This window comes from Leptodactylus fuscus, unplaced genomic scaffold (assembly GCF_031893055.1).
Source record: "Leptodactylus fuscus isolate aLepFus1 unplaced genomic scaffold, aLepFus1.hap2 HAP2_SCAFFOLD_82, whole genome shotgun sequence".
In the NCBI taxonomy this organism is placed as follows: Eukaryota; Metazoa; Chordata; class Amphibia; order Anura; family Leptodactylidae; genus Leptodactylus; species Leptodactylus fuscus.
The window spans coordinates 231,398-369,936 of NW_027440861.1; the positions used below are offsets into that span (position 1 = coordinate 231,398).

Here is a 138,539-nt window from a genome sequence, read left to right on the forward strand (position 1 = left end):
CTCCTATATCACCCCCTGCTACCTCTGATGCCGCACCTGCTACCTCCTATATCACCCCCTGTTCCCTCCTATATCACCCCCTGCTACCTCTGATGCCGCCCCTGCTACCTCCTATATCACCCCCTGCCACCTCTGATGCCGCCCCTGCTACCTCCTATATCACCCCCTGCTACCTCTGATGCCGCACCTGCTACCTCCTATATCACCCCCTGCTACCTCTGATGCCGCCCCTGCTACCTCCTATATCACCCCCTGCTACCTCTGATGCCGCCCCTGCTACCTCCTATATCACCCCCTGCTACCTCTGATGCCGCACCTGCTACCTCCTATATCACCCCCTGCCACCTCTGATGCCGCCCCTGCTACCTCCTATATCACCCCCTGCTACCTCTGATGCCGCCCCTGCTACCTCCTATATCACCCCCTGCTACCTCTGATGCCGCCCCTGCTACCTCCTATATCACCCCCTGCTACCTCCTATATCACCCCCTGCCACCTCTGATGCCGCCCCTGCTACCTCCTATATCACCCCCTGCCACCTCTGATGCCGCCCCTGCTACCTCCTATATCACCCCCTGCTACCTCTGATGCTGCCCCTGCTACCTCCTATATCACCCCCTGCTACCTCTGATGCCGCCCCTGCTACCTCCTATATCACCCCCTGCTACCTCCTATATCACCCCCTGCCACCTCTGATGCCGCCCCTGCTACCTCCTATATCACCCCCTGCCACCTCTGATGCCGCCCCTGCTACCTCCTATATCACCCCCTGCCACCTCTGATGCTGCACCTGCTACCTCCTATATCACCCCCTGCCACCTCTGATGCCGCCCCTGCTACCTCCTATATCACCCCCTGCCACCTCTGATGCTGCACCTGCTACCTCCTATATCACCCCCTGCTACCTCCTATATCACCCCCTGCTACCTCTGATGCCGCACCTGCTACCTCCTATATCACCCCCTGCTCCCTCCTATATCACCCCCTGCTACCTCTGATGCCGCACCTGCTACCTCCTATATCACCCCCTGCTCCCTCCTATATCACCCCCTGCTACCTCTGATGCCGCCCCTGCTACCTCCTATATCACCCCCTGCCACCTCTGATGCCGCACCTGCTACCTCCTATATCACCCCCTGCTCCCTCCTATATCACCCCCTGCTACCTCTGATGCCGCACCTGCTACCTCCTATATCACCCCCTGCCACCTCTGATGCCGCCCCTGCTACCTCCTATATCACCCCCTGCTCCCTCCTATATCACCCCCTGCCACCTCTGATGCCGCACCTGCTACCTCCTATATCACCCCCTGCTCCCTCCTATATCACCCCCTGCTACCTCTGATGCCGCCCCTGCTACCTCCTATATCACCCCCTGCCACCTCTGATGCCGCCCCTGCTCCCTCCTGTGTCACCCCCTCTACCTCATAGATTGTAAGCTCTTGTGAGCAGGGCCCTCAGTCCCATTGTGTGAAATGATGTTCTTTGTTATGTCTGTCTGTATCTGAACCCTATAAATTGTACAGCGCTGCGGAATATGTTGGCGCTATATAAATAAAATGTATTATTATTTATTATTATTATTTGTCTTGTGTTAGTAAGGTTTATTTCATCTATCAGTTCTATTCTATGTGATTATTCACACATCTAATGAGACTCTGAGAATTCTCTTAGCTTATCCATAAGTGTAGCAACTTACTGGACCTTATCAGGATATCCTTAGCCTTTGTATAACTGGATATTTTAACTATTTATCTACATTTTGAAGTATTTATTGCTGTTCTGGATGTTGTTGTTAATTTTAAGGTTGATCATATGCACTTGAGAAAGAGCAGTATACTCGAAACGCGTTGTACAAAATAAAGTCTTTTCACTGTACCTGGGCGAGCGCGGTTTTCCTTTCATCTTCCACAAGGAGGACGGTCCCTCTTTCGCTTCTTTGTACCTGAGGAAATCCTCCTGGGAGTGGCTTTTCTTCCAGAGGCGTTCTGCAACCCGCGAGGCACGTCTCAGTTTTTTAGTCAGGTCGGTGTGCCAGCTTTGTCTATTGATCGGTCGGGCTCTGGTGTATGTGTAGGGGGCCACAGAGTCCAGGGCTGAGGTAATGGTGGTATTATAGAAGGCAGCAGCGGCATCTGTGTCCTGGAGTGAGGAGATGTCAGCGAGTGGTAGGAGAGAGTCTGAGAGGGTGCAGGTGTCAAGGCGGTGGAGGTTCCTGCGGGGGCGCGTTGGTTTAGAGGTTGGGGTTTCTATTGGAGAGGGCAGAGAATGTCAGCAGGTTGTGGTCAGAGAGCGTGGATGGAGAGTTAGAGAGGTTGCATATGGAGCAGAGGCAGGTGAATATGAGGTCTAGTGTGCCCCCTTTATGTGGGTGGCAGAGGAGGACCATTGGGAGAGACCAAAGGAGGTGGTGAGAGGGGGGGGGGTCTGTGTAATGGGGATGTTGAAGTCACCCATGATGATGGTGGGGGTGTCTGTGGAGAGGAAGTGTGTGAGCCAGGTGGTGAAGTGGTCGATGAAGGCAGCGGTAGGTCCCGGCGGTCGATATATGACAGCCAGTTGGAGGTTGGCGGGTGAGTAGATACGAACAGAGTGCACTACAAAGGATGGGGGGGTGAGGGCAGGTAGCACCTGGATAGGGGCAAATGAGCACTTGTCTGACAGGAGGACGCCTACACCTCCACCAGGTTTGTTGTTGGGGCGGGGGGTATGTGAGAAGTGCAGACCTCCATAGGAGACGGCGGCGGGGGAGGCGGTGTCTGAGGGGGTCAGCCATGTTTCTGTGAGACAGAGAAATGTAAGTTTATTAAGAATAAAAAGGTTGTGGATGTAGGTAAGTTTATTACATACGGAGCGGGCATTCCATAGTGCACCAGGGAGGGCAGGGGGAGGGGTAGGAGTGAGTGTGATTGGTGTGAGATTTCGGAGGTTCCGTGTGCTAGCGCCAGGTGTGGGGATTCGCTGGGGAGGTCCAGGGTTAGGAGATATGTCACCAGAAGTAAGGAGGAGCAGGGAGAGTGACAGCAGGTGTAGGTAGGAGAGGCTGCGGGGGGGTTGTATGTGTCTGGGGCGGAAAGCCTGCAGGTGTGTGAGGAGCAGAGAAAGTGATATGGTGGGGTAGGAGAGAGGGAGAGATGAGGAGGTAGTTACTGACAAGGCTGGTTTGGGGTGGAAAAGTGGTTTTTACAAGGATTGGGAGAACAACAGAGATTAAGGTGAGAAGCATTTCTGTTACAGCAGTTGGATTGTGTTACCTTCTGGTTCAATTCTGAAGCTACACTTAGATGCACACAGGATTGCCAAATGACCAGAGGTCTTACATTTATACAAGCCAGAGTTTGTCAGATGTCTATCAGGTGTAAGTGGGCTGGGCATATAAGCAGACACATTCAGGCCAGAATCAAAGTAAAGGAAATGAGACCAGGGGGAGCCCAGCAGGGTGTACAGACAGGGGGAGCCCGGCAGGGTGTACAGACAGGGGGAGCCCGGCAGGGTGTACAGACAGGGGGAGCCCGGCAGGGTGTACAGACAGGGGGAGCCCGGCAGGGTGTACAGACAGGGGGAGCCCGGCAGGGTGTACAGACAGGGGGAGCCCGGCAGGGTGTACAGACAGGGGGAGCCCGGCAGGGTGTACAGACAGGGGGAGCCCGGCAGGGTGTACAGACAGGGGGAGCCCGGCAGGGTGTACAGACAGGGGGAGCCCGGCAGGGTGTACAGACAGGGGGAGCGCGGCAGGGTGTACAGACAGGGGGAGCGCGGCAGGGTGTACAGACAGGGGGAGCCCGGCAGGGTGTACAGACAGGGGGAGCCCGGCAGGGTGTACAGACAGGGGGAGCGCGGCAGGGTGTACAGACAGGGGGAGCCCGGCAGGGTGTACAGACAGGGGGAGCCCGGCAGGGTGTACAGACAGGGGGAGCCCGGCAGGGTGTACAGACAGGGGGAGCCCGGCAGGGTGTACAGACAGGGGGAGCCCGGCAGGGTGTACAGACAGGGGGAGCGCGGCAGGGTGTACAGACAGGGGGAGCGCGGCAGGGTGTACAGACAGGGGGAGCCCGGCAGGGTGTACAGACAGGGGGAGCCCGGCAGGGTGTACAGACAGGGGGAGCCCGGCAGGGTGTACAGACAGGGGGAGCGCGGCAGGGTGTACAGACAGGGGGAGCGCGGCAGGGTGTACAGACAGGGGGAGCCCGGCAGGGTGTACAGACAGGGGGAGCCCGGCAGGGTGTACAGACAGGGGGAGCCCGGCAGGGTGTACAGACAGGGGGAGCCCGGCAGGGTGTACAGACAGGGGGAGCACGGCAGGGTGTACAGACAGGGGGAGCCCGGCAGGGTGTACAGACAGGGGGAGCCCGGCAGGGTGTACAGACAGGGGGAGCCCGGCAGGGTGTACAGACAGGGGGAGCCCGGCAGGGTGTACAGACAGGGGGAGCCCGGCAGGGTGTACAGACAGGGGGAGCGCGGCAGGGTGTACAGACAGGGGGAGCGCGGCAGGGTGTACAGACAGGGGGAGCCCGGCAGGGTGTACAGACAGGGGGAGCGCGGCAGGGTGTACAGACAGGGGGAGCGCGGCAGGGTGTACAGACAGGGGGAGCCCGGCAGGGTGTACAGACAGGGGGAGCGCGGCAGGGTGTACAGACAGGGGGAGCGCGGCAGGGTGTACAGACAGGGGGAGCGCGGCAGGGTGTACAGACAGGGGGAGCCCGGCAGGGTGTACAGACAGGGGGAGCGCGGCAGGGTGTACAGACAGGGGGAGCGCGGCAGGGTGTACAGACAGGGGGAGCCCGGCAGGGTGTACAGACAGGGGGAGCGCGGCAGGGTGTACAGACAGGGGGAGCGCGGCAGGGTGTACAGACAGGGGGAGCGCGGCAGGGTGTACAGACAGGGGGAGCCCGGCAGGGTGTACAGACAGGGGGAGCCCGGCAGGGTGTACAGACAGGGGGAGCCCGGCAGGGTGTACAGACAGGGGGAGCGCAGCAGGGTGTACAGACAGGGGGAGCCCGGCAGGGTGTACAGACAGGGGGAGCCCGGCAGGGTGTACAGACAGGGGGAGCACGGCAGGGTGTACAGACAGGGGGAGCCCGGCAGGTTGTACAGACAGGGGGAGCCCGGCAGGGTGTACAGACAGGGGGAGCCCGGCAGGGTGTACAGACAGGGGGAGCGCAGCAGGGTGTACAGACAGGGGGAGCGCAGCAGGGTGTACAGACAGGGGGAGCGCAGCAGGGTGTACAGACAGGGGGAGCGCAGCAGGGTGTACAGACAGGGGGAGCACAGCAGGGTGTACAGACAGGTATCACAACTGATAGAATGGCTACAAAATGCTTAGAGACAAACCAACAGAATGCTTGATTGATAATAACAGGTAGAGAGAAATACAGTTAGACTGGACACAGGGGTGACACTGAAGATATATGTTCTTGTGATAGAGACATACCCCCAATGTATCACTCCCATCATCCCTGACCCCAGGAGCTGACAATCTAATCTCTATATCACACAATGTATCACTCCTATCATCCCTGACTCCAGGAGCTGACAATCTAATCTCTATATCACACAATGTATCACTCCCATCATCCCTGACCCCAGGAGCTGACAATCTCCACTGATCATAGATGTTGAGGCTCCTCTTCTCCTGCTCTGTACAGAAGGGTTGGGGGGTAATCTCTACAGATTAGGGGTACAGACATATAAATTAGGGTTCTGCGTCTACTTCCTCATTATATCAATTCTGAAAGAACACTCTTGAGCAGAGAGCAGTTGCCCGGAGACCCCACACATGGCCACAAGGGGGCAGCCTGCTCTGACTCTGGCTCTGGTTTCCTGCTCTGACTCTGGCTCTGGTTTCCTGCTCTGACTCTGGCTCTGGTTTCCTGCTCTGACTCTGGCTCTGGTTTCCTGCTCTGGCTATGGCTCTGGTTTCCTGCTCTGACTCTGGCTCTGGTTTCCTGCTCTGACTCTGGCTCTGGTTTCCTGCTCTGACTCTGGCTCTGGTTTCCTGCTCTGACTCTGGCTCTGGTTTCCTGCTCTGACTCTGGCTCTGGTTTCCTGCTCTGACTCTGGCTCTGGTTTCCTGCTCTGGCTATGGCTCTGGTTTCCTGCTCTGACTCTGGCTCTGGTTTCCTGCTCTGACTATGGCTCTGGTTTCCTGCTCTGACTCTGGCTCTGGTTTCCTGCTCTGACTCTGGCTCTGGTTTCCTGCTCTGACTATGGCTCTGGTTTCCTGCTCTGACTCTGGCTCTGGTTTCCTGCTCTGGCTATGGCTCTGGTTTCCTGCTCTGACTATGGCTCTGGTTTCCTGCTCTGGCTATGACTCTGGTTTCCTGCTCTGACTCTGGCTCTGGTTTCCTGCTCTGACTCTGGCTCTGGTTTCCTGCTCTGGCTATGGCTCTGGTTTCCTGCTCTGGCTATGGCTCTGGTTTCCTGCTCTGACTCGGGCTCTGGTTTCCTGCTCTGACTCGGGCTCTGGTTTCCTGCTCTGACTCTGGCTCTGGTTTCCTGCTCTGGCTATGGCTCTGGTTTCCTGCTCTGGCTATGGCTCTGGTTTCCTGCTCTGACTCTGGCTCTGGTTTCCTGCTCTGACTATGGCTCTGGTTTCCTGCTCTGACTCTGGCTCTGGTTTCCTGCTCTGACTCTGGCTCTGGTTTCCTGCTCTGACTCTGGCTCTGGTTTCCTGCTCTGGCTATGGCTCTGGTTTCCTGCTCTGACTCGGGCTCTGGTTTCCTGCTCTGGCTATGGCTCTGGTTTCCTGCTCTGACTCGGGCTCTGGTTTCCTGCTCTGGCTATGGCTCTGGTTTCCTGCTCTGGCTATGGCTCTGGTTTCCTGCTCTGACTATGGCTCTGGTTTCCTGCTCTGACTCGGGCTCTGGTTTCCTGCTCTGACTCTGGCTCTGGTTTCCTGCTCTGACTCTGGCTCTGGTTTCCTGCTCTGACTCGGGCTCTGGTTTCCTGCTCTGACTATGGCTCTGGTTTCCTGCTCTGACTATGGCTCTGGTTTCCTGCTCTGACTATGGCTCTGGTTTCCTGCTCTGACTCTGGCTCTGGTTTCCTGCTCTGACTCTGGCTCTGGTTTCCTGCTCTGACTCTGGCTCTGGTTTCCTGCTCTGACTATGGCTCTGGTTTCCAGCTCTGACTCTGGCTCTGGTTTCCTGCTCTGACTCTGGTTTCCTGCTCTGACTCTGGCTCTGGTTTCCTGCTCTGACTATGGCTCTGGTTTCCTGCTCTGACTCGGGCTCTGGTTTCCTGCTCTGGCTATGGCTCTGGTTTCCTGCTCTGACTCGGGCTCTGGTTTCCTGCTCTGACTATGGCTCTGGTTTCCTGCTCTGACTCTGGCTCTGGTTTCCTGCTCTGACTCTGGCTCTGGTTTCCTGCTCTGACTCTGGCTCTGGTTTCCTGCTCTGACTCTGGCTCTGGTTTCCTGCTCTGACTCTGGCTCTGGTTTCCTGCTCTGACTCTGGCTCTGGTTTCCTGCTCTGACTCTGGCTCTGGTTTCCTGCTCTGACTCTGGCTTTGGTTTCCTGCTCTGACTCTGGCTCTGGTTTCCTGCTCTGACTCTGGCTCTGGTTTCCTGCTCTGACTCTGGCTCTGGTTTCCTGCTCTGACTATGGCTCTGGTTTCCTGCTCTGACTCGAACTCTGGTTTCCTGCTCTGACTCTGGCTCTGGTTTCCTGCTCTGGCTATGGCTCTGGTTTCCTGCTCTGACTCTGGCTCTGGTTTCCTGCTCTGACTCTGGCTCTGGTTTCCTGCTCTGACTCTGGCTCTGGTTTCCTGCTCTGACTCTGGCTCTGGTTTCCTGCTCTGACTATGGCTCTGGTTTCCTGCTCTGGCTATGGCTCTGGTTTCCTGCTCTGACTCTGGTTTCCTGCTCTGACTCGGGCTCTGGTTTCCTGCTCTGACTCTGGTTTCCTGCTCTGACTATGGCTCTGGTTTCCTGCTCTGACTCTGACTCTGGTTTCCTGCTCTGACTCTGGCTCTGGTTTCCTGCTCTGACTCTGGCTCTGGTTTCCTGCTCTGACTATGGCTCTGGTTTCCTGCTCTGGCTATGGCTCTGGTTTCCTGCTCTGGCTATGGCTCTGGTTTCCTGCTCTGACTCTGGTTTCCTGCTCTGACTCTGACTCTGGTTTCCTGCTCTGACTCGGGCTCTGGTTTCCTGCTCTGACTCTGGCTCTGGTTTCCTGCTCTGACTATGGCTCTGGTTTCCTGCTCTGACTCTGGTTTCCTGCTCTGACTCGGGCTCTGGTTTCCTGCTCTGACTCTGGTTTCCTGCTCTGACTCTGGTTTCCTGCTCTGACTCTGGTTTCCTGCTCTGACTCGGGCTCTGGTTTCCTGCTCTGACTCTGGTTTCCTGCTCTGACTCGGGCTCTGGTTTCCTGCTCTGGCTATGGCTCTGGTTTCCTGCTCTGACTCTGGTTTCCTGCTCTGACTCGGGCTCTGGTTTCCTGCTCTGACTCTGGTTTCCTGCTCTGACTCTGGCTCTGGTTTCCTGCTCTGACTATGGCTCTGGTTTCCTGCTCTGGCTATGGCTCTGGTTTCCTGCTCTGACTCTGGTTTCCTGCTCTGACTCGGGCTCTGGTTTCCTGCTCTGACTCTGGCTCTGGTTTCCTGCTCTGACTATGGCTCTGGTTTCCTGCTCTGACTCTGGTTTCCTGCTCTGACTCGGGCTCTGGTTTCCTGCTCTGACTCTGGTTTCCTGCTCTGACTCTGGTTTCCTGCTCTGACTCGGGCTCTGGTTTCCTGCTCTGACTCTGGTTTCCTGCTCTGACTCGGGCTCTGGTTTCCTGCTCTGGCTATGGCTCTGGTTTCCTGCTCTGACTCTGGTTTCCTGCTCTGACTCGGGCTCTGGTTTCCTGCTCTGACTCTGGTTTCCTGCTCTGACTCGGGCTCTGGTTTCCTGCTCTGACTCTGGCTCTGGTTTCCTGCTCTGACTCTGGCTCTGGTTTCCTGCTCTGACTATGGCTCTGGTTTCCTGCTCTGGCTATGGCTCTGGTTTCCTGCTCTGACTCTGGTTTCCTGCTCTGACTCGGGCTCTGGTTTCCTGCTCTGCGTCTTTCTGTGTTTGGATCTTTGTTATTATGTTTTTAATTATCTTTAGTACAAGTTACATTTTATCAACTTTGGTATTCGGAGAATATCCTTTCATTATGGGGTATCTGTGCAGATGAGGGGGTATCTGTGCAGATGAGGGGGTATTTCTGCAGATAAGGGGGTATCACTACATATTAGGGGGTATGTCTGCAGATGACGGGGTCCATGGGGTCTCATCTTCCTCTTAGTTGGTGACCGTTATATGGGGAGGTGGGGTATAACAGTCCGTGGAGTCCCATCTTCCTCTTACTTGGTGACAGCTGTATGGGGGGGGGGGTAGTTTGGGGTATAACAGTCTGTGGGGTCTCCTCTTCCTCTTGTTTGGTGACCGCTGTATGGGGGGGGGGGGGGTTGGGGTATAACAGTCTGTGGGGTCTCATCTTCCTCTTGTTTGGTGACAGCTGTATGGGGGGGGGGTTGGGGTATAACAGTCCGTGGGGTCTCATCTTCCTCTTGTTTGGTGACAGCTGTATGGGGGGGGTAGTTTGGGGTATAACAGTCTGTGGGGTCTCATCTTCCTCTTGTTTGGTGACAGCTGTATGGCGGGGTAGTTTGGGGTATAACAGTCTGTGGGGTCTCATCTTCCTCTTGTTTGGTGACAGCTGTATGGGGGGGGGTTGGGGTATAACAGTCTGTGGGGTCTCATCTTCCTCTTGTTTGGTGACAGCTGTATGGGGGGGGGGTAGTTTAGGGTATAACAGTCCGTGGGGTCTCATCTTCCTCTTGTTTGGTGACTGCTGTATGGGGGGGGGTTGGGGTATAACAGTCTGTGGGGTCTCATCTTCCTCTTGTTTGGTGACCGCTGTATGGGGGGGGGGGGGTTGGGGTATAACAGTCTGTGGGGTCTCATCTTCCTCTTGTTTGGTGACAGCTGTATGGGGGGGGGTTGGGGTATAACAGTCTGTGGGGTCTCATCTTCCTCTTGTTTGGTGACTGCTGTATGGGGGGGGGTTGGGGTATAACAGTCTGTGGGGTCTCATCTTCCTCTTGTTTGGTGACAGCTGTATGGGGGGGGGGTTGGGGTATAACAGTCTGTGGGGTCTCATCTTCCTCTTGTTTGGTGACAGCTGTATGGGGGGGGTTGGGGTATAACAGTCTGTGGGGTCTCATCTTCCTCTTGTTTGGTGACAGCTGTATGGGGGGGGGGTAGTTTAGGGTATAACAGTCCGTGGGGTCTCATCTTCCTCTTGTTTGGTGACAGCTGTATGGGGGGGGGGGTAGTTTAGGGTATAACAGTCCGTGGGGTCTCATCTTCCTCTTGTTTGGTGACAGCTGTATGGGGGGGGGGTTGGGGTATAACAGTCTGTGGGGTCTCCTCTTCCTCTTGTTTGGTGACAGCTGTATGGGGGGGGGTTGGGGTATAACAGTCTGTGGGGTCTCCTCTTCCTCTTGTTTGGTGACAGCTGTATGGGGGGGGGGGGGTAGTTTGGGGTATAACAGTCCGTGGGGTCTCCTCTTCCTCTTGTTTGGTGACAGCTGTATGGGGGGGGGGTAGTTTGGGGTATAACAGTCCGTGGGGTCTCATCTTCCTCTTGTTTGGTGACAGCTGTATGGGGGGGGGTAGTTTGGGGTATAACAGTCTGTGGGGTCTCATCTTCCTCTTGTTTGGTGACAGCTGTATGGGGGGGGGGGTAGTTTGGGGTATAACAGTCTGTGGGGTCTCCTCTTCCTCTTGTTTGGTGACAGCTGTATGGGGGGGGGGTTGGGGTATAACAGTCTGTGGGGTCTCCTCTTCCTCTTGTTTGGTGACAGCTGTATGGGGGGGGGGGTTGGGGTATAACAGTCTGTGGGGTCTCATCTTCCTCTTGCTTGGTGACAGCTGTATGGGGGGGGGGTTGGGGTATAACAGTCTGTGGGGTCTCCTCTTCCTCTTGTTTGGTGACAGCTGTATGGGGGGGGGTTGGGGTATAACAGTCTGTGGGGTCTCATCTTCCTCTTGTTTGGTGACAGCTGTATGGGGGGGGTTGGGGTATAACAGTCTGTGGGGTCTCCTCTTCCTCTTGTTTGGTGACAGCTGTATGGGGGGGGGGTTGGGGTATAACAGTCTGTGGGGTCTCATCTTCCTCTTGTTTGGTGACCGCTGGACATTTCTACAGATTAGAGGGTATCTCTGCAGAGCGGGGGCACTTTGTCTGGGGAGGTGCACTCCATGCTCTCGGCTGCCCCCTCCTCGGAGATCGCAGGGGGATGCGGAAGGCGTGCAGATGGATGAGCCTCCTCCAGCTTCGCCCTCCCCTGACGAGACTCCAGGCAGCTCACACGCTGACAGCTACTTTCACAGACAGACCTTGTGTATGTCACCCCTTTAACTGCCCACTGGAGGGCAACAAGGACAATGCACCGACCTAGTGGGGTGGGCAGCACCTTCTCCATAGACTCTCTGATTGGGACCCCAGCAGTGCGACCAGGACACGTCCTCTACACCGGTTACCCCATGTTCATGCCCTACAGACCTCTGGTGCTCCCTCCGTCCCCGCTGCCCCCTATGGCTCCCATCTCCTCCTATAGCGAACGCTTGGGCAACACTTTCTGTGCCAGTTTGGGGCAGGGGATCCCCTCCATGGTGGCCCTGACAACTGCCCTGCCCGGCTACAGAGACTTACCTGATGGATTTTATGCTCAGGAATCTCAAAGTGGATCCCCGAACTCCGCAGAAGGAAACCGACAGCAAGAAGCGCTCAAGACGGAGGAGAAGAGTCTGGAGCAAAGCAACTACTCGGACTGTTACCCCAACCTGGGAGGTAAGAGGAGGGGGCACCCCAAAAAGGGCAGGAGGGAGATAGTGCACATAAAGGCAAAGGACAGGTGAGGGTCATATATGTAATATCATCAGTCTCAGGTGTCAGGTGAGGGTCATATATGTAATATCATCAATCTCAGGTGTCAGGTGAGGGTCATATATGTAATATCACCAATCTCAGGTGTCAGGTGAGGGTCATATATGTAATATCATCAATCTCAGGTGTCAGGTGAGGGTCATATATGTAATATCATGAATCTCAGGTGACAGGTGAGGGTCATATATGTAATATCATCAGTCTCAGGTGTCAGGTGAGGGTCATATATGTAATATCATGAATCTCAGGTGTCAGGTGAGGGTCATATATGTAATATCATCAATCTCAGGTGTCAGGTGAGGGTCATATATGTAATATCACCAATCTCAGGTGTCAGGTGAGGGTCATATATGTAATATCATCAATCTCAGGTGTCAGGTGAGGGTCATATATGTAATATCATGAATCTCAGGTGTCAGGTGAGGGTCATATATGTAATATCATCAATCTCAGGTGTCAGGTGAGGGTCATATATGTAATATCACCAATCTCAGGTGTCAGGTGAGGGTCATATATGTAATATCATCAATCTCAGGTGTCAGGTGAGGGTCATATATGTAATATCATGAATCTCAGGTGTCAGGTGAGGGTCATATATGTAATATCATCAATCTCAGGTGTCAGGTGAGGGTCATATATGTAATATCATCAATCTCAGGTGTCAGGTGAGGGTCATATATGTAATATCATCAGTCTCAGGTGTCATGTGAGGGTCATATATGTAATATCATCAATCTCAGGTGTCAGGTGAGGGTCATATATGTAATATCATCAATCTCAGGTGTCAGGTGAGGGTCATATATGTAATATCACCAATCTCAGGTGTCAGGTGAGGGTCATATATGTAATATCATGAATCTCAGGTGACAGATGAGGGTCATATATGTAATATCATCAATCTCAGGTGTCAGGTGAGGGTCATATATGTAATATCATCAGTCTCAGGTGTCATGTGAGGGTCATATATGTAATATCATCAATCTCAGGTGTCAGGTAAGGGTCATATATGTAATATCATCAATCTCAGGTGTCAGGTGAGGGTCATATATGTAATATCACCAATCTCAGGTGTCAGGTGAGGGTCATATATGTAATATCATCAATCTCAGGTGTCAGGTAAGGGTCATATATGTAATATCACCAATCTCTGGTGTCAGGTGAGGGTCATATATGTTATATCATCAGTCTCAGGTGTCAGGTGAGGGTCATATATGTAATATCATCAATCTCTGGTGTCAGGTGAGGGTCATATGTGTAATATCATCAATCTCAGGTGTCAGTTGAGGGTCATATATGTAATATCATCAATCTCTGGTGTCAGGTGAGGGTCATATATGTAATATCATCAATCTCAGGTGTCCGAGGTGAGGGTCATATATGTAATATCATCAATCCCAGGTGTCAGGTGAGGGTCATATATGTAATATCATCAGTCTCAGGAATCAGGTGAGGGTCATATATGGAATATCATCAATCTCAGGTGTCAGGTGAGGGTCATATATGTAATATCATCAATCTCTGGTGTCAGTTGAGGGTCATATATGTAATATCATCAGTCTCAGGTGTCAGGTGAGGGTCATATATGTAATATCATCAATCTCTGGTGTCAGGTGAGGGTCATATGTGTAATATCATCAATCTCAGGTGTCAGTTGAGGGTCATATATGTAATATCATCAATCTCAGGTGTCAGGTGAGGGTCATATATGTAATATCATCAATCTCAGGTGTCAGGTGAGGGTCATATATGTAATATCATCAATCCCAGGTGACAGGTGAGGGTCATATATGTAATATCATGAATCTCAGGTGACAGATGAGGGTCATATATGTAATATCACCAATCTCAGGTGTCAGGTGAGGGTCATATATGTAATATCATCAATCTCAGGTGTCAGGTGAGGGTCATATATGTAATATCATCAGTCTCAGGTGTCAGGTGAGAGTCATATATGTAATATCATCAATCTCAGGTGTAAGGTGAGGGTCATATATGTAATATCATCAATCTCAGGTGACAGGTCAGAGTCATATATGTAATATCATCAATCTCAGGTGTCAGGTGAGGGTCATATATGTAATATCATCAATCTCAGGTGTCAGGTGAGGGTCATATATGTAATATCATCAATCTCAGGTGTCAGGTAAGGGACATATATGTAATATCATCCATCTCAGGTGTCAGGTGAGGGTCATATATGTAATACCATCAATCTCAGGTGTCAGGTGAGGGTCATATATGTAATATCATCAATCTCAGGTGTCAGGTGAGGGTCATATATGTAATATCATCAATCTCAGGTGTCAGGTGAGGGTCATATATGTAATATCATCAATCTCAGGTGTCAGGTGAGGGTCATATATGTAATATCATCAATCCCAGGTGACAGGTGAGGGTCATATATGTAATATCATCAATCTCAGGTGTCAGGTGAGGGTCATATATGTAATATAATCAATCCCAGGTGTCAGGTGAGGGACATATATGTAATATCATCAATCCCAGGTGTCAGGTGAGGGTCATATATGTAATATAATCAATCTCAGGTGTCAGGTGAGGGTCATATATGTAATATCATCAATCTCAGGTGTCAGGTGAGGGTCATATATGTAATATCATCAATCTCAGGTGTCAGGTGAAAGTCATATATGTAATATCATCAACTCAGGTGTCAGGTGAGGGTCATATATGTAATATCACCAATCTCTGGTGTCAGTTGAGGGTCATATATGTAATATCATCAGTCTCAGGTGTCAGGTGAGGGTCATATATGTAATATCATCAATCTCTGGTGTCAGGTGAGGGTCATATATGTAATATCATCAGTCTCAGGTGTCCGAGGTGAGGGTCATATATGTAATATCATCAATCTCAGGTGTCCGAGGTGAGGGTCATATATGTAATATCATCAATCCCAGGTGACAGGTGAGGGTCATATATGTAATATCATGAATCTCAGGTGACAGATGAGGGTCATATATGTAATATCATCAATCTCTGGTGTCAGGTGAGGGTCATATATGTAATATCATCAATCTCAGGTTTAAGGTGAGGGTCATATATGTAATATCATCAATCTCAGGTGTCAGGTGAGAGTCATATATGTAATATTATCAATCTCAGGTGAGGGTCATATATGTAATATAATCAATCTCAGGTGTCAGGTGAGGGTCATATATGTAATATCATCAATCTCAGGTGTCAGGTGAGGGTCATATATGTAATATCATCAATCTCACGTGTCAGGTGAGGGACATATATGTAATATCATCAATCTCACGTGTCAGGTGAGGGACATATATGTAATATCATCAATCTCAGGTGTCAGGTGAGAGTCATATATGTAATACCATCAATCTCAGGTGTCAGGTGAGAGTCATATATGTAATACCATCAATCTCAGGTGTCAGGTGAGGGACATATATGTAATATCATCAATCTCAGGTGACAGGTGAGGGTCATATATGTAATATCATCAATCTCAGGTGTCAGGTGAGGGTCATATATGTAATATCATCAATCTCAGGTGTCAGGTGAGAGTCATATATGTAATATCATCAATCTCAGGTGTCAGGTGAGGGTCATATATGTAATATCATCAATCTCAGGTGTCAGGTGAGGGTCATATATGTAATATCATCAATCTCAGGTGTCAGGTGAGGGTCATATATGTAATATAATCAATCTCAGGTGTCAGGTGAGGGTCATATATGTAATATCATCAGTCTCAGGAATCAGGTGAGGGTCATATATGTAATATCATCAATCCCAGGTGACAGGTGAGGGTCATATATGTAATATCATCAATCTCAGGTGTCAGGTGAGGGTCATATATGTAATATCATCAATCTCAGGTGTCAGGTGAAAGTCATATATGTAATATCATCAACTCAGGTGTCAGGTGAGGGTCATATATGTAATATCACCAATCTCTGGTGTCAGTTGAGGGTCATATATGTAATATCATCAGTCTCAGGTGTCAGGTGAGGGTCATATATGTAATATCATCAATCTCTGGTGTCAGGTGAGGGTCATATATGTAATATCATCAGTCTCAGGTGTCCGAGGTGAGGGTCATATATGTAATATCATCAATCTCAGGTGTCCGAGGTGAGGGTCATATATGTAATATCATCAATCCCAGGTGACAGGTGAGGGTCATATATGTAATATCATGAATCTCAGGTGACAGATGAGGGTCATATATGTAATATCATCAATCTCTGGTGTCAGGTGAGGGTCATATATGTAATATCATCAATCTCAGGTTTAAGGTGAGGGTCATATATGTAATATCATCAATCTCAGGTGTCAGGTGAGAGTCATATATGTAATATTATCAATCTCAGGTGAGGGTCATATATGTAATATAATCAATCTCAGGTGTCAGGTGAGGGTCATATATGTAATATCATCAATCTCAGGTGTCAGGTGAGGGTCATATATGTAATATCATCAATCTCACGTGTCAGGTGAGGGACATATATGTAATATCATCAATCTCACGTGTCAGGTGAGGGACATATATGTAATATCATCAATCTCAGGTGTCAGGTGAGAGTCATATATGTAATACCATCAATCTCAGGTGTCAGGTGAGAGTCATATATGTAATACCATCAATCTCAGGTGTCAGGTGAGGGACATATATGTAATATCATCAATCTCAGGTGACAGGTGAGGGTCATATATGTAATATCATCAATCTCAGGTGTCAGGTGAGGGTCATATATGTAATATCATCAATCTCAGGTGTCAGGTGAGAGTCATATATGTAATATCATCAATCTCAGGTGTCAGGTGAGGGTCATATATGTAATATCATCAATCTCAGGTGTCAGGTGAGGGTCATATATGTAATATCATCAATCTCAGGTGTCAGGTGAGGGTCATATATGTAATATGACCAATCTCAGGTGTCAGGTGAGAGTCATATATGTAATATCATCAATCTCAGGTGTCAGGTGAGAGTCATATATGTAATATCATCAATCTCAGGTGTCAGGTTAGGGTCATATATGTAATATCACCAATCTCTGGTGTCAGTTGAGGGTCATATATGTAATATCATCAATCTCAGGAATCAGGTGAGGGACATATATGTAATATAATCAATCCCAGGTGTCAGGTGAGGGTCATATATGTAATATCATCAATCTCAGGTGACAGATGAGGGTCATATATGTAATATCATCAATCTCAGGTGTCAGGTGAGGGTCATATATGTAATATCATCAATCTCAGGTGTCAGGTGAGGGTCATATATGTAATATCATCAATCTCAGGTGTCAGGTGAGAGTCATATATGTAATATCATCAATCTCAGGTGAGGGTCATATATGTAATATCATCAATCTCAGTTGTCAGGTGAGGGTCATATATGTAATATCATCAATCTCAGGTGTCAGGTGAGGGTCATATATGTAATATCATCAATCTCACGTGTCAGTTGAGGGTCATATATGTAATATCATCAATCTCAGGTGACAGGTGAGGGTCATATATGTAATATCATCAATCTCAGGTGTCAGGTGAGAGTCATATATGTAATACCATCAATCTCAGGTGTCAGGTGAGAGACATATATGTAATATCATCAATCTCAGGTGTCAGGTGAGGGTCATATATGTAATATCATCAATCTCTGGTGTCAGGTGAGTGTCATATATGTTATATCATCAGTCTCAGGTGTCAGGTGAGGGTCATATATGTAATATCATCAATCTCTGGTGTCAGGTGAGGGTCATATGTCTAATATCATCAATCTCAGGTGTCAGTTGAGGGTCATATATGTAATATCATCAATCTCTGGTGTCAGGTGAGGGTCATATATGTAATATCATCAATCTCAGGTGTCCGAGGTGAGGGTCATATATGTAATATCATCAATCCCAGGTGTCAGGTGAGGGTCATATATGTAATATCATCAATCCCAGGTGTCAGGTGAGGGTCATATATGTAATATCATCAATCTCAGGTGTCAGGTGAGGGTCATATATGTAATATCATCAGTCTCAGGAATCAGGTGAGGGTCATATATGGAATATCATCAATCTCAGGTGTCAGGTGAGGGTCATATATGTAATATCATCAATCTCAGGTGTCAGGTGAGGGTCATATATGTAATATCATCAATCTCAGGTGTCAGGTGAGCGTCATATATGTAATATCACCAATCTCAGGTGTCAGGTTAGGGTCAAATATGTAATATCATCAATCTCAGGTTTCAGGTGAGGGTCATATATGTAATATCATCAATCTAAGGTGTCAGGTGAGAGTCATATATGTAATATCATCAATGTTAGGTGTCAGGTGAGGGTCATATATGTAATATCATGAATCTCAGGTGTCAGGTAATGGACATATATGTTATATCATCAATCTCAGGTGACAGGTGAGAGTCATATATGTAATATCATCAATCTCAGGTGTCAGGTGAGAGTCATATATGTAATACCATCAATCTCAGGTGTCAGGTGAGGGACATATATGTAATATCATCAATCTCAGGTGTCAGGTGAGGGTCATATATGTAATATCATCAATCTCAGGTGTCAGGTGAGGGTCATATATGTAATATCATCAATCTCAGGTGTCAGGTGAGAGTCATATATGTAATATCATCAATCTCAGGTGTCAGGTGAGGGTCATATATGTAATATCATCAATCCCAGGTGTCAGGTGAGGGTCATATATGTAATATCATCAGTCTCAGGAATCAGGTGAGGGTCATATATGGAATATCATCAATCTCAGGTGTCAGGTGAGGGTCATATATGTAATATCATCAATCTCAGGTTTAAGGTGAGGGTCATATATGTAATATCATCAATCTCAGGTGTCAGGTGAGAGTCATATATGTAATATCATCAATCTCAGGTGAGGGTCATATATGTAATATCATCAATCTCAGGTGTCAGGTGAGGGTCATATATGTAATATCATCAATCTCAGGTGTCAGGTGAGGGTCATATATGTAATATCATCAATCTCAGGTGTCAGGTGAGGGTCATATATGTAATATCATCAGTCTCAGGTGTCAGGTGAGGGTCATATATGTAATATCATCAATCTCTGGTGTCAGGTGAGGGTCATATGTGTAATATCATCAATCTCAGGTGTCAGTTGAGGGTCATATATGTAATATCATCAATCTCAGGTGTCAGGTGAGGGTCATATATGTAATATCATCAATCTCAGGTGTCAGGTGAGGGTCATATATGTAATATCATCAATCCCAGGTGACAGGTGAGGGTCATATATCTAATATCATGAATCTCAGGTGACAGATGAGGGTCATATATGTAATATCACCAATCTCAGGTGTCAGGTGAGGGTCATATATGTAATATCATCAATCTCAGGTGTCAGGTGAGGGTCATATATGTAATATCATCAATCTCAGGTGACAGGTCAGAGTCATATATGTAATATCATCAATCTCAGGTGTCAGGTGAGGGTCATATATGTAATATCATCAATCTCAGGTGTCAGGTGAGGGTCATATATGTAATATCATCAATCTCAGGTGTCAGGTAAGGGACATATATGTAATATCATCCATCTCAGGTGTCAGGTGAGGGTCATATATGTAATACCATCAATCTCAGGTGTCAGGTGAGGGTCATATATGTAATATCATCAATCTCAGGTGTCAGGTGAGGGTCATATATGTAATATCATCAATCTCAGGTGTCAGGTGAGGGTCATATATGTAATATCATCAATCTCAGGTGTCAGGTGAGGGTCATATATGTAATATCATCAATCCCAGGTGACAGGTGAGGGTCATATATGTAATATCATCAATCTCAGGTGTCAGGTGAGGGTCATATATGTAATATAATCAATCCCAGGTGTCAGGTGAGGGACATATATGTAATATCATCAATCTCAGGTGTCAGGTGAGGGTCATATATGTAATATCATCAGTCTCAGGAATCAGGTGAGGGTCATATATGTAATATCATCAATCCCAGGTGACAGGTGAGGGTCATATATGTAATATCATCAATCTCAGGTGTCAGGTGAGGGTCATATATGTAATATCATCAATCTCAGGTGTCAGGTGAAAGTCATATATGTAATATCATCAACTCAGGTGTCAGGTGAGGGTCATATATGTAATATCACCAATCTCTGGTGTCAGTTGAGGGTCATATATGTAATATCATCAGTCTCAGGTGTCAGGTGAGGGTCATATATGTAATATCATCAATCTCTGGTGTCAGGTGAGGGTCATATATGTAATATCATCAGTCTCAGGTGTCCGAGGTGAGGGTCATATATGTAATATCATCAATCCCAGGTGACAGGTGAGGGTCATATATGTAATATCATGAATCTCAGGTGACAGATGAGGGTCATATATGTAATATCATCAATCTCAGGTGTCAGGTGAGGGTCATATATGTAATATAATCAATCTCAGGTGTCAGGTGAGAGTCATATATGTAATATCATCAATCTCAGGTGAGGGTCATATATGTAATATCATCAATCTCAGGTGTCAGGTGAGGGTCATATATGTAATATCATCAATCTCAGGTGTCAGGTGAGGGTCATATATGTAATATCATCAATCTCACGTGTCAGGTGAGGGTCATATATGTAATATCATCAATCTCAGGTGACAGGTGAGAGTCATATATGTAATATCATCAATCTCAGGTGTCAGGTGAGGGTCATATATGTAATATCATCAATCTCAGGTGTCAGTTGAGGGTCATATATGTAATATCATCAATCTCAGGTGTCAGGTGAGGGTCATATATGTAATATCATCAATCTCAGGTGTCAGGTGAGGGTCATATATGTAATATCATCAATCCCAGGTGACAGGTGAGGGTCATATATGTAATATCATCAATCTCAGGTGTCAGGTGAGGGTCATATATGTAATATAATCAATCCCAGGTGTCAGTTGAGGGGCATATATGTAATATCATCAATCCCAGGTGTCAGGTGAGGGTCATATATGTAATATCATCAATCCCAGGTGTCAGATAAGGGTCATATATGTAATATCATCAATCTCAGGTGAGGGTCATATATGTAATATCATCAACCTCAGGTGTCAGGTGAGGGTCATATATGTAATATCATCAATCTCAGGTGTCAGGTTAGGGTCAGATATGTAATATCATCAATCTCAGGTGAGAGTCATATATGTAATATCATCAATTTCAGGTGAGAGGTGAGGGTCATATATGTAATATCATCAATCCCAGGTGTCAGGTGAGAGTCATATATGTAATATCATCAATCTCAGGTGTCAGGCAAGGGACATATATGTAATATCATCAATCCCAGGTGTCAGGTGAGGGTCATATATGTAATATCATCAATCTCAGGTGTCAGATGAGGGTCATATATGTTATATCATCAATCTCAGGTGTTAGGTGAGGTTCATATATGTAATATCATCAATCTCAGGTGTCAGGTGAGAGTTACATATGTAATATCATCAATCTCAGGTGTCAGGTGAGAGTCATATATGTAATATCATCAATCTCAGGTGTCAGGTGAGAGTCATATATGTAATATTATCAATCTCAGGTGAGGGTCATATATGTAATATCATCAATCTCAGGTGTCAGGTGAGGGTCATATATGTAATATCATCAATCTCAGGTGTCAGGTGAGGGTCATATATGTAATATCATCAATCTCACGTGTCAGGTGAGGGTCATATATGTAATATCATCAATCTCAGGTGACAGGTGAGGGTCATATATGTAATATCATCAATCTCAGGTGACAGGTGAGAGTCATATATGTAATATCATCAATCTCAGGTGTCAGGTGAGGGTCATATATGTAATATCATCAATCTCAGGTGTCAGGTGAGGGTCATATATGTAATATCATCAATCTCAGGTGTCAGGTGAGGGTCATATATGTAATATCATCAATCCCAGGTGTCAGATAAGGGTCATATATGTAATATCATCAATCTCAGGTGTCAGGTGAGAGTCATATATGTAATATCATCAATCTCAGGTGAGGGTCATATATGTAATATCATCAATCTCAGGTGTCAGGTGAGGGTCATATATGTAATATCATCAATCCCAGGTGACAGGTGAGGGTCATATATGTAATATCATCAATCTCAGGTGTCAGGTGAGGGTCATATATGTAATATCATCAATCTCAGGTGTCAGGTGAGGGTCATATATGTAATATCATCAATCTCAGGTGTCAGGTGAGAGTCATATATGTAATATCATCAATCTCAGGTGAGGGTCATATATGTAATATCATCAATCTCAGGTGTCAGGTGAGAGTCATATATGTAATATAGTCAATCTCAGGTGTCAGGTGAGAGTCATATATGTAATATCATCAATCTCAGGTGTCAGGTGAGGGTCATATATGTAATATCATCAATCTCAGGTGAGGGTCATATATGTAATATCATCAATCTCAGGTGTCAGGTGAGAGTCATATATGTAATATCATCAATCTCAGGTGAGGGTCATATATGTAATATCATCAATCTCAGGTGTCAGGTGAGAGTCATATATGTAATATAATCAATCTCAGGTGTCAGGTGAGAGTCATATATGTAATATCATCAATCTCAGGTGTCAGGTGAGGGTCATATATGTAATATCATCAATCTCAGGTGTCAGGTGAGGGTCATATATGTAATATCATCAATCTCAGGTGTCAGGTGAGCGTCATATATGTAATATCACCAATCTCAGGTGTCAGGTTAGGGTCAAATATGTAATATCATCAATCTCAGGTTTCAGGTGAGGGTCATATATGTAATATCATCAATGTTAGGTGTCAGGTGAGGGTCATATATGTAATATCATCAGTCTCAGGTGTCAGGTGAGGGTCATATATGTAATATCATCAATCTCAAGTGTCAGGTGAGGGTCATATATGTAATATCATCAGTCTCAGGTGTCAGGTGAGAGTCATATATGTAATATCATCAATCTCAGGTGAGGGTCATATATGTAATATCATCAATCTCAGGTGTCAGGTGAGGGTCATATATGTAATATCATCAATCCCAGGTGTCAGGTGAGAGTCATATATGTAATATCATCAATCTCAGGTGAGGGTCATATATGTAATATCATCAATCTCAGGTGTCAGGTGAGAGTCATATATGTAATATAATCAATCCCAGGTGTCAGGTGAGGGTCATATATGTAATATCATCAATCTCAGGTGTCAGGTAAGGGACATATATGTAATATCATCAATCTCAGGTGTCAGGTGAGCGTCATATATGTAATATCATCAATCTCAGGTGTCAGGTGAGGGACATATATGTAATATCATCAATCTCAGGTGTCAGGTGAGAGTCATATATGTAATATCACCAATCTCAGGTGTCAGGTGAGGGTCATATATGTAATATCATCAATCTCAGGTGTCAGGTGAGGGTCATATATGTAATATCATCAATCTCAGGTGTCAGGTAAGGGACATATATGTAATATCATCAATCCCAGGTGTCAGGTGAGAGTCATATATGTAATATCATCAATCTCAGGTGTCAGGTAAGGGTCATATATGTAATATCATCAATCCCAGGTGTCAGGTGAGAGTCATATATGTAATATAATCAATCTCAGGTGTCAGGTGAGAGTCATATATGTAATATCATCAATCTCAGGTGTCAGGTAAGGGACATATATGTAATATCATCAATCTCAGGTGTCAGGTGAGGGTCATATATGTAATATCATCATTCTCAGGTGTCAGGTGAGGGTCATATATGTAATATCATCAATCTCAGGTGTCAGGTGAGAGTCATATATGTAATATCATCAATCTCAGGTGTCAGGTGAGGGTCATATATGTAAAATCATCAATCTCAGGTGAGAGTCATATATGTAATATCACCAATCTCAGGTGTCAGGTGAGGGTCATATATGTAATATCATCAATCTCAGGTGTCAGGTGAGGGTCATATATGTAATATCATCAATCTCAGGTGTCAGGTAAGGGACATATATGTAATATCATCAATCCCAGGTGTCAGTTGAGAGTCATATATGTAATATCATCAATCTCAGGTGTCAGGTAAGGGTCATATATGTAATATCATCAATCCCAGGTGTCAGGTGAGAGTCATATATGTAATATAATCAATCTCAGGTGTCAGGTGAGAGTCATATATGTAATATCATCAATCTGAGGTGTCAGGTGAGCGTCATATATGTAATATCATCAATCTCAGGTGTCAGGTGAGGGTCATATATGTAATATCATCAATCTCAGGTGTCAGGTGAGGGTCATATATGTAATATCATCAATCTCAGGTGAGAGTCATATATGTAATATCATCAATCTCAGGTGACAGGTGAGGGTCATATATGTAATATCATCAATCCCAGGTGTCAGGTGAGAGTCATATATGTAATATCATCAATCTCAGGTGTCAGGCAAGGGACATATATGTAATATCATCAATCCCAGGTGTCAGGTGAGGGTCATATATGTAATATCATCAATCTCAGGTGTCAGATGAGGGTCATATATGTTATATCATCAATCTCAGGTGTTAGGTGAGGTTCATATATGTAATATCATCAATCTCAGGTGTCAGGTGAGAGTTACATATGTAATATCATCAATCTCAGGTGTCAGGTGAGAGTCATATATGTAATATCATCAATCTCAGGTGTCAGGTGAGGGTCATATATGTAATATCATCAATCTCAGTTGTCAGGTGAGCGTTACATATGTAATATTATCAATCTCAGGTGTCAGGTGAGAGTTACATATGTAATATCAGCAATCTCAGGTGTCAGGTGAGGGTCATATATGTAATATCATCAATCTCAGGTGTCAGTTGAGGGACATATATGTAATATCATCAATCTCAGGTGTCAGGTAAGGGACATATATGTAATATCATCAATCTCAGGTGACAGGTGAGAGTCATATATGTAATATCACCAATCTCAGGTGTCAGGTGAGGGACATATATGTAATATCATCAATCTCAGTTGTCAGGTGAGAGTCATATATGTAATATCATCAATCTCAGGTGTCAGGTGAGAGTCATATATGTAATATCATCAATCTCAGGTGTCAGGTGAGAGTCATATATGTAATATCATCAATCTCAGGTGTCAGGTGAGAGTCATATATGTAATATCATCAATCTCAGGTGTCAGGTTAGGGTCATATATGTAATATCATCAATCCCAGGTGTCAGGTGAGAGTCATATATGTAATATCATCAATCTCAGGTGTCAGGTAAGGGACATATATGTAATATCATCAATCTCAGGTGTCAGTTGAGGGTCATATATGTAATATCATCAATCTCAGGTGTCAGGTGAGGGACATATATGTAATATCATCAATCTCAGGTGTCAGGTGAGGGTCATATATGTAATATCATCAATCTCAGGTGTCAGGTGAGAGTCATATATGTAATATCATCAATCTCAGGTGTCAGGTGAGAGTCATATATGTAATATCATCAATCTCAGGTGTCAGGTAAGGGACATATATGTAATATCATCAATCCCAGGTGTCAGGTGAGAGTCATATATGTAATATCATCAATCTCAGGTGTCAGGTAAGGGACATATATGTAATATCATCAATCTCAGGTGTCAGGTGACGGTCATATATGTAATATCATCAATCTCAGGTGTCAGGTGAGGGTCATATATGTAATATCATCAATCTCAAGTGTCAGGTGAGGCTCATATATGTAATATCATCAATCTCAGGTGTCAGGTGAGAGTCATATATGTAATATCATCAATCTCAGGTGAGAGTCATATATGTAATATCATCAATCCCAGGTGTCAGGTGAGAGTCATATATGTAATATAATCAATCTCAGGTGTCAGGTGAGAGTCATATATGTAATATCATCAATCTCAGGTGTCAGGTGAGCGTCATTTATATAATATCATCAATCTCAGGTGAGGGTCATATATGTAATATCATCAATCTCAGGTGTCAGGTGAGAGTCATATATGTAATATCATCAATCCCAGGTGTCAGATGAGGGTCATATATGTAATATCATCAATCTCAGGTGTCAGGTGAGGGTCATATATGTAATATCATCAATCTCAGGTGTCAGGTGAGAGTCATTTATGTAATATCATCAATCTTAGGTGAGGGTCATATATGTAATATCATCAATCTCAGGTGTCAGGTGAGCGTCATTTATATAATATCATCAATCTCAGGTGAGGGTCATATATGTAATATCATCAATCTCAGGTGTCAGGTGAGAGTCATATATGTAATATCATCAATCCCAGGTGTCAGATGAGGGTCATATATGTAATATCATCAATCTCAGGTGTCAGGTGAGGGTCATATATGTAATATCATCAATCTCAGGTGTCAGGTGAGAGTCATATATGTAATATCATCAATCTCAGGTGTCAGGTGAGGGACATATATGTAATATAATCAATCTCAGGTGTCAGGTGAGAGTCATATATGTAATATCATCAATCTCAGGTGTCAGGTGAGGGTCATATATGTAATATCATCAATCTCAGGTGTCAGGTGAGAGTCATATATGTAATATAATCAATCTCAGGTGTCAGGTGAGAGTCATATATGTAATATCATCAATCTCAGGTGTCAGGTGAGGGTCATATATGTAATATCACCAATCTCAGGTGTCAGGTTAGGGTCAAATATGTAATATCATCAATCTCAGGTGTCAGGTGAGGGTCATATATGTAATATCACCAATCTCAGGTGTCAGGTTAGGGTCAAATATGTAATATCATCAATCTCAGGTGTCAGGTGAGGGTCATATATGTAATATCATCAATCTCAGGTGTCAGGTGAAAGTCATATATGTAATATAATCAATCCCAGGTGTCAGGTGAGGGTCATATATGTAATATCATCAATCTCAGGTGTCAGGTAAGGGACATATATGTAATATCATCAATCTCAGGTGTCAGGTGAGGGTCATATATGTAATATCATCAATCTGAGGTGTCAGGTGAGCGTCATATATGTAATATCACCAATCTCAGGTGTCAGGTGAGGGTCATATATGTAATATCATCAGTCTCAGGTGAGAGTCATATATGTAATATCATCAATGTTAGGTGTCAGGTGAGGGTCATATATGTAATATCATCAATCTCAGGTTTCAGGTGAGGGTCATATATGTAATATCATGAATCTCAGGTGTCAGGTAAGGGACATATATGTAATATCATCAATCTCAGGTGTTAGGTGAGGGTCATATACGTAATATCATCAATCTCATGTGTCAGGTGAGGGTCATATATGTAATATCATCAATCTCAAGTGTCAGGTGAGGGTGATATATGTAATATCATCAATATCAGGTGTCAGGTGAGGGTCATATATGTAATATCATGAATCTCAGGTGTCAGGTAAGGGACATATATGTAATATCATCAATCTCAGGTGTCAGGTGAGGGTCATATATGTAATATCATCAATATCAGGTGTCAGGTGAGGGTCATATATGTAATATTGTCAATCTCAGGTGTCAGGTGAGAGTCATATATGTAATATAATCAATCCCAGGTGTCAGGTGAGGGTCATATATGTAATATCATCAATCTCAGGTGTCAGGTAAGGGACATATATGTAATATCATCAATCTCAGGTGTCAGGTGAGGGTCATATATGTAATATCATCAATCTCAGTTGTCAGTTGAGGGACATATATGTAATATCATCAATCTCAGGTGTCAGGTGAGGGTCATATATGTAATATCATCAATCTCAGGTGTCAGGTGAGAGTCATATATGTAATATCATCAATCTCAGGTGTCAGGTAAGGGACATATATGTAATATCATCAATCCCAGGTGTCAGGTGAGAGTCATATATGTAATATCATCAATCTCAGGTGTCAGGTAAGGGACATATATGTAATATCATCAATCTCAGGTGTCAGGTGAGGGTCATATATGTAATATCATCAATCTCAGGTGTCAGGTGACGGTCATATATGTAATATCATCAATCCCAGGTGTCAGGTGAGAGTCATATATGTAATATCATCAATCTCAGGTGTCAGGTGAGGGTCATATATGTAATATCATGAATCTCAGGTGTCAGGTAAGGGACATATATGTAATATCATCAATCTCAGGTGTCAGGTGAGGGTCATATATGTAATATCATCAATATCAGGTGTCAGGTGAGGGTCATATATGTAATATTGTCAATCTCAGGTGTCAGGTGAGAGTCATATATGTAATATAATCAATCCCAGGTGTCAGGTGAGGGTCATATATGTAATATCATCAATCTCAGGTGTCAGGTAAGGGACATATATGTAATATCATCAATCTCAGGTGTCAGGTGAGGGTCATATATGTAATATCATCAATCTCAGTTGTCAGTTGAGGGACATATATGTAATATCATCAATCTCAGGTGTCAGGTGAGGGTCATATATGTAATATCATCAATCTCAGGTGTCAGGTGAGAGTCATATATGTAATATCATCAATCTCAGGTGTCAGGTAAGGGACATATATGTAATATCATCAATCCCAGGTGTCAGGTGAGAGTCATAAATGTAATATCATCAATCTCAGGTGTCAGGTGACGGTCATATATGTAATATCATCAATCTCAGGTGTCAGGTGAGGGTCATATATGTAATATCATCAATCTCAAGTGTCAGGTGAGGCTCATATATGTAATATCATCAATCTCAGGTGTCAGGTGAGAGTCATATATGTAATATCATCAATCTCAGGTGAGAGTCATATATGTAATATCATCAATCCCAGGTGTCAGGTGAGAGTCATATATGTAATATAATCAATCTCAGGTGTCAGTTGAGAGTCATATATGTAATATCATCAATCTCAGGTGTCAGGTGAGCGTCATTTATATAATATCATCAATCTCAGGTGAGGGTCATATATGTAATATCATCAATCTCAGGTGTCAGGTGAGAGTCATATATGTAATATCATCAATCCCAGGTGTCAGATGAGGGTCATATATGTAATATAATCAATCTCAGGTGTCAGGTGAGGGTCATATATGTAATATCATCAATGTTAGGTGTCAGGTGAGGGTCATTTATATAATATCATCAATCTCAGGTGAGGGTCATATATGTAATATCATCAATCTCAGGTGTCAGGTAAGGGACATATATGTAATATCATCAATCTCAGGTGTCAGGTGAGGGTCATATATGTAATATCATCAATCTCAGGTGTCAGGTAAGGGACATATATGTAATATCATCAATCTCAGGTGACAGGTGAGAGTCATATATGTAATATCACCAATCTCAGGTGTCAGGTGAGGGACATATATGTAATATCATCAATCTCAGTTGTCAGGTGAGAGTCATATATGTAATATCATCAATCTCAGGTGTCAGGTGAGAGTCATATATGTAATATCATCAATCTCAGGTGTCAGGTGAGAGTCATATATGTAATACCATCAATCTCAGGTGTCAGGTTAGGGTCATATATGTAATATCATCAATCCCAGGTGTCAGGTGAGAGTCATATATGTAATATCATCAATCTCAGGTGTCAGGTAAGGGACATATATGTAATATCATCAATCTCAGGTGTCAGTTGAGGGTCATATATGTAATATCATCAATCTCAGGTGTCAGGTGAGGGACATATATGTAATATCATCAATCTCAGGTGTCAGGTGAGGGTCATATATGTAATATCATCAATCTCAGGTGTCAGGTGAGAGTCATATATGTAATATCATCAATCTCAGGTGTCAGGTGAGAGTCATATATGTAATATCATCAATCTCAGGTGTCAGGTAAGGGACATATATGTAATATCATCAATCCCAGGTGTCAGGTGAGAGTCATATATGTAATATCATCAATCTCAGGTGTCAGGTAAGGGACATATATGTAATATCATCAATCTCAGGTGTCAGGTGACGGTCATATATGTAATATCATCAATCTCAGGTGTCAGGTGAGGGTCATATATGTAATATCATCAATCTCAAGTGTCAGGTGAGGCTCATATATGTAATATCATCAATCTCAGGTGTCAGGTGAGAGTCATATATGTAATATCATCAATCTCAGGTGAGAGTCATATATGTAATATCATCAATCCCAGGTGTCAGGTGAGAGTCATATATGTAATATAATCAATCTCAGGTTTCAGGTGAGAGTCATATATGTAATATCATCAATCTCAGGTGTCAGGTGAGCGTCATTTATATAATATCATCAATCTCAGGTGAGGGTCATATATGTAATATCATCAATCTCAGGTGTCAGGTGAGAGTCATATATGTAATATCATCAATCCCAGGTGTCAGATGAGGGTCATATATGTAATATCATCAATCTCAGGTGTCAGGTGAGGGTCATATATGTAATATCATCAATCTCAGGTGTCAGGTGAGAGTCATTTATGTAATATCATCAATCTTAGGTGAGGGTCATATATGTAATATCATCAATCTCAGGTGTCAGGTGAGGGTCATATATGTAATATCATCAATCTCAGGTGTCAGGTGAGAGTCATATATGTAATATCATCAATCTCAGGTGTCAGGTGAGGGACATATATGTAATATAATCAATCTCAGGTGTCAGGTGAGAGTCATATATGTAATATCATCAATCTCAGGTGTCAGGTGAGGGTCATATATGTAATATCATCAATCTCAGGTGTCAGGTGAGAGTCATATATGTAATATAATCAATCTCAGGTGTCAGGTGAGAGTCATATATGTAATATCATCAATCTCAGGTGTCAGGTGAGGGTCATATATGTAATATCACCAATCTCAGGTGTCAGGTTAGGGTCAAATATGTAATATCATAAATCTCAGGTGTCAGGTGAGGGTCATATATGTAATATCACCAATCTCAGGTGTCAGGTTAGGGTCAAATATGTAATATCATCTATCTCAGGTGTCAGGTGAGGGTCATATATGTAATATCATCAATCTCAGGTGTCAGGTGAGAGTCATATATGTAATATCATCAATGTTAGGTGTCAGGTGAGGGTCATATATGTAATATCATCAATCTCAGGTGTCAGGTAAGGGACATATATGTTATATCATCAATCTCAGGTGTTAGGTGAGGGTCATATATGTAATATCATCAATCTCAGGTGTCAGGTGAGAGTTACATATGTAATATCATCAATCCCAGGTGTCAGGTGAGGGTCATATGTAATATCATCAATCTCAAGTGTCAGGTGAGGGTGATATATGTAACATCATCAATCTCAGGTGTCAGGTGAGAGTCATATATGTAATATCATCAATCTCAGGTGTCAGGTGAGGGTCATATATGTAATATCACCAATCTCAGGTGTCAGGTTAGGGTCAAATATGTAATATCATCAATCTCAGGTGTCAGGTGAAAGTCATATATGTAATATAATCAATCCCAGGTGTCAGGTGAGGGTCATATATGTAATATCATCAATCTCAGGTGTCAGGTGAGAGCCATATATGTAATATCATCAATCTCAGGTGTCAGGTTAGGGTCAAATATGTAATATCATCAATCTCAGGTGTCAGGTGAAAGTCATATATGTAATATAATCAATCCCAGGTGTCAGGTGAGGGTCATATATGTAATATCATCAATCTCAGGTGTCAGGTAAGGGACATATATGTAATATCATCAATCTCAGGTGTCAGGTGAGGGTCATATATGTAATATCATCAATCTGAGGTGTCAGGTGAGCGTCATATATGTAATATCACCAATCTCAGGTGTCAGGTGAGGGTCATATATGTAATATCATCAGTCTCAGGTGAGAGTCATATATGTAATATCATCAATGTTAGGTGTCAGGTGAGGGTCATATATGTAATATCATCAATCTCAGGTTTCAGGTGAGGGTCATATATGTAATATCATGAATCTCAGGTGTCAGGTAAGGGACATATATGTAATATCATCAATCTCAGGTGTTAGGTGAGGGTCATATACGTAATATCATCAATCTCATGTGTCAGGTGAGGGTCATATATGTAATATCATGAATCTCAGGTGTCAGGTAAGGGACATATATGTAATATCATCAATCTCAGGTGTCAGGTGAGGGTCATATATGTAATATCATCAATATCAGGTGTCAGGTGAGGGTCATATATGTAATATTGTCAATCTCAGGTGTCAGGTGAGAGTCATATATGTAATATAATCAATCCCAGGTGTCAGGTGAGGGTCATATATGTAATATCATCAATCTCAGGTGTCAGGTAAGGGACATATATGTAATATCATCAATCTCAGGTGTCAGGTGAGGGTCATATATGTAATATCATCAATCTCAGTTGTCAGTTGAGGGACATATATGTAATATCATCAATCTCAGGTGTCAGGTGAGGGTCATATATGTAATATCATCAATCTCAGGTGTCAGGTGAGAGTCATATATGTAATATCATCAATCTCAGGTGTCAGGTAAGGGACATATATGTAATATCATCAATCCCAGGTGTCAGGTGAGAGTCATATATGTAATATCATCAATCTCAGGTGTCAGGTAAGGGACATATATGTAATATCATCAATCCCAGGTGTCAGGTGAGAGTCATATATGTAATATCATCAATCTCAGGTGTCAGGTGAGGGTCATATATGTAATATCATGAATCTCAGGTGTCAGGTAAGGGACATATATGTAATATCATCAATCTCAGGTGTCAGGTGAGGGTCATATATGTAATATCATCAATATCAGGTGTCAGGTGAGGGTCATATATGTAATATTGTCAATCTCAGGTGTCAGGTGAGAGTCATATATGTAATATAATCAATCCCAGGTGTCAGGTGAGGGTCATATATGTAATATCATCAATCTCAGGTGTCAGGTAAGGGACATATATGTAATATCATCAATCTCAGGTGTCAGGTGAGGGTCATATATGTAATATCATCAATCTCAGTTGTCAGTTGAGGGACATATATGTAATATCATCAATCTCAGGTGTCAGGTGAGGGTCATATATGTAATATCATCAATCTCAGGTGTCAGGTGAGAGTCATATATGTAATATCATCAATCCCAGGTGTCAGGTAAGGGACATATATGTAATATCATCAATCCCAGGTGTCAGGTGAGAGTCATAAATGTAATATCATCAATCTCAGGTGTCAGGTGACGGTCATATATGTAATATCATCAATCTCAGGTGTCAGGTGAGGGTCATATATGTAATATCATCAATCTCAGGTGTCAGGTGAGGGTCATATATGTAATATCATCAATCTCAAGTGTCAGGTGAGGCTCATATATGTAATATCATCAATCTCAGGTGTCAGGTGAGAGTCATATATGTAATATCATCAATCTCAGGTGAGAGTCATATATGTAATATCATCAATCCCAGGTGTCAGGTGAGAGTCATATATGTAATATAATCAATCTCAGGTGTCAGGTGAGAGTCATATATGTAATATCATCAATCTCAGGTGTCAGGTGAGCGTCATTTATATAATATCATCAATCTCAGGTGAGGGTCATATATGTAATATCATCAATCTCAGGTGTCAGGTGAGAGTCATATATGTAATATCATCAATCCCAGGTGTCAGATGAGGGTCATATATTTAATATAATCAATCTCAGGTGTCAGGTTAGGGTCATATATGTAATATCATCAATGTTAGGTGTCAGGTGAGGGTCATTTATATAATATCATCAATCTCAGGTGAGGGTCATATATGTAATATCATCAATCTCAGGTGTCGGGTAAGGGACATATATGTAATATCATCAATCTCAGGTGTCAGGTGAGGGTCATATATGTAATATCATCAATCTCAGGTGAGGGTCATATATGTAATATCATCAATCTCAGGTGTCAGGTGAGGGTCATATATGTAATATCATCAATCTCAGGTGTCAGGTGAGAGTCATATATGTAATATCATCAATCTCAGGTGTCAGGTGAGAGTCATATATGTAATATAATCAATCCCAGGTGTCAGGTGAGGGTCATATATGTAATATCATCAATCTCAGGTGTCAGGTAAGGGACATATATGTAATATCATCAATCTCAGGTGTCAGGTGAGGGTCATATATGTAATATCATCAATCTCAGTTGTCAGTTGAGGGACATATATGTAATATCATCAATCTCAGGTGTCAGGTGAGGGTCATATATGTAATATCATCAATCTCAGGTGTCAGGTGAGAGTCATATATGTAATATCATCAATCTCAGGTGTCAGGTGAGAGTCATATATGTAATTTCATCAATCTCAGGTGTCAGGTAAGGGACATATATGTAATATCATTGTCACGGGATGGTTAGAGTCTATACTATAGGCAATGTGTAATATATATTTCATGTGGAATGTATTCTCTAACCTGTTATATACATCAGTGTGTAGTTGGCTGATTCGGGTCTAGTGTGTTAGCACATTGTATGCAAATACCTCTAACTAGTGAGGACAATGGGTGGAGATAATCTGATCAGTGTCTCCAAGAAGATGTTGGATGGTGCATTGTCCATAGTAGACAGGGAGTCTGCTCTCCTTGGTATAGGTGAGGGGGGAAGGATCTGTGACTCAGCCCTTCCCACCCACAGATATAGGTGTAACAGTTTTAGTATATAGTTGTAGCTGGAGTTAGTATGAGTTAGCCGGCCTGTGCACAGCTCTGTAGAGAGCCAGGATTTAGTTACAGGACCAAGGAACCAAAGCTATCATTGGATTGTGACTTCTGTGGACTTATTGTTATTACGGTTGATGTGACCGCCGCCGGCTACTAACTTTGTGGATTACAATAAATTGCTGTTGTCTCCCGACCTCTTGCGTCCGTGTTGATTCAAAAGACCATCCGGAGGAAGACATATACCTTTGCTCCGTGACAACTGGTTGGCAGCGGTGGGATCAACAGCGGACAGCGAGATGGACTACAGCAGCTCAGCGATTAATGGAGCCACAACCTCAGAATACAGGAACTGGACTATGGCAAGTCTAAAATTAAGGGCCCGGGAACTAAACCTGAGTTACCAGGGAAGAACGAAAGAGCAACTGATCGAGGCACTGGAGGAGATGACCCTGCAAAGCGACCATGAGGAGGGCTGCCCCCAGGAGACAGTAGAGATACGGGAGTGGCAGGTACAGACCCAAAAGAGCAGATGGGTTGTTTTGTATGAGGAGGAATTGGCAGTGCTGGGGCTAGGAGTAACTGCAGAGCAAAGGAGTAGAGCATTACAGAGGGCTCAGGAAACGGAGAAGGAGGAACAGAGAATGGCGCATGAAAAGGAAAGAATGGCGCATGAAATGCAAATGGCTGAGATAACTATGAGGAATTATAATCAAACGCCGACCCCCAGCCCAACAGTGAGAGAACCACCATATGTCTCCCATAAACACTTCAAGACCTTTGATGAAGCGGCTGGGGATGTTGATGGATATTTTCAGGACTTCGAACACCAGTGCCGCCTGATGGAAGTCCCAGAGAAGGATTGGGTCCGGTATCTGGTGGGGCACCTACGAGATGGGGCTGCGGAAGCTCTCAGAGCCATGGACCCTAGTGATCAGCGGGACTATGAGGCCATTAAAAGAGCGGTGCAGAAGTATTATGCAGTCACTCCAGAGACCTACCGAGTTCAGTTCCGCTCTTTGTCTTACAATGGGGGAAGCTCCTTCCACATGTTCGCCCACAAGTTGAAGCAAGCATGCAAGCGCTGGCTAGAAGGAGAGGAGGCTGTCACAGTCGATAAGATCCTCCAAGTCATACTTAAGGAACAGTTCTTTTCCCAGTGCCCCGCTGAGATCCGTGAGTGGGTGCTGGAACGGAACCCAGCCACAGTGGAGCAAGCTGCTTCCCTTGCAGATGAGGGCCTGACCATCAAGCCGCAGTGGAAGAGGTTGTTTGCAGAGGAGCGGAAAACTACCACAGTCCGCCAGACACCCTTCAGCCAGCCACCCACCTTTCGTGCCCGGCCTCAGGATTACAATTCCCCCTCTACCCCTGCCCCAGTCCATCGGCCTCCAGCTATGAACAACCCTGTCCCTAGACAACGACCCACTGGAAGAATGCTAGAGCGCAGATGTTTTGGGTGCGGGCGGCCTGGACATTTGCAAGCTAGTTGCCCTGCTAACATGGGGGCACGGGCCACCGTGGCATCCCGGCCTATTCACTACCTGGGAACCACCCCTAGGACAGAAAGTTTGGCCCCATTTCCAGATGACTCCATGAATGACCCATCTGTTCCACCTCCAGGGGTCTATGGGATTCAGCCTTCCGCCACACATCCCGCAAACCTTCAGAGGAAGCACTTGCAGGAGGTCCTACTGGATGGCCGAACAGTTGTTGGATTCCGGGACTCGGGAGCTTTCCTAACGGTAGCGGACCCCCGAGTTGTGCGACCCGAGGCCCTAGAGGAGGGCCCTGGCATTTCTATCAAGTTGGCAGGAGGTACTCGGAGACGTATTCCTAAAGCTACCGTGGAACTTGACTATGGTTATGGACCAAAACGATGCACAATTGGTGTGATGAGCCGGCTGCCGGCCGATGTTCTGTTAGGCAACGATGTTGGAAATCTACAGTGCCACTTTGTGGGAGCAGTGACCCGAAGCCAAGCTCAGGGAGAAGCCAACATGGATCCACCGGATTTTCTGCCAGATGCCAGCCCTTCAACCCTACAACTTTACCATTCAGTACCGCCGAGGGAACCAACACCAGAACGCAGATGGGTTATCCCGGCAGGAGGAAATATGAGCTATAGAGACTGATGTGCATTCCCCAATTTACCTGTGTAGGCCAATTGTGTCATGCACATGTTTTGAGAGGGGGAGGGGTTGTCACGGGATGGTTAGAGTCTATACTATAGGCAATGTGTAATATATATTTCATGTGGAATGTATTCTCTAACCTGTTGTAAACATCAGTGTGTAGTTGGCTGATTCGGGTCTAGTGTGTTAGCACATTGTATGCAAATACCTCTAACTAGTGAGGACAATGGGTGGTGATAATCTGATCAGTGTCTCCAAGAAGATGTTGGATGGTGCATTGTCCATAGTAGACAGGGAGTCTGCTCTCCTTGGTATAGGTGAGGGGGGAAGGATCTGTGACTCAGCCCTTCCCACCCACAGATAGAGGAAGTAACAGTTTTAGTATATAGTATATAGCTAGCAGTTAGTATGAGTTAGCCGGCCTGTGCACAGCTCTGCAGAGAGCCAGGACTTAGTTACAGGACCAAGGAACCAAAGTTATCATTGGATTGTGACTTCTGTGGACTTATTGTTATTACGGTTGATGTGACCGCCGCCGGCTACTAACTTTGTGGATTACAATAAATTGCTGTTGTCTCCCGACCTCTTGCGTCCGTGTTGATTCAAAAGACCATCCGGAGGAAGACGTATACCTTTGCTCCGTGACAATCATCAATCCCAGGTGTCAGGTGAGAGTCATAAATGTAATATCATCAATCTCAGGTGTCAGGTGACGGTCATATATGTAATATCATCAATCTCAGGTGTCAGGTGAGGGTCATATATGTAATATCATCAATCTCAAGTGTCAGGTGAGGCTCATATATGTAATATCATCAATCTCAGGTGTCAGGTGAGGGTCATATATGTAATATCATCAATCTCAGGTGTCAGGTGAGAGTCATATATGTAATATCATCAATCTCAGGTGAGAGTCATATATGTAATATCATCAATCCCAGGTGTCAGGTGAGAGTCATATATGTAATATAATCAATCTCAGGTGTCAGGTGAGAGTCATATATGTAATATCATCAATCTCAGGTGTCAGGTGAGCGTCATTTATATAATATCATCAATCTCAGGTGAGGGTCATATATGTAATATCATCAATCTCAGGTGTCAGGTGAGAGTCATATATGTAATATCATCAATCTCAGGTGTCAGGTGAGAGTCATATATGTAATATCATCAATCTCAGGTGTCAGGTTAGGGTCATATATGTAATATCATCAATCCCAGGTGTCAGATGAGGGTCATATATGTAATATAATCAATCTCAGGTGTCAGGTGAGGGTCATATATGTAATATCATCAATGTTAGGTGTCAGGTGAGGGTCATTTATATAATATCATCAATCTCAGGTGAGGGTCATATATGTAATATCATCAATCTCAGGTGTCAGGTAAGGGACATATATGTAATATCATCAATCTCAGGTGTCAGGTGAGGGTCATATATGTAATATCATCAATCTCAGGTGTCAGGTGAGAGTCATATATGTAATATCATCAATCTCAGGTGAGGGTCATATATGTAATATCATCAATCTCAGGTGTCAGGTGAGGGTCATATATGTAATATCATCAATCTCAGGTGTCAAGTGAGAGTCATATATGTAATATCATCAATCTCAGGTGTCAGGTGAGAGTCATATATGTAATATAATCAATCTCAGGTGTCAGGTGAGAGTCATATATGTAATATCATCAATCTCAGGTGTCAGGTGAGGGTCATATATGTAATATCATCAATCTCAGGTGTCAGGTGAGCGTCATATATGTAATATCACCAATCTCAGGTGTCAGGTTAGGGTCAAATATGTAATATCATCAATCTCAGGTGTCAGGTGAGGGTCATATATGTAATATCATCAATCTCAGGTGTCAGGTGAGAGTCATATATGTAATATCATCAATGTTAGGTGTCAGGTGAGGGTCATATATGTAATATCATCAATCTCAGGTGTCAGGTAAGGGACATATATGTTATATCATCAATCTCAGGTGTCAGGTGAGGGTCATATATGTAATATCATCAATCTCAGGTGTCAGGTGAGAGTTACATATGTAATATCATCAATCCCAGGTGTCAGGTGAGGGTCATATGTAATATCATCAATCTCAAGTGTCAGGTGAGGGTCATATATGTAATATCATCAATCTCAAGTGTCAGGTGAGGGTGATATATGTAACATCATCAATCTCAGGTGTCAGGTGAGAGTCATATATGTAATATCATCAATCTCAGGTGTCAGGTGAGGGTCATATATGTAATATCATCAATCTCAGGTGTCAGGTGAAAGTCATATATGTAATATAATCAATCCCAGGTGTCAGGTGAGGGTCATATATGTAATATCATCAATCTCAGGTGTCAGGTGAGGGTCATATATGTAATATCATCAATGTTAGGTGTCAGGTGAGGGTCATATATGTAATATCATCAATCTCAGGTTTCAGGTGAGGGTCATATATGTAATATCATGAATCTCAGGTGTCAGGTAAGGGACATATATGTAATATCATCAATCTCAGGTGTTAGGTGAGGGTCATATACGTAATATCATCAATCTCATGTGTCAGGTGAGGGTCATATATGTAATATCATGAATCTCAGGTGTCAGGTAAGGGACATATATGTAATATCATCAATCTCAGGTGTCAGGTGAGGGTCATATATGTAATATCATCAATATCAGGTGTCAGGTGAGGGACATATATGTAATATAATCAATCTCAGTTGTCAGGTGAGCGTTACATATGTAATATTGTCAATCCCAGGTGTCAGGTGAGGGTCATATATGTAATATCATCAATCTCAGGTGTCAGGTAAGGGACATATATGTAATATCATCAATCTCAGGTGTCAGGTGAGGGTCATATATGTAATATCATCAATCTCAGTTGTCAGTTGAGGGACATATATGTAATATCATCAATCTCAGGTGTCAGGTGAGAGTCATATATGTAATATCAGCAATCTCAGGTGTCAGGTGAGGCTCATATATGTAATATCATCAATCTCAGGTGTCAGGTGAGGGTCATATATGTAATATCATCAATCTCAGGTGTCAGGTGAGAGTCATATATGTAATATCATCAATCTCAGGTGTCAGGTAAGGGACATATATGTAATATCATCAATCCCAGGTGTCAGGTGAGAGTCATATATGTAATATCATCAATCTCAGGTGTCAGGTAAGGGACATATATGTAATATCATCAATCTCAGGTGTCAGGTGACGGTCATATATGTAATATCATCAATCTCAGGTGTCAGGTGAGGGTCATATATGTAATATCATCAATCTCAAGTGTCAGGTGAGGCTCATATATGTAATATCATCAATCTCAGGTGTCAGGTGAGAGTCATATATGTAATATCATCAATCTCAGGTGAGAGTCATATATGTAATATCATCAATCCCAGGTGTCAGGTGAGAGTCATATATGTAATATCATCAATCTCAGGTGTCAGGTGAGAGTCATATATGTAATATCATCAATCTCAGGTGTCAGGTGAGCGTCATTTATATAATATCATCAATCTCAGGTGAGGGTCATATATGTAATATCATCAATCTCAGGTGTCAGGTGAGAGTCATATATGTAATATCATCAATCCCAGGTGTCAGATGAGGGTCATATATGTAATATCATCAATCTCAGGTGTCAGGTGAGGGTCATATATGTAATATCATCAATCTCAGGTGTCAGGTGAGAGTCATTTATGTAATATCATCAATCTTAGGTGAGGGTCATATATGTAATATCATCAATCTCAGGTGTCAGGTGAGGGTCATATATGTAATATCATCAATCTCAGGTGTCAGGTGAGAGTCATATATGTAATATCATCAATCTCAGGTGTCAGGTGAGGGACATATATGTAATATCATCAATCTCAAGTGTCAGGTGAGGGTCATATATGTAATATCATCAATCTCAAGTGTCAGGTGAGGGTGATATATGTAATATCATCAATCTCAAGTGTCAGGTGAGGGTCATATATGTAATATCATCAATCTCAAGTGTCAGGTGAGGGTGATATATGTAACATCATCAATCTCAGGTGTCAGGTGAGAGTCATATATGTAATATCATCAATCTCAGGTGTCAGGTGAGGGTCATATATGTAATATCATCAATCTCAGGTGTCAGGTGAAAGTCATATATGTAATATAATCAATCCCAGGTGTCAGGTGAGGGTCATATATGTAATATCATCAATCTCAGGTGTCAGGTAAGGGACATATATGTAATATCATCAATCTCAGGTGTCAGGTGAGGGTCATATATGTAATATCATCAATCTGAGGTGTCAGGTGAGCGTCATATATGTAATATCACCAATCTCAGGTGTCAGGTGAGGGTCATATATGTAATATCATCAGTCTCAGGTGAGAGTCATATATGTAATATCATCAATGTTAGGTGTCAGGTGAGGGTCATATATGTAATATCATCAATCTCAGGTTTCAGGTGAGGGTCATATATGTAATATCATGAATCTCAGGTGTCAGGTAAGGGACATATATGTAATATCATCAATCTCAGGTGTTAGGTGAGGGTCATATACGTAATATCATCAATCTCATGTGTCAGGTGAGGGTCATATATGTAATATCATGAATCTCAGGTGTCAGGTAAGGGACATATATGTAATATCATCAATCTCAGGTGTCAGGTGAGGGTCATATATGTAATATTGTCAATCTCACGTGTCAGGTGAGAGTCATATATGTAATATAATCAATCCCAGGTGTCAGGTGAGGGTCATATATGTAATATCATCAATCTCAGGTGTCAGGTAAGGGACATATATGTAATATCATCAATCTCAGGTGTCAGGTGAGGGACATATATGTAATATCATCAATCTCAGTTGTCAGTTGAGGGACATATATGTAATATCATCAATCTCAGGTGTCAGGTGAGGGTCATATATGTAATATCATCAATCTCAGGTGTCAGGTGAGAGTCATATATGTAATATAATCAATCTCAGGTGTCAGGTGAGGGTCATATATGTAATATCATCAATGTTAGGTGTCAGGTGAGGGTCATTTATATAATATCATCAATCTCAGGTGAGGGTCATATATGTAATATCATCAATCTCAGGTGTCAGGTAAGGGACATATATGTAATAACATCAATCTCAGGTGTCAGGTGAGGGTCATATATGTAATATCATCAATCTCAGTTGTCAGTTGAGGGACATATATGTAATATCATCAATCTCAGGTGTCAGGTGAGAGTCATATATGTAATATCATCAATCCCAGGTGTCAGATGAGGGTCATATATGTAATATAATCAATCTCAGGTGTCAGGTGAGGGTCATATATGTAATATCATCAATGTTAGGTGTCAGGTGAGGGTCATTTATATAATATCATCAATCTCAGGTGAGGGTCATATATGTAATATCATCAATCTCAGGTGTCAGGTAAGGGACATATATGTAATATCATCAATCTCAGGTGTCAGGTGAGGGTCATATATGTAATATCATCAATCTCAGTTGTCAGTTGAGGGACATATATGTAATATCATCAATCTCAGGTGTCAGGTGAGGGTCATATATGTAATATCATCAATCTCAGGTGTCAGGTGAGAGTCATATATGTAATATCATCAATCTCAGGTGTCAGGTAAGGGACATATATGTAATATCATCAATCCCAGGTGTCAGGTGAGAGTCATAAATGTAATATCATCAATCTCAGGTGTCAGGTGACGGTCATATATGTAATATCATCAATCTCAGGTGTCAGGTGAGGGTCATATATGTAATATCATCAATCTCAAGTGTCAGGTGAGGCTCATATATGTAATATCATCAATCTCAGGTGTCAGGTGAGAGTCATATATGTAATATCATCAATCTCAGGTGAGAGTCATATATGTAATATCATCAATCCCAGGTGTCAGGTGAGAGTCATATATGTAATATAATCAATCTCAGGTGTCAGGTGAGAGTCATATATGTAATATCATCAATCTCAGGTGTCAGGTGAGCGTCATTTATATAATATCATCAATCTCAGGTGAGGGTCATATATGTAATATCATCAATCTCAGGTGTCAGGTGAGAGTCATATATGTAATATCATCAATCCCAGGTGTCAGATGAGGGTCATATATGTAATATAATCAATCTCAGATGTCAGGTGAGGGTCATATATGTAATATCATCAATGTTAGGTGTCAGGTGAGGGTCATTTATATAATATCATCAATCTCAGGTGAGGGTCATATATGTAATATCATCAATCTCAGGTGTCAGGTAAGGGACATATATGTAATATCATCAATCTCAGGTGTCAGGTGAGGGTCATATATGTAATATCATCAATCTCAGGTGTCAGGTGAGAGTCATATATGTAATATCATCAATCTCAGGTGAGGGTCATATATGTAATATCATCAATCTCAGGTGTCAGGTGAGGGTCATATATGTAATATCATCAATCTCAGGTGTCAGGTGAGAGTCATATATGTAATATAATCAATCTCAGGTGTCAGGTGAGAGTCATATATGTAATATCATCAATCTCAGGTGTCAGGTGAGGGTCATATATGTAATATCATCAATCTCAGGTGTCAGGTGAGCGTCATATATGTAATATCACCAATCTCAGGTGTCAGGTTAGGGTCAAATATGTAATATCATCAATCTCAGGTGTCAGGTGAGGGTCATATATGTAATATCACCAATCTCAGGTGTCAGGTTAGGGTCAAATATGTAATATCATCAATCTCAGGTGTCAGGTGAGAGTCATATATGTAATATCATCAATGTTAGGTGTCAGGTGAGGGTCATATATGTAATATCATCAATCTCAGGTGTCAGGTAAGGGACATATATGTTATATCATCAATCTCAGGTGTCAGGTGAGGGTCATATATGTAATATCATCAATCTCAGGTGTCAGGTGAGAGTTACATATGTAATATCATCAATCCCAGGTGTCAGGTGAGGGTCATATGTAATATCATCAATCTCAAGTGTCAGGTGAGGGTCATATATGTAATATCATCAATCTCAAGTGTCAGGTGAGGGTGATATATGTAACATCATCAATCTCAGGTGTCAGGTGAGAGTCATAAATGTAATATCATCAATCTCAGGTGTCAGGTGAGGGTCATATATGTAATATCATCAATCTCAGGTGTCAGGTGAAAGTCATATATGTAATATAATCAATCCCAGGTGTCAGGTGAGGGTCATATATGTAATATCATCAATCTCAGGTGTCAGGTAAGGGACATATATGTAATATCATCAATCTCAGGTGTCAGGTGAGGGTCATATATGTAATATCATCAATGTTAGGTGTCAGGTGAGGGTCATATATGTAATATCATCAATCTCAGGTTTCAGGTGAGGGTCATATATGTAATATCATGAATCTCAGGTGTCAGGTAAGGGACATATATGTAATATCATCAATCTCAGGTGTTAGGTGAGGGTCATATACGTAATATCATCAATCTCATGTGTCAGGTGAGGGTCATATATGTAATATCATGAATCTCAGGTGTCAGGTAAGGGACATATATGTAATATCATCAATCTCAGGTGTCAGGTGAGGGTCATATATGTAATATCATCAATATCAGGTGTCAGGTGAGGGACATATATGTAATATAATCAATCTCAGTTGTCAGGTGAGCGTTACATATGTAATATTGTCAATCTCAGGTGTCAGGTGAGAGTCATATATGTAATATAATCAATCCCAGGTGTCAGGTGAGGGTCATATATGTAATATCATCAATCTCAGGTGTCAGGTAAGGGACATATATGTAATATCATCAATCTCAGGTGTCAGGTGAGGGTCATATATGTAATATCATCAATCTCAGTTGTCAGTTGAGGGACATATATGTAATATCATCAATCTCAGGTGTCAGGTGAGGGTCATATATGTAATATCATCAATCTCAGGTGTCAGGTGAGAGTCATATATGTAATATCATCAATCTCAGGTGTCAGGTAAGGGACATATATGTAATATCATCAATCCCAGGTGTCAGGTGAGAGTCATATATGTAATATCATCAATCTCAGGTGTCAGGTAAGGGACATATATGTAATATCATCAATCTCAGGTGTCAGGTGACGGTCATATATGTAATATCATCAATCTCAGGTTTCAGGTGAGGGTCATATATGTAATATCATCAATCTCAAGTGTCAGGTGAGGCTCATATATGTAATATCATCAATCTCAGGTGTCAGGTGAGAGTCATATATGTAATATCATCAATCTCAGGTGAGAGTCATATATGTAATATCATCAATCCCAGGTGTCAGGTGAGAGTCATATATGTAATATAATCAATCTCAGGTGTCAGGTGAGAGTCATATATGTAATATCATCAATCTCAGGTGTCAGGTGAGAGTCATATATGTAATATCATCAATCCCAGGTGTCAGGTGAGAGTCATATATGTAATATAATCAATCTCAGGTGTCAGGTGAGAGTCATTTATATAATATCATCAATCTCAGGTGAGGGTCATATATGTAATATCATCAATCTCAGGTGTCAGGTGAGAGTCATATATGTAATATCATCAATCCCAGGTGTCAGATGAGGGTCATATATGTAATATCATCAATCTCAGGTGTCAGGTGAGGGTCATATATGTAATATCATCAATCTCAGGTGTCAGGTGAGAGTCATATATGTAATATCATCAATCTCAGGTGAGGGTCATATATGTAATATCATCAATCTCAGGTGTCAGGTGAGGGTCATATATGTAATATCATCAATCTCAGGTGTCAGGTGAGAGTCATATATGTAATATCATCAATCTCAGGTGTCAGGTGAGAGTCATATATGTAATATAATCAATCTCAGGTGTCAGGTGAGAGTCATATATATAATATCATCAATCTCAGGTGTCAGGTGAGGGTCATATATGTAATATCATCAATCTCAGGTGTCAGGTGAGCGTCATATATGTAATATCACCAATCTCAGGTGTCAGGTTAGGGTCAAATATGTAATATCATCAATCTCAGGTGTCAGGTGAGGGTCATATTTGTAATATCACCAATCCCAGGTGTCAGGTGAGGGTCAAATATGTAATATCATCTATCTCAGGTGTCAGGTGAGGGTCATATATGTAATATCATCAATCTCAGGTGTCAGGTGAGAGTCATATATGTAATATCATCAATGTTAGGTGTCAGGTGAGGGTCATATATGTAATATCATCAATCTCAGGTGTCAGGTAAGGGACATATATGTTATATCATCAATCTCAGGTGTTAGGTGAGGGTCATATATGTAATATCATCAATCTCAGGTGTCAGGTGAGAGTTACATATGTAATATCATCAATCCCAGGTGTCAGGTGAGGGTCATATGTAATATCATCAATCTCAAGTGTCAGGTGAGGGTCATATATGTAATATCATCAATCTCAAGTGTCAGGTGAGGGTCATATATGTAATATCATCAATCCCAGGTGTCAGGTGAGAGTCATATATGTAATATCATCAATGTTAGGTGTCAGGTGAGGGTCATATATGTAACATCATCAATCTCAGGTGTCAGGTGAGAGTCATATATGTAATATCATCAATCTCAGGTGTCAGGTGAGGGTCATATATGTAATATCATCAATCTCAGGTGTCAGGTGAAAGTCATATATGTAATATAATCAATCCCAGGTGTCAGGTGAGGGTCATATATGTAATATCATCAATCTCAGGTGTCAGGTAAGGGACATATATGTAATATCATCAATCTCAGGTGTCAGGTGAGGGTCATATATGTAATATCATCAATCTGAGGTGTCAGGTGAGCGTCATATATGTAATATCACCAATCTGAGGTGTCAGGTGAGGGTCATATATGTAATATCATCAGTCTCAGGTGAGAGTCATATATGTAATATCATCAATGTTAGGTGTCAGGTGAGGGTCATATATGTAATATCATCAATCTCAGGTTTCAGGTGAGGGTCATATATGTAATATCATCAATCTCAGGTGTCAGGTGAGGGTCATATACGTAATATCATCAATCTCATGTGTCAGGTGAGGGTCATATATGTAATATCATGAATCTCAGGTGTCAGGTAAGGGACATATATGTAATATCATCAATATCAGGTGTCAGGTGAGGGTCATATATGTAATATAATCAATCTCAGTTGTCAGGTGAGCGTTACATATGTAATATTGTCAATCTCAGGTGTCAGGTGAGAGTCATACATGTAATATAATCAATCCCAGGTGTCAGGTGAGGGTCATATATGTAATATCATCAATCTCAGGTGTCAGGTAAGGGACATATATGTAATATCATCAATCTCAGGTGTCAGGTGAGGGTCATATATGTAATATCATCAATCTCAGTTGTCAGTTGAGGGACATATATGTAATATCATCAATCTCAGGTGTCAGGTGAGGGTCATATATGTAATATCATCAATCTCAGGTGTCAGGTGAGAGTCATATATGTAATATCATCAATCTCAGGTGTCAGGTAAGGGACATATATGTAATATCATCAATCCCAGGTGTCAGGTGAGAGTCATATATGTAATATCATCAATCTCAGGTTTCAGGTAAGGGACATATATGTAATATCATCAATCTCAGGTGTCAGGTGAGAGTCATATATGTAATATCATCATTCTCAGGTGTCAGGTGAGGGTCATATATGTAATATCATCATTCTCAGGTGTCAGGTGAGGGTCATATATGTAATATCATCAATCTCAAGTGTCAGGTGAGGGTCATATATGTAATATCATCATTCTCAGGTGTCAGGTGAGGGTCATATATGTAATATCATCAATCTCAAGTGTCATGTGAGGGTCATATATGTAATATCATCAATCTCAGGTGTCTGGTTAGGGTCAGATATGTAATATCATCAATCTCAGGTGAGAGTCATATATTTAATATCATCAATCTCAGGTGTCAGGTGAGGGTCATATATGTAATATCATCAATCTCAGTTGTCAGGTGAGCGTTACATATGTAATATTATCAATCTCAGGTGTCAGGTGAGGGTCATATATGTAATATCAGCAATCTCAGGTGTCAGGTGAGGGTCATATATGTAATATCATCAATCTCAGGTGTCAGTTGAGGGACATATATGTAATATCATCAATCTCAGGTGTCAGGTAAGGGACATATATGTAATATCATCAATCTCAGGTGACAGGTGAGAGTCATATATGTAATATCATCAATCTCAGGTGACAGATGAGAGTCATATATGTAATATCACCAATCTCAGGTGTCAGGTGAGGGTCATATATGTAATATCATCAATCTCAGGTGTCAGGTGAGGGTCATATATGTAATATCATCAATCTCAGGTGTCAGGTGAGAGTCATATATGTAATATCATCAATCTCAGGTGTCAGGTGAGAGTCATATATGTAATATCATCAATCTCAGGTGTCAGGTAAGGGTCATATATGTAATATCATCAATCCCAGGTGTCAGGTGAGAGTCATATATGTAATATCATCAATCTCAGGTGTCAGGTAAGGGACATATATGTAATATCATCAATCTCAGGTGTCAGGTGAGGATTATATATGTAATATCATCAATCTCAGGTGTCAGGTGAGGGACATATATGTAATATCATCAATCTCAGGTGTCAGGTGAGAGTCATATATGTAATATCATCAATCTCAGGTGTCAGGTGAGAGTCATATATGTAATATCATCAATCTCAGGTGTCAGGTGAGAGTCATATATGTAATATCATCAATCTCAGGTGTCAGGTAAGGGACATATATGTAATATCATCAATCCCAGGTGTCAGGTGAGAGTCATATATGTAATATCATCAATCTCAGGTGTCAGGTAAGGGACATATATGTAATATCATCAATCTCAGGTGTCAGGTGAGGGTCATATATGTAATATCATCAATCTCAAGTGTCAGGTGAGGCTCATATATGTAATATCATCAATCTCAGGTGTCAGGTGAGAGTCATATATGTAATATCATCAATCTCAGGTGTCAGGTGAGAGTCATATATGTAATATCATCAATCTCAGGTGTCAGGTGAGAGTCATATATGTAATATCATCAATCTCAGGTGTCAGGTGAGCGTCATTTATATAATATTATCAATCTCAGGTGAGGGTCATATATGTAATATCATCAATCTCAGGTGTCAGGTGAGAGTCATATATGTAATATCATCAATCTCAGGTGTCAGGTGAGGGTCATATATGTAATATCATCAATCTCAGGTGTCAGGTGAGAGTCATATATGTAATATCATTAATCTCAGGTGAGGGTCATATATGTAATATCATCAATCTCAGGTGTCAGGTGAGAGTCATATATGTAATATCATCAATCTCAGGTGTCAGGTGAGGGTCATATTAGTAACATCATCAATCTCAGGTGTCAGGTGAGAGTCATATATGTAATATCATCAATCTCAGGTGTCAGGTGAGAGTCATATATGTAATATCATCAATCTCAGGTGTCAGGTGAGGGTCATATATGTAATATCATCAATCTCAGGTGTCAGGTGAGCGTCATATATGTAATATCACCAATCTCAGGTGTCAGGTTAGGGTCAAATATGTAATATCATCAATCTCAGGTGTCAGGTGAGGGTCATATATGTAATATCATCAATCTCAGGTGTCAGGTGAGGGTCATATATGTAATATCACCAATCTCAGGTGTCAGGTTAGGGTCAAATATGTAATATCATCTATCTCAGGTGTCAGGTGAGGGTCATATATGTAATATCATCAATCTCAGGTGTCAGGTGAGGGTCATATATGTAATATCATGAATCTCAGGTGTCAGGTAAGGGACATATATGTTATATCATCAATCTCAGGTGTTAGGTGAGGGTCATATATGTAATATCATCAATCTCAGGTGTCAGGTGAGAGTTACATATGTAATATCATCAATCCCAGGTGTCAGGTGAGGGTCATATGTAATATCATCAATCTCAAGTGTCAGGTGAGGGTCATATATGTAATATCATCAATCTCAAGTGTCAGGTGAGGGTGATATATGTAACATCATCAATCTCAGGTGTCAGGTGAGAGTCATATATGTAATATCATCAATCTCAGGTGTCAGGTGAAAGTCATATATGTAATATAATCAATCCCAGGTGTCAGGTGAGGGTCATATATGTAATATCATCATTCTCAGGTGTCAGGTGAGGGTCATATATGTAATATCACCAATCTCAGGTGTCAGGTGAGGGTCATATATGTAATATCATCAGTCTCAGGTGAGAGTCATATATGTAATATCATCAATGTTAGGTGTCAGGTGAGGGTCATATATGTAATATCATCAATTTCAGGTGAGGGTCATATATGTAATATCATGAATCTCAGGTGTCAGGTAAGGGACATATATGTAATATCATCAATCTCAGGTGTTAGGTGAGGGTCATATATGTAATATCATCTATCTCAGGTGTCAGGTGAGGGTCATATATGTAATATCATCAATCTCTGGTGTCAGGTGAGGGTCATATATGTAATATCATCAATCTCAGGTGTCAGGTGAGGGTCATATATGTAATATCATCAATCTCAGGTGTCAGGTGAGGGTCATATATGGAATATCATCAATCCCAGGTGTCAGATGAGGGTCATATATGTAATATCATCAATCTCAGGTGTCAGGTGAGAGTCATATATGTAATATCATCAATCTCAGGTGAGGGTCATATATGTAATATCATCAATCTCAGGTGTCAGGTGAGGGTCATATATGTAATATCATCAATCTCAGGTGTCAGGTGAGAGTCATATATGTAATATCATCAATCTCAGGTGTCAGGTGAGAGTCATATATGTAATATAATCAATCTCAGGTGTCAGGTGAGAGTCATATATGTAATATCATCAATCTCAGGTGTCAGGTGAGGGTCATATATGTAATATCATCAATCTCAGGTGTCAGGTGAGCGTCATATATGTAATATCATGAATCTCAGGTGTCAGGTAAGGGACATATATGTTATATCATCAATCTCAGGTGTTAGGTGAGGGTCATATATGTAATATCATCAATCTCAGGTGTCAGGTGAGAGTTACATATGTAATATCATCAATCCCAGGTGTCAGGTGAGGGTCATATGTAATATCATCAATCTCAAGTGTCAGGTGAGGGTCATATATGTAATATCATCAATCTCAAGTGTCAGGTGAGGGTGATATATGTAACATCATCAATCTCAGGTGTCAGGTGAGAGTCATATATGTAATATCATCAATCTCAGGTGTCAGGTGAGGGTCATATATGTAATATCATCAATCTCAGGTGTCAGGTGAAAGTCATATATGTAATATAATCAATCCCAGGTGTCAGGTGAGGGTCATATATGTAATATCATCATTCTCAGGTGTCAGGTGAGGGTCATATATGTAATATCATCAATCTGAGGTGTCAGGTGAGCGTCATATATGTAATATCACCAATCTCAGGTGTCAGGTGAGGGTCATATATGTAATATCATCAGTCTCAGGTGAGAGTCATATATGTAATATCATCAATGTTAGGTGTCAGGTGAGGGTCATATATGTAATATCATCAATCTCAGGTTTCAGGTGAGGGTCATATATGTAATATCATGAATCTCAGGTGTCAGGTAAGGGACATATATGTAATATCATCAATCTCAGGTGTTAGGTGAGGGTCATATATGTAATATCATCTATCTCAGGTGTCAGGTGAGGGTCATATATGTAATATCATTAATCTCTGGTGTCAGGTGAGGGTCATATATGTAATATCATCAATCTCAGGTGTCAGGTGAGGGTCATATATGTAATATCATCAATCTCAGGTGTCAGGTGAGGGTCATATATGGAATATCATCAATCCCAGGTGTCAGATGAGGGTCATATATGTAATATCATCAATCTCAGGTGTCAGGTGAGAGTCATATATGTAATATCATCAATCTCAGGTGAGGGTCATATATGTAATATCATCAATCTCAGGTGTCAGGTGAGGGTCATATATGTAATATCATCAATCTCAGGTGTCAGGTGAGAGTCATATATGTAATATCATCAATCTCAGGTGTCAGGTGAGAGTCATATATGTAATATAATCAATCTCAGGTGTCAGGTGAGAGTCATATATGTAATATCATCAATCTCAGGTGTCAGGTGAGGGTCATATATGTAATATCATCAATCTCAGGTGTCAGGTGAGCGTCATATATGTAATATCACCAATCTCAGGTGTCAGGTTAGGGTCAAATATGTAATATCATCAATCTCAGGTGTCAGGTGAGGGTCATATTTGTAATATCACCAATCTCAGGTGTCAGGTTAGGGTCAAATATGTAATATCATCTATCTCAGGTGTCAGGTGAGGGTCATATATGTAATATCATCAATCTCAGGTGTCAGGTGAGAGTCATATATGTAATATCATCAATGTTAGGTGTCAGGTGAGGGTCATATATGTAATATCATCAATCTCAGGTGTCAGGTAAGGGACATATATGTTATATCATCAATCTCAGGTGTTAGGTGAGGGTCATATATGTAATATCATCAATCTCAGGTGTCAGGTGAGAGTTACATATGTAATATCATCAATCCCAGGTGTCAGGTGAGGGTCATATGTAATATCATCAATCTCAAGTGTCAGGTGAGGGTCATATATGTAATATCATCAATCTCAAGTGTCAGGTGAGGGTCATATATGTAATATCATCAATCCCAGGTGTCAGGTGAGAGTCATATATGTAATATCATCAATGTTAGGTGTCAGGTGAGGGTCATATATGTAACATCATCAATCTCAGGTGTCAGGTGAGAGTCATATATGTAATATCATCAATCTCAGGTGTCAGGTGAGGGTCATATATGTAATATCATCAATCTCAGGTGTCAGGTGAAAGTCATATATGTAATATAATCAATCCCAGGTGTCAGGTGAGAGTCATATATGTAATATCATCAATGTTAGGTGTCAGGTGAGGGTCATATATGTAACATCATCAATCTCAGGTGTCAGGTGAGAGTCATATATGTAATATCATCAATCTCAGGTGTCAGGTGAGGGTCATATATGTAATATCATCAATCTCAGGTGTCAGGTAAGGGACATATATGTAATATCATCAATCTCAGGTGTCAGGTGAGGGTCATATATGTAATATCATCAATCTGAGGTGTCAGGTGAGCGTCATATATGTAATATCACCAATCTGAGGTGTCAGGTGAGGGTCATATATGTAATATCATCAGTCTCAGGTGAGAGTCATATATGTAATATCATCAATCTCAGGTGTCAGGTGAGGGTCATATATGTAATATCATCAATCTGAGGTGTCAGGTGAGCGTCATATATGTAATATCACCAATCTGAGGTGTCAGGTGAGGGTCATATATGTAATATCATCAGTCTCAGGTGAGAGTCATATATGTAATATCATCAATGTTAGGTGTCAGGTGAGGGTCATATATGTAATATCATCAATCTCAGGTTTCAGGTGAGGGTCATATATGTAATATCATGAATCTCAGGTGTCAGGTAAGGGACATATATGTAATATCATCAATCTCAGGTGTCAGGTGAGGGTCATATATGTAATATCATCAATATCAGGTGTCAGGTGAGGGTCATATATGTAATATAATCAATCTCAGTTGTCAGGTGAGCGTTACATATGTAATATTGTCAATCTCAGGTGTCAGGTGAGAGTCATATATGTAATATAATCAATCCCAGGTGTCAGGTGAGGGTCATATATGTAATATCATCAATCTCAGGTGTCAGGTGAGGGTCATATATGTAATATCATCAATCTCAGTTGTCAGTTGAGGGACATATATGTAATATCATCAATCTCAGGTGTCAGGTGAGGGTCATATATGTAATATCATCAATCCCAGGTGTCAGGTGAGAGTCATATATGTAATATCATCAATCTCAGGTTTCAGGTAAGGGACATATATGTAATATCATCAATCTCAGGTGTCAGGTGAGAGTCATATATGTAATATCATCATTCTCAGGTGTCAGGTGAGGGTCATATATGTAATATCATCATTCTCAGGTGTCAGGTGAGGGTCATATATGTAATATCATCATTCTCAGGTGTCAGGTGAGGGTCATATATGTAATATCATCAATCTCAGGTGTCAGGTGAGGGTCATATATGTAATATCATCAATCCCAGGTGACAGGTGAGGGTCATATATGTAATATCATCATTCTCAGGTGTCAGGTGAGGGTCATATATGTAATATCATCATTCTCAGGTGTCAGGTGAGGGTCATATATGTAATATCATCAATCTCAGGTGTCAGGTGAGGGTCATATATGTAATATCATCAATCCCAGGTGTCAGGTGAGAGTCATATATGTAATATCATCAATCTCAGGTTTCAGGTAAGGGACATATATGTAATATCATCAATCTCAGGTGTCAGGTGAGAGTCATATATGTAATATCATCATTCTCAGGTGTCAGGTGAGGGTCATATATGTAATATCATCAATCTCAGGTGTCAGGTGAGGGTCATATATGTAATATCATCAATCCCAGGTGACAGGTGAGGGTCATATATGTAATATCATGAATCTCAGGTGACAGATGAGGGTCATATATGTAATATCACCAATCTCAGGTGTCAGGTGAGGGTCATATATGTAATATCATCAATCTCAGGTGTCAGGTGAGGGTCATATATGTAATATCATCAGTCTCAGGTGTCAGGTGAGAGTCATATATGTAATATCATCAATCTCAGGTGTCAGGTGAGAGTCATATATGTAATATCATCAATCTCAGGTGTCAGGTAAGGGACATATATGTAATATCATCAATCCCAGGTGTCAGGTGAGAGTCATATATGTAATATCATCAATCTCAGGTTTCAGGTAAGGGACATATATGTAATATCATCAATCTCAGGTGTCAGGTGAGAGTCATATATGTAATATCATCATTCTCAGGTGTCAGGTGAGGGACATATATGTAATATCATCAATCTCAAGTGTCATGTGAGGGTCATATATGTAATATCATCAATCCCAGGTGTCAGGTAAGGGACATATATGTAATATCATCATTCTCAGGTGTCAGGTGAGGGTCATATATGTAATATCATCAATCTTAAGTGTCAGGTGAGGGTCATATATGTAATATCATCATTCTCAGGTGTCAGGTGAGGGTCATATATGTAATATCATCAATCTCAAGTGTCATGTGAGGGTCATATATGTAATATCATCAATCTCAGGTGTCTGGTTAGGGTCAGATATGTAATATCATCAATCTCAGGTGAGAGTCATATATTTAATATCATCAATCTCAGGTGTCAGGTGAGGGTCATATATGTAATATCATCAATCTCAGTTGTCAGGTGAGCGTTACATATGTAATATTATCAATCTCAGGTGTCAGGTGAGGGTCATATATGTAATATCAGCAATCTCAGGTGTCAGGTGAGGGTCATATATGTAATATCATCAATCTCAGGTGTCAGTTGAGGGACATATATGTAATATCATCAATCTCAGGTGTCAGGTAAGGGACATATATGTAATATCATCAATCTCAGGTGACAGGTGAGAGTCATATATGTAATATCATCAATCTCAGGTGACAGATGAGAGTCATATATGTAATATCACCAATCTCAGGTGTCAGGTGAGGGACATATATGTAATATCATCAATCTCAGGTGTCAGGTGAGGGTCATATATGTAATATCATCAATCTCAGGTGTCAGGTGAGAGTCATATATGTAATATCATCAATCTCAGGTGTCAGGTGAGAGTCATATATGTAATATCATCAATCTCAGGTGTCAGGTAAGGGTCATATATGTAATATCATCAATCCCAGGTGTCAGGTGAGAGTCATATATGTAATATCATCAATCTCAGGTGTCAGGTAAGGGACATATATGTAATATCATCAATCTCAGGTGTCAGGTGAGGATTATATATGTAATATCATCAATCTCAGGTGTCAGGTGAGGGACATATATGTAATATCATCAATCTCAGGTGTCAGGTGAGGGTCATATATGTAATATCATCAATCTCAGGTGTCAGGTGAGAGTCATATATGTAATATCATCAATCTCAGGTGTCAGGTGAGAGTCATATATGTAATATCATCAATCTCAGGTGTCAGGTAAGGGACATATATGTAATATCATCAATCTCAGGTGTCAGGTGAGAGTCATATATGTAATATCATCAATCTCAGGTGTCAGGTAAGGGACATATATGTAATATCATCAATCTCAGGTGTCAGGTGAGGGACATATATGTAATATCATCAATCCCAGGTGTCAGGTGAGAGTCATATATGTAATATCATCAATCTCAGGTGTCAGGTAAGGGACATATATGTAATATCATCAATCTCAGGTGTCAGGTGAGGGTCATATATGTAATATCATCAATCTCAGGTGTCAGGTGAGGGTCATATATGTAATATCATCAATCTCAAGTGTCAGGTGAGGCTCATATATGTAATATCATCAATCTCAGGTGTCAGGTGAGAGTCATATATGTAATATCATCAATCTCAGGTGTCAGGTGAGAGTCATATATGTAATATCATCAATCTCAGGTGTCAGGTGAGAGTCATATATGTAATATCATCAATCTCAGGTGTCAGGTGAGCGTCATTTATATAATATTATCAATCTCAGGTGAGGGTCATATATGTAATATCATCAATCTCAGGTGTCAGGTGAGGGTGATATATGTAATATCATCAATCTCAGGTGTCAGGTGAGAGTCATATATGTAATATCATCAATCTCAGGTGTCAGGTGAGGGTCATATATGTAATATCATCAATCTCAGGTGTCAGGTGAGAGTCATATATGTAATATCATCAATCTCAGGTGAGGGTCATATACGTAATATCATCAATCTCAGGTGTCAGGTGAGAGTCATATATGTAATATCATCAATCTCAGGTGTCAGGTGAGGGTCATATATGTAATATCATCAATCTCAGGTGTCAGGTGAGGGTCATATATGTAATATCATCAATCTCAGGTGTCAGGTGAAAGTCATATATGTAATATCATCAATCTCAGGTGTCAGGTGAGGGTCATATATGTAATATCATCAATCTCACGTGTCAGGTGAGGGTCATATATGTAATATCATCAATCTCAGGTGTCAGGTGAGGGACATATATGTAATATCATCAATCTCAGGTGTCAGGTGAGGGACATATATGTAATATCATCAATCTCAGGTGTCAGGTGAGGGACATATATGTAATATCATCAATCTCAGGTTTCAGGTGAGGGTCATATATGTAATATCATCAATCCCAGGTGTCAGGTGAGGGTCATATATGTAATATCATCAATCTCAGGTGTCAGGTGAGGGTCATATATGTAATATCATCAATCCCAGGTGTCAGGTGAGAGTCATATATGTAATATCATCAATCTCAGGTGTCAGGTGAGAGTCATATATGTAATATCATCAATCTCAGGTGTCAGGTTAGGGTCATATATGTAATATAATCAATCTCAGGTGTCAGGTGAGGGTCATATATGTAATATCATCAATCTCAGGTGTCAGGTGAGGGTCATATATGTAATATCATCAATCTCAGGTGTCAGGTGAAAGTCATATATGTAATATCATCAATCTCAGGTGTCAGGTGAGGGTCATATATGTAATATCATCAATCTCAGGTGACAGGTGAGGGTCATATATGTAATATCATCAATCTCAGGTGTCAGGTGAGGGTCATATATGTAATATCATCAATCTCAGGTGACAGGTGAAAGTCATATATGTAATATCATCAATCTCAGGTGTCAGGTGAGGGTCATATATGTAATATCATCAATCTCAGGTGTCAGGTGAGGGTCATATATGTAATATCATCAATATCAGGTGTCAGGTGAGGGTCATATATGTAATATCATCAATCTCAGGTGACAGGTGAGGGTCATATATGGAATATCATCAATCCCAGGTGTCAGGTGAGAGTCATATATGTAATATCATCAATCTCAGGTGTCAGGTGAGGGACATATATGTAATATCATCAATCTCAGGTGTCAGGTGAGGGACATATGTGTAATATCATCAATCTCAGGTGTCAGGTGAGGGTCATATATGTAATATCATCAATCTCACGTGTCAGGTGAGGGTCATATATGTAATATCATCAATCTCAGGTGTCAGGTGAGGGTCATATATGTAATATCATCAATCCCAGGTGTCAGGTGAGAGTCATATATGTAATATCATCAATCTCAGGTTTCAGGTGAGGGTCATATATGTAATATCATCAATCCCAGGTGTCAGGTGAGGGTCATATATGTAATATCATCAATCTCAGGTGTCAGGTGAGAGTCATATATGTAATATCATCAATCCCAGGTGTCAGGTGAGGGACATATATGTAATATCATCAATCTCACGTGTCAGGTGAGGGTCATATATGTAATATCATCAATCTCAGGTGTCAGGTGAGGGTCATATATGTAATATCATCAATCTCAGGTGTCAGGTGAGAGTCATATATGTAATATCATCAATCTCAGGTTTCAGGTGAGGGTCATATATGTAATATCATCAATCCCAGGTGTCAGGTGAGGGTCATATATGTAATATCATCAATCTCAGGTGTCAGGTGAGAGTCATATATGTAATATCATCAATCCCAGGTGTCAGGTGAGGGACATATATGTAATATCATCAATCTCAGGTGTCAGGTGAGAGTCATATATGTAATATCATCAATCTCAGGTGTCAGGTGAGAGTCATATATGTAATATTATCAATCTCAGGTGTCAGGTTAGGGTCATATATGTAATATCATCAATCTCAGGTGTCAGGTGAGGGTCATATATGTAATATCATCAATCTCAGGTGTCAGGTGAAAGTCATATATGGAATATCATCAATCTCAGGTGACAGGTGAGGGTCATATATGTAATATCATCAATCTCAGGTGTCAGGTGAAAGTCATATATGTAATATCATCAATCTCAGGTGTCAGGTGAGGGTCATATATGTAATATCATCAATCTCAGGTGACAGGTGAGGGTCATATATGTAATATCATCAATCTCAGGTGTCAGGTGAGAGTCATATATGTAATATCATCAATCTCAGGTTTCAGGTGAGGGTCATATATGTAATATCATCAATCTCAGGTGTCAGGTGAGGGACATATATGTAATATCATCAATCTCAGGTGTCAGGTGAGGGTCATATATGTAATATCATCAATCTCAGGTGACAGGTCAGAGTCATATATGTAATATAATTAATCTCAGGTGTCAGGTGAGGGTCATATATGTAATATCATCAATCTCAGGTGTCAGGTGAGAGTCATATATGTAATATCATCAATCTCAGGTGTCAGGTGAGAGTCATATATGTAATATCATCAATCTCAGGTGTCAGGTGAGGGTCATATATGTAATATCATCAATCTCAGGTGTCAGGTGAGGGTCATATATGTAATATCATCAATCTCAGGTGTCAGGTGAGGGACATATATGTAATATCATCAATCTCAGGTGACAGGTCAGAGTCATATATGTAATATAATTAATCTCAGGTGTCAGGTAAGGGACATATATGTAATATCATCAATCTCACGTGTCAGGTGAGAGTCATATATGTAATATCATCAATCTCACGTGTCAGGTGAGAGTCATATATGTAATATCATCAATCTCAGGTGTCAGGTGAGGGACATATATGTAATATCATCAATCTCAGGTGACAGGTCAGAGTCATATATGTAATATAATTAATCTCAGGTGTCAGGTGAGGGTCATATATGTAATATCATCAATCCCAGGTGTCAGGTGAGAGTCATATATGTAATATCATCAATCTCAGGTGTCAGGTGAGGGTCATATATGTAATATCATCAATCTCTAGTGTCAGGTGAGGGTCATATATGTAATATCATCAATCTCAGGTGTCAGGTGAGGGTCATATATGTAATATCATCAATCTCAGGTGTCAGGTGAGCGTTACATATGTAATATCATCAATCTCAGGTGTCAGGTGAGAGTCATATATGTAATATCATCAGTCTCAGGTGTCAGGTGAGGGTCATATATGTAATATCATCAATCTCAGGTGTCAGGTGAAAGTCATATATGTAATATCATCAATCTCAGGTGTCAGGTGAGGGTCATATATGTAATATCATCAATCTCAGGTGTCAGGTGAGGGTCATATATGTAATATCATCAATCTCAGGTGTCAGGTGAGGGTCATATATGTAATATCATCAATCTCAGGTGTCAGGTGAAAGTCATATATGTAATATCATCAATCTCAGGTGTCAGGTGAGGGTCATATATGTAATATCATCAATCTCAGGTGTCAGGTGAGGGTCATACATGTAATATCATCAATCCCAGGTGTCAGGTGAGAGTCATATATAAGTAATATCATCAATCTCAGGTGTCAGGTGAGAGTCATATATGTAATATCATCAATCTCAGGTTTCAGGTGAGGGTCATATATGTAATATCACCAATCTCAGGTGTCAGGTGAGAGTCATATATATAATATCATCAATCTCAGGTGTCAGGTGAGGGTCATATATGTAATATCATCAATCTCAGGTGTCAGGTGAGGGTCATATATGTAATATCTTCAATCTCAGGTGTCAGGTGAGAGTCATATATGTAATATCATCAATCTCAGGTGTCAGGTGAGAGTCATACATGTAATATCATCAATCTCAGGTGTCAGGTGAGGGTCATATATGTAATATCATCAATCTCAGGTGTCAGGTGAGGGTCATATATGTAATATCATCAATCTCAGGTGTCAGGTTAGGGTCATATATGTAATATAATTCAGTGACTCCATCAAACTGGAGGAATAAGATATAAAATTTTTCTTTTAATAAACATTTCTAAAAAAAAATATTATTATTATTATTTTTTTTTGTAAAGGTGAGTATGTGTGACACTTCTAGCGGTCTATACAAATCGCTGCTCTGACATTCTATACAGGAGATACGTCGGCCCAGCACAGTACAGCTCATGAAGGTTGTCAGGGAGTGGGACCCGGAGCAATCAGACAATACCAAAGGGATAATCGCTAACACTAATCCCGCACTCCCTATATCCTCCAGCTCACACTGACCGAGCAAGCCTGCGTGTACCCACCATATAGCAAACGACGAGACCCCGAGCGCTTCTCCTGAGGCTACTGGCCTAATATCACACTAACAGTATTCACTGGTCTGAGGTGTCTCTGTTACATATCTTGTATTTGCGGGTGAGACTTGTGCCGCATGTTGTGCGCCTTATCACGATGGGAGGAGTCAGCTTGTTATAAAAATGTAGAGTTTAATGAAACATCTTGAAGGAAAACACAGGAACAGGGAAAGTGTCCAAATAACACAAATATCAGTGAATTGTCCATAGCTTCCATCTTCAGAGAAGTTAGGTTTCTTCATCTGGATATCTTGTAGTTACGGCTTGGTTCATGCTTGATCATCTGGTCTGGTCATCTGGGATATTCACGACATCTTGTCCAGGATGACAGAGAGGGATGGCAGACAGACCTGCCATAGATTCCCCATGGATCCCCCTTATGGTGCCCCCGACGTGTGTGTCTGTCACTCATTTATGTTCATGAGAGAGGGTTTTACCTTCCATGTTACAGCTATGTAAGGAGATTTCTACTATGGTGTACTCTAACCGCACCCATGTTCCCAGAATATAGCAGTATGTGATGTCAGTAGAGTATTAACCCTTATTGTACTAGAGAATATTATAAATATAATATTTAACATTTCCCCTTTTGAGAGTGAAATATCTGTTTGAACTCTCACGATATAACAAACCACAATATTCATACAATTAGATATAAATATCTTCTTTCTTCTTTGCTGAATACTGGAACTTAATTTTTTTTTTCTTTTTTAATGTAGATTGGTAGCCCCACATAGAGCTCACAATGTACATTTTTCCCTATCAGTATGTCTTGTTTGGAATATGGGATGGAAATCCATGCAAACATGGGGAGAACATACAAACTCCTTGCAGATGGTTTTATGCCCTTGGCGGGATTTGAACACCAGGACTGCAGTGCTGCAAGGCTGCAGTGCTAACCACTGAGCCACCGTGTGGCCCCTTACTGGAACTTAATTTCCATTAATTGTCCATATAACAATAATTTCATCAATTTGCGATACATTTTGACATTAATAAATGTTATGGTATGTTATGGTAAACTGTGATTATAGATGGAAACAATGTGATCCACTATCTGCCCTACACCTGATGAAGGCTCTTCTCTCATCGTCTGGTCTTCTGGTCATCTCTTCTTCCATCATAATAGAAGGCTTATTACCACAAATGTAGTTCTTGACCTTTAGTCCTTTAGATTTCCTCCGTGTTGTGCAGATATTATAACATTGTCCATTAAAGTTCATATTGAGAAGATATTGATATAACAACAAAGTCCATATGTTATGTTTCACTTTACCAAGACACAGACTGTAGTGGGGTTTCCTTCTGTAATTCCCTTGACCACCCGTCACTGTACAATCATGTGACACTTCTGGAGCGATACTGCAAAAGCAAGGCAAGTGTGAACTCTGCCATCATCCCTGCTGCTTGTCAGTAAGGTTCAGTCCTGGACTCTCAGTCTCTTGGATACACAATATCCGTATCCGTGTTCGGGTTTTATTATTCATAACCCTTTTACTCACCAAACAACTTGAAGTCTTGAAATAGAGAAGATTCCAGCAAACATTGATGAGGACGAATATTGTAAGTGTCATAGTATTTAGCCGTCTCTCCTGGGCAGCACCGGACTACACACGGTCAGGCTGGGAAGGTATATGGTGGTAGCGCAGTTAGTAAAACCGCCACATACATAACTACGCCCAGTAGAGGTGTTACTAAAGTTTTTTGAAGGTTCTATAAATTCGCAGGCTGAGCACTTGCTACATCTAAACGTGCCGGATGCTTTCTTGCTCAGCCACGTCTCCTTACTTTTCAAGGGTTGCAAGAAGCTATGAACCAAACCATCTTAAAGGTTCTTCCCCCTTCTATATGTAACAAAAGGTCGCGAACCCACTATCTCCTTCAAATCAGGGTCTTCCTGCAGAATTCTCCAGTGGCTTTTTATGACAGAGAGCCCTTGTCCATGTTGGTCACCATCTGTCTCCACTATCCGGGCCAGGCTTTCCCCCCTTAGTATGTTGTTTGGGCTTTAAAAGAGATTTTCGATCCACTGATATAGCTCTCCTGTGTGACCTCTCGTATCCCTAGGGTATCCTCTCCTGTGTGACCTCCCGTATCCCTAGGGTATCCTCTCCTGTGTGACCTCCCGTATCCCTAGGGTATCCTCTCCTGTGTGACCTCCCGTATCCCTAGGGTATCCTCTCCTGTGTGACCTCCCGTATCCCTAGGGTATCCTCTCCTGTGTGACCTCCCGTATCCCTAGGGTATCCTCTCCTGTGTGACCTCCCGTATCCCTAGGGTATCCTCTCCTGTGTGACCTCTCGTATCCCTAGGGTATCCTCTCCTGTGTGACCTCCCGCATCCCTAGGGTATCCTCTCCTGTGTGACCTCTCGTATCCCTAGGGTATCCTCTCCTGTGTGACCTCCCGTATCCCTAGGGTATCCTCTCCTGTGTGACCTCCCGTATCCCTAGGGTATCCTCTACTGTGTGACCTCTCGTATCCCTAGGGTATCCTCTCCTGTGTGACCTCCCGTATCCCTAGGGTATCCTCTCCTGTGTGACCTCTCGTATCCCTAGGGTATCCTCTCCTGTGTGACCTCCCGTATCCCTAGGGTATCCTCTCCTGTGTGACCTCCCGTATCCCTAGGGTATCCTCTACTGTGTGACCTCTCGTATCCCTAGGGTATCCTCTCCTGTGTGACCTCTCGTATCCCTAGGGTATCCTCTCCTGTGTGACCTCCCGTATCCCTAGGGTATCCTCTACTGTGTGACCTCTCGTATCCCTAGGGTATCCTCTCCTGTGTGACCTCTCGTATCCCTAGGGTATCCTCTCCTGTGTGACCTCCCGTATCCCTAGGGTATCCTCTCCTGTGTGACCTCTCGTATCCCTAGGGTATCCTCTCCTGTGTGACCTCCCGTATCCCTAGGGTATCCTCTCCTGTGTGACCTCCCGTATCCCTAGGGTATCCTCTCCTGTGTGACCTCTCGTATCCCTAGGGTATCCTCTCCTGTGTGACCTCCCGCATCCCTAGGGTATCCTCTCCTGTGTGACCTCCCGTATCCCTAGGGTATCCTCTCCTGTGTGACCTCTCGTATCCCTAGGGTATCCTCTCCTGTGTGACCTCTCGTATCCCTAGGGTATCCTCTCCTGTGTGACCTCCCGCATCCCTAGGGTATCCTCTCCTGTGTGACCTCCCGTATCCCTAGGGTATCCTCTCCTGTGTGACCTCCCGTATCCCTAGGGTATCCTCTCCTGTGTGACCTCCCGCATCCCTAGGGTATCCTCTCCTGTGTGACCTCCCGTATCCCTAGGGTATCCTCTCCTGTGTGACCTCCCGTATCCCTAGGGTATCCTCTCCTGTGTGACCTCCCGTATCCCTAGGGTATCCTCTCCTGTGTGACCTCCCGTATCCCTAGGGTATCCTCTCCTGTGTGACCTCCCGTATCCCTAGGGTATCCTCTCCTGTGTGACCTCCCGTATCCCTAGGGTATCCTCTCCTGTGTGACCTCCCGTATCCCTAGGGTATCCTCTCCTGTGTGACCTCCCGTATCCCTAGGGTATCCTCTCCTGTGTGACCTCCCGTATCCCTAGGGTATCCTCTCCTGTGTGACCTCCCGTATCCCTAGGGTATCCTCTCCTGTGTGACCTCCCGTATCCCTAGGGTATCCTCTCCTGTGTGACCTCCCGCATCCCTAGGGTATCCTCTCCTGTGTGACATCCCGCATTCCTAGGGTATCCTCTCCTGTGTGACCTCTCGTATCCCTAGGGTATCCTCTCCTGTGTGACATCCCGTATCCCTAGGGTATCCTCTCCTGTGTGACCTCTCGTATCCCTAGGGTATCCTCTCCTGTGTGACCTCCCGTATCCCTAGGGTATCCTCTCCTGTGTGACCTCCCGTATCCCTAGGGTATCCTCTCCTGTGTGACCTCTCGTATCCCTAGGGTATCCTCTCCTGTGTGACCTCCCGTATCCCTAGGGTATCCTCTCCTGTGTGACCTCCCGTATCCCTAGGGTATCCTCTCCTGTGTGACCTCTCGTATCCCTAGGGTATCCTCTCCTGTGTGACCTCCCGTATCCCTAGGGTATCCTCTCCTGTGTGACCTCCCGTATCCCTAGGGTATCCTCTCCTGTGTGACCTCTCGTATCCCTAGGGTATCCTCTCCTGTGTGACCTCTCGTATCCCTAGGGTATCCTCTCCTGTGTGACCTCTCGTATCCCTAGGGTATCCTCTCCTGTGTGACCTCTCGTATCCCTAGGGTATCCTCTCCTGTGTGACCTCCCGTATCCCTAGGGTATCCTCTCTGTCCAACCTTCTTGCGAGGTCCTTCTGGTCCTCAGGAGCTGTCCCGCCGGTATCCCTCTCTTAAGTGGGACTGGATGGCAACTTGTCCAGTTTAACAAACCATTGGTTGCCGTACGTTTTCTATGTATAGTTGTCACTATTTTATCATCTCCTGATCTAGAAAGTCTCAGGTCTAAAAAGGTCAAAGAGTCTTCCTAAAAATCAGAAGTAAACCTGAGTCCCAAATCATTTCTGTTCAACTCCACTACAAATTTGTTAAAGGGGTCTCCCATCTACATAATTATTTTCTAATTTGTAGATGATTAATGTTAAACATTTTTGCAAATATAAGTAATTACAAATTCTGCAGAGTTTTAAAGATTTTCTCTAACTTTCTTGGTGGTGACAGTCTGTTATCTGGATCGGTTGTCAATGGATAAGACCACAAACGCAGAAACTTTCTAAGGTCTTCTGATACAGTGTTGGCCAAAAGTATTGGCCCCCCTGCAATCCTGTCAGATAATCCTCGTGTTCCTCCAGATAATGATTACACAGCACAGACTCTTATATAGTATATAAGTGACACAGGGTATATACAGTATAAGTATCGCCCCCTGCAGTCCTGTCAGATAATCCTCGCTGTCCCCAGATAATGATTACGCAGCACAGACTCTTATATAGTATATAAGTGACACAGGGTATATACAGTATAAGTATCGCCCCCTGCAGTCCTGTCAGATAATCCTCGGTGTCCCCCAGATAATGATTACAAGCACAGACTCTTATATAGTATATAAGTGACACAGGGTATATACAGTATAAGTATCGCCCCCTGCAGTCCTGTCAGATAATCCTTGCTGTCCCCCAGATAATGATTACGCAGCACAGACTCTTATATAGTATATAAGTGACACAGGGTATATACAGTATAAGTATCGCCCCCTGCAGTCCTGTCAGATAATCCTCGCTGTCCCCCAGATAATGATTATACAGCACAGACTCTTATATAGTATATAAGTGACACAGGGTATATACAGTATAAGTATCGCCCCCCTGCAGTCCTGTCAGATAATCCTCGCTGTCCCCCAGATAATGATTATACAGCACAGACTCTTATATAGTATATAAGTGACACAGGGTATATACAGTATAAGTATCGCCCCCCTGTAGTCCTGTCAGATAATCCTCGCTGTCCCCCAGATAATGATTATACAGCACAGACTCTTATATAGTATATAAGTGACACAGGGTATATACAGTATAAGTATCGCCCCCTGCAGTCCTGTCAGATAATCCTCGCTGTCCCCCAGATAATGATTATACAGCACAGACTCTTATATAGTATATAAGTGACACAGGGTATATACAGTATAAGTATCGCCCCCTGCAGTCCTGTCAGATAATCCTCGCTGTCCCCCAGATAATGATTATACAGCACAGACTCTTATATAGTATATAAGTGACACAGGGTATATACAGTATAAGTATCGCCCCCCTGCAGTCCTGTCAGATAATCCTCGCTGTCTCCAGATAATGATTACACAGCACAGACTCTTATATAGTATATAAGTGACACAGGGTATATACAGTATAAGTATCGCCCCCTGCAGTCCTGTCAGATAATCCTCGCTGTCCCCCAGATAATGATTACAAGCACAGACTCATATAGTATATAAGTGACACAGGGTATATACAGTATAAGTATCGCCCCCTGCAGTCCTGTCAGATAATCCTCGCTGTCCCCAGATAATGATTACACAGCACAGACTCTTATATAGTATATAAGTGACACAGGGTATATACAGTATAAGTATCACCCCCTGCAGTCCTGTCAGATAATCCTCGCTGTCCCCCAGATAATGATTACACAGCACAGACTCTTATATAGTATATAAGTGACACAGGGTATATATTATATTGTATTTTATTATACAGTCACCCCCATATATTATATTGTATTATATTATACAGTCACCCTCCATATATTATATTATATCATACAGTCACCCCCATATATTATATTGTATTATATTATACAGTCACCTACATATATTATATTGTATTATATTATACAGTCACCCCCATATATTATATTGTATTATATTATACAGACACCCCCATATATTATATTGTATTATATTATACAGTCACCCCTTATATTATATTGTATTATATTATACAGTCACCCCCATATATTATATTGTATTATATTATACAGTCACCCCCATATATTATATTGTATTATACAGTCATCCCCATATATTATATTGTATTATATTACACAGTCACCCCCATATATTATATTGTATTATATTATACAGTCACCCCATATATTATATTGTATTATATTATACAGTCACCCCATGTATTATATTGTATTATATTATCCAGTCATCCCCATAAATTATATTGTATTATATTATACAGTGACCCCCATATATAATATTGTATTATATTATACAGTCTCCCCCATATATTATATTGTATTATATTATACAGTCATCCCCATATATTATATTGTATTATATTACACAGTCACCCCCATATATTATATTGTATTATATTATACAGTCACCCCCATATATTATATTGTATTATATTATCCAGTCATCCCCATAAATTATATTGTATTATATTATACAGTGACCCCCATATATAATATTGTATTATATTATACAGTCAACCCATATATTATATTGTATTATATTATACAGTCACCCTCATATATTATATTGTATTATATTATACAGTCACCCCATATATTTTATTGTATTATATTATAGTCTCCCACATATATTATATTGTATTATATTATACAGTCACCCCTTATATTATATTGTATTATATTATACAGTCACCCCCATATATTATATTTTATTATATTATACAGTCACCCCCATATATTATATTGTATTATATTATACAGTCACCCTCCATACATTATATTATATTATATTATATTATATTATACAGTCACCCCCTTATATTATATTGTATTATATTATACAGTCACCCCCTTATATTATATTGTATTATATTATACAGTCACCCCCATATATTATATTGTATTATATTATACAGACACCCCCATATATTATATTGTATTATATTATACAGTCACCCCTTATATTATATTGTATTATATTATACAGTCACCCCCATATATTATATTATATTATATTATATTATATTATACAGTCATCCTCATATATTATATTGTATTATATTATACAGTCACCCCCATATATTATATTGTATTATATTATACAGTCATCCGCATATATTATATTGTATTATATTATACAGTCACCCCCATATATTATATTGTATTATATTATACAGTCATCCCCATATATTATATTGTATTATATTATACAGTCACCCCCATATATTATATTGTATTATATTATACAGTCATCCCCATATATTATATTATACAGTCACCCCCATATATAATATTGTATTATATTATACAGTAACCCCCATATATTATATTGTATTATATTATTCAGTCACCCTCATATATTATATTGTATTATATTATACAGTCACCCCTTATATTATATTGTATTATATTATACAGTCACCCCATGTATTATATTATATTATATTATACAGTCACCCCTTATATTATATTGTATTATATTATACAGTCATCCCCATAAATTATATTGTATTATATTATACAGTCACCCCCATATATTATATTGTATTATATTATACAGTCACCCTCATATATTATATTGTATTATATTATACAGTCACCCCCATATATTATATTGTATTATATTATACAGTCATCCCCATATATTATATTGTATTATATTATACAGTCACCCCCATATATTATATTGTATTATATTATACAGTCATCCCCATATATTATATTGTATTATATTATACAGTCACCCTCATATATTATATTGTATTATATTATACAGTCACCCCCATATATTATATTGTATTATATTATACAGTCACCCTCATATATTATATTGTATTATATTATACAGTCACCCTCATATATTATATTGTATTATATTATACAGTCACCCTCATATATTATATTGTATTATATTATACAGTCATCCCCATATATTATATTGTATTATATTATACAGTCACCCCCATATATTATATTGTATTATATTATACAGTCACCCCCATATATTATATTGTATTATATTATACAGTCACCCCCATATATTATATTGTATTATATTATACAGTCATCCCCATATATTATATTGTATTATATTATACATTCACCCCCATATATTGTATTATATTATACAGTCACCCCCATATATTATATTGTATTATATTATACAGTCACCCCCATATATTATATTGTATTATATTATACAGTCACCCCATATTATATTGTATTATATTATACAGTCACCCCCATATATTATATTTTATTATATTATACAGTCACCCCCATATATTATATTGTATTATATTATACAGTCACCCTCCATACATTATATTATATTATATTATATTATATTATACAGTCACCCCCTTATATTATATTGTATTATATTATACAGTCACCCCCTTATATTATATTGTATTATATTATACAGTCACCCCCATATATTATATTGTATTATATTATACAGACACCCCCATATATTATATTGTATTATATTATACAGTCACCCCTTATATTATATTGTATTATATTATACAGTCACCCCCATATATTATATTATATTATATTATATTATATTATATTATACAGTCATCCTCATATATTATATTGTATTATATTATACAGTCACCCCCATATATTATATTGTATTATATTATACAGTCATCCGCATATATTATATTGTATTATATTATACAGTCACCCCCATATATTATATTGTATTATATTATACAGTCATCCCCATATATTATATTGTATTATATTATACAGTCACCCCCATATATTATATTGTATTATATTATACAGTCATCCCCATATATTATATTATACAGTCACCCCCATATATAATATTGTATTATATTATACAGTAACCCCCATATATTATATTGTATTATATTATTCAGTCACCCTCATATATTATATTGTATTATATTATACAGTCACCCCTTATATTATATTGTATTATATTATACAGTCACCCCATGTATTATATTATATTATATTATACAGTCACCCCTTATATTATATTGTATTATATTATACAGTCATCCCCATAAATTATATTGTATTATATTATACAGTCACCCCCATATATTATATTGTATTATATTATACAGTCACCCTCATATATTATATTGTATTATATTATACAGTCACCCCCATATATTATATTGTATTATATTATACAGTCATCCCCATATATTATATTGTATTATATTATACAGTCACCCCCATATATTATATTGTATTATATTATACAGTCATCCCCATATATTATATTGTATTATATTATACAGTCACCCTCATATATTATATTGTATTATATTATACAGTCACCCCCATATATTATATTGTATTATATTATACAGTCACCCTCATATATTATATTGTATTATATTATACAGTCACCCTCATATATTATATTGTATTATATTATACAGTCACCCTCATATATTATATTGTATTATATTATACAGTCATCCCCATATATTATATTGTATTATATTATACAGTCACCCCCATATATTATATTGTATTATATTATACAGTCACCCCCATATATTATATTGTATTATATTATACAGTCACCCCCATATATTATATTGTATTATATTATACAGTCATCCCCATATATTATATTGTATTATATTATACATTCACCCCCATATATTGTATTATATTATACAGTCACCCCCATATATTATATTGTATTATATTATACAGTCACCCCCATATATTATATTGTATTATATTATACAGTCACCCCATATTATATTGTATTATATTATACAGTCACCCCCATATATTATATTGTATTATATTATACAGTCATCCCCATATATTATATTATATTATACAAACACCCCATATATTATATTGTATTATATTATACAGTCACCCTCATATATTATATTGTATTATATTATACAGTCACCCCTTATATTATATTGTATTATATTATACAGTCACCCCATATATTATATTGTATTATATTATACAGTCACCCTCATATATTATATTGTATTATATTATACAGTCACCCCATGTATTATATTGTATTATATTATACAGTCACCCCTTATATTATATTGTATTATATTATACAGTCATCCCCACAAATTATATTGTATTATATTATACAGTCACCCCCATATATTATATTGTATTATATTATACAGTCACCCTCATATATTATATTGTATTATATTATACAGTCACCCCCATATATTATATTGTATTATATTATACAGTCACCCCATGTATTATATTGTATTATATTATACAGTCACCCCTTATATTATATTGTATTATATTATACAGTCACCCCTTATATTATATTGTATTATATTATACAGTCACCCCTTATATTATATTGTATTATATTATACAGTCATCCCCATAAATTATATTGTATTATATTATACAGTCACCCCCATATATTATATTGTATTATATTATACAGTCACCCCCATATATTATATTGTATTATATTATACAGTCACCCTCATATTATATTGTATTATATTATACAGTCACCCCCATATATTATATTGTATTATATTATACAGTCGCCCCTTATATTATATTGTATTATATTATACAGTCACCCCTTATATTATATTGTATTATATTATACAGTCACCCCATATATTATATTGTATTATATTATACAGTCACCTACATATTTTATATTGTATTATATTATACAGTCACCCCCATATATTATATTGTATTATATTATACAATCACCCCATATATTTTATTATATTATACAGTCACCTACATATATTATATTGTATTATATTATACAGTCACCCCCATATATTATATTGTATTATATTATACATTCACCCCCATATATTATATTGTATTATATTATACAATCACCCCATATAGTTTATTATATTATACAGTCACCTACATATATTATATTGTATTATATTATACAGTCACCTCCATATATTATATTGTATTATATTATACAGTCACCCCCCCATATATTATATTGTATTATATTATACAGTCACTCCCATATATTATATTGTATTATATTATACAGTCACCCCCATATATTATATTGTACTATATTATATAGTCACACCCATAAATTATATTATACAGTCACCCCCATATATTATATTATACAGTGACCCACATATATTAAATTGTATTATATTATACAGTCACCCCCATATATTATATTGTATTATATTATACAGTCACCCCCATATATTATATTGTATTATATTATACAGTCACCCCCATATATTATATATACAGTCATCCCCATATATTATATTGTATTATATTATACAGTCACCCCCATATATTATATTGTATTATATTATACAGTCACCCCATATTATATTGTATTATATTATACAGTCACCCCCATATATTATATTGTATTATATTATACAGTCACCCCCATATATTATATTGTATTATATTATACAGTCACCCCATATATTATATTGTATTATATTATACAGTCACCCCCATATATTATATTGTATTATATTATACAGTCATCCCCATATATTATATTGTATTATATTATACAGTCACCCCCATATATTATATTGTATTATATTATACAGTCACCCTCATATATTATATTGTATTATATTATACAGTCACCCCATATATTATATTGTACTATATTATACAGTCACCCCTTATATTATATTGTATTATATTATACAGTCACCCCATGTATTATATTGTATTATATTATACAGTCATCCCCATATATTATATTGTATTATATTATACAGTCACCCCCATATATTATATTGTATTATATTATACAGTCACCCCATATATTGTATTATATTATACAGTCACCTACATATATTATATTGTATTATATTATACAGTCACCCCTTATATTATATTGTATTATATTATACAGTCATCCCCATATATTATATTGTATTATATTATACAGTCACCCCATATTATATTGTATTATATTATACAGTCACCCCCATATATTATATTGTATAATACAGTCACCCACCATATATTATATTGTATTATATTATACAGTCACCGCCATATATTATAATGTATTATATTATACAGTCATCCCCATATATTATATTATATTATACAGTCACCCCCATATATTATATTGTATTATATTATACAGTCATCCCCATATATTATATTGTATTATATTATACAGTCACCCTCATATATTATATTGTATTATATTATACAGTCACCCCCATATATTATATTGTATTATATTATACAGTCATCCCCATATATTATATTGTATTATATTATACAGTCACCCCCCATATATTATATTGTATTATATTATACAGTCACCCCCCATATATTATATTGTATAATACAGTCACCCACCATATATTATATTGTATTATATTATACAGTCACCGCCATATATTATAATGTATTATATTATACAGTCATCCCCATATATTATATTGTATTATATTATACAGTCACCCCCCATATATTATATTGTATTATATTATACAGTCACCCCCCATATATTATATTGTATAATACAGTCACCCACCATATATTATATTGTATTATATTATACAGTCACCGCCATATATTATATTGTATTATATTATACAGTCATCCCCATATATTATATTGTATTATATTATACAGTCACCCCCCATATATTATATTGTATTATATTATACAGTCACCCCCCATATATTATATTGTATAATACAGTCACCCACCATATATTATATTGTATTATATTATACAGTCACCCTCATATATTATATTGTATTATATTATACAGTCACCGCCATATATTATATTGTATTATATTATACAGTCACCTCCATATATTATATTGTATTATATTATACAGTCACCCCCATATATTATATTATATTATATTATACAGTCACCCCCATATATTATATTGTATTATATTATACAGTCACCCCCATATATAATATTGTATTATATTATACAGTCACCCCATATATTATATTGTATTATATTATACAGTCACCCTCATACATTATATTATATTATACAGTCACCCCCATATATTATATTGTATTATATTATACAGTCTCCCCCATATATTATATTGTATTATATTATACAGTCACCCCTTATATTATATTGTATTATATTATACAGTCACCCCCATATATTTTATTGTATTATATTATACAGTCACCCCTTATATTATATTGTATTATATTATACAGTCACCCCCATATATTATATTATATTATATTATACAGTCACCTACATATATTATATTGTATTATATTATACAGTCACCCCCATATATTATATTGTATTATATTATACAGTCACCCTCCATATATTATATTATATTATATTATATTATATTATATTATATTATATTATATTATACAGTCACCCCCATATATTATATTGTATTATATTATACAGTCACCCCCATATATTATATTGTATTATATTATACAGTCACCCCTTATATTATATTGTATTATATTATACAGTCACCCCTTATATTATATTGTATTATATTATACAGTCACCTACATATATTATATTGTATTATATTATACAGTCACCCCCATATATTATATTGTATTATATTATACAGTCACCCCCATATATTATATTGTATTATACAGTCACCCCATATATTATATTGTATTATATTATACAGTCACCCCCATATATTATATTGTATTATACAGTCACCCCATATATTATATTGTATTATATTATACGCTCACCCCATATATTATATTGTATTATATTATACAGTCACCCCTTATATTATATTGTATTATATTATACAGTCACCCCCATATATTATATTTTATTATATTATACAGTCACCCTCATATATTATATTTTATTATATTATACAGTCACCCCCATATATTATATTGTATTATATTATACAGTCACCCCTTATATTATATTGTATTATATTATACAGTCACCCCCATATATTATATTTTATTATATTATACAGTCACCCCCATATATTATATTGTATTATATTATACAGTCACCCCTTATATTATATTGTATTATATTATACAGTCACCCCCATATATTATATTTTATTATATTATACAGTCACCCTCATATATTATATTGTATTATATTATACAGTCACCCCCATATATTATATTGTATTATATTATACAGTCACCTCCATATATTATATTGTATTATACAGTCACCCCATATATTATATTGTATTATATTATACAGTCACCCCTTATATTATATTGTATTATATTATACAGTCACCCCCATATATTATATTGTATTATATTATACAGTCACCCCCTTATATTATATTGTATTATATTATACAGTCACCCCCAAATATTATATTGTATTATATTATACAGTCACCCCCATATATTATATTGTATTATATTATACAGTCACCCCTTATATTATATTGTATTATATTATACAGTCACCCCCATATATTATTTTATATTATATTATATTATACAGTCATCCTCATATATTATATTGTATTATATTATACAGTCACCCCCATATATTATATTGTATTATATTATACAGTCATCCCCATATATTATATTGTATTATATTATACAGTCACCCCCATATATTATATTGTATTATATTATACAGTCACCCCCATATATTATATTGTATTATATTATACAGTCACCCCCATATATTATATTGTATTATATTATACAGTCATCCCCATATATTATATTGTATTATATTATACAGTCACCCCATATTATATTGTATTATATTATACAGTCACCCCCATATATTATATTGTATTATATTATACAGTCATCCCCATATATTATATTATACAGTCAACCCATATATAATATTGTATTATATTATACAGTCACCCCCATATATTATATTGTATTATATTATACAGTCACCCTCATATATTATATTGTATTATATTATACAGTCACCCCTTATATTATATTGTATTATATTATACAGTCACCCCCATATATTATATTGTATTATATTATACAGTCACCCCTTATATTATATTGTATTATATTATACAGTCATCCCCATAAATTATATTGTATTATATTATACAGTCACCCCATATATTATATTGTATTATATTATACAGTCACCCTCATATATTATATTGTATTATATTATACAGTCACCCCCATATATTATATTGTATTATATTATACAGTCACCGCCATATATTATATTGTATTATATTATACAGTCACCCCCATATATTACATTGTATTATATTATACAGTCACCGCCATATATTATATTGTATTATATTATACAGTCACCCTCCATATATTATATTATATTATATTATATTATACAGTCACCCCCTTATATTATATTGTATTATATTATACAGTCACCCTCATATATTATATTGTATTATATTATACAGTCATCCCCATATATTATATTGTATTATATTATACAGTCACCCCCATATATTATATTGTATTATATTATACAGTCATCCCCATATATTATATTGTATTATATTATACAGTCATCCCCATATATTATATTGTATTATATTATACAGTCACCCCATATTATATTGTATTATATTATGCAGTCACCCCCATATATTATATTGTATTATATTATACAGTCATCCCCATATATTATATTATATTATACAGTCACCCTATATATTATATTGTATTATATTATACAGTCACCCTCATATATTATATTGTATTATATTATACAGTCACCCTCATATATTATATTGTATTATATTATACAGTCACCCCATGTATTATATTGTATTATATTATACAGTCACCCCTTATATTATATTGTATTATATTATACAGTCATCCCCACAAATTATATTGTATTATATTATACAGTCACCCCCATATATTATATTGTATTATATTATACAGTCACCCTCATATATTATATTGTATTATATTATACAGTCACCCCCATATATTATATTGTATTATATTATACAGTCACCCCCATATATTATATTGTATTATATTATACAGTCACCCCATGTATTATATTGTATTATATTATACAGTCACCCCTTATATTATATTGTTTTATATTATACAGTCACCCCATATATTGTATTATATTATACAGTCACCTACATATATTATATTGTATTATATTATACAGTCACCCCCATATATTATATTGTATTATATTATACAGTCACCCCTTATATTATATTGTATTATACAGTCACCCCTTATATTATATTGTATTATATTATACAGTCACCCCCATATATTATATTGTATTATATTATACAGTCACCCCATATTATATTGTATTATATTATACAGTCACCCCCATATATTATATTGTATTATATTATACAGTCATCCCCATATATTATATTGTATTATATTATACAGTCACCCCTTATATTATATTGTATTATATTATACAGTCACCCCCATATATTATATTGTATTATATTATACAGTCACCCTATATATTATATTGTATTATATTATACAGTCACCCTCATATATTATATTGTATTATATTATACAGTCACCCCTTATATTATATTGTATTATATTATACAGTCACCCCATGTATTATATTGTATTATATTATACAGTCACCCCTTATATTATATTGTATTATATTATACAGTCATCCCCACAAATTATATTGTATTATATTATACAGTCACCCCCATATATTATATTGTATTATATTATACAGTCACCCCCATATATTATATTGTATTATATTATACAGTCACCCCCATATATTATATTGTATTATATTATACAGTCACCCCATGTATTATATTGTATTATATTATACAGTCACCCCTTATATTATATTGTATTATATTATACAGTCACCCCCATATATTATATTGTATTATATTATACAGTCACCCTCATATATTATATTGTATTATATTATACAGTCACCCCCATATATAATATTGTATTATATTATACAGTCACCCCATATATTGTATTATATTATACAGTCACCTACATATATTATATTGTATTATATTATACAGTCACCCCCATATATTATATTGTATTATATTATACAGTCACCCTCATATATTATATTGTATTATATTATACAGTCACCCCCATATATTATATTGTATTATATTATACAGTCACCCCATATATTGTATTATATTATACAGTCACCTACATATATTATATTGTATTATATTATACAGTCACCCCCATATATTATATTGTATTATATTATACAATCACCCCATATATTATATTGTATTATATTATACAGTCACCTACATATTTTATATTGTATTATATTATACAGTCATCCCCATATATTATATTGTATTATATTATACAGTCACCCCCATATATTGTATTGTATTATATTATACATTCACCCCCATATATTATATTGTATTATATTATACAATCACCCCCATATATTATATTATATTATATTATACAGTCACCCCCATATATTATATTGTATTATATTATACATTCACCCCCATATATTATATTGTATTATATTATACAGTCACCCCCATATATTATATTGTATTATATTATACGCTCACCCCATATATTATATTGTATTATATTATACAGTCACCCCTTATATTATATTGTATTATATTGTACAGTCACCCCCATATATTATATTTTATTATATTATACAGTCACCCTCATATATTATATTGTATTATATTATACAGTCACCCCCATATATTATATTGTATTATATTATACAGTCACCCCCATATATTATATTGTATTATATTATACAGTCACCTCCATATATTATATTGTATTATACAGTCACCCCATATATTATATTGTATTATATTATACAGTCACCCCTTATATTATATTGTATTATATTATACAGTCACCCCCATATATTATATTGTATTATATTATACAGTCACCCCCTTATATTATATTGTATTATATTATACAGTTACCCTCATATATTATATTGTATTATATTATACAGTCACCCCCAAATATTATATTGTATTATATTATACAGTCACCCCCATATATTATATTGTATTATATTATACAGTCACCCCTTATATTATATTGTATTATATTATACAGTCACCCCCATATATTATTTTATATTATATTATATTATACAGTCATCCTCATATATTATATTGTATTATATTATACAGTCACCCCCATATATTATATTGTATTATATTATACAGTCATCCCCATATATTACATTGTATTATATTATACAGTCACCCCCATATATTATATTGTATTATATTATACAGTCATCCCCATATATTATATTGTATTATATTATACAGTCACCCCCATATATTATATTGTATTATATTATACAGTCACCCCATATTATATTGTATTATATTATACAGTCACCCCCATATATTATATTGTATTATATTATACAGTCATCCCCATATATTATATTATACTGTCAACCCATATATAATATTGTATTATATTATACAGTCACCCCATATATTATATTGTATTATATTATACAGTCACCCTCATATATTATATTGTATTATATTATACAGTCACCCCTTATATTATATTGTATTATATTATGCAGTCACCCCATGTATTATATTGTATTATATTATACAGTCACCCTCATATATTATATTGTATTATATTATACAGTCACCCCTTATATTATATTGTATTATATTATACAGTCATCCCCATAAATTATATTGTATTATATTATACAGTCACCCCATATATTATATTGTATTATATTATACAGTCACCCTCATATATTATATTGTATTATATTATACAGTCACCCCCATATATTATATTGTATTATATTATACAGTCACCGCCATATATTATATTGTATTATACAGTCACCCTCCATATATTATATTATATTATATTATATTATATTATATTATACAGTCACCCCCTTATATTATATTGTATTATATTATACAGTCACCCCCATATATTATATTGTATTATATTATACAGTCACCCCCATATATTATATTGTATTATATTATACAGTCATCCCCATATATTATATTGTATTATATTATACAGTCATCCCCATATATTATATTGTATTATATTATACAGTCACCCCCATATATTATATTGTATTATATTATACAGTCACCCCATATTATATTGTATTATATTATACAGTCACCCCCATATATTATATTGTATTATATTATACAGTCATCCCCATATATTATATTATACTGTCAACCCATATATAATATTGTATTATATTATACAGTCACCCCATATATTATATTGTATTATATTATACAGTCACCCTCATATATTATATTGTATTATATTATACAGTCACCCCTTATATTATATTGTATTATATTATGCAGTCACCCCATGTATTATATTGTATTATATTATACAGTCACCCCTTATATTATATTGTATTATATTATACAGTCATCCCCATAAATTATATTGTATTATATTATACAGTCACCCCATATATTATATTGTATTATATTATACAGTCACCCTCATATATTATATTGTATTATATTATACAGTCACCCCCATATATTATATTGTATTATATTATACAGTCACCGCCATATATTATATTGTATTATACAGTCACCCTCCATATATTATATTATATTATATTATATTATATTATATTATATTATATTATATTATATTATATTATACAGTCACCCCCTTATATTATATTGTATTATATTATACAGTCACCCCCATATATTATATTGTATTATATTATACAGTCACCCCCATATATTATATTGTATTATATTATACAGTCATCCCCATATATTATATTGTATTATATTATACAGTCACCCTCATATATTATATTGTATTATATTATACAGTCATCCCCATATATTATATTGTATTATATTATACAGTCACCCCCATATATTATATTATATTATATTATATTATACAGTCACCCCCATATATTATATTGTATTATATTATACAGTCACCCCATATTATATTGTATTATATTATACAGTCACCCCCATATATTATATTGTATTATATTATACAGTCATCCCCATATATTATATTGTATTATACAGTCACCCTATATATTATATTGTATTATATTATACAGTCACCCTCATATATTATATTGTATTATATTATACAGTCACCCCTTATATTATATTGTATTATATTATACAGTCACCCCATGTATTATATTGTATTATATTATACAGTCACCCCTTATATTATATTGTATTATATTATACAGTCATCCCCACAAATTATATTGTATTATATTATACAGTCACCCCCATATATTATATTGTATTATATTATACAGTCACCCTCATATATTATATTGTATTATATTATACAGTCACCCCCATATATTATATTGTATTATATTATACAGTCACCCCCATATATTATATTGTATTATATTATACAGTCACCCCATATATTGTATTATATTATACAGTCACCCCCATATATTATATTGTATTATATTATACAGTCACCCCATGTATTATATTGTATTATATTATACAGTCACCCCTTATATTATATTGTTTTATATTATACAGTCACCCCATATATTGTATTATATTATACAGTCACCTACATATATTATATTGTATTATATTATACAGTCACCCCCATATATTATATTGTATTATATTATACAGTCACCCCTTATATTATATTGTATTATACAGTCACCCCTTATATTATATTGTATTATATTATACAGTCACCCCCATATATTATATTGTATTATATTATACAGTCACCCCATATTATATTGTATTATATTATACAGTCACCCCCATATATTATATTATATTATACAGTCACCCTATATATTATATTGTATTATATTATACAGTCACCCTCATATATTATATTGTATTATATTATACAGTCACCCCTTATATTATATTGTATTATATTATACAGTCACCCCATGTATTATATTGTATTATATTATACAGTCACCCCTTATATTATATTGTATTATATTATACAGTCACCCCATATATTATATTGTATTATATTATACAGTCATCCCCACAAATTATATTGTATTATATTATACAGTCACCCCCGTATATTATATTGTATTATATTATACAGTCACCCTCATATATTATATTGTATTATATTATACAGTCACCCCCATATATTATATTGTATTATATTATACAGTCACCCCCATATATTATATTGTATTATATTATACAGTCACCCCCATATATTATATTGTATTATATTATACAGTCACCCCATGTATTATATTGTATTATATTATACAGTCACCCCTTATATTATATTGTATTATATTATACAGTCACCCCCATATATTATATTGTATTATATTATACAGTCACCCTCATATATTATATTGTATTATATTATACAGTCACCCCCATATATTATATTGTATTATATTATACAGTCACCCCATATATTGTATTATATTATACAGTCACCTACATATATTATATTGTATTATATTATACAGTCACCCCCATATATTATATTGTATTATATTATACAGTCACCCTCATATATTATATTGTATTATATTATACAGTCACCCCCATATATTATATTGTATTATATTATACAGTCACCCCATATATTGTATTATATTATACAGTCACCTACATATATTATATTGTATTATATTATACAGTCACCCCCATATATTATATTGTATTATATTATACAATCACCCCATATATTATATTGTATTATATTATACAGTCACCTACATATTTTATATTGTATTATATTATACAGTCATCCCCATATATTATATTGTATTATATTATACAGTCACCCCCATATATTGTATTGTATTATATTATACATTCACCCCCATATATTATATTGTATTATATTATACAATCACCCCCATATATTATATTATATTATACAGTCACCCCCATATATTATATTGTATTATATTATACATTCACCCCCATATATTATATTGTATTATATTATACAATCACCCCATATATTTTATTATATTATACAGTCACCTACATATATTATATTGTATTATATTATACAGTCACCCCCATATATTATATTGTATTATATTATACAGTCACCCTCATATATTATATTGTATTATATTATACAGTCACCCCCATATATTATATTGTATTATATTATACAGTCACCCCATATATTGTATTATATTATACAGTCACCTACATATATTATATTGTATTATATTATACAGTCACCCCCATATATTATATTGTATTATATTATACAATCACCCCATATATTATATTGTATTATATTATACAGTCACCTACATATTTTATATTGTATTATATTATACAGTCATCCCCATATATTATATTGTATTATATTATACAGTCACCCCCATATATTGTATTGTATTATATTATACATTCACCCCCATATATTATATTGTATTATATTATACAATCACCCCCATATATTATATTATATTATACAGTCACCCCCATATATTATATTGTATTATATTATACAATCACCCCATATATTTTATTATATTATACAGTCACCCCTTATATTATATTGTATTATATTATACAGTCATCCCCATAAATTATATTGTATTATATTATACAGTCACCCCATATATTATATTGTATTATATTATACAGTCACCCTCATATATTATATTGTATTATATTATACAGTCACCCCCATATATTATATTGTATTATATTATACAGTCACCGCCATATATTATATTGTATTATACAGTCACCCTCCATATATTATATTATATTATATTATATTATATTATATTATATTATACAGTCACCCCCTTATATTATATTGTATTATATTATACAGTCACCCCCATATATTATATTGTATTATATTATACAGTCACCCCCATATATTATATTGTATTATATTATACAGTCATCCCCATATATTATATTGTATTATATTATACAGTCACCCTCATATATTATATTGTATTATATTATACAGTCATCCCCATATATTATATTGTATTATATTATACAGTCACCCCCATATATTATATTATATTATATTATACAGTCATCCCCATATATTATATTGTATTATACAGTCACCCTCATATATTATATTGTATTATATTATACAGTCACCCCTTATATTATATTGTATTATATTATACAGTCACCCCATGTATTATATTGTATTATATTATACAGTCACCCCCATATATTATATTGTATTATATTATACAGTCACCCCCATATATTATATTGTATTATATTATACAGTCATCCCCATATATTATATTGTATTATATTATACAGTCACCCTCATATATTATATTGTATTATATTATACAGTCATCCCCATATATTATATTGTATTATATTATACAGTCACCCCCATATATTATATTGTATTATATTATACAGTCATCCCCATATATTATATTGTATTATACAGTCACCCTATATATTATATTGTATTATATTATACAGTCACCCTCATATATTATATTGTATTATATTATACAGTCACCCCTTATATTATATTGTATTATATTATACAGTCACCCCATGTATTATATTGTATTATATTATACAGTCACCCCTTATATTATATTGTATTATATTATACAGTCATCCCCACAAATTATATTGTATTATATTATACAGTCACCCCCATATATTATATTGTATTATATTATACAGTCACCCTCATATATTATATTGTATTATATTATACAGTCACCCCCATATATTATATTGTATTATATTATACAGTCACCCCCATATATTATATTGTATTATATTATACAGTCACCCCATATATTGTATTATATTATACAGTCACCCCCATATATTATATTGTATTATATTATACAGTCACCCCATGTATTATATTGTATTATATTATACAGTCACCCCTTATATTATATTGTTTTATATTATACAGTCACCCCATATATTGTATTATATTATACAGTCACCTACATATATTATATTGTATTATATTATACAGTCACCCCCATATATTATATTGTATTATATTATACAGTCACCCCTTATATTATATTGTATTATACAGTCACCCCTTATATTATATTGTATTATATTATACAGTCACCCCCATATATTATATTGTATTATATTATACAGTCACCCCATATTATATTGTATTATATTATACAGTCACCCCCATATATTATATTATATTATACAGTCACCCTATATATTATATTGTATTATATTATACAGTCACCCTCATATATTATATTGTATTATATTATACAGTCACCCCTTATATTATATTGTATTATATTATACAGTCACCCCATGTATTATATTGTATTATATTATACAGTCACCCCTTATATTATATTGTATTATATTATACAGTCACCCCATATATTATATTGTATTATATTATACAGTCATCCCCACAAATTATATTGTATTATATTATACAGTCACCCCCGTATATTATATTGTATTATATTATACAGTCACCCTCATATATTATATTGTATTATATTATACAGTCACCCCCATATATTATATTGTATTATATTATACAGTCACCCCCATATATTATATTGTATTATATTATACAGTCACCCCCATATATTATATTGTATTATATTATACAGTCACCCCATGTATTATATTGTATTATATTATACAGTCACCCCTTATATTATATTGTATTATATTATACAGTCACCCCCATATATTATATTGTATTATATTATACAGTCACCCTCATATATTATATTGTATTATATTATACAGTCACCCCCATATATTATATTGTATTATATTATACAGTCACCCCATATATTGTATTATATTATACAGTCACCTACATATATTATATTGTATTATATTATACAGTCACCCCCATATATTATATTGTATTATATTATACAGTCACCCCCATATATTATATTGTATTATATTATACAGTCACCCCATATATTGTATTATATTATACAGTCACCTACATATATTATATTGTATTATATTATACAGTCACCCCCATATATTATATTGTATTATATTATACAGTCACCTACATATTTTATATTGTATTATATTATACAGTCATCCCCATATATTATATTGTATTATATTATACAGTCACCCCCATATATTGTATTGTATTATATTATACATTCACCCCCATATATTATATTGTATTATATTATACAATCACCCCCATATATTATATTATATTATACAGTCACCCCCATATATTATATTGTATTATATTATACATTCACCCCCATATATTATATTGTATTATATTATACAATCACCCCATATATTTTATTATATTATACAGTCACCTACATATATTATATTGTATTATATTATACAGTCACCCCCATATATTATATTGTATTATATTATACAGTCACCCCCCATATATTATATTGTACTATATTATACAGTCACACCCATAAATTATATTTTACAGTCACCCCCATATATTATATTATACAGTCACCCCCATATATTAAATTGTATTATATTATACAGTCACCCCCATATATTATATTGTATTATATTATACAGTCACCCCCATATATTATATTGTATTATATTATACAGTCACCCCCATATATTATATTGTATTATATTATACAGTCACCCCCATATATTATATTATACAGTCATCCCGATATATTATATTGTATTATATTATACAGTCACCCCCATATATTATATTGTATTATATTATACAGTCACCCCATATTATATTGTATTATATTATACAGTCACCCCCATATATTATATTGTATTATATTATACAGTCATCCCCATATATTATATTGTATTATATTATACAGTCACCCCATATATTATATTGTATTATATTATACAGTCACCCCTTATATTATATTGTATTATATTATACAGTCACCCCATGTATTATATTGTATTATATTATACAGTCACCCCCATATATTATATTGTATTATATTATAGTCACCCCATATATTATATTGTATTATATTATACAGTCACCCCCATATATTATATTGTATTATATTATACAGTCACCCCATATATTGTATTATATTATACAGTCACCCCCATATATTATATTGTATTAGATTATACAGTCACCCCATATATTATATTGTATTATATTATACAGTCACCCCATATATTGTATTATATTATACAGTCACCCCCATATATTATATTGTATTATATTATACAGTCACCCCATATATTATATTGTATTATATTATACAGTCACCCCATATATTATATTGTATTATGTTATATAGTCACCCCCATATATTATATTGTATTATATTATACAGTCACCCCTTATATTATATTGTATTATATTATACAGTCGCCCCCATATATTATATTGTATTATATTATACAGTCACCTACATATTTTATATTGTATTATATTATACAGTCACCCCCATATATTATATTGTATTATATTATACAGTCACCCCCATATATTATATTCTATTATATTAGACAGTCACCCCCATATATTATATTGTATTATATTATACAGTCACCCCCATATATTATATTGTATTATATTATACAGTCACCCCCATATATTATATTCTATTATATTATACAGTCACCTACATATATTATATTGTATTATATTATACAGTCACCCCCATATATTATATTGTATTATATTATACAATCACCCCATATATTTTATCATATTATACAGTCACCTACATATATTATATTGTATTATATTATACAGTCACCCCATATATTATATTGTATTATATTATACAGTCACCCCCATATATTATATTGTATTATATTATACAGTCACCCCCATATATTATATTGTATTATATTATACAGTCACCCTATATATTATATTGTATTATATTATACAGTCACCCCCATATATTATATTGTATTATATTATACAGTCACCCCATATATTATATTGTATTATATTATACAGTCACCCCTTATATTATATTGTATTATATTATACAGTCACCCCCATATATTATATATTATATTATACAGTCATCCTCATATATTATATTGTATTATATTATACAGTCACCCCATATATTATATTGTATTATATTATACAGTCACCCCTTATATTATATTGTATTATATTATACAGTCACCCCTATATAATATAATATATATTATTATATTATACAGTCACCCCTTATATTATATTGTATTATATTATACAGTCACCCCATATATTGTATTATATTATACAGTCACCCCCATACATTGTATTATATTATACAGTCACCTACATATATTATATTGTATTATATTATAGTCACCCCCATATATTATATTATATTTTATTATATTATACAGTCACCTCTTATATTATATTGTATTATATTATACAGTCACCCCCATATATTGTATTATATTATACAGTCACCCCATATATTATATTGTATTATATTATACAGTCACCCCATATATTATATTGTATTATATTATACAGTCACCCCCATATATTATATTATATTATACAGTCACCCTATATATTATATTGTATTATATTATACAGTCACCCCCATATATTATATTGTATTATATTATACAGTCACCCCATATTATATTGTATTATATTATACAGTCACCCCCATATATTATATTATATTATACAGTCACCCTATATATTATATTGTATTATATTATACAGTCACCCTCATATATTATATTGTATTATATTATACAGTCACCCCTTATATTATATTGTATTATATTATACAGTCACCCCATGTATTATATTGTATTATATTATACAGTCACCCCTTATATTATATTGTATTATATTATACAGTCACCCCATATATTATATTGTATTATATTATACAGTCATCCCCACAAATTATATTGTATTATATTATACAGTCACCCCCGTATATTATATTGTATTATATTATACAGTCACCCTCATATATTATATTGTATTATATTATACAGTCACCCCCATATATTATATTGTATTATATTATACAGTCACCCCCATATATTATATTGTATTATATTATACAGTCACCCCCATATATTATATTGTATTATATTATACAGTCACCCCATGTATTATATTGTATTATATTATACAGTCACCCCTTATATTATATTGTATTATATTATACAGTCACCCCCATATATTATATTGTATTATATTATACAGTCACCCTCATATATTATATTGTATTATATTATACAGTCACCCCCATATATTATATTGTATTATATTATACAGTCACCCCATATATTGTATTATATTATACAGTCACCTACATATATTATATTGTATTATATTATACAGTCACCCCCATATATTATATTGTATTATATTATACAGTCACCCCCATATATTATATTGTATTATATTATACAGTCACCCCATATATTGTATTATATTATACAGTCACCTACATATATTATATTGTATTATATTATACAGTCACCCCCATATATTATATTGTATTATATTATACAGTCACCTACATATTTTATATTGTATTATATTATACAGTCATCCCCATATATTATATTGTATTATATTATACAGTCACCCCCATATATTGTATTGTATTATATTATACATTCACCCCCATATATTATATTGTATTATATTATACAATCACCCCCATATATTATATTATATTATACAGTCACCCCCATATATTATATTGTATTATATTATACATTCACCCCCATATATTATATTGTATTATATTATACAATCACCCCATATATTTTATTATATTATACAGTCACCTACATATATTATATTGTATTATATTATACAGTCACCCCCATATATTATATTGTATTATATTATACAGTCACCCCCCATATATTATATTGTACTATATTATACAGTCACACCCATAAATTATATTTTACAGTCACCCCCATATATTATATTATACAGTCACCCCCATATATTAAATTGTATTATATTATACAGTCACCCCCATATATTATATTGTATTATATTATACAGTCACCCCCATATATTATATTGTATTATATTATACAGTCACCCCCATATATTATATTGTATTATATTATACAGTCACCCCCATATATTATATTATACAGTCATCCCGATATATTATATTGTATTATATTATACAGTCACCCCCATATATTATATTGTATTATATTATACAGTCACCCCATATTATATTGTATTATATTATACAGTCACCCCCATATATTATATTGTATTATATTATACAGTCATCCCCATATATTATATTATACAGTCATCCCGATATATTATATTGTATTATATTATACAGTCACCCCCATATATTATATTGTATTATATTATACAGTCACCCCATATTATATTGTATTATATTATACAGTCACCCCCATATATTATATTGTATTATATTATACAGTCATCCCCATATATTATATTGTATTATATTATACAGTCACCCCATATATTATATTGTATTATATTATACAGTCACCCCTTATATTATATTGTATTATATTATACAGTCACCCCATGTATTATATTGTATTATATTATACAGTCACCCCCATATATTATATTGTATTATATTATAGTCACCCCATATATTATATTGTATTATATTATACAGTCACCCCCATATATTATATTGTATTATATTATACAGTCACCCCATATATTGTATTATATTATACAGTCACCCCCATATATTATATTGTATTAGATTATACAGTCACCCCATATATTATATTGTATTATATTATACAGTCACCCCATATATTGTATTATATTATACAGTCACCCCCATATATTATATTGTATTATATTATACAGTCACCCCATATATTATATTGTATTATATTATACAGTCACCCCATATATTATATTGTATTATGTTATATAGTCACCCCCATATATTATATTGTATTATATTATACAGTCACCCCTTATATTATATTGTATTATATTATACAGTCGCCCCCATATATTATATTGTATTATATTATACAGTCACCTACATATTTTATATTGTATTATATTATACAGTCACCCCCATATATTATATTGTATTATATTATACAGTCACCCCCATATATTATATTCTATTATATTAGACAGTCACCCCCATATATTATATTGTATTATATTATACAGTCACCCCCATATATTATATTGTATTATATTATACAGTCACCCCCATATATTATATTCTATTATATTATACAGTCACCTACATATATTATATTGTATTATATTATACAGTCACCCCCATATATTATATTGTATTATATTATACAATCACCCCATATATTTTATCATATTATACAGTCACCTACATATATTATATTGTATTATATTATACAGTCACCCCATATATTATATTGTATTATATTATACAGTCACCCCCATATATTATATTGTATTATATTATACAGTCACCCCCATATATTATATTGTATTATATTATACAGTCACCCTATATATTATATTGTATTATATTATACAGTCACCCCCATATATTATATTGTATTATATTATACAGTCACCCCATATATTATATTGTATTATATTATACAGTCACCCCTTATATTATATTGTATTATATTATACAGTCACCCCCATATATTATATATTATATTATACAGTCATCCTCATATATTATATTGTATTATATTATACAGTCACCCCATATATTATATTGTATTATATTATACAGTCACCCCTTATATTATATTGTATTATATTATACAGTCACCCCTATATAATATAATATATATTATTATATTATACAGTCACCCCTTATATTATATTGTATTATATTATACAGTCACCCCATATATTGTATTATATTATACAGTCACCCCCATACATTGTATTATATTATACAGTCACCTACATATATTATATTGTATTATATTATAGTCACCCCCATATATTATATTATATTTTATTATATTATACAGTCACCTCTTATATTATATTGTATTATATTATACAGTCACCCCCATATATTGTATTATATTATACAGTCACCCCATATATTATATTGTATTATATTATACAGTCACCCCATATATTATATTGTATTATATTATACAGTCACCCCCATATATTATATTATATTATACAGTCACCCTATATATTATATTGTATTATATTATACAGTCACCCCCATATATTATATTGTATTATATTATACAGTCACCCCATATTATATTGTATTATATTATACAGTCACCCCCATATATTATATTATATTATACAGTCACCCTATATATTATATTGTATTATATTATACAGTCACCCTCATATATTATATTGTATTATATTATACAGTCACCCCTTATATTATATTGTATTATATTATACAGTCACCCCATGTATTATATTGTATTATATTATACAGTCACCCCTTATATTATATTGTATTATATTATACAGTCACCCCATATATTATATTGTATTATATTATACAGTCATCCCCACAAATTATATTGTATTATATTATACAGTCACCCCCGTATATTATATTGTATTATATTATACAGTCACCCTCATATATTATATTGTATTATATTATACAGTCACCCCCATATATTATATTGTATTATATTATACAGTCACCCCCATATATTATATTGTATTATATTATACAGTCACCCCCATATATTATATTGTATTATATTATACAGTCACCCCATGTATTATATTGTATTATATTATACAGTCACCCCTTATATTATATTGTATTATATTATACAGTCACCCCCATATATTATATTGTATTATATTATACAGTCACCCTCATATATTATATTGTATTATATTATACAGTCACCCCCATATATTATATTGTATTATATTATACAGTCACCCCATATATTGTATTATATTATACAGTCACCTACATATATTATATTGTATTATATTATACAGTCACCCCCATATATTATATTGTATTATATTATACAGTCACCCCCATATATTATATTGTATTATATTATACAGTCACCCCATATATTGTATTATATTATACAGTCACCTACATATATTATATTGTATTATATTATACAGTCACCCCCATATATTATATTGTATTATATTATACAGTCACCTACATATTTTATATTGTATTATATTATACAGTCATCCCCATATATTATATTGTATTATATTATACAGTCACCCCCATATATTGTATTGTATTATATTATACATTCACCCCCATATATTATATTGTATTATATTATACAATCACCCCCATATATTATATTATATTATACAGTCACCCCCATATATTATATTGTATTATATTATACATTCACCCCCATATATTATATTGTATTATATTATACAATCACCCCATATATTTTATTATATTATACAGTCACCTACATATATTATATTGTATTATATTATACAGTCACCCCCATATATTATATTGTATTATATTATACAGTCACCCCCCATATATTATATTGTACTATATTATACAGTCACACCCATAAATTATATTTTACAGTCACCCCCATATATTATATTATACAGTCACCCCCATATATTAAATTGTATTATATTATACAGTCACCCCCATATATTATATTGTATTATATTATACAGTCACCCCCATATATTATATTGTATTATATTATACAGTCACCCCCATATATTATATTGTATTATATTATACAGTCACCCCCATATATTATATTATACAGTCATCCCGATATATTATATTGTATTATATTATACAGTCACCCCCATATATTATATTGTATTATATTATACAGTCACCCCATATTATATTGTATTATATTATACAGTCACCCCCATATATTATATTGTATTATATTATACAGTCATCCCCATATATTATATTGTATTATATTATACAGTCACCCCATATATTATATTGTATTATATTATACAGTCACCCCTTATATTATATTGTATTATATTATACAGTCACCCCATGTATTATATTGTATTATATTATACAGTCACCCCCATATATTATATTGTATTATATTATAGTCACCCCATATATTATATTGTATTATATTATACAGTCACCCCCATATATTATATTGTATTATATTATACAGTCACCCCATATATTGTATTATATTATACAGTCACCCCCATATATTATATTGTATTAGATTATACAGTCACCCCATATATTATATTGTATTATATTATACAGTCACCCCATATATTGTATTATATTATACAGTCACCCCCATATATTATATTGTATTATATTATACAGTCACCCCATATATTATATTGTATTATATTATACAGTCACCCCATATATTATATTGTATTATGTTATATAGTCACCCCCATATATTATATTGTATTATATTATACAGTCACCCCTTATATTATATTGTATTATATTATACAGTCGCCCCCATATATTATATTGTATTATATTATACAGTCACCTACATATTTTATATTGTATTATATTATACAGTCACCCCCATATATTATATTGTATTATATTATACAGTCACCCCCATATATTATATTCTATTATATTAGACAGTCACCCCCATATATTATATTGTATTATATTATACAGTCACCCCCATATATTATATTGTATTATATTATACAGTCACCCCCATATATTATATTCTATTATATTATACAGTCACCTACATATATTATATTGTATTATATTATACAGTCACCCCCATATATTATATTGTATTATATTATACAATCACCCCATATATTTTATCATATTATACAGTCACCTACATATATTATATTGTATTATATTATACAGTCACCCCATATATTATATTGTATTATATTATACAGTCACCCCCATATATTATATTGTATTATATTATACAGTCACCCCCATATATTATATTGTATTATATTATACAGTCACCCTATATATTATATTGTATTATATTATACAGTCACCCCCATATATTATATTGTATTATATTATACAGTCACCCCATATATTATATTGTATTATATTATACAGTCACCCCTTATATTATATTGTATTATATTATACAGTCACCCCCATATATTATATATTATATTATACAGTCATCCTCATATATTATATTGTATTATATTATACAGTCACCCCATATATTATATTGTATTATATTATACAGTCACCCCTTATATTATATTGTATTATATTATACAGTCACCCCTATATAATATAATATATATTATTATATTATACAGTCACCCCTTATATTATATTGTATTATATTATACAGTCACCCCATATATTGTATTATATTATACAGTCACCCCCATACATTGTATTATATTATACAGTCACCTACATATATTATATTGTATTATATTATAGTCACCCCCATATATTATATTATATTTTATTATATTATACAGTCACCTCTTATATTATATTGTATTATATTATACAGTCACCCCCATATATTGTATTATATTATACAGTCACCCCATATATTATATTGTATTATATTATACAGTCACCCCATATATTATATTGTATTATATTATACAGTCACCCCATATATTATATTGTATTATATTATACAGTCACCCCATATATTTTATTATATTATACAGTCACTCCCATATATTATATTGTATTATATTATACAGTCAAAAAGAAAAATTGGAGTGTGGGGGGCTAATAATATCTTATGAAAAATTATGTATAGAGGTAGAGGCAGCGATTATTCTATCTGTCCATCTCTCTCTCCCAGAGAGATGCAGTTTGGATCTTGCCAGACTGGTTATGTAAATACTATGCTCTGTGTATTGGGTGATGCTATCTTACAAAGAAACTAATTAAAATGGAGACAGTTCGGCAGGGACTACGGGCATTGTTAGGAAAGGATCAAAGACCAAAGACCCTTCCAAAGATAAAGGGACAAGAGAAGGGTAATTAAGCTAATTGTCTCCAACAAGGATGTCTATTGTCTTTAGAATACCATGAGATAGACATCTAGGATGTGTATTTGAGACATGTGCTGATGGCTGCCATTTTGATTGATACATGCGGCTACCATGAGGTCACTGACTCCATTTTAGAGTAGAGCTAGCCCTCAGGGGGGTGTGACCTCTCTCCAGTTTCTTATCCAATAGATATGCATCAGGGCTATTGTTACAAACTTCTCCACCAATAGATGTTAGGCTAATTATACTAGCCAATCCTGTTCTGTCTATGCCATGTGATATATACTTTGTTCTAGCCACCATTAAAGCAGAATCCATTTTGATACACGACCACCATGTGTCTCTGTTGATTCTCCAGGCCAAGATGGCGGAGGCCGATCTTGGCCGGTTAATTAATTTTCCTTTACAGACAGCATATCTCTGGGGTATTATGATTTCCCCCGACAGGAGATAGGTAGGTAACTATCAGGGACGTATTTAAAATTTCACTTTTATTGATATGTATTAAAAGCTATACTTAGTACAAGACAACACAACAAAAATGTGGTATAAAATACCCCAAAATTCACAAAGGTAATGATAATGTGCAAGCACCTAGCCTGTGGGGGAGTGGGACACACCGTCCTCCACAATCGTTTATTTACCCCACTAGTGTTACACTTCTTATCTTTGATGTGGATAATGGGTAAAAGAGCAGGGCTGGAACAACGTGTGCTATAGCCGCCTATGTTATCTATAGAGTACTGGCTGGCAAATAACTCCACTGCTATAGATTTTTCCTTCCCATAAGCTGGAGCTACAGTTAATAATTCATTTTGTTAAAACACTGAAGCTCTCTGCTGTGCAATAAAATGCCTACAAAAGAGGACTTGTTAGCAGGCTGGTATACAGAGTAACCGGATAGTAACACCTATCTAAGGCTAAGGTAGTTATCCGGGTAGAGCAGCTCTGCTGCTGATAAATCACAGGCAGCTCAGGCAGCTCAATTCCCCTTGCCTGCTTTAGGGCTAAAACAATAGCCGAGATTGTCTTAAACTTAGCCTGACGCGGCGTTTCAACATACTAACACTCTCCCTGTCAGCATGAATCATCAGAGGCTTTAGTTGTGCACAGGAGATTAACTGACCACTATCTAAATCACATTAGCGTCTTATGATATGACTCCCGTTTCCCCCATGGCATTGATGTTTAGCCATAGGGGGGCGCGGGAGAATGCTGAGTTTAAATGTGCAAAGCCACACCCCCTAGCAGACGCTATAACCAATCAGCGTGTGCAAACCAGACCCATAGTTCTGACGGCCGGCATGTGACGTGACGTGTCTTTACTGCACATGTGCAGGCGAGCACCACTCAGAAGCCGGAGGTGTGTCCTTACTCAATACGGCCGACTCCGCCCCGAGCTCCCTGCACATTCAATGACATCAGCTAGGTGAGAACTGCCAGAAAGACCATTCATAATAACTCCCCAACTCCGCCCCCCTGCAGTTCAAATACACAATTGTTACAAAGGAAATGTCTATACAGGTGAGTATATGACCTGATGAATATATAAAACACCATGACTATATGACAGAACACTGGGATCCCCTCCCAGAGGGGGACTCACTCAGCACAGCATCCTGGTACCAGCTACACGGGGATACTGCACAGGGAAAACAGATGACTACACCTCATGCATAACCCCTACCAAGAACTATAGAACCATACTACCATAGCTGTAACCATAACTATTACCACCCTACACCACCATCCAAGATCTTAAAAGGTAGTAGATAGGGTAAATCACCAAACAAAATCCCACATATGGAAATGGTAAACTGAACCCAAGTTTAAATAAAACAGGCAAACGAGATGCCATCATTAAGACCCCACGGTTTCACAGTCTTTAACGTAAAGGTCCATCTAGCCTCCCGCTGCAGGAGCTTTTTATCAAAATCTCCCCCCCCCCGAGGAGATGGATGGACCAGTTCCACTCCCTGGAATTTTACAATGGACACATCTCCACCGTGTTTCTCACATATATGACGTGCCAAAGGGGTGTCTTCGCCTCTAGAGATATCATTTATGTGCTCACGAATCCTTCTGCGGAACTCGCGAATGGTTTTACCCACATATTGCGTTCCGCAGGCGGAGCAGCTGGCCAGATAAATAACTCCTCGTGTCTTACAATTTATGAAATTTTTATTAGTATATATTACTAGTATATTCCATATTTGTCGAATTACTCTTCAAGGTCTTGCCAGGTACGATTGATGCGCATGCCCGACAGGATCCGCAGGAAAAAGTCCCCACCAGACCCTGAGCATGCCTCCCTAGCCAGTTATCATTTACAAGGGGTGCTAGATGACTCTTCACCAATCTGTCCTTAAGGTTAGGACCCCTCCTATATGTGACAAGCGGATAGTCATTAATCTGGGGACCAATGTCTGGGTCTGATTTAAGAATTTCCCAAGTGTTTTTTAAAACATCCACCACTTCTCGATTTGCGGAATCGAATGTTGCGATAATTTGCATATCTGCCGTTTTATCCCTTTCCACTGGTTTGAGCAGAGATGTTCTGTCACATAACAGGGCATCTTGGTAAGCTTTGCGCAGAACCCCATCCGGGTACCCCCTGCATTGGAATCTCCTACGTAGATCGCTGGCTGCCACTTCATAGTCTGCTACATTTGTGCAGTTTCTGCGCAACCGCAAAAATTGGCCCTTCGGAATTCCGCGGCGCAGTGGGAGGGGATGGCAATTCTGCCAGTTTAACAGGGAATTGGTAGATGTTTCCTTCCTGTAGATCGTGGTCCCCAATCTACCCGATGGTGACTTAAAGATAGTGAGATCTAAAAAAGTGATTGAGTGCTCCTTGATCTCTGAGGTAAAAAATAAACCCAGATGGTTAACATTAAGCTCTCTCACAAACTCCCCAAAATCCTCTCTTGTTCCTCCCCAGACCAACAGAACATCATCGATGTATCTGACCCAAAATAAAATTGACGATGCCCACCTTTCCATTTCATCACCAAAGACCACCTCCCTCTCCCACCAGCCCAGGTACAGATTAGCATAGGCCGGGGCACTGTATAATATAATACAATATAATATATGGGGGTGACTGTATAATATAATACAATATAATATATGGGGGTGACTGTATAATATAATACAATATATGGGGTGACTGTATAATATAATACAATATAATATATGGGGGTGACTGTATAATATAATACAATGTAATATATGGGGGTGACTGTATAATATAATACAATGTAATATATGGGGGTGACTGTATAATATAATACAATATATGGGGTGACTGTATAATATAATACAATATAATATATGGGGGTGACTGTATAATATAATACAATGTAATATATGGGGGTGACTGTATAATATAATACAATGTAATATATGGGGGTGACTGTATAATATAATACAATATATGGGGTGACTGTATAATATAATACAATATAATATATGGGGGGTGACTGTATAATATAATACAATGTAATATATGGGGGTGACTGTATAATATAATACAATATATGGGGTGACTGTATAATATAATACAATATAATATATGGGGGTGACTGTATAATATAATACAATGTAATATATGGGGGTGACTGTATAATATAATACAATATAATATATGGGGGTGACTGTATAATATAATACAATATAATATATGGGGGTGACTGTATAATATAATACAATATAATATATGGGGGTGACTGTATAATATAATACAATATATGGGGTGACTGTATAATATAATACAATATAATATATGGGGGTGACTGTATAATATAATACAATGTAATATATGGGGGTGACTGTATAATATAATACAATATATGGGGTGACTGTATAATATAATACAATATAATATATGGGGGTGACTGTATAATATAATACAATGTAATATATGGGGGTGACTGTATAATATAATACAATATAATATATGGGGGTGACTGTATAATATAATACAATATAATATATGGGGGTGACTGTATAATATAATACAATATAATATATGGGGGTGACTGTATAATATAATACAATATATGGGGTGACTGTATAATATAATACAATATAATATATGGGGGTGACTGTATAATATAATACAATGTAATATATGGGGGTGACTGTATAATATAATACAATATATGGGGTGACTGTATAATATAATACAATATAATATATGGGGGTGACTGTATAATATAATACAATGTAATATATGGGGGTGACTGTATAATATAATACAATATAATATATGGGGGTGACTGTATAATATAATACAATATAATATATGGGGGTGACTGTATAATACAATATAATATATGGGGGTGACTGTATAATATAATACAATATAATATATGGGGGTGACTGTATAATATAATACAATGTAATATATGGGGGTGACTGTATAATATAATACAATGTAATATATGGGGGTGACTGTATAATATAATACAATATAATATATGGGGGTGACTGTATAATATAATACAATGTAATATATGGGGGTGACTGTATAATATAATACAATATAATATATGGGGGTGACTGTATAATATAATACAATATATGGGGTGACTGTATAATATAATACAATATAATATATGGGGGTGACTGTATAATATAATACAATATAATATATGGGGGTGACTGTATAATATAATACAATGTAATATATGGGGGTGACTGTATAATATAATACAATGTAATATATGGGGGTGACTGTATAATATAATACAATATAATTTATGGGGATGACTGTATAATATAATACAATATATGGGGTGACTGTATAATATAATACAATATAATATATGGGGTGACTGTATAATATAATACAATATAATATATGGGGTGACTGTATAATATAATACAATATAATATATGGGGGTGACTGTATAATATAATACAATATAATATGGGGTGACTGTATAATATAATACAATATAATATATGGGGGTGACTGTATAATATAATACAATATAATTTATGGGGATGACTGTATAATATAATACAATATATGGGGTGACTGTATAATATAATACAATATAATATATGGGGGTGACTGTATAATATAATACAATATAATATATGGGGTGACTGTATAATATAATACAATGTAATATATGGGGGTGACTGTATAATATAATACAATATAATTTATGGGGATGACTGTATAATATAATACAATGTAATATATGGGGGTGACTGTATAATATAATACAATATAATTTATGGGGATGACTGTATAATATAATACAATATAATATATGGGGGTGACTGTATAATATAATACAATATAATATTAGGGGTGACTGTATAATATAATACAATATAATATATGGGGGTGACTGTATAATATAATACAATATAATATATGGGGGTGACTGTATAATATAATACAATATAATATATGGGGGTCACTGTATAATATAATACAATATAATATATGGGGGTGACTGTATAATATAATACAATATAATATATGGGGGTCACTGTATAATATAATACAATATAATATATGGGGGTGACTGTATAATATAATACAATATATGAGGGTGACTGTATAATATATGGGGTCACGGTATAATATATATGGGGGTCACTGTATAACATATGGGGGTGACTGTATAATATATGGGGCCACTGTATAATATAATACAATATAATATATGGGGGGTGACTGTATAATATAATACAATATAATATATGTAGATGACTGTATAATATAATAAAATATATGGGGGTCACTGTATAATATAATACAATATAATATATGGGGGTGACTGTATAATATAATACAATATAATATATGAGGGTGACTGTATAATATAATACAATATAATATATGGGGATGACTGTATAATATAATACAATATAATATATGGGGGTGACTGTATAATATAATACAATATAATATATGGGGGTGACTGTATAATATAATACAATATAATATAAGGGGGTGACTGTATAATATAATATAATATAATATAATATAATATAATATAATATAATATATGGAGGGTGACTGTATAATACAATATAATATATGGCGGTGACTGTATAATATAATACAATATAATATATGGGGGTGACTGTATAATATAATACAATATAATATATGAGGGTGACTGTATAATATAATACAATATAATATATGGGGGTGACTGTATAATATAATACAATATAATATATGGGGGTGACTGTATAATATAATACAATATAATATATGGGGGTGACTGTATAATACAATATAATATATGGTGGTGACTGTATAATATAATACAATATAATATAATATATGGGGGTGACTGTATAATATAATACAATATAATATATGGGGGTGACTGTATAATACAATATAATATATGGCGGTGACTGTATAATATAATACAATATAATATATGGTGGGTGACTGTATAATATAATACAATATAATATATGGGGGTGACGGTATAATATAATACAATATAATATAATATATGGGGGTGACTGTATAATATAATATAATATAATATATGGGGGTGACTGTATAATATAATACAATATAATATATGGGGGTGACTGTATAATATAATACAATATAATATATGGGGGTGACTGTATAATATAATACAATATAATATATGGGGGTGACTGTATAATATAATACAATATAATATAAGGGGTGACTGTATAATATAATACAATATAATATATGGGGGTGACTGTATAATATAATACAATATAATATATGGGGTGACTGTATAATATAATACAATATAATATATGGGGGTGACTGTGTAATATAATACAGTATAATATATGGGGGTGACTGTATAATATAATACAATACAATATAATATATGGGGGTGACTGTATAATATAATACAATATAATATATGGGGGTGACTGTATAATATAATACAATACAATATAATATATGGGGGTGACTGTATAATACAATACAATATAATATATGGGGGTGACTGTATAATATAATACAATATAATATATGGGGGTGACTGTATAATATAATACAGTATAATATATGGCGGTGACTGTATAATATAATACAATACAATATAATATATGGGGGTGACTGTATAATATAATACAATATAATATATGGGGGTGACTGTATAATATAATACAATATAATATATGGGGGTGACTGTATAATATAATACAATATTAACATTAATATATAACATATAAAAGAAGGTCTTTGGATCCTCAGGTTTGGTTGCCGTCAACCTTTCGGCATGAACATCAAATCAGATCTGGCCCTTATCTACTAATAACAAGAAAATAGATACTATTGTATATTAATGAACTTTTATTGGTAATATAATTATTCCATAGGACTTAACAGCTCCCTCTGTATGTGGAGTTATTAGTGAGTTATCACTGGTGTACCATTGGTCCTTTCCTATCATGTGATCTAAGCGGATTGGCCAAATTTGATCACGTGACCGCTTTACACATGTTACACATCCCCCGTTTCATTCATTGTTGCAAATAGTGTTAAATTTTGAGATGGGAAGTGTTTTTTCTTCTCTTCATTATATATGGTTCTTTGTAATTACATCCACGCTACTTCACGTACCTTGCAGGACTCTTCATCTTACGGGACTGCTAGCGAGTTGTTGTTAGCGTATCTTCGGCTCTCACTTGATCACATGATTTCGGTTGATTGGTCATTTTAGATCACGTGACTGCTTGACTCATGTTACACACCCTCCTCGCTCCATTCATGCTCAAATTCAAACTGATAGTTGCTACAAATAAAACTATATTCTGGGACCTAAGCATTTTCGATTTTTCCGGGTATCTTGAGGCACAGATGTCCAATTTTCGAGCGCCTTAGTATTAATGGTTTTATGACAAAGCTTTTTCATATGTATAAACAATACCAGAACATAACCATCACTTGTCCATGTTATTGTACAATGAGCATTGCAAATTTCTACCTATTTGAACTTGCATTAACTCACTTTTGCATATACTAAATGTTCTCTTTATATTATATTTTATTTATATTTATGTAAATATTCCATTGCTAAGAAACAGTACGTGCTGTTGGAGCACATGGCTTTAGTCGAACTTTATTTATTTGATTTGTTACACACATAAGAACAACAAGTACAAACAAGTGTGTTATCAATCAGCAAATCAGCCTTTTGCTCCACCCACACTGCTACTAGCAAGTCTCAGTTGTATATATATATATATATATATGATATGAAAACACACAGACGGAGAGCACTATGACTAAGGGGCTTTAAGGACCCCGAAACGCGTTAGTTGCAGTTTTTTATCCACCTTTCTGACTTTTTTCTGCACTTTACTATGTATTAGATACTTTGTTTGTCTGCCCATTCGGGCTCATTTTTAATTTATGGATTAAAGGCTAAATTACATAAGAATACTCCTGGGATTAGGCTCAGGGGGGTATTACATAAGAATACTCCTGGGATTAGGCTCAGGGGGGTATTACAATAAGAATACTCCTGGGATTAGGCTCAGTGGAGTATTACATAAGAATACTCCTGGGATTAGGCTCAGGGGGGTATTACATAAGAATACTCCTGGGATTAGGCTCAGGGGGGTATTACAATAAGAATACTCCTGGGATTAGGCTCAGTGGAGTATTACATAAGAATACTCCTGGGATTAGGCTCAGGGGGGTATTACATAAGAATACTCCTGGGATTAGGCTCAGGGGGGTATTACAATAAGAATACTCCTGGGATTAGGCTCAGTGGAGTATTACATAAGAATACTCCTGGGATTAGGCTCAGGGGGGTATTACATAAGAATACTCCTGGGATTAGGCTCAGGGGGGTATTACATAAGAATACTCCTTGGATTACGCTCAGGGGGGTATTACATAAGAATACTCCTGGGATTAGGCTCAGGGGGTATTACATAAGAATACTCCTGGGATTAGGCTCAGGGGGGTATTACATAAGAATACTCCTGGGATTAGGCTCAGGGGGGTATTACATAAGAATACTCCTGGGATTAGGCTCAGGGGGGTATTACATAAGAATACTCCTGGGATTAGGCTCAGGGGGGTATTACATAAGAATACTCCTGGGATTAGGCTCAGGGGGGTATTACATAAGAATACTCCTGGGATTAGGCTCAGGGGGGTATTACATAAGAATACTCCTGGGATTAGGCTCAGGGGGGTATTACATAAGAATACTCCTGGGATTAGGCTCAGGGGGGTATTACATAAGAATACTCCTGGGATTAGGCTCAGGGGGGTATTACATAAGAATACTCCTGGGATTAGGCTCAGGGGGGTATTACATAAGAATACTCCTGGGATTAGGCTCAGGGGGGTATTACATAAGAATACTCCTGGGATTAGGCTCAGGGGGGTATTACATAAGAATACTCCTGGGATTAGGCTCAGGGGGGTATTACATAAGAATACTCCTGGGATTAGGCTCAGGGGGGTATTACATAAGAATACTCCTGGGATTAGGCTCAGGGGGGTATTACATAAGAATACTCCTGGGATTAGGCTCAGGGGGGTATTACATAAGAATACTCCTGGGATTAGGCTCAGGGGGTATTACATAAGAATACTCCTGGGATTAGGCTCAGGGGGTATTACATAAGAATACTCCTGGGATTAGGCTCAGGGGGGTATTACATAAGAATACTCCTGAGATTAGGCTCAGGGGGGTATTACATAAGAATACTCCTGGGATTAGGCTCAGGGGGGTATTACATAAGAATACTCCTGGGATTAGGCTCAGGGGGGTATTACATAAGAATACTCCTGGGATTAGGCTCAGGGGGGTATTACATAACAATACTCCTGGGATTAGGCTCAGGGGGGTATTACATAAGAATACTCCTGGGATTAGGCTCAGGGGAGTATTACATAAGAATTCCCCTGGGATTAGACTCAGGGGAGTATTACATAAGAATTCCCCTGGGATTAGACTCAGGGGGGTATTACATAAGAATACTCCTGGGATTAGGCTCAGGGGAGTATTACATAAGAATTCCCCTGGGATTAGACTCAGGGGGGTATTACATAAGAATACCCCTGGGATTAGGCTCAGGGGGGTATTACATAAGAATACTCCTGGGATTAGGCTCAGGGGAGTATTACATAAGAATACTCCTGGGATTAGGCTCAGGGGAGTATTACATAAGAATTCCCCTGGGATTAGACTCAGGGGGGTATTACATAAGAATACTCCTTTTACTAGGCTCAGGGGGCATTACATAAGAATTCCCCTGGGATTAGGCTCAGGGGGTATTACATAAGAATACCCCTGGGATTAGGCTCAAGTGGTATTACATAAGAATACCCCTGGGATTAGGCTCAGGGGATTATTACATAAGAATACCCCTGGGATTACTCTCAGGGGGTATTACATAAGAATACTCATGGGATTACACTCAGGGGGGTATTACATAAAAATACTCCTGGGATTAGGCTCAGATGGTATTACATAAGAATACCCCTGGGATTAGGCTCAGAGGGGTATTACATAAGAATACCCGTGGGATTACCCTCACGGGGTATTACATAAAACTACCCTTGGGATTAGGCTCAGGGGGGTATTACATAAAAATACTCCTGGGATTAGGCTCAGATGGTATTACATAAGAATACCCTTGGGATTAGGCTCAGAGGGGTATTACATAAGAATACCCGTGGGATTACCCTCACTGGGTATTACATAAAACTACCCTTGGGATTTGGCTCAGGGGAGTATTACGTAAGAATACCCCTGGAATTAGGCTCAGGGGGGTATTACATAAAAATACTCCTGGGATTAGGGTCAGAGGGGTATTACATAAGAATATCCCTGGGATTAGGCTCAGGGGGGTATTACATAAGAATACATCTGGGATTAGGCTCAGAAGGTTATTACATAAAAATACCCCTGGGATTAGGCTCAGGGGGTTAATACATAAGAATACTCCTGGGATTAGGCTCAGGGGGGTGTTCTATAAGAATACACCTGGGATTAGGCTCAGAATAGTATTACATAAAAATACCCCTGAGATTAGGCTCAGGGGGGGCATTACATAAGAATACTCCTGGGATTAGGCTCAGGGGGAATACATAAGAATACTCCTGGGATTAGGGTCAGAGGGGTGTTACATAAGAATACCCCTGGGATTAGGCTCAGAGGGGTGTTACATAAGAATACTCCTGGGATTAGGCTCAGAGGGGTGTTACATAAGAATACTCCTGGGATTAGGGTCAGAGGGGTGTTACATAAGAATACCCCTGGGATTAGGCTCAGGGGGGTATTACATAAGAATACTCCTGGGATTAGGGTCAGAGGGGTGTTACATAAGAATACCCCTGGGATTAGGCTCAGGGGGGTATTACATCATCCCTCTATGTGACAGTACAGTATGTTGTGTGATATAGGAGAGGGGATAACATGGACAGTCCTCACTACCACTTACAGGTGATGCACAGTCAGTGATGATTTCTCAGGGTTTCTCCTCCTTCCTCTTCCTCCTCCTTCCTCTTCCTCCGCCATCTCCTCCTTCCTTCTCCTCCTCTTCCTCCTCCTTCCTTCTCCTCCTCTTCCTCCTTCCTCCTCCTTCCTTCTCCTCCTTCCTCTTCCTCCTTCCTTCTACTCTTCCTCCTCCCTCCGCCTCCCTCCTCCTTCCTTCTCCACTTCCTCCTCCTTCTCCTTCCTTCTTCTCCTCCTCCTTCTTCTCCTCCTCCTTCCTTCTCCTCCTCCTTCCTTCTCCTCCTCCTTCCTTCTCCTCCTCTTCCTCCTCCTTCCTTCTCCTCTTCCTCCTCATCCTCCTCCTCTTCCTTCTCCTCCTCCTTCTTCTCCTCCTCCTTCTTCTCCTCCTCCTTCCTTCTCCTTCCTTCTTCTCCTCCTCCTTCTTCTCCTCCTCCTTCCTTCTCCTCTTCCTCCTCCTTCTCCTCCTCCTTCCTTCTCCTCCTCTTCCTCCTCCTTCCTTCTCCTCTTCCTCCTCATCCTCCTCCTCTTCCTTCTCCTCCTCCTTCTTCTCCTCCTCCTTCTTCTCCTCCTCCTTCCTTCTCCTCCTCCTTCCTTCTCCTCTTCCTCCTCCTTCCTTCTCCTCTTCCTTCTCCTTCCTTCTCCTCTTCCTTCTCCTCCTCCTCCTCCTTCCTTCTCCTCTTCCTCCTCCTTCTCCTACTCCTTCCTTCTCCTCTTCCTCCTCCTTCTCCTCCCTTCTCCTCTTCCTCCTCCTTCTCCTCCTCCTTCCTTCTCCTCTTCCTCCTCCTTCTCCTCCTCCTTCCTTCTTCTCTTCCTCCTCCTTCTCCTCCTCCTTCCTTCTCCTCTTCCTCCTCCTTCTCCTCCTTCCTTCTCCTCTTCCTCCTCCTTCTCCTCCTCCTTCCTTCTTCTCTTCCTCCTCCTTCTCCTCCTCCTCCTTCCTTCTCCTCTTCCTCCTCCTTCTCCTCCTTCCTTCTCCTCTTCCTCCTCCTCCTCCCTCCTCCTCCTTCCTCCTTCTCCTCCTCCTTCTTCTCCTCCTTCTTCTCCTCCTCCTCCTCCCTCCTCCTCCTTCCTCCTTCTCCTCCTCCTTCTTCTCCTCCTTCTTCTCCTCCTCCTCCTCCCTCCTCCTCCTTCTTCCTTCTCCTCCTCCTCCTTCCTCCTTCTCCTCCTCCTTCTTCTCCTCTTCCTCCTCCTCCTTCCTCCTTCTCCTCCTCCTTCTTCTCCTCCTCCTTCCTCCTCCTCCCCGCAGCTCTGAGGCCAGAGGGGAAGGATATAATGAGAAGAGAATCTTATCGTTATCTACCAGATCAGTGTGATCGTCCGCACAGGTCCGGAGAGATTCACTGGTGACAGCGCTCTGGGGATGGAGATCAATCAAAGAAGCTTTATTAGCATGTCCGAATAGATATTTGGCATTGGCAAAGCAAGTAAAGTGTGTGTGGGGGGGGAGTTGGGGTTGGGGAATGGCCTAAGACTGGCATATGGAACGTCAGTCTTAATCAATTCTCTCTGTTGTTCCTAAATCTCTCTTACACACCGACAGCACCAAGACCTAAGTGACATAAGAGACAGGACTCCCCTGTAGCCAAGAAGGTGTCCGGCCAAAGACTCCATATTAATGATGTCAAGGTTCTGAGGTGCAGGAGATCTGCTTCATCTTCATCATCATCATCCACAATGTAGGGTCCAATAATAACACGACCCAAAGACCAGAAGGAACAAAGTGCAGAATATGAAAAGAATTCCCTCTATGAGTTCTGCTGAATGGGACGTGTGTGACCCAATGGGACGTGTGTGACCCAATGGAATGTGTGACCCAATCGGACTTGTGTGTGACCCAATGGAACGTGTGACCCAATGAGACGTGTGTGACCCAAAGGGACGTGTGTGACCCAATGGGACGTGTGTGACCCAATGGGACGTGTGACCCAATGGAACGTGTGTGACCCAATGGGACGTGTGTGACCCAATGGGACGTGTGTGACCCAATGGGACGTGTGTGACCCAATGGGACGTGTGTGACCCAATGGGACGTGTGACCCAATGGGACGTGTGTGTGACCCAATGGGACGTGTGTCACCCAATGGGACGTGTGTGACCCAATGGGACGTGTGTGACCCAATAGAACGTGTGTGACCAAATGGAACTTGTGTGACCCAATGGGACGTGTGTGACCCAATGGGACGTGTGTGACCCAATGGGACGTGTGACCCAATGGAACGTGTGTGACCCAATGGGACGTGTGTGACCCAATGGGACGTGTGTGACCCAATGGAACGTGTGTGACCCAATGGGACGTGTGACCCAATGGGACGTGTGACCCAATGGGACGTGTGTGACCCAATGGGACGTGTGTGACCCAATGGGACGTGTGACCCAATGGGACGTGTGACCCAATGGAACGTGTGTGACCCAATGGGATGTGTGTGACCCAATGGAACGTGTGTGACCCAATGGGACGTGTGACCCAATGGGACGTGTGACCCAATGGGACGTGTGTGTGACCCAATGGGACGTGTGTCACCCAATGGGACGTGTGTGACCCAATGGGACGTGTGTGACCCAATAGAACGTGTGTGACCAAATGGAACTTGTGTGACCCAATGGGACGTCTGTGACCCAATGGGACGTGTGTGACCCAATGGGAAGTGTGACCCAATGGAACGTGTGTGATCCAATGGGACGTGTGTGACCCAATGGGAAGTGTGACTCAATGCAACGTGTGTGACCCAATGGGACGTGTGTGACCCAATGGGACGTGTGTGACCCAATAGAACGTGTGTGACCAAATGGAACTTGTGTGACCCAATGGGACGTCTGTGACCCAATGGGACGTGTGTGACCCAATGGGAAGTGTGACCCAATGGAACGTGTGTGATCCAATGGGACGTGTGTGACCCAATGGGAAGTGTGACTCAATGCGACATGTGTGACCCAATGGGACGTGTGACCCAAAGGGACGTGTGTGCCCCGCAAAGCTTCCGCCGCTTTGCCAGATTTACTTCTTTGCTTTGTTTTACAGGAGATGCCAAACTGTACAGCTCTGATGAAGAGAAGATGGGAGGGAAAACCTCAGAACCAGGCTGTAGTGACCATGATGAAGAAGAGACATCTGGAGAGAGCTGTGACGAGAACCTTCCAGATCAAGGGCACAGTCCAACAAGGCCTAGGAGTAAGGGAAAGAACGCCTCTCAGGACCCATGCAGAGATGGGGCAGGGACTCCAGGGAAAAGTCGAAGACGTAGAACAGCGTTCACCAGTGAGCAACTCTTAGAACTCGAAAAGGAATTCCATTGTAAGAAGTACCTGTCCCTCACAGAGAGGTCTCAGATTGCCCACACCCTTAAACTCAGTGAGGTGCAGGTAAAAATCTGGTTCCAAAATCGAAGAGCAAAATGGAAACGCATCAAAGCCGGAAATGTCAACAGTCGCGCTGGGGAGCCTGTTCGAAATCCAAAAATTGTGGTACCTATCCCTGTGCATGTCAACCGCTTCACTGTCAGGACCCAACAGATTGATGGTGCCCGACCATAAACGGGCAGAAACTCCTAAAGGATTAGATGCTGAGAAGTGAAAGCTACTGCAATAATACGCGGGACAGACAAATGTAAGACAAGGAACCAATGATCTCTGGGAGGTCCAACTCGTGACCATCACGAAGGACAATCTCATCTGGGGCTGTAGCTACCACCAATCTCATTAACACATCAAACATCATCCCTTTCGGCGGTAGACTCAGCGCTAATGGACCTGATCATCCGCCCTATTGGACCATGGATGTAACGGCGTGTAGGACTGTCCACAAACCATACACCGAGAAGGTGCCCAAATTCTCTTCTATTTCTCTCCATCAGCCTTTTCTCCTAATTTCCCCTATTTGTCCAGGAGGTTTATGACGACAACAGAACTGAAGTCAAAGCTATAGTTCCCGCTTGGTCATGTGTGACTGGTGATGTCCTATCAGGCTGGTCAATTACATACATGGGTATAGGTGCTGAAGTGCTCTCACCATTGCTTCTCCGAACTGCAAGCTTCTTTTAGGTTGTCCCATCATCTAACGCCAGAAGTAGAAGAAGGATGTCCATGAGATGAGGAGGCGACGACAGGAGCATTACCTTGCCCATAGACCACACAAGGGAACAAACACATGTAGGCTATATAAGGAGGGTTCAGCAGAGGTAGACATGGCAGGTATCTTCTTTGGCCAGGCACTCAATAGGAGAAGTTACTGCCACAAGTACCAACTCCTTCTAATATTGCTGCAAGACTCTTGGACAACTCTACTGTAGAAAGACATTGTCATCTCTTCACTCCATATACTGATGACCATCACAGCGATTTGTGGAAGATCTAATACTTTCATTCCCACCAACACGTTTACAACCCTGAGAAGGTCCGTAGGCTCCTAGTAGATCATGGATATCTCAATATTAAAAACGTGTATACAGAGGAATCAATGATAAAGTATTGTTCAGGGTTGGTGTGACCTGACCGTCCATACATGACATGGTCATCACAGATGGAACTGGTGGTCCACTGACTTCTGTCCTGATCTGTGTCAGTAGTCCATAAAATATACACCACACAATTGCTGTAATGCTCTGAATCCCTGTAATGTAAAGAGTCCGCAGACCGTGTGAGGACAATGAAACCATCAGTGGTAAACAGAAATATCTAGAAGATTGCTGCGCATGCCTCTGATGGTTTCCACTCCTGACAAGGAATACATGACTTAATAAAGATGTAGAGGACACCTTGGCTTTAGCTGGTGACTGGCATCTAATGTTTTCCACCACCAGAACCAAACAATGGTCACTCCCTTTCCATTGCATAGTTGAAGGGATCCGCGGGGTCTCTCTAGTAGTGGACAAGGAGCGGTCAAGCTCACGTCCTCCATTTACGAGATATCTTTTGTGATTGGTCAATATGGATGGATTCAGTTCAGGGTTTTCCATATACGTGTAAGGGATGAATGCACCATCTTGACTAAGTTTTAGGCAGGAGGGTCCCCACTGCTTCTATAGGACACACTTTCCCCTATATCCTGGGATAGTCATGTCTTTCCAGTATAGAAGACATCATTCTCACATTAATGAGGAAGCCGCGTGATGGCTCAGCGAGGGTTTATCAACATTATCACCAGCAGCCACCTCTGGTCACAGGGAAGGTCCTCGGTACATGATACATGTTCTGGAGACACACTGTATGACTGTATTAGTTAGGGGTTGAGTCCACAATGGGGTACAAGTGCTACATCAGACTCATCTGTTTCCCACAGTTCTATAATCAAATTGCTCTGACCTTCTACTCCCATCACATGATAGATGCCACCTCTGAAGCTAGGTGGACCTTACTGAGTTGACCGATGAGACCTCTGACAGTCTGATGCTTATATCTGACCACTTACTAAACAGCAAAAACCCTGTTGATAGTTGAGGTCACTTATAACACAGAGGACAGTATAAAGCACAAGATGTCGAGTCCAATGGTCCATCTTAAATTACGACCCTGACATCTGCACTGCTGAACATGACAGGACCACCATTCAACATAGACTTATCCCACTGACTGCTCGGAGGACATGCCAGATTTCACAAGGAGCCTGTCATAAAAGTGTTGGAAATTTTGACCTTAGAAGTAAGAAGTACGAGCTGGCGACTCCCGAAGCCCAAGGCTCTGACAATCTTTAGGTGGGCATCATTAAACACAAGGGAGGGACAACTTCTCACTAAGCAGGAGAGGATAGTGAAGACCACCGACAAATGTCACTTTTCATGTCTTTCTACACACCATCATAGCCGTCTCTGGAGAAGAGATGGGTGCAGGGAAGGTATAAAGGAGATGAGGAAGTCTTTGGGTGGTGGGTGGTGGGGGGAGGACTCATCTGGCACCGTAATGAATCCCATCTCACTGCTGTTACCACTTGTCATAGCTGAAGGTGTTAATGAATTTCATGGTACTTGTAATCAAGCCAGTCTGTCTGTAGGGTGATTAAGAAGCCCCCTAGGGGTTTCCCATTCACGGCTTCCTCTTTCCATTCCTGCATAGAACCAACAAGGAGGGGGAAGGGGCAACTTTTTGCAGCAAAATGTACAGGGTAAAAGAGAAAATCTGTAAAGAAATATGGACAGGAAAGTAGCAGCAGCAATTCACCGCACATGGCAAGAAAGGGAATGAGCCAACGGAAAAGGGATTAAGTAAGAGAAAAACTAGAATTCAGGTCCATTATCGAAGGACAAAAGTGACGGTGGTCAGAAGAGAGGATGAAGATGGAGGAGAGTAAATCTAAGTGGGGGCAAGGATGGAAAAAGTGGGTGAGCGTGAGAAAAACTAGACCCAACCATGGGTGAAGGAGGAGGAACATAGAGCCAAGAGTGGGTGAGTGTGGAGGAACATAGAGCCAAGAGTGGGTGAGGGTGGAGGAACATAGAGCCAAGAGTGGGTGAGGATGGAGGAACATAGAGCCAAGAGTGGGTGAGGATGGAGGAACATAAACCTAAGAGTGGGTGAGGGTGGAGGAACATAGAGCCAAGAGTGGGTGAGGGTGGAGGAACATAGACCCAAGAGTGGGTGAGGATGGAGGAACATAGAGCCAAGAGTGGGTGAGGGTGGAGGAACATAGAGCCAAGAGTGGGTGAGGGTGGAGGAACATAGACCCAAGAGTGGGTGAGGATGGAGGAACATAGACCCAAGAGTGGGTGAGGATGGAGGAACATAGACCCAAGAGTGGGTGAGGGTGGAGGAACATAGAGCCAAGAGTGGGTGAGGGTGGAGGAACATAGACCCAAGAGTGGGTGAGGGTGGAGGAACATAGAGCCAAGAGTGGGTGAGGGTGGAGGAACATAGACCCAAGAGTGGGTGAGGATGGAGGAACATAGAGCCAAGAGTGGGTGAGGGTGGAGGAACATAGAGCCAAGAGTGGGTGAGGGTGGAGGAACATAGACCCAAGAGTGGGTGAGGATGGAGGAACATAGAGCCAAGAGTGGGTGAGGGTGGAGGAACATAGAGCCAAGAGTGGGTGAGGGTGGAGGAACATAAACCTAAGAGTGGGTGAGGGTGGAGGAACATAGAGCCAAGAGTGGGTGAGGATGGAGGAACATAGAGCCAAGAGTGGGTGAGGGTGGAGGAACATAGAGCCAAGAGTGGGTGAGGATGGAGGAACTTAGAGCCAAGAGTGGGTGAGGGTGGAGGAACATAGACCCAAGAGTGGGTGAGGATGGAGGAACATAGAGCCAAGAGTGGGTGAGGGTGGAGGAACATAGAGCCAAGAGTGGGTGAGGGTGGAGGAACATAAACCTAAGAGTGGGTGAGGGTGGAGGAACATAAAGCCAAGAGTGGGTGAGGGTGGAAGAACATAGAGCCAAGAGTGGGTGAGGGTGGAGGAACATAGAGCCAAGAGTGGGTGAGGATGGAGGAACTTAGAGCCAAGAGTGGGTGAAGGAGGAGGAACATAGAGCCAAGAGTGGGTGAGTGTGGAGGAACATAGAGCCAAGAGTGGGTGAGGGTGGAGGAACATAGACCCAAGAGTGGGTGAGGATGGAGGAACATAGAGCCAAGAGTGGGTGAGGATGGAAGAACATAGACCCAAGAGTGGGTGAGGGTGGAGGAACATAGAGCCAAGAGTGGGTGAGGGTGGAGGAACATAGAGCCAAGAGTGGGTGAGGGTGGAGGAACATAGAGCCAAGAGTGGGTGAGGGTGGAGGAACATAGACCCAAGAGTGGGTGAGGGTGGAGGAACATAGAGCCAAGAGTGGGTGAGGATGGAGGAACTTAGAGCCAAGAGTGGGTGAAGGAGGAGGAACATAGAGCCAAGAGTGGGTGAGGGTGGAAGAACATAGAGCCAAGAGTGGGTGAGGATGGAGGAACTTAGAGCCAAGAGTGGGTGAAGGAGGAGGAACATAGAGCCAAGAGTGGGTGAGTGTGGAGGAACATAGAGCCAAGAGTGGGTGAGGGTGGAGGAACATAGACCCAAGAGTGGGTGAGGATGGAGGAACATAGAGCCAAGAGTGGGTGAGGGTGGAGGAACATAAACCTAAGAGTGGGTGAGGGTGGAGGAACATAGAGCCAAGAGTGGGTGAGGGTGGAGGAACATAAACCTAAGAGTGGGTGAGGGTGGAGGAACATAGAGCTAAGAGTGGGTGAAGGAGGAGGAACATAGAGCCAAGAGTGGGTGAGGGTGGAAGAAAATAGAGCCAAGAGTGGGTGAGGATGGAGGAACATAGAGCCAAGAGTGGGTGAGGGTGGAAGAACATAAACTTAAGAGTGGGTGAGGGTGGAGGAACATAAACCTAAGAGTGGGTGAGTGTGGAGGAACATAGAGCCAAGAGTGGGTGAGGGTGGAAGAACATAAACTTAAGAGTGGGTGAGGGTGGAGGAACATAAACCTAAGAGTGGGTGAGTGTGGAGGAACATAGAGCCAAGAGTGGGTGAGGATGGAGGAACATAGAGCCAAGAGTGGGTGAGGGTGGAGGAACATAAACCTAAGAGTGGGTGAGGGTGGAGGAACATAGAGCCAAGAGTGGGTGAAGGAGGAGGAACATAGAGCCAAGAGTGGGTGAGGGTGGAAGAACATAGAGCCAAGAGTGGGTGAGGATGGAGGAACTTAGAGCCAAGAGTGGGTGAAGGAGGAGGAACATAGAGCCAAGAGTAGGTGAGTGTGGAGGAACATAGAGCCAAGAGTGGGTGAGGGTGGAGGAACATAGAGCCAAGAGTGGGTGAGGATGGAGGAACATAGAGCCAAGAGTGGGTGAGGGTGGAGGAACATAAACCTAAGACTGGGTGAGGGTGGAGGAACATAGAGCCAAGAGTGGGTGAGGGTGGAGGAACATAAACCTAAGAGTGGGTGAGGGTGGAGGAACATAGAGCTAAGAGTGGGTGAAGGAGGAGGAACATAGAGCCAAGAGTGGGTGAGGGTGGAAGAACATAGAGCCAAGAGTGGGTGAGGATGGAGGAACATAGAGCCAAGAGTGGGTGAGGGTGGAAGAACATAAACTTAAGAGTGGGTGAGGGTGGAGGAACATAAACCTAAGAGTGGGTGAGTGTGGAGGAACATAGAGCCAAGAGTGGGTGAGGATGGAGGAACATAGAGCCAAGAGTGGGTGAGGATGGAGGAACATAGAGCCAAGAGTGGGTGAGGATGGAGGAACATAGAGCCAAGAGTGGGTGAGGGTGGAGGAACATAAACCTAAGAGTGGGTGAGGGTGGAGGAACATAGAGCTAAGAGTGGGTGAAGGAGGAGGAACATAGAGCTAAGAGTAAGTGAGAGTGGAGGAACATAGAGCTAAGAGTGGGTGAGGGTGGAGGAACATAGAGCCAAGAGTGGGTGAGGGTGGAGGAACATAGAGCTAAGAGTGGGTGAAGGAGAAGGAACATAGAGCCAAGAGTGGGTGAGGATGGAGGAACATAGACCCAAGAGTGGGTGAGGGTGGAGGAACATAGAGCCAAGAGTGGGTGAGGGTGGAGGAACATAGACCCAAGAGTGGGTGAGGGTGGAGGAACATAGACCCAAGAGTGGGTGAGGGTGGAGGAACATAGACCCAAGAGTGGGTGAGGGTGGAGGAACATAGACCCAAGAGTGGGTGAGGGTGGAGGAATATAAACCTAAGAGTGGGTGAGGATGGAGGAAAATAGAGCCAAGAGTGGGTGAGGGTGGAGGAACATAGAGCCAAGAGTGGGTGAGGGTGGAGGAACATAGACCCAAGAGTGGGTGAGGGTGGAGGAACATAGAGCCAAGAGTGGGTGAGGGTGGAGGAATATAGACCCAAGAGTGGGTGAAGGAGGAGGAACATAGAGCCAAGAGTGGATGAGGGTGGAGGAACATAGAACCAAGAGTGGGTGAGGGTGGAGGAACATAGACCCAAGAGTGGGTGAGGGTGGAAGAACATAAACCTAAGAGTGGGTGAGGGTGGAGGAACATAGAGCCAAGAGTGGGTGAGGATGGAGGAAAATAGAGCCAAGAGTGGGTGAGGGTGGAGGAACATAGAGCCAAGAGTGGGTAAGGGTGGAGGAACATAAACCTAAGAGTGGGTGAGGGTGGAGGAACATAGAGCTAAGAGTGGGTGAGGATGGAGGAAAATAGAGCCAAGAGTGGGTGAGGGTGGAGGAACATAGAGCCAAGAGTGGGTGAGGGTGGAGGAACATAGAGCCAAGAGTGGGTGAGGGTGGAGGAACATAGACCCAAGAGTGGGTGAGGGTGGAGGAACATAGAGCCAAGAGTGGGTGAGGGTGGAGGAATATAGACCAAAGAGTGGGTGAAGGAGGAGGAACATAGAGCCAAGAGTGGATGAGGGTGGAGGAACATAGAGCCAAGAGTGGGTGAGGGTGGAGGAACATAGACCCAAGAGTGGGTGAGGGTGGAAGAACATAAACCTAAGAGTGGGTGAGGGTGGAGGAACATTAACCTAAGAGTGGGTGAGGATGGAGGAAAATAGAGCCAAGACTGGGTGAGGGTGGAGGAACATAGAGACAAGAGTGGGTGAGGGTGGAGGAACATAGACCCAAGAGTGGGTGAGGGTGGAGGAACATAGAGCCAAGAGTGGGTGAGGGTGGAGGAATATAGACCCAAGAGTGGGTGAAGGAGGAGGAACATAGAGCCAAGAGTGGATGAGGGTGGAGGAACATAGACCCAAGAGTGGGTGAGGATGGTGGAACATAGACCCAAGAGTGGGTGAGGGTGGAGGAACATAGAGCCAAGAGTGGGTGAAGGTGGACGAACATAGACCCAAGAGTGGGTGAGGGTGGAGGAACATAGACCCAAGAGTGGGTGAGGATGGTGGAACATAGACCCAAGAGTGGGTGAGGGTGGAGGAACATAGAGCCAAGAGTGGGTGAAGGTGGACGAACATAGACCCAAGAGTGGGTGAGGGTGGAGGAACATAGACCCAAGAGTGGGTGAGGATGGAGGAACATAGAGCCAAGAGTGGGTGAGGATGGAGGAACATAGACCCAAGAGTGGGTGAGGGTGGAGGAACATAGAGCCAAGAGTGGGTGAGGGTGGAGGAACATAGACCCAAGAGTGGGTGAGGGTGGAGGAACATAGAGCCAAGAGTGGGTGAGGGTGGAGGAACATAGAGCCAAGAGTGGGTGAGGGTGGAGGAACATAGAGCCAAGAGTGGGTGAGGGTGGAGGAACATAGAGCCAAGAGTGGATGAAGGTGGAGGAACATAGAGCCAAGAGTGGGTGAGGGTGGAAGAACATAGACCCAAGAGTGGGTGAAGGAGGAGGAACATAGAGCCAAGAGTGGATGAGGGTGGAGGAACATAGAGCCAAGAGTGGGTGAGGGTGGAGGAACATAGACCCAAGAGTGGGTGAGGGTGGAGGAACATAGACCCAAGAGTGGGTGAGGGTGGAGGAACATAGAGCCAAGAGTGGGTGAGGGTGGAGGAACATAGACCCAAGAGTGGGTGAGGATGGAGGAACATAGAGCCAAGAGTGGGTGAGGATGGAGGAACATAGACCCAAGAGTGGGTGAGGGTGGAGGAACATAGAGCCAAGAGTGGGTGAGGGTGGAGGAACATAGACCCAAGAGTGGGTGAGGGTGGAGGAACATAGAGCCAAGAGTGGGTGAAGGAGGAGGAACATAGAGCCAAGAGTGGGTGAGGGTGGAGGAACATAGAGCCAAGAGTGGGTGAGGGTGGAGGAACATAGAGCCAAGAGTGGGTGAGGGTGGAAGAACATAGACCCAAGAGTGGGTGAAGGAGGAGGAACATAGAGCCAAGAGTGGGTGAGGGTGGAGGAACATAGAGCCAAGAGTGGGTGAGGGTGGAGGAACATAGAGCCAAGAGTGGGTGAGGGTGGAAGAACATAGACCCAAGAGTGGGTGAAGGAGGAGGAACATAGAGCCAAGAGTGGATGAGGGTGGAGGAACATAGAGCCAAGAGTGGGTGAGGGTGGAGGAACATAGACCCAAGAGTGGGTGAGGGTGGAGGAACATAGACCCAAGAGTGGGTGAGGGTGGAGGAACATAGAGCCAAGAGTGGGTGAGGGTGGAGGAACATAGACCCAAGAGTGGGTGAGGATGGAGGAACATAGAGCCAAGAGTGGGTGAGGATGGAGGAACATAGACCCAAGAGTGGGTGAGGGTGGAGGAACATAGAGCCAAGAGTGGGTGAGGGTGGAGGAACATAGACCCAAGAGTGGGTGAGGGTGGAGGAACATAGAGCCAAGAGTGGGTGAGGGTGGAGGAACATAGAGCCAAGAGTGGGTGAGGGTGGAGGAACATAGAGCCAAGAGTGGGTGAGGGTGGAGGAACATAGAGCCAAGAGTGGGTGAAGGTGGAGGAACATAGAGCCAAGAGTGGGTGAGGGTGGAAGAACATAGACCCAAGAGTGGGTGAAGGAGGAGGAACATAGAGCCAAGAGTGGATGAGGGTGGAGGAACATAGAGCCAAGAGTGGGTGAGGGTGGAGGAACATAGACCCAAGAGTGGGTGAGGGTGGAGGAACATAGACCCAAGAGTGGCTGAGGGTGGAGGAACATAGACCCAAGAGTGGGTGAGGGTGGAGGAACATAGACCCAAGAGTGGGTGAGGATGGAGGAACATAGACCCAAGAGTGGGTGAGGGTGGAGGAACATAAAGCCAAGAGTGGGTGAAGGTGGAGGAACATAGACCCAAGAGTGGGTGAGGGTGGAGGAACATAGAGCCAAGAGTGGGTGAGGGTGGAGGAACATAGAGCCAAGAGTGGGTGAGGGTGGAGGAACATAGACCCAAGAGTGGGTGAGGATGGAGGAACATAGACCCAAGAGTGGGTGAGGGTGGAGGAACATAGAGCCAAGAGTGGGTGAAGGTGGAGGAACATAGACCCAAGAGTGGGTGAGGGTGGAGGAACATAGACCCAAGAGTGGGTGAGGGTGGAGGAACATAGACCCAAGAGTGGGTGAAGGTGGAGGAACATAGAGCCAAGAGTGGGTGAGGGTGGAGGAACATAGACCCAAGAGTGGGTGAAGGTGGAGGAACATAGAGGCAAGAGTGGGTGAGAGTGGAAGAACATAGAGCCAAGAGTGGGTGAGGGTGGAAGAACATAGACCCAAGAGTGGGTGAGGGTGGAGGAACATACAGTCCTATGAAAAAGTTTGTGCCCCCCTATTAATCATTGTTAGTTGTAAATATTTTGGTGTTTGCCATGTCAGTCTGATATATCTAATAACTGATGGACACAGTAATATTTCAGGATTGGAATGAGGTTTATTGTACTAACAGAGAATGTGCAATATGCATTACACCAAAATGTGACCGGTGCAAAAGTCTGGGCACCCCAACAGAAAAGTGCCAGTAATATTTTGTAGCTCCTCCTTTTGCCTCTAGTCGCTTCCTGTTGCTGTTAATCAGTTCCTGGGCGAAGGGATTTTGGACCATTCCTCTTTACAAAACAATTTGCGTTCAGTTCAGTGTAATGGTCGCCGAGCATGGACAGCCCGCTCTCAAATGATCTGAAAACAAAGATTGTTCCACATAGTTGTTCAGGGGAAGGAGACAAAACGTTGTCTCAGAGATTTAACCTGTCAGTTTCCATTGTGAGGAACATAGTAAGGAAATGGAAGACCACAGGGACAGTTCTTGTTAAGCCCAGAAGTGGCAGGCCAAGAAAAATATCAGAAAGGCAGAGAAGAAGAATGGTGAGAACAGTCAAGGACAATCCACAGACCACCTCCAAAGAGCTGCAGCATCATCTTGCTGCAGATGGTGTCACTGTGCATCGGTAACAATACAGCACACTTTGCACAAATAGAAGCTGTATGGGAGAGTGATGAGAAAGAAGCCGTTTCTGCACGCACGCCACAAACAGAGTCACTGCCTGAGCGAAGCAAAAGCACATTTGGAGAAGCCAGCTTCATTTTGGAAGAAGGTCCTGTGGACTGATGAAACAAGGATTGAGTTGTTTGGTCATACAAAAAGGCGTTATGCATGGCGTCCAAAAAATAAACAGCATTCCAAGAAAAACACATGCTACCCACTGTAAAATTTGGTGGAGGTTCCATCATGCTTTGGGGCTGTGTGGCCAATGCCGGCACCGGAAATCTTGGTAAAGTTGAGGATCGCATGGATTCCACTCAGTATCAGCAGATTCTTGAGAATAATGTTCAAGAATCAGTGACGAAGTTGAAGTTACGCCGGGGATGGAGATTTCAGCAAGACAAAGATCCAAAACTCCGCTCCAAATCCTCAGGCATTCATGCAGAGGAACAATTACAATGTTCTGGAATGGCCATCCCAGTCCCCAGACCTGAATATCATTGAACATCTGTGGGATGATTGGAAGCGGGCTGTCCATGCTCGGCAACCATCTAACTGAACTGAACGCAAATTGTTTGTCCAAAATCCCTTCATCCAGGATCCAGGAACTGATTAACAGCAACAGGAAGCGACTAGAGGCAAAAGGAGGAGCTACGAAATATTACTGGCCCTTTTCTGTTGGGGTGCCCAGACTTTTGCACCGGTCACATTTTGGTGTAATGCATATTGCACATTCTCTGTTAGTACAATAAACCTCATTTCTATCCTGAAATATTACTGTGTCCATCAGTTATTAGATATATCAGACTGACATGGCAAACACCAAAATATTTACAACTATTAATAGGGGGGCACTAACTTTTTCATAGGACTGTAGAGACAAGAGTGGGTGAGGGTTCAGAAATACAATATCAAGTTCAGGAGGGTGAAAGAACTGAAGTGCACTGGATCAAAGAACAAAGAGCACATGCGGATGGAGAAAAATGGCCTTGAGCATGGATGAAAATGAAAGAACATAAAAGCAAGAGTGAGTGAGGATGGAGGAGCACCGACCAAAGTGGGTGAGGGTGCAAAAAAACTAGACCCAACCAGAGGTGAAGAGGAAGGAATGAAAAAATAAACAGTGTTGGCTGGTGTAGGAAGATAAGATAAGATAAGGTGGAAAAAAATAAAAGTACCTAACACCAAAAATATAACTTTTAATTTGATTGTTTAAAATCTGTTGGGACTCAAGAAATTGGACCTATTGGCCCCACCTCAGTTTATTACAACCCTAAGAGGGGACTGGTTGAAAAAATAAATGTGGAAACCTCAGCGCCCTACTCCCCAAACTTACTCATACAATGTTTGGACTCCTATCACATAGAAGAGGCCAGTAGGTGCCATTCTGACCCTTCCCCACCCCCACACTACATGCAGTTGGTCCTATGTGTTAGACTGGTATACCAGGTGCACAAGCCAAAGAATGCCAATAAGTGACAACCCCCCCCATATATCAGCTGAAACTACAGGTATAATATAGTATAAGCTACAGGTATAATATAGTATAAGCTACAGGTATAATATAGTATAAGCTACAGGTATAATATAGTATAAGTTACAGGTATAATATAGTATAAGTTACAGGTATAATATAGTATAAGCTACAGGTATAATATAGTATAAGCTACAGGTATAATATAGTATAAGCTACAAGTATAATATAGTATAAGCTACAGGTATAATATAGTATAAGCTACAGGTATAATATAGTATAAGCTACAAGTATAATATAGTATAAGTTACAGGTATAATATAGTATAAGTTACAGGTATAATATAGTATAAGCTACAAGTATAATATAGTATAAGTTACAGGTATAATATAGTATAAGCTACAGGTATAATATAGTATAAGCTACAGGTATAATATAGTATAAGCTACAAGTATAATATAGTATAAGCTACAGGTATAATATAGTATAAGCTACAGGTATAATATAGTATAAGTTACAGGTATAATATAGTATAAGCCACAAGTATAATATAGTATAAGCTACAGGTATAATATAGTATAAGCTACAGGTATAATATAGTATAAGCTACAGGTATAATATAGTATAAGCTACAGGTATAATATAGTATAAGCTACAAGTATAATATAGTATAAGTTACAGGTATAATATAGTATAAGCCACAAGTATAATATAGTATAAGCTACAGGTATAATATAGTATAAGCTACAAGTATAATATAGTATAAGTTACAGGTATAATATAGTATAAGTTACAGGTATAATATAGTATAAGCTACAGGTATAATATAGTATAAGCTACAGGTATAATATAGTATAAGCTACAGGTATAATATAGTATAAGCTACAAGTATAATATAGTATAAGCCACAGGTATAATATAGTATAAGTTACAGGTATAATATAGTATAAGCTACAAGTATAATATAGTATAAGTTACAGGTATAATATAGTATAAGCTACAAGTATAATATAGTATAAGTTACAGGTATAATATAGTATAAGCTACAAGTATAATATAGTATAAGCTACAGGTATAATATAGTATAAACTACAGGTATAATATAGTATAATCTACAGGTATAATATAGTATAAGCTACAGGTATAATATAGTATAAGCTACAAGTATAATATAGTATAAGTTACAGGTATAATATAGTATAAGCTACAGGTATAATATAGTATAAGCTACAGGTATAATATAGTATAAGCTACAGGTATAATATAGTATAAGTTACAGGTATAATATAGTATAAGTTACAGGTATAATATAGTATAAGTTACAGGTATAATATAGTATAAGCTACAGGTATAATATAGTATAAGCTACAGGTATAATATAGTATAAGTTACAGGTATAATATAGTATAAGCTACAGGTATAATATAGTATAAGCTACAAGTATTATATAATATAAGTTACAGGTATAATATAGTATAAGTTACAGGTATAATATAGTATAAGTTACAGGTATAATATAGTATAAGCTACAGGTATAATATAGTATAAGCTACAAGTATAATATAGTATAAGTTACAGGTATAATATAGTATAAACTACAGGTATAATATAGTATAATCTACAGGTATAATATAGTATAAGCTACAGGTATAATATAGTATAAGCTACAGGTATAATATAGTATAAGCTACAAGTATAGTATAGTATAAGCTACAGGTATAATATAGTATAAGTTACAGGTATAATATAGTATAAGTTACAGGTATAATATAGTATAAGCTACAGGTATAATATAGTATAAGTTACAGGTATAATATAGTATAAGTTACAGGTATAATATAGTATAAGCTACAGGTATAATATAGTATAAGTTACAGGTATAATATAGTATAAGCTACAAGTATAATATAGTATAAGCTACAGGTATAATATAGTATAAGCTACAAGTATAGTATAGTATAAGTTACAGGTATAATATAGTATAAGCTACAAGTATAATATAGTATAAGCTACAGGGATAATATAGTATAAGCTACAAGTATAATATAGTATAAGCTACAGGTATAATATAGTATAAGCTACAGGTATAATATAGTATAAGCTACAGGTATAATATAGTATAAGCTACAGGTATAATATAGTATAAGTTACAGGTATAATATAGTATAAGCTACAGGTATAATATAGTATAAGTTACAGGTATAATATAGTATAAGCTACAGGTATAATATAGTATAAGCTACAGGTATAATATAGTATAAGCTACAAGTATAATATAGTATAAGCTACAGATATAATATAGTATAAGTTACAGGTATAATATAGTATAAGTTACAGGTATAATATAGTATAAGCTACAGGTATAATATAGTATAAGCTACAGGTATAATATAGTATAAGCTACAGGTATAATATAGTATAAGTTACAGGTATAATATAGTATAAGCTACAGGTATAATATAGTATAAGCTACAGGTATAATATAGTATAAGTTACAGGTATAATATAGTATAAGCTACAGGTATAATATAGTATAAGCTACAAGTATTATATAATATAAGTTACAGGTATAATATAGTATAAGTTACAGGTATAATATAGTATAAGTTACAGGTATAATATAGTATAAGCTACAGGTATAATATAGTATAAGCTACAAGTATAATATAGTATAAGCTACAGGTATAATATAGTATAAGCTACAAGTATAATATAGTATAAGTTACAGGTATAATATAGTATAAACTACAGGTATAATATAGTATAATCTACAGGTATAATATAGTATAAGCTACAGGTATAATATAGTATAAGCTACAGGTATAATATAGTATAAGCTACAAGTATAGTATAGTATAAGCTACAGGTATAATATAGTATAAGTTACAGGTATAATATAGTATAAGTTACAGGTATAATATAGTATAAGCTACAGGTATAATATAGTATAAGTTACAGGTATAATATAGTATAAGTTACAGGTATAATATAGTATAAGCTACAGGTATAATATAGTATAAGTTACAGGTATAATATAGTATAAGCTACAAGTATAATATAGTATAAGCTACAGGTATAATATAGTATAAGCTACAAGTATAATATAGTATAAGCTACAGGGATAATATAGTATAAGCTACAAGTATAATATAGTATAAGCTACAGGTATAATATAGTATAAGCTACAGGTATAATATAGTATAAGCTACAAGTATAATATAGTATAAGCTACAGGTATAATATAGTATAAGTTACAGGTATAATATAGTATAAGCTACAGGTATAATATAGTATAAGTTACAGGTATAATATAGTATAAGCTACAGGTATAATATAGTATAAGCTACAGGTATAATATAGTATAAGCTACAAGTATAATATAGTATAAGCTACAGATATAATATAGTATAAGTTACAGGTATAATATAGTATAAGTTACAGGTATAATATAGTATAAGCTACTGGTATATACTATATTATTCCTGTATTGGGATAAATATAACAGTCCGTGGAGTCTCATCTTCCTCTTGGTGACTGCTATATGGGGAGGTGGGGGTGGGTGGGGCGGGTGTATTGGGATAAATATAACAGTCCGTGGAGTCTCATCTTCCTCTTCGTTGGTGACTGCTATATGGGGAGGTGGGGGTGGGGCGGGTGTATTGGGATAAATATAACAGTCCGTGGAGTCTCATCTTCCTCTTCGTTGGTGACTGCTATATGGGGAGGTGGGGGGTGGGGTGGGGGTGGGGGGTGTATTGGGATAAATATAACAGTCCGTGGAGTCTCATCTCCCTCTGGTTTGGTGACAGCTGGACACGTATTGGGCAGCGATCTCCACAGTGGCCTCTTCTTCTCCCAGTAGGATGTAGAGTTTCCTCTTCTCCCAGTCTGGGATGTGGGCAGAGAGTCTTTGGTAGTAGACGGCCCTCACAGCTGAGTATTTGGTGCAGTGTAGCAGGAAGTGGGTCTGGTCTTCTAGGGCCCCCTGGTCACAGTGCTGGCACAGTCTCTTCTCCCGTGGCTTGTACGTCTGTCTGTATCGCCCCGTCTCTATCTCTAGGTTGTGGGCGCTCAGTCTGTACCGGCTCAGGGTCTGTCTGTGCTTGGGGTGGCGTATTCTCTCCAGGTAGGTGGCCATGGTGTAGTCCCTTTGTAGGGATTGGTACACATTGGTGAGTTTCTTGGAGTTATTTATTTCGTTTCTCCATTCTTCAATGTACCGCTCTCTGTTTGCCTCTGTGGTCGCCTTTATTTCGGCCTTGGTTATCATCTGTTGGTGTTTTTGGTTTGGTGGTTGGCTGCTGTTTGGTTGGTGAGTGTCTGGTTTGCTCAGGTGGCTTAGCCATGCTTGGTGGTGGTAGGAGTCGCTCCCCTGGATGTGTGCCTGGAAAGCTAGCGCCCTCTTCTGTATGGTGAGCCATAGGGGGAGTCTGCCTAGCTCTGCCCTGCAGGCCATGTTGGAGGTGTTGCGATGGACATGGAGCAGGTATTTGCAGAACTCCAGGTGGAAGTTCTCTGTTGGGCTGGAATCCCACCTTGACTGGTCTGGGTAGGTGGCTGGGCCCCAAACCTCACTGCCATAGAGAAGGATCGGGGAGATGACAGCGTCAAATATCTTCATCCAGACCCTCACCGGTGGTTTGAGGTGGTACAGTTGTCTTCTGATGGCGTAGAAGGTTCTGCAGGCTTTTGCTTTCAGGGTTTCTATTGCTGCTTTGAAGCTTCCTGATTGGCTGAGCTCCAGCCCCAGGTAGGTGTAGCTGTTGGTTTTCTCCAGTGTGGAGCCGTTCAGTGTGAATTGTGAGGTGGTGGAGGCTTTATTGTGGCCCTTCTTCTGAAATACCATGACTTTGGTCTTCTTCTGGTTGATGGGTAGGGCCCATGTGGTGCTGAATTTTTCCAGCACTGACAGGCTTTCTTGGAGGTCTTTCTCGGTGGGGGCCAGGAGTAGGAGGTCATCGGCGTATAGCAGGAACTTCACCTCTCGATTGTTCAGGGTGAGGCCTGGGGTTGGTGAGGCCTCCAGGGCTGTAGCCAGTTCATTGATATAGATGTTGGAGAGCGTTGGGCTCAGGCTACAGCCTTGTCTGACCCCTCGGGCCTGTTGGAAGTATGCGGTCCTTTTCCCATTCACCTTCACACTGCACTGGTTTCCGGTGTAGGAGCTCTTGATGACGTCGTACGTTCTTCCTCCTATTCCACTCTCTAGGAGTTTTAGGAGTAGGCCTGGGTGCCATACTGAGTCAAACGCCTTCTTAAAGTCCACGAAGCAGGCGAATATCTTGCCTCTTCTGGTGTTGTGGACGTGCGTCTTGATGAGGCTGTGCAGGGTGTAGATATGGTCTGTGGTGCGGTGGTTTGGCATGAACCCTGCTTGGCTCTTGCTGAGGACCCCGTGTTGTGTGAGGAAGGTGAGGATTCTGTTATTGATGATGCTGTTGAGCAGTTTCCCCAGCGTGCTGCTGACGCAGATCCCTCTGTAGTTGTTGGGGTCATATTGGTCCCCATTCTTGTAGATGGGGGTTATGAGGCCTTTGTTCCAGTCTTCGGGGAAGTGTCCAGCATTGAGCACGAGGGTGAATAGCTTTGCCAGTGCCGCGTGTATTGCTGGAGGGCTGTATTTGATCATCTCTGGTAGGATGCCGTCAGGGCCACTGGCCTTTTTGCCTTTCAGCAGGACAATTCTTTCCTGTATATCTTTTATGGTGATTGGCGAGTCCAGAGGGTTCTGGAAGTCTTTGATGACTTTCTCCATGTCCCTCAGTTTGGTGATTATCTGTTGCTGTTCTGGAGTTAGTTCTTCTTCTGGGATGTTTTTGTAGAGACCTCTGAAGTAGTTGAGCCAGATATTGCCATTTTGGATGTGGAGAGAGTTGTTCTTGGGCTTTGTGCCCATGTGGTGCCAGGTCTCCCAGAATGAGCTGTCCTGGAGGGAGTCCTCTAGTTGCTGGATTTTGTGGGAGAGGTACCTCTGTTTCTTCTCTCTGAGGGTGCCCTTGTATTGCTTGCATAGATTGTTGTAGGCTTCCCTCACCTCCTTGTTGTTGGGGTCCCTGTGTTTTTGGTTGGAGGCTGTTCTTAGGGTATGGCGTAGTGCTTTGCAGTCGCTGTGGAACCATTTGTGGGACTGTTTGTTGGTTTGTCTTATGGGTTTGGTTGGTTTCAGGCCTGCTAGTTCTGCTGTGGTCTGTAGGGTGTACTTGAGATCCTTCACAGCTCTGGTGATTCCCTGTTGGTCTGGCTGATAGGTGTTTGTATGGAAGTTTGTGAGCAGTGTCTTGATTTCGGGTCGGTTGGTTGCGTTGCTATATTCTATGGCCTGGTGGTTGGTCCATGTGAAATGTCTTGGTAGGTTGTAGAGGCCGGACTGTTGGGGCTCATGTGTGGGTGTTTTGTTCATGGTTCTCATGTATAGTAGGATCTGGTTGTGGTCTGATAGATGGGAGTCAGGTGCGATTGTGAAGTCTTCAATGTCTGACAGGTCTGCGTCTGTAATGGCATAGTCCACCACGCTGTTGCCCACTTGAGAGTTTAGTGTGAAGCGTCCTCTGGGATCGCCTGTGGTACGTCCGTTTATTATGTACAGTCCTAGGCTTCGGCACATGTTCAGCAGTTGTCTCCCACTCTTGTTGACAATTCTGTCTTGGCTGTTTCTTCTTGTCTGTGTGGGTTCTGGGTGGTGGATCTCACTACCGTGCGTATGTGGGTTGTCGTCAGGAGGCAGGTAGTCTATCTCTGTGCCTGTCCTTGCATTCAGGTCTCCGCATATTAGTACTCTGCCTTTGGGTTGGAAGTGGACGGCTTCCCTTTGTAGGACCTCGTAAGTGTCGGGGTGGTGGTAGGGGGACCCTGGTGGGGGCATATATACTGCACAGAGATAGATGTCCTGCTGGCCGCTGAGGATGGAGCTGCTTATTTTTATCCATATGTGATTAGTTCCACGTTTGGTAGCTTTTACGTGTTCTTTGAGCTCCTCCTTGTACCATATTAGTATGCCTCCTGAGTGGCGGCCATGTTTGGTGGTCTTATTTTTCTGGGCGGGCACTGAGAATTCCTTGTAGCCCATGGGTGTTAGGGACTCGTCATCTGCCCGGGTCCATGTCTCTAGGAGGATTTGAATGTCTATGTTTTTTAGTCTGTCTATGAAGTCTGGATCTTTTGGGTTAGATCTATAGGCTGAGGCGTTCAGCCCTTGTATGTTCCAACTACTGATAGTTAGTGATTTCATCTTCAGTGTGTAAACCTTGTAATGAGCTGTCCTGCAGAGGACGGGCTGGGTTCTTGGTTGGTAGCAGTGTGGCCAGGTATTGGTTTATGTGCATTGCTGTTGTGGCCATTGTAGTGACCGCATGCTCTATTCTCTTTATTGTCTCTATGTTGGTGCTCTGGGTTGCTCTGGTTGGCTTTTTCTTGATAGGTGGCATCTTTGGGGGGTTCTGTCTTGGATATTGGTGGTTGTCGGGTATTATTTCCATGGTTCTTTGTCTTGTTTGGTGTCTAGGCCCGGGGGCTCTGTTGAGCACTAAGTCTTTGAATTCCTTCGCTAGGAGGCTGACGCCATGTTTATTGAGGTGTTTGTCATCATATAGGTGACGCTTATCTATGGAGGGGTGTTGTGCCAGGGTGATGCCTGGTGTTTGTCTGATTCTGGTCGCCAGCTCTTTGTTGATCCCCATGATGGTAGCTTCAGAGATGTCTTCTGGTGGGAGCAGAGATGACAGGATGATACTACTGTCTGGGAACTGTTGCTTTGCTTTCTCTGCTAGTTGGACCAGTTGGCCCGCTGTCTGTTGGGGCTGGTCAGAGAGATCTTCTGTGCCTGTGTGTATGACAATGTGTTTGGGGGTAGTGAAGAAAGGCTTGCAAATGACGGTATTGGCTTTTTCAATGGTTGGGCTGTGGATTTTCTTGACTCTTTGCCGTGGGAAGAGCTTTCTTGTATTAATGTACTTGCCATTGGAGTCTATGATCAGGACTATATCTGGGTTTGAGGTTCTCGTTGTTTGGGTTCTCTCTGGCTCTATGTCTGGGGTGATGGGCAGTTTTGGACTTTCTTGTGATGTGTGAGGCATTTCTGGCTTATTGATACCTTGATCAGAGACTGTTGTGTTTTCCTCCCCCTCTTCCTTAGATCTTATCTCTTGTGTCTGTAGTTTCAGGCCTGATAACTCTTCCTTTAGTTCTGTGATTTCTTGTAGGCACTGCGTCATTTTATCCCACAGCTTGACATTCTCTTGCTGGCAGGCTGCTATCTCTTTTCTCAGATTTGTGTTTTCCTGGATAAGTTTGTGGATGGCTTTTGTGTCGCCATTTGTGCTGGACAGTTCGTTGACATTACAGTTTCTGTTATAATTGTGTTTATAGATAGTAAAATCTCTCTCCAGCCGGGATACAATCTTTGTGAGGGACTCTACTGAGAGGTGTGAGGAGTCGGGGGAGGGCTTGCTGGCTTGTGTACTGGCAGTGTTGGGGGATGTCACGGGTAATTCACCTGAGTCAGTGGGTGATCCTGTGTCTGTGCCCCTTTTTAGTTGTGCCTGATTCTTGATTTCTGGGAATTTTTCTATATATTGGTGAAGCCTATCTTCTCTTCCTTGAATCATTAAAGTCCCATTAGTAAAAATGGTTGTTGTGAGAATCACTTCGCCGGCCCCTTGTGGGTTTTTTATTCTGATTGTTATTTTGCCTGTATCTGCCTCTTCTGTTGTTGTACTCTTGTAGCAGTCACATATTGCATGCTGCCAGTCTCTTATATAATCGGTGTGCATAATGAGGTTAGTCATTCTTTGGTTTGATGTGTAATCAGCAAACAGGGTCTCAGCAAGGGCTCTGAGGAGATCTTTCTTTGCATTTTTCTTTTCATTGGCAGTCATGTTATCAGGGTATGTAATCTGTAGAGTGGCCTGCCCCCCACTGTGTACAGAGACAGTGCTCTTCGCATAACAGTCAATGTCCTCATTCTCTGTGGCCATTTTCACACCTTCTGGGATGCCTGACCCCCTGCTGTGATGGGACCTTGTCCTAGGTTCTATGGAGCTCATACTAGGTTCATCTAAGAATTCCATATTATAATCTCCCAGGTTCCCAAAATCTGAGGGTGTCCCCGATTTCCTTATTTCTGAGGGAAAATCTACTTGCTTATGGGATTAGCCAAGTGATGGCCCTACCTTCTGTGATGTGGGATCCTGGGGTCAGATGTGATGTTCCTGTTGCATTCAGCCAGTCTGAGGTCTGTAGGAATCTTCTCTTGTATTTTAAAATCCTTTTTGTTCTTATTTCATTTTTCTCTTGGGATGTTTTTAGTCTCGCTTAGTTATGTCTTCCATGTAGCCGATACCTGTAGCTTACACTATATTATACCTGTAGCTTATACTATATTATACCTGTAGCTTATACTATATTATACCTGTAGCTTATACTATATTATACCTGTAGCTTATACTATATTATACCTGTAACTTATACTATATTATACCTGTAGCTTATACTATATTATCCCTGTAGCTTATACTATATTATACCTGTAGCTTATACTATATTATACCTGTAGCTTATACTATATTATACCTGTAACTTATACTATATTATACCTGTAGCTTATACTATATTATACCTGTAACTTATACTATATTATACCTGTAGCTTATACTATATTATCCCTGTAGCTTATACTATATTATACCTGTAGCTTATACTATATTATACCTGTAGCTTATACTGTATTATACCTGTAGCTTATACTGTATTATACCTGTAGCTTATACTGTATTATACCTGTAGATTATACTGTATTATACCTGTAGCTTATACTGTATTATACCTGTAGCTTATACTATATTATACCTGTAACTTATACTATATTATACCTGTAGCTTATACTATATTATACCTGTAGCTTATACTATATTATACCTGTAGCTTATACTATATTATACCTGTAGCTAATGCTATATTATAAATGTAGCTTATGCTATATTATACCTGTAGCTTATGCTATATTATACCTGTAGCTTATGCTATATTATACCTGTAGCTTATGCTATATTATACCTGTAGCTAATGCTATATTATAAATGTAGCTTATGCTATATTATACCTGTAGCTTATACTATATTATACCTGTAGCTTATACTATATTATACCTGTAGCTTATACTATATTATACCTGTAGCTTATACTATATTATACCTGTAGCTAATGCTATATTATAAATGTAGCTTATGCTATATTATACCTGTAGCTTATGCTATATTATACCTGTAGCTTATGCTATATTATACCTGTAGCTTATGCTATATTATACCTGTAGCTAATGCTATATTATAAATGTAGCTTATGCTATATTATACCTGTAGCTTATACTATATTATACCTGTAGCTTATACTATATTATACCTGTAGCTTATACTATATTATACCTGTAGCTTATACTATATTATACCTGTAGCTTATACTATATTATACCTGTAGCTTATACTATATTATACCTGTAGCTTATACTATATTATACCTGTAGCTTATACTATATTATACCTGTAGCTTATACTATATTATACCTGTAGATTATACTATATTATACCTGTAGATTATACTATATTATACCTGTAGCTTATACTATATTATACCTGTAGCTTATACTATATTATACCTGTAGCTTATACTATATTATACCTGTAGCTTATACTATATTATACCTGTAGCTTATACTATATTATACCTGTAGCTTATACTATATTATACCTGAAGATTATACTATATTATACCTGTAGCTTATACTATATTATACCTGTAGATTATACTATATTATACCTGTAGCTTATACTATATTATACCTGTAGCTTATACTATATTATACCTGTAGCTTATACTATATTATACTTGTAGCTTATACTATATTATACCTGTAGCTTATACTATATTATACCTGAAGATTATACTATATTATACCTGTAGCTTATACTATATTATACCTGTAGATTATACTATATTATACCTGTAGCTTATACTATATTATACCTGTAGCTTATACTATATTATACCTGTAACTTATACTATATTATACTTGTAGCTTATACTATATTATACCTGTAGCTTATACTATATTATACCTGTAGCTTATACTATATTATACCTGTAGCTAATGCTATATTATAAATGTAGCTTATGCTATATTATACCTGTAGCTTATAATATATTATACCTGTAGCTTATACTATATTATACCTGTAGCTTATACTATATTATACCTGTAGCTTATACTATATTATACCTGTAGCTTATACTATATTATATCTGTAGCTTATACTATATTATACCTGTAGCTTATACTATATTATACCTGTAGCTAATGCTATATTATAAATGTAGCTTATGCTATATTATACCTGTAGCTTATACTATATTATACCTGTAGCTTATACTATATTATACTTGTAGCTAATGCTATATTATAAATGTAGCTTATGCTATATTATACCTGTAGCTTATACTATATTATACCTGTAGCTTATACTATATTATACCTGTAGCTTATACTATATTATACCTGTAGCTAATGCTATATTATAAATGTAGCTTATGCTATATTATACCTGTAGCTTATACTATATTATACCTGTAGCTTATACTATATTATACCTGTAGCTTATACTATATTATACCTGTAGCTTATACTATATTATATCTGTAACTTATACTATATTATACTTGTAGCTTATGCTATATTATACCTGTAGCTTATGCTATATTATACCTGTAGCTTATGCTATATTATACCTGAAGATTATACTATATTATACCTGTAACTTATACTATATTATACCTGTAGCTTATGCTATATTATACCTGAAGATTATACTATATTATACCTGTAGCTTATACTATATTATACTTGTAGCTTATACTATATTATACTTGTAGCTTATACTATATTATACCTGTAGCTTATACTATATTATACCTGTAGCTTATACTATATTATACCTGTAGCTTATACTATATTATATCTGTAACTTATACTATATTATACTTGTAGCTTATGCTATATTATACCTGTAGCTTATGCTATATTATACCTGTAGCTTATGCTATATTATACCTGAAGATTATACTATATTATACCTGTAGCTTATACTATATTATACCTGTAGCTTATACTATATTATACCTGAAGATTATACTATATTATACCTGAAGATTATACTATATTATACCTGTAGCTTATACTATATTATACCTGAAGATTATACTATATTATACCTGTAGCTTATACTATATTATACCTGTAGCTTATACTATATTATACCTGTAGCTTATACTATATTATACCTGTAGATTATACTATATTATACCTGTAGCTTATGCTATATTATACCTGTAGCTTATACTATATTATACCTGTAGCTTATACTATATTATACCTGTAACTTATACTATATTATACCTGTAGCTTATACTATATTATACCTGTAGCTTATACTATATTATACCTGTAGATTATACTATATTATACCTGTAGCTTATACTATATTATATCTGTAACTTATACTATATTATACCTGTAGCTTATACTATATTATACCTGTAGCTTATACTATATTATACTTGTAGCTTATACTATATTATATCTGTAGCTTATACTATATTATACCTGTAGCTTATACTATATTATACCTGTAGCTTATACTATATTATACCTGTAACTTATACTATATTATACCTGTAGCTTATACTATATTATACTTGTAACTTATACTATATTATACCTGTAGCTTATACTATATTATACCTGTAACTTATACTATATTATACCTGTAGCTTATACTATATTATACCTGTAGCTTATACTATATTATACCTGTAGCTTATACTATATTATACCTGTAACTTATACTATATTATACCTGTAGCTTATACTATATTATACCTGTAACTTATACTATATTATACCTGTAGCTTATACTATATTATACTTGTAACTTATACTATATTATACTTGTAGCTTATACTATATTATATCTGTAGCTTATACTATATTATACCTGTAGCTTATACTGTATTATACCTGTAGCTTATACTATATTATACCTGTAGCTTATACTATATTATACTTGTAACTTATACTATATTATACCTGTAGCTTATACTATATTATACCTGTAGCTTATACTATATTATACCTGTAACTTATACTATATTATACCTGTAGCTTATACTATATTATACCTGTAACTTATACTATATTATACTTGTAGCTTATACTATATTATACCTGTAGCTTATACTATATTATACCTGTAGCTTATACTATATTATACCTGTAGCTTATACTATATTATACCTGTAGCTTATACTATATTATACCTGTAGCTTATACTATATTATACCTGTAACTTGTACTATATTATACCTGTAGCTTATACTATATTATACCTGTAACTTATACTATATTATACCTGTAGCTTATACTATATTATACCTGTAGCTTATACTATATTATACCTGTAGCTTATACTATATTATACCTGTAGCTTATACTATATTATACCTGTAGCTTATACTATATTATACCTGTAGCTTATACTATATTATACCTGTAGCTTATACTATATTATACCTGAAGATTATACTATATTATACCTGTAGCTTATACTATATTATACTTGTAGCTTATACTATATTATACCTGTAGCTTATACTATATTATACCTGTAGCTTATACTATATTATACTTGTAGCTTATACTATATTATACCTGTAGCTTATACTATATTATACTTGTAGCTTATACTATATTATACCTGTAGTTTCAGCTGATATATGGGGGGGGTTGTCACTTATTGGCATTCTTTGGCTTGTGCACCTGGTATACCAGTCTAACACATAGGACCAACTGCATGTAGTGTGGGGGTGGGGAAGGGTCAGAATGGCACCTACTGGCCTCTTCTATGTGATAGGAGTCCAAACATTGTATGAGTAAGTTTGGGGAGTAGGGCGCTGAGGTTTCCACATTTATTTTTTCAACCAGTCCCCTCTTAGGGTTGTAATAAACTGAGGTGGGGCCAATAGGTCCAATTTCTTGAGTCCCAACAGAATTTAAACAATCAAATTAAAAGTTATATTTTAGGTGTTAGGGTGAAGGAATATGTACCCAAGAGTGAGGATAAAGAAATATAGGCCCAAGAGTGAGGATGAAGGAATATAGGCGCAAGAGTGAGGATGAAGGAATATAGGCCCAAGAGTGAGGATGAAGGAATATAGGCCCAAGAGTGAGGATGAAGGAATATAGGCGCAAGAGTGAGGATGAAGGAATATAGGCCCAAGAGTGAGGATGAAGGAATATAGGCCCAAGAGTGAGGATGAAGGAATATAGGCCCAAGAGTGAGGATGAAGGAATATAGGCCCAAGAGTGAGGATGAAGGAATATAGGCCCAAGAGTGAGGATGAAGGAATATAGGCCCAAGAGTGAGGATAAAGAAATATAGGCCCAAGAGTGAGGATGAAGGAATATAGGCCCAAGAGTGAGGATGAAGGAATATAGGCCCAAGAGTGAGGATGAAGGAATATAGGCCCAAGAGTGAGGATGAAGGAATATGGACCCAAGAGTGAGGATGAAGGAATATAGGCCCAAGAGTGAGGATGAAGGAATATGGACCCAAGCGTGAGGAAGAAGAAATATAGGCCCAAGAGTGAGGATGAAGGAATATAGGCCCAAGAGTGAGGATGAAGGAATATAGACCCAATAGTGAGGATGAAGGAATATAGGCCCAAGAGTGAGGATGAAGGAATATAGGCCCAAGAGTGAGGATGAAGGAATATAGGCCCAAGAGTGAGGATGAAGGAATATAGACCCAAGAGTGAGGATGATGGAATATAGGCCCAAGAGTGAGGATGAAGGAATATAGACCCAAGAGTGAGGATGAAGGAATATAGACCCAAGAGTGAGGATGAAGGAATATAGACCCAAGAGTGAGGATGATGGAATATAGGCCCAAGAGTGAGGATAAAGAAATATAGGCCCAAGAGTGAGGATGATGGAATATAGGCCCAAGAGTGAGGATGAAGGAATATAGGCCCAAGAGTGAGGATAAAGAAATATAGGCCCAAGAGTGAGGATGAAGGAATATAGACCCAAGAGTGAGGATGAAGGAATATAGGCCCAAGAGTGAGGATGAAGGAATATAGGCCCAAGAGTGAGGATGAAGGAATATAGACCCAAGAGTGAGGATGAAGGAATATAGACCCAAGAGTGAGGATGAAGGAATATAGGCGCAAGAGTGAGGAAGAAGAAATATAGGCCCAAGAGTGAGGATGAAGGAATATAGGCCCAAGAGTGAGGATGAAGGAATATAGGCCCAAGAGTGAGGATGAAGGAATATAGACCCAATAGTGAGGATGATGGAATATAGGCCCAAGAGTGAGGATGAAGGAATATGGACCCAAGAGTGAGGATGAAGGAATATGGACCCAAGAGTTAGGATGAAGGAATATAGGCCCAAGAGTGAGGGTGAAGGAATATAGACCCAAGAGTGAGGATGAAGGAATATAGGCCCAAGAGTGAGGATGAAGGAATATAGACCCAAGAGTGAGGATGAAGGAATATAGGCCCAAGAGTGAGGATGAAGGAATATAGACCCAATAGTGAGGATGAAGGAATATAGGCCCAAGAGTGAGGATGAAGGAATATAGACCCAAGAGTGAGG

At 38.3% G+C, this 138,539-nt stretch overlaps 1 protein-coding gene across 1 annotated transcript; it reads left to right on the forward strand.

Annotated features, from left to right (window-relative positions):
- Positions 1-11,415: 11,415 nt before the first annotated feature.
- Positions 11,416-111,218, forward strand: GBX1 (gastrulation brain homeobox 1). Its single transcript, XM_075262041.1, has 2 exons — positions 11,416-11,821; positions 110,656-111,218. Exons 1-2 carry the CDS (start codon positions 11,416-11,418, stop codon positions 111,165-111,167), a joined length of 918 nt encoding a protein of 305 aa, XP_075118142.1. The 3' UTR covers positions 111,168-111,218.
- The last annotated feature ends 27,321 nt before the right edge of the window (positions 111,219-138,539 follow it).

Coding starts and splice junctions, on each gene's coding strand:
- GBX1 (XM_075262041.1), top strand. CDS start 11,416: ATGCACCGACCTAGTGGGGTGGGCAGCACCTTCTCCATAGACTCTCTG. Junction 11,822..110,655: donor CTGTTACCCCAACCTGGGAG/GTAAGAGGAGGG, acceptor TTTGTTTTACAG/GAGATGCCAAACTGTACAGC.